The sequence below is a fragment of the Vipera ursinii genome (genome assembly GCF_947247035.1).
Source record: "Vipera ursinii genome assembly, chromosome: 3".
NCBI classification, from domain to species: domain Eukaryota; kingdom Metazoa; phylum Chordata; class Lepidosauria; order Squamata; family Viperidae; genus Vipera; species Vipera ursinii.
The window spans coordinates 33,712,113-33,825,477 of NC_139516.1; the positions used below are offsets into that span (position 1 = coordinate 33,712,113).

The following is a 113,365-nucleotide window of genomic DNA, read 5'->3' on the forward strand; positions in this document are numbered from 1 at the left end:
AGTCCATGGCCCGGGGGTTGGGAACCCCTGCTCTAGGCAACTTAAAGATATTGAATAAAATGCTGTATAAAACCAAAACAAACATCTTAAATTTAAAAATTTAACCAAACCCATCTATCCATTGATTTTAGCACTTTCCTGTTCTTACTTCCCTCAATCTGTCTTTGAATCTCTGGGCTGGCCGCAGCCAACTTGGTGTGGGAAAACTTGGCATGGGCAACTTGCTGCGGGACAAGAGTTACACTAATATAGAAGAAATTGTGGAACAGAATCATTAAAGAAAGGATGCAAAAGCAGGGACAAAATGAAATGCGAATGACAAAAATTAAAATACTTTTTTATTATTTTAAATAATTAAATGGAATGGTTGCACTGTTCTGCAGCGAGTGGGCCTGTAGCAAGTTGTCCCATTCCAGGCAGCAACACCCAAGAGGAGGTAGGGAAGACAGGCTGCAGATGAAGCCAAGGATACTGCCAGGTAGGGCTCTTATCTAACCGTAAACCTTTGAAGGCCTTTACCTCCCCCTTAGTTATCTTTTGCATCTCCTATTTTCCTTCTATTTAAATATATTAATGTCAATAAACAGTGACTTAATTACACTGCCAAATTTTAAACTTACAAGCTTTAAAATAAATTTACTTTAAAATAAATCACTCTTTTCCTCACTGCAAACCAAACCCCCATTGCAAACTTACCCACAAATTTTACTATTCTAATGAATACGTGATTTATTTTCTCTCATATAAATGGGTGAAAATATCATGGAACATACATTTCATCTTATAATGGTAACGATTTATTGTTGCCAACTTAAAATAGTGGTAGTATGACATTTAAATATTTATTACATGACACGTTATTAAAAACAAGATCCTTAAGGTCTGCATTCACATCATTGGTGTTTGTAAATTCAGTTTTTTAGTCTTGCAGACTAGTTGAATTCAGAAATTTCATTTCTGTTAAGTTTTGGTGATCTGAAATGAGATTAGAGCTGTTTAAAGTTGTGGTCTACACAAAATTACCTCTTAAGAGCTCTTTGTGTTTGTTGCTGAAGAGTGGAAACATTACCATGAATGTACAAAACATCTGACCAGCAGGTATTGGAAAAAATGGTATTCAGGTAATTGCCTGGATCCTGTAATAAATTAAAATCTTTCAGAATGACTAAGCCTCAGAATGTCCTCTTCAGAAGGTACTGAAATGTTCCTTTTGTGACCCACAGAACTGTCTCTTTTTATGAGGCAAGTGTAGAAAAAAAGACTCAGGTGGTTGGCTACACTGGCAAATGCTGGGTTTAAAAGAGGGCACTGAAGAAGATTGCTCACGTGAATTGAAAAAAGGTTGAAGCAAACTTCTCTTGAGGTCTCCCAACACTCACCGAGTGGGTTGGTCAAATATGTCATACTGAGACACACGGCACTGAGGCAGTCAGAAGGAAAGCGGCTCCATAGTGCAAGGCCACCTGGGTTTAGTTGATTTCTGTTTTTGTTTTCAGTCCCAGAATTCTCTGACTCATGTCTCTTGAAGAAGTTGTTTGGCAGGCTATCCATCAAACCGCCTTCTAATGTCTGCAGCCCATCATCATCATCATCTCATGAACCAAATGAGCCACTGAACTTGTCATACCCATTCCTGGACAGGTCTTCTGTAGTATGTCACGCTTTGCTGGACTTCTTTATTTTTGAACTGGAAAATTGTGTATACCAAGACAAGGACACACAGAGATAAAATGCAGGGGATCACAACTGCAATTGCGTTAACGGTGCTAGGGACATCGTTTATAGTTACCATAATATCAACATCATCGTGAGAGAGGCGTCGGTCTTTGCTTCGTTCAACTTCCTTCTGGTTACAACCCATCCAGTCTTTCAGAATTGACCTAGGATACCCTGGCTCCACAGTCAGCCTCTGGTTGTCAAACTTCCAGTATTCCTTACCCTTATAAAAGTAAGTATAAACTGAAAAAGAAAGCAGAAATTATTCCATTCATGCACTACTAGAATCACAGAATTGGAATCAGTCATTTAGGCCATTGTGTATAGGAATCCAAATTGAAGCTTCCCAGACAAATTGCTGTCCAGAATTGGGCACAATTTTGAAGTAGAGCCTAATAAACAATAGAGTGGAATGATTACTTATGATTTGGTAATTGCATTTTTTGATGCAGCCTAAAATTGAATTTGACATCTTTGTAAGACAATATATTTTTGGCTCAAATTCAGTCTGCAATCAACAACAATTCCAAAATCTTTTTTGTGACTATTGTTAACAAGGTAGCTATCCCTCATTGTACACATCTGCATTTGATTTTTGCTTCATAAGTGAAGAACGTTTTACTTGTCTTTTTAAGATTTATTTTTACTTTCAGCCATTTCTCAAATCTATCAGCATAATCTTAAGTTTTCCTTCTCTCCTCTAGAGTCTAGCTCTAGACTATTAACTACTGCAGTCAGTACTGTATCATTTGCAAATCTGATGTATTACTTCAGCTCCTCAATCAAATAATAAAATTCTGAAAAATAGAGGACCCCAAACTGATTGTGACACTCCACTGAACATAGTTGAATGAGAAATTATTCCTGAGTGCTCTGAATACAACCTTGAACGCAGTTCGGAATACAGTGAGTTTTCAAATCAGTAATTCAATAACACAGGACAATAATTCAATAATTGACCTGTAATCCAACCCACACTTAACTAGCTTGTTACATTAATCAGCATGTCATGGAGTATTTTATCAAATGCTTTACTGCAGTGAGGGTATAGAAAATCTGCATAGTAAGGGTGGAGATAAAGTAGAGAATTTTGTATATGGCAAAATTAGCCATACTTTAGAAGACAGTAAAAAGCAACAATTATTTAGGTTTTCCTACATGCAGAAAATTATATTTCCTTCATTTGCATCACAAAGAAAAATGAGGATAGGAATAAGCATCCACATGGTTTAAGGTCAGAAGAAAGCTCACTAATGAAATCAATCCAGCCTAGTTGAAATACAGGATTCAGCAAATCAGATACCTAGCCAAAATTTCCAGGAACAGAATATGTATTGCCTTGTCAGGAATCTTTGCTTAGTTAAAAAAAAAAAAGACATTAAGTGCTATTGAACCAAATACAACATGTTTATACTCACAGCCTTCTTTGCTGACAAAAGCCCCTTGTGGAGCTTGTGGAATCCCTTTCCACACAGTGATTGGTTTAGGGTAGCCTGGATCTGTTGCTCTCTTGTCTTCATTATATCTCCAGTATTTATCTCCTTTGAAGAAGTATGTTTTGCCTACAGGTTCCCACCGTAAAGCTGTGTCAATCCCTTCCCGGGGAAGACAGCTTCCCAACTCCACTAGGCTGTGCGGATACCCTGGTTCTGCTGTCACTTCTTTAAAAACCCAATACTTATCTCCTAGATTTGAGGAGAAAAGAACATACATAATATATAATTACTAAGAGCTAATTAAATCATTAACTATTTTTTATCCTAGAAGTTCAGAAAATAATGTGCAACAATTTTTCACTGTTTTCCTTCTCTGATTCAAAAGGGTTTTTTGATAGCTGAATCAGCCAGAGAGCTTAATCTGTTGGGCAGTAGCAAATTGCAGTTGATAAACTGCCTTCTATAAAGTTGACTGTGTGGTTGCAATGGGTTGGAAATTTTAAAAGTTTTCTAGAGAACAATCCACAATTCTGAAAACTGATGCAAATATGGACTATGCTAAAGACTGTCTCCCTCAGAATGATTATCTAAAGAACAGATTTTTTTAAAAAAAGTTACTTAGCAATAAGAACGTTTTGCCTAGGTTTTTACTTTCTATAAAATCATCTGAATATCATCAAGTTTTCTAAATAATAAAAATACCTTGATCGGGTTTGTGTGCTCTGAGGAAAATAAGAACTATGTCAGAGGTTCAACCATACTGGACAGGTCTCATCTGAGGAGATGGACAAGTGTCTCTCCCAGTAACAGTATGGTAAGATGTAATTTAAAGAAACCCATACTGAATCAGTCACCACCTGGTCAACAAAGACTGCCCTTACTTCCATTAATCTATTTTCTCTCTATCCCGAGAGCCCTGCTCAATTTCCACTCCAAACTAGACAGAACTTTCTACATACCCATTTTACTGCAGAGCATTTTGGGAATACAATTCCTTAATTCATGATCTGTGCTTTTCTCAATACAGCAACTCTTTCTTCCAAATTTTGCAAGGCAACACACGCTATTTATTTTTCTATTACATTACTGTTTTTGCTTATCATACTATACAATCAATATTTTAAGAAGATGGCAGATTGACACCAAACTGACAGCAGTTTATGGAAAACTGAAGGTTCTCTGAGACATAGCTTAATAATAAAAAACAAAGAAAACTAGTTTAATCTGAAAAGGCAAGATAAATATAAACAAAGGCCTTTGAGACTATCTTCCTTGGCAAATTGTTATCTATGGGGTTCTTCCTTCAGCAACAATGGAGGAGGAAATTGCAGTTGAAAAGACTTGAAAAGATTATATTTTCACAGATGTTGACCAAGTATTGCCTGGTTTGGAAATTTTGAAGGTAAAAGAAAATATACATATAAATTCATGCATTTCTACAGTTACAAATTATATTTCTCATACATGTTTTCTTATATATATTAAAATTATGTTTTAGAATGACTAATCTTATTTAGTCTCTTGATTATTCAAAAATCAGCAAAGATGAAAAATTGAACAAAAATGTATTAAGGTCAAGTTTTCAGTGTGTGCTAGCATCTGTTTTAATAATATTCATATTATTGTAGAACTGTTTGTATTTACATGATAAAAATATTAATACCTTTAAAGAAAACAAATTTTCCATCAGATCTTTCATAGGCAGCATCAATTTTTGCTGGGAGCCCTTTCCAGAACTGCTCAATTTGCATGGGATAACCCTCTTGTACTCGACTGTTACGAAGACGCCAAAACCAGCGGTCCTAACAAAAGAAAACAACCTCCTAGGATTATACTTCAGATTCCAGTAAGATGAAACAAAATAGTGAAAGAGGTTTTATACTGTATTCTTTAAAAAATCACTGCAAGACATTTTGTTACCCGAGGCACAGCAGCAGGGTGAGATGCACAGGACTCAAAGCCAATCCAGTTGTTTTGGCATGAGTGGAATTTTACTTCCAGAAAAGCAGAGTGGTACTTATATTATTGGGTACCTACTGTATATTATTTCTAACATCAATACCTCTCTCCTTCCCTGGAAGTAAAAGCTTAAGACAGGCTATCTCATCCTGTCTAATAACAGAACTAGCTCTTGACTCCAGTCTTTCCCACCCCCACCACCAAGATTACTTGATAACATTGAAATCCAGAAGAAACCCATCTCAAATCCATATCCTTTCTTTTTCTACATTCTATGTTCATCTTTACATTCAAATCAAGTATCAAATGATGCACTAATTTGCTCTCCTTCCACTCCCATTCTTTTTACTTAAAGACATGCAGAAATTCAGAACAGGACACAAAACAATAAAAGTTTACAATATTAAACAATATAAAAACCCATATTTAAGACAATATTTAAAAATACAGAGAAACAGCAACAGATACATAAAACATTAATGTGTTCTTAAAAGACTTTTAAAAGAATATCATAGAAACATTAAATCTGCAACAATCCTAAATATTAGCATCTTAGGCTATCATCTCATTCAATATAATGAATCCCTATTGGCCTAGATATGTAATCTTTATCTATACATATGACCAATGTTTCTTTCTTATGATACACAGCCAAATACTCAGCTCAACAGAACATTTTAAAGAAGCAACAATCACTTTCCTTTTCTGCAATTAAACCGATGCAGGAAATCCATTTAGACTTTACAGCTTACTCAGCTTAATGATACATCCTGCTTTACTCAGCAGATTTACACATTATGATATAAATTCTAGATCTAGAGTATCACTACTGTAAAATGTTTGCACTTTGGAATAGGATATAATGGTACTTGTAAAATTTTGCTTTTCTCAAATCACAGAGAAAAATGTGCAAACTTGTTACTATTTGTGCAAGCAATCTGATGTAAGACAATTTGATATATCAGTGATACTAAACTCAGCACAATATGGTCCTTTGTTTTGTTAGGGTTTAACATTCTGCTTTAAAAAAACATTTGATACAAAATTTTTCAATTAGAAATGACTGAATGGTGAGGAATTAATTAGAAAATAGAGGTTTCTCTGATAGATAAGAGGACTATTCTGGTTCAAATACCTTCTAATCATTTCAGAAAATTTGATATAAAGCACAGCATCATTACTTCTCAAGTTTGCAGAGCAAAATGTCAGAATATACTTGCCTTGCTACAAAACCCATCCTCAAGCCCTGGACATATATAGGCCCCATTTATGAAACAACTCTTCACAGGGACTAGAGTTCTGACAGGCAAAAAATTGCTACATAAAACAAATGCCAAAAACAGAACACAGCACATTCTTGGAAACAATGTGAAAACAATCCTCATTTTAGGTTAAAAATGTTTAGATTTAGGTCATCTAAATATTTGAGAAGGAAATACATTGTGTCACCGGCTATAGCAAAGTATCCTAGTAATTCCTCAGACAAAGAATTCAGGCAAATGCATTGCGACTCGGTCCTTATTGAATTAGATTAGTGATATCAAAATACCAAATGACTTGGTTGACAGGCAATCAATTATAGGCACTCCTTTGCAATATATAGAGATTAATAAAAACCACACTTCGAGAACAGTTCTTCCTACCTTGAAAACAAACATTTCTCCTCGGAACAGAGCCACAGTATTGAAATTTCCATCACATATGTTGGGTTTGCTGCCAGGAGCAGAAGGCCTGTCCCCTAGAGGAGGCCTGGGAGGCCGTGAGTGTCTGTCATGTTTTCTTTCTGAAGGTGAATGGATTCTGCGGACAGGAAGGGTTGGTAAAGGTCTGGTGGGTTCCAGCGGCTCAGCAGGTGGACCTAAGGAACAAAAGGAGGGGGGAAAACCGAAACGCAGTTGGGAGTATTTTCCCCACTACGTTAAACGTTGTCAGACAGCTTGGGCATGTTTTACTAAAGATTTTATCAAAATATTTTTTTTGTCTACAACTGCAATATAATTTTCAGTGTCCTGCAGCAAATTACTTTTAGATAATATAATTACCAACAATATTGAATTTGTCTACATAAAGTGCTTTAGCTATTAGTCTATCAACGGATGCAACCCTTTTATGGTTGCTTTGGAATGCATTGCAGATCACATGTGGGTAAGGCTTGGAAAAAAATAAAAATTACCCGGGACACGTATATTTGCCTTCATTCGTGAAAAATTAAAGCCCTTTTATTATTTTTTTGCAAGTGTGGAGAAGATATTTATTGGGTTATGAGTCACTCCAGTGCTGAGGGGACGTGTTTATATTTGATTGCTACAACCTGGCAGTGCATTTGCACACTAATGCAAGCTAGAATTGCCCTGGTACTGCAAGCTGTCATTCAGTTATAATTTTGGAATGGACTGAGGGTACTGAGATGTGGAGATACTGGCAGAGAGATGCAGGGAAGAGTGCTTTGCTTACAGCAGACAAGGGCCAATTTGTGGTATATCCAGAGCATTATATTTATTTTGTATTTTTCTTTTTTAATTGATTTCCCAGGTTTGGTACTACTATGATCTAGGCATGTCTTGTAATTTATCTTCTTCCATGAAATGCTTGTAATTTTGTATATTTAAAGTGAAAAAGCTTTTTTTAAAAAAAAGCTTAAGCAGAAGGGCAGCAAATGGAGGAACAGACCTGTCTCTCAAGCACATTGGGCTTCTAAATTGGAGGCGGGATGGGTGAAGCTCTCTGGAAAATAAGCAGTAGTAGCAGAAACTATCAGGCCATGACTCCAGAGCAGGATCAGGGCTTCTGAAAGGCAATGTTGGGAATTCCAGCCTTTCACCCTGCAGACTTCAACAATTTGCTACACAAAGGTTGTTGGATATAAAGCATGGTGATAACATGGTGAAAGCTGTAGCTCTTAATCTTTTTAAAGCTTTTCTTTTTTGTTGCTCTTTTCTTTATTGCTTTGAAAGAGAAAATTGTTCTAATACTACAGAAGGGAACTCTTAGTGATTACATGAAAATAGGGAGGAGAGAAAGGATCAAGAAACGGAAATGCAGTCTTGTGAAAGAAACTCTGTGGGGAATGGTGCTAAAACTCTATTCCTTGGCATGACTGTTGTTGACATATGCAGCCTAAACATTTTTTTATGCCAAGCTTGCCATATGTAATGTTACATGTGCTAGTCAATAAATGTTTGTAGCTGCATTTTACTTTATGGTTTATACTCAATAGTTGTCCTTGCTGTAGTGGCGAAAGAGCGTGCTACCAACAACAGCTTGTTTGGACTTGAGAAAATGTCATTTCTTTACAATTGATGCATTCATAGAGGCAGCCTTCATTTGCAGCCAGCTCAATAGTTGAGTAATTGTTGCATATTTCTTATTGAAGGAACCTCTGCTCATATCAAAATAGAATACATTTAAAGACACCATTTTAAATTCAACAACGAATCTGAAGTCTGAAATGCCTAAGCAGTTTTCTGAAGACATGTCTTTATTTCAGTGGTGGGATATTCCAGGGGTACATGATATCTTAGCAGTGCAGAGCAGGCAAGCAAGAGAACTACATTTTCTTCTGAAGGGGCTAAAATCAATTTAAGAGGTAAAATGGATGTCTTAGGCCTTAGCCCATCAAATATTGGTAATAAGAAATGAAGCTATTTTAAATGATAATTTTCCCACAGTAAACTTCATGAAACAAATTTGAGAAATGCCCCAACTCTTCAGAATCACAATTCTGCTTCATAATTTAATTTGTCAAGGTTCTGACTGATGATCCCAACGAAGTAAGCACAGCTGAGACATTCCAATCTCTAATATACAACTTTATTGAGCACACCCTATCGGCACTGATGAATAGAAAAACCACTCTGGCTAAATTGGCACCAGAACTGTAAATTAAAAGTATAGAAACTTCCATTTCCCCTGACAGTGCAAGTCACATTCCCCAATTAAACATCAGACAATTGTTGTGAGAGAAATCTTTCATTACTTCATAAATAATCTGAATGACCTTGATTCCCAGACTTCACAGCTCACGCCTGCAAATGGACATTCCATTCATTCCCCCTCCCCCCTGGATCTGTAGGCAAGCCAAGAAACAGAAATGGCTGAAGTATCATGAGGTTTCTTTAAAGCTTGACATAATTATTAAAAACCATTTGAAATTGTGGGATATTGAATTTATCTTACCATAGATCTTCTGAATTCCTTGAAGGTCATCTTGGGGTAACTTAAAGTTGTGTGTCTCCATGTACTGATAAAAAGGAGCCATAATAGCACTAGGGTCATTGGAATGCTCAAGGCCTAATGCATGACCCAATTCATGTACTGCAACCAGAAAAAGATCGTTTCCTATAGAGGGAAAATATGTAACTGTTAGCTTCTGTATTAATAGGACAAGAGTTCCAATCACATGATTCACAAATTCTTATTATCTCAACATTATAGTGGTATAGCAGTTATGGCTTTACAAAGAAACTCAGGCTACATCTGAATATAATTGCAATATCTATTGTGTCTTTTGTATACTGTTTCTGCTCGTATAATAGAATTAACATTTTTTGTGTATTTAATTGACTCAATATCATCTCAATAGTCCTGGCAACAATATCAAAAACAGTATCAGCTACACAAATCAGTTCAGGTTCATAGACAATTTTCTAATATGGTACCCAGTACATGTTTTGAGATTATGACTTCCATCATTCTTAGCAAGCATACCACAGAGCAATGTTATTCATTAAAGATAATTTGATTCTTGTTAACAAGATTTTGCAAAGGCTGCTGATTGTATGTGACCAAGCTACCAAAGGCTTTAGTTGTATCACACTGTAAAATCTACAGTAAATCTGAGGGAAAAGAATTTCAGAGGTCAAAGTGTCTTCTGTTTATTATTTATCAAGACACAGAGCATAAATAGGCAGTTTTAGGCAATGTACAGTCCAAAAAGACAAAATATGAAATAGTATGCCCCAAATCCAGACAGAATTTGGAAAAATATAGTTAGTATCACTTAGAATAAAGAGGACATCCTACAATACCAGAAGAGAGCCCCAAGTCATTTTTTATTTTAATTTTAGGCATTCATTCTTATTTTGTATCTTAAGGCATTAAATTATATAGAGCTAGAGGTCATATATCTACATTGTATCCAGTATAAAACACATACTCTGTTGCAAATGATCTCTAGCAGATTAATTGTATCTTTACAGTTTGCAGAAGGATTTTCTTAAATGAAAGAACTTATCTAGATCTTTTAGAAAATAATTTTCACTAACAAATTTAAGACTAATAAAATATGCATTTTTAAAGGTTAAGTAAGCACTAAACACACAAAAACACCAACAACCTCTATATACTCTATTACATTATTATTAATTTTATTATGTATTCCAAAATAAAAACAGTGGAACATAGCACTTTTTTATTTCTTATCATCTTTAAAAAATGAGAATCATGTTTCAATTAACATATCAATATAATTGTCCTTCAGATGTTTTTTGCATACAAGTATTTCTGTTTAATAGTATATGTGCCATTGTCACCAAACGTCTTATGTAAGTTTTGTATCACTGTTCCATTGCTGTATTATTAATTTTATTTTATTTTTTATTTTACCTCTTGAACTGTAAGAAATTATCTTGAGATCCTAAATGGCAAGGCTGCACATATTCATTTACTTATTTTTATTCATTAGATTTATGTGCTGTCTATCTCATCTACAGGCAACTATTGTCCAGTATTGATGCTGCAACTGGAGAAATGTTAAAATATGAATATTATTTATGGAATGCCTGTGCAATGTATTTATTATTTGTATAATGATTGGAACTATGCCTGCTATTTGGAAAACTTCTGCCATGGTTCCTTAGGATGCACACAACCTAAGGAAGAGGAAGAAGAATATCTTGTTACTAACTTTGGTGGCAATGCTGCCTAACCACTGCCTCCTGCCCATTCTTCTCAGGTGCTACTTCTTCTCAACTCTATCCAGCTAACTGCAGGGACAGCTAAGGCGTTAGGTTTTATAGTGACAGGCAGACAAGACACAACAGGAAATACCATCTGACAAAAAAAGGGGGGGGGAATTCTGCATATATTTTGCTAATTCAAAACTTGTATCTGGGAACGTTTCAGCATATAGTAAATAGGTGAGATCAAACTTTTAAAATTTAAAAATGAATAAAAAAATAACAGACTATACAATCAGTCCCTGGTATGAATAGGAATAATACCAAAAGTATAATTATATAAAATCAGTATAAACCATTCTAATATGCCTATAACTTTTTTTTTTGCTATTTTGCTATATTAACTTTTGCTATCATAATAAAAGTCTGGTTAGCTACCAATTCTTCATATAATGTATTTCAGGTGTATATGTTGAAAACAGGAGTTAGGTGATTCTAATCTAGGTGCAGCATATTGAAATACCACAAATATGGAGGAAACATGAGACGGGAGACAGACGTTGGAATAAATGATAAACAACTACTTACTTAATAGGGTAGTAAACATTTACTGTACAGTATAACGCATACATGTTTTAAACATGCACATGCAATCAAATACAATAGAAAAGGAAAATATTAAGTATGAATAAAAAAGCTAAACGATAAATGCAATAAAAATAAAATAAAATAAATAAATAAATAAATAAACGATAAATGCTCAAATGGAGTGTTCAAAAGAAACAGTGCTAATATACCTGTTTTTATTTCAAAGCAACCTATAAATCTACACTTGCTTAGATTTAGGGACGCAGAACCACTGAAGCATATATAAGCATAAACTCCTAGTTCAATATAGTTCAGGAAAAGGGGCATCTTGCCACTCCTGGCAGTCATTTACAATGTTGGCAGTCCCTGACAGCCATCTAATTTACCAAATTTTTAATAGGCTTCTTCACATCATTAACTCAATGCATAGGAAATGTAATGGACCAAAGGGATCCATTTTTTCTGTGTCCCTAAACCTAACAAAATGGTCCTTTGCCTCTATAGCAGGGCTTTCAAATGTAACTTTCCAAATGGTATCCATCAGAAAATTCTGCCTAGCACCTGCTCAATGAAATAATGTTTTGGATGGATCCACAAAGATTCCACAAACAATAAAAATATTCATCTAGATGGAAACATGTAAAAGCATCTCATTTTGTAAGTGTCAAGTTTTTCTGCAATCTCAATTGTCTAATGAACTAATGAATTCTATAATATGCTAGTATGATTGCAGGGCATTTTGAAATCCAATATTACATAGCAATGAAGCAATGTAAAAGCATCTTGACTGATCTCTTCTTTTCCCTTGCAAAAAGTCTACACCAAATAAGAGTCTGTATATGAAAGATCAAAGCAGAAAAAAGCGCCTGTGTATCAATGATCAAAGCACACAACAGAATTTTCAAAAAAAAGGGCACACACCCCTTTACATTATTAATTTTTAAAAAAAGAACTCTGAAAGGACTTGCTCTGCAAAGTTATTTAGGGCAGGAAGTTGTTTGTGTACTTGACATAGAGATTCAGGTAGCACTTTACATGTAGTCCACAGTTAATGATAGTAATTTGGATCAAAATTTCCACTGTATGTACTGCAGTTATAAAACGTGATGTGGCACGACCACATCGCTTAGCAACAGCAATCCCAGCACCTCCCTTTGCCAGTGTTAAGTGAGGATCATGGGTCATTAAGCAAACTCCAGTCAGTTTGCAACCAGGATGGCAGTGTTGTGATTCAGGGTCAGCCTGTGGATTCGGCAGTTGGGTCAGATGACTCAGAGGAGGAGGGGGGGTGTTGAAGACCTTGCTGAGGGGGTTGAAGATCTTGCTGATGAGAGCCCTCAGCCAGGCCCCTCCCACTTGGTCACCATGGAGACCCAGCTGTGTGAGCCTGACAGCATGGATGAAGATGACCCACAGCTGGCCCTGTTCAAGGACGCCCGACGCAGGAGGCAGTCAATTAGGAGTAAACAGAGGAAGGCAATGGGGCTTCTCGGAAGGAGGCAGAGAGAAGCCACGCCCTGAACTCTATATAAGGGAAATGTGTGGGGAGGGCTGGTTTGCTGAAGGCAACCGCTTGGATAGTTCATGTTTCTTAAAGCTCCTGTTTCTTGGTTTGTCTTGTTCCGTTTGTTTTTGTGGTAATAAATTTGGCAGGCGTAATTCCAGCCTCTTGCCTTCTTGTAAAAGGGGTTTTCTGCAGGGCCGGTAGCAGGCTGGTACAGAACAGGCAGGCAGGTAAGGAGTGACAGCTGGCACAAGTGCAGCAGGGCCAGGGGTGGCTATTGCCAGGTGGGGGAGGGTGCAGAAGTGGCCAGCAAGGAGCAGCATGAGTGTGGTGGGGCCAGGGGTGAGTGTTCCCAGCAAGGGAGGGTGCAAGCAACTAACGGGAGTGATTTATGGCCTTTCCTGCCAACTTCCCTGACAATCGTGACTGCAGGATGCTGGAACTAGGGTGACAGTCAATTGCCAAGCACCAGATCAGGTGACTGGGGGGGTGGGATTCTGCGATGGCCTTTTTCAGCGCTGTCATAATTTCAAATGGTTGCTGAATGAGTGCAAGTCTTTATGTTTTGTTATCTTCTCCAGTTCTGTTCTGCTGTCTCTAGGTATTGCCACATCCACTATCCTGACTCTTTTTGTCTTTCTTATTGACAAATTGCTAAGTCTGGGGTATTATGTGGCAGGTGCTTGTCTGTTTGAATTCTCATTTTCTATTACTTTCTATAGAAATTCTCACTTTCTATTTACTTTCTATTACTTCTATTACTTTCGTGGTCTCACCAGCTCTTGCTTGCAGGCGAATGGTATTTCTTGCAGATCTTCCAGTTGTTTGTAGCCAATCTGTGTGATCTTCTTGTAGCAGCTAACCAAGCGGTCTACTGTTTGTTCAGCTTCTTTGCAGAGGTGGCAACTGCTGTCGGTTTCTGTATTTTCGATTCTGGCTTTGTGTGCATTTATTCCTAAGTCTTGGTCTTGTGCAGCCAGCATTAGCTCTTCTGTCTCTTTCTTCAACTTTTCTGCCCTTAGCCATTGCTACGTCTCGTTATCTGCTTTACCTGCTATTTTGTTTAATGTGCTAACCATGTAATACCTTGTCTTGCCATGTCTGTTTTCTGTTCTTCATTTGATCTTTTTTGTGAGCCAGTTTGGTCTTTCCAGTACTCAGTGAGCCTTTCTGGTATCTTCAGTGCATCTTCTTCACTGTCCTTCAGTTATTATTTCAATACCTTTTTTCTTCATCATCCATCTAATGTACTTGCAACATTCCCTGCCCACCTATTATTATTATTATTCTATACTTTCTTTTTTTTATTAAAGTGTTTTACAAAAACAAGATTTTATAATACATCCCCAAATCCCCACCCACCCCAAACCCGCCCACTTCCCCCCCCCACTTCCCAGAGCTAAATACAGGATTATAGTTATAATAATCATATTCTAAATAAAAATTATGCATAATATACAATTAACCAAATTCATAATGTGCTTTAATTCCCCTTTAACATAACTACAAACAAAGTACCAATAACAATATCCCACTAAAATCTACTCATAAGCTAAATGGAACTTTTTAGTCCCATATTTGTTCTGAATATAATCTATCCATCTCCTCCAAACTGAAATATATCTTTCCTGTGAATGATCTTTCAAGTAAGCAGAAATCTTAGACATTTCTGCAAGATTCGAAACTTTAAGCACCCATTCTTCTATAGTATCCTTCTTCCAATATTGTCCCACCAGTAACCGTGCTGCTGTTATCATATTCAACATCAAATTGGTTTCTTTAACATCACAATCTACAACAATACCCAATAAAAACAATTGCGGAGAAAACTTTATCTTTCTCTTAAAAATCTTTTGAATGTTCCACCAAATTTTAATCCAAAAAGCTTTTATATTTCTACAAGTCCACCACATATGAAAATAGGTGGCTTCTAAACTACCACATCTCCAACATATACTTTCTTCATCTATAAAAGAGCAAGACAACCTCAATATACAAAATAAAAGTTAACACGAAAAAAGGAAAATATCTAAAATGAAACTAGAAGTACAAATATGGTTCTTAGAAATTAAGAAACTAAGAGACTTATTAAAATAATTTTTAAACCCCAGAAACAATCAAGAATCTATTTTGCTCTAGCACTCTCAGCACAGCTGAACACTGTAAGTCCAATTATTTTTCACCAGTGCTATGTAACAGTCTCACAGGGTGGCTGACTTCATACTGTGTTATTACAGAAATGAATCTTATACTAGGGATATAAAGGATCTGTATTTTCAAAATAATCAGCACAATTAGAGAACATTTTACACAGAAGCATTGTTAAAAAAAATTAACTATATTTATAGCCCAGCATTTCTGGAAAGGGAGAACTATAGGGTACTGCTTCTCCAAATTAGATTTTTTTTTGGGGGGGGGAGGTTGATATCGAACTTTCAGATCCAAATGGACAATATTTTCCTTGTTCATCATACCATGCATAATGGACATGTAGGATTAGCTTTGTTGGAACATCTACCACTAAGTATTTTTTTTCCTTAGTGACTTCTGAATTATGAATATTTGTAGAGGTTGCATATGCTTACTCTCCAAGGGATGGGGAAGATTCTACTTCCCAGAGAAAATCCCATTAGAATGACAAGCAAGTACGGTATGTATTCCTGTAAAGAATAAACCAGTGGATCACATAGCACACATACAGATCATTATAAGTGCCTTGATATCCACAGGAAACACAACGAGGAGGCAAGGAAATCAGCAACATCCAATTACCACCAAAGGATAAGACAGAACAGCCAGCTCAATTGGAAGAACAAGATCCATGGCATCAACATGCCATTCCTCAGCTATTTTGCTGGTATAGTGAGCTGGGCAAAGAAGGACATGAAAGCTGCCAATGTGAAAACCTGGAAGCTCCTCACAATGTATGGAGATTTCCACCCCAAGTCCAAAACCCAGAGACTGCACAAGGCAGAAGGAGGACAGCTGGGGTCTGGTGAGTGTCAAAGCCACTGTCATGAATGAACCCCAGGGTATCCATCAGTAAGATGGCACCCAAAGATAAGCTACTGAGAGAATGAGGAAGCAGCAGATGTGGGGAAAAGATCTAGCAGAGGAAGTGCCATGACAAGACAAGATCCTGCTAGGAATGTACCATTGACACATAGCTGAAGTGGCAGACATTGGGAAATTCTACCAGTGGTTGGAAAGGGCTAGACTAAAAGACAGCACTGAGGCCCTCATCATAGCAGCACAAGAACAGGCACTAAGCAGCAGATCCATAGAAGACGGATCTACCACACAAGATAGGACCGACAGTCAAACTAGCCAAAGAGGCCCCAGAGGCAGTCCAACAGATAGTGGCAGGCTGTACAGAATGTGGGCTGCATCCTCCTAAGTCTAAGTTGGAGAACCTACAGGAGGTTGAGGAAAATAGGAGGGCTAAGATCCTGTGCGATTTCCAGATGTAGAGAAGCAGGCAAGTACTGGCCAATCAACCAGATATTGTGTTAGTAGACAAAGACCAGATGTAGCTGTGCCAAATGACAGCAACATCAGGAAGAAGGAGCATGAGAAGTACCAGGGCCTGGAGGAGGAATGGAGAGGATGTGGAAAGAAAAGGCCAAAGTGGTCCCAGTAGTGGTAGGAGCACTCAGGATTGTGACTCCTAAGCTGGGAGAGTGGCTCAAGAATAGTTAAAGATCCTGAACAGAGCCTTCATGCTCCCAGACCTCTGGTAGAGAACCCAAGATTAAGGAAGACACAGACCACCCATATTGATGGGAAGGATTTTTTATAACAGAATTTGAAACATATAGTGTTCTTCTTAAAAAATAAGAGGACCCACTCATTAGTCTATTGAATTAAAATTGCAGTTCTTGACTCCACTTACTAAATAAGTAATAAACGTGTTTTCAGTAATGAATTTAGTATCACATATAGTTTTGCCTCTGAAATTTAAAAAACAATTATAGCATCTTATGTGGTTAAGTGTTTAATAATTACAAGTAATGTATATTTCAATGGACAATTGTTTTACCAACTCTCCTAAATAAATAATTGTTCTGAATGATCATGAACAGATCAGGGACTGGTCATTTAGTCTCATCACATCATACGTTTGACAGTTTATGTCAGTTGGAGTTACGTGTTCACTTTGCTCTTGTTTCTAGGGAATAAAACCATGGTTTTGTACATTTTTAGCAATCTATGAATTTAGCTGTCATGGTTCAGACAAAGAATCTTTATTCGAGTAGCATAGCTTTGGCATACACGGTTGAAGCCGAAATCTGAATTCCCCTCCCCTAAACACATAGTATCAAAGCACAATCCCCTCTTCTAATTAACAGTCATAAATCACATTCTCCAATTAGTTTGAAACGCAAGCTTTCCCTCCCGTTCTCCAACCCCATTTCTTTATTATCACTTATTTCAAAAGCCCCTGAATTGTTATGTCTAACTAACTCCCATCACAACAGTACTTTGCCTGAAAGACTGAATGCTATATAATTATTTGTTATATTTCTTTCCAACTTCAATCAAATAAGACTCTTTCTGGTTTTATCCATCAGCATTCCCAACTTTTGGATTGTGTTCATATCAGAAATCCCATTAGAATAAGAGTGAGGGTACTTCTTTCCTTGTGAAAGTCTGAAACCTTATCAAGAATATCTTCTAAAATTTTTCTTCTACTGTTATAGCATTATACCGTTAATGTATACAGCCTCTTACCATCATGATTAGAACTTCCCAGTGTCCAGGGCTCATCTGAGTCAAAATGAGTATCACCTCCTATTCCTGGTCCAGGAAAATAAGCATGAGCTAGAAATCCACCCTCCCCATCAAAAGGAGAGCTATCACCATGGAAACCAGAAGCAAAAAATATCATGATATCTGCCTCTTTTCTGTCACTTTTTATTTCATGGTAAGGAACTTCTTCAAAAGTAAGTGGAGTCACTCTCTGCCAAACATCAAATGCTTGTCGGATGGCTTTCCTTGTATCAAGTTCTCCAACCTTGGGGGTGTAGTTGTGTACACTGTATGAAGGAGAAGAAGAACATATCTAAAACTTATAAAATGATTGTTTTTTTACATGAGAAATTTTCATTCAAGTTTTGGGTTAGTACAATTGCAACAATAAATTTGGTAACTTTTTAATATTGTTTGAAAGTATTTCAGTTATGAAGTTATGGATTAACCATTTTTTAATTGTTTCTTACCAAATATTTTAATGTAAAAACAATATGAAATATGGTACTGAATTTCTATTCAGTAACTTTAAGATGTGTGGACTTCAAATCCCCTGCTGGCTGAGGAATTCTGGGAGTTAACCTCCATACATCATAAAGTTGCCAAGTTTGAAAAACACTGGATTAAACCAGTATGGTTGAAGGGTGCCTAAGGATTCAAGTCTAAAATTTTGGAACATACAAAGCTACTCAACAAAATTACTACAACACTCAACCTTCCACATATTTACTATAGATTCTGAAAGTAATATTAGATTCATTGTATGGATAAACAGGCCCTTAACTAGCCCATTCTTATCAGGGGGAAAAAGAGAATAAATGGCACTTATACAAGGAGTCACAGAAAAGTAAAAATGTGTAAAAGGTTTTAATTCAAACCATTTCAAATTCATAAATGTGATATTGAAGACAAAATATTATATTATAAATATATATTATAGAATTGTTTTGTCAACTTTTATCTAGTAATTATTCGGCTCTGATCTATTCATACTTAATTGTATCAAAAAGATACATCTGAGATTCTGAGACTAATATGGAAATGGAGAAGGCTGTTATATTATTTGTTATCATTAGATCATCATGTTCATACTGGAGTATCTATAACATCTTCTAGATAACCAAGTACAAGGCATAGATATTTTAGAATCCTAATTGTAAATTTAAGTTATTCAGCAACTGGACAACAAATCTTTCTTATAGATCTAAATAATCACAACACACCAGAGATATTGGGGTTAAAGGGAAATAAAATTATGCATATTGATTACATGCAAGGACATTCCAAGGAGGAATTGGCAACTCTGTATGGAGTTACCATACAGAGGTCTTCAAAGGGTTTTAACATCATTAAGAACAGTTCTGCTTGATCAGAAACCTATACAGCAGACTAACATTCAGTTTCCATATGGCTAACTACAATACCTCCTCATTCATGTTTTCAAGTAATAGTGAGTATGCATTGAGAAGTATGCTGCTTTTGACATACATACTTCCTTTTGGAGTGTTATGTAGAAAACATAATAAATAAAGAAATGCAATAGTAAACCAAAGAAATCAAAGTAATCTGATCCATCCCTTCACTGTCTTACTAAAGCCTTTTAACTGTCTTTGACATTAGAATTCCTAAACAGCTCTTGTCCTACATTTTCCTACGTGGATTGTTATCAGTGGTGGAATCAATGACTGAAAAGAATGAGGCTCTGGTAGGGGGAGTTAAAAGATATTCCAGCCTGGACTCCATAAAGGGGAGGGAGCATATGCAATCAAATACTTAGGGCTATCTCAGGCTTTCCCAAGGGAAGGCAGACAGTCTGATGAGATTCTTGTAAACAATAAAGAAATCTCTTGACCTAAACCTCGGAGCTATTCTGGTTGCTTGTGTCTGGCATTTACCTTATAATGGAGATGCATATCCTAATGAATATACTATGAGTTTTATCACTGGAATGTACATTCCCAGGAGGGTCAGAGTAAAAACAATTTTTTGAATAAGAAAATGACAAATATCCTCCAGTATTCTTCCCACAAAACTAAACAGACATTTACGACCAGGACAATGACAATATGATACTGGAAGGGGAATCCTCCAGCTGTCTGTTGATTCACTGAAAATAGCTGAATAAAGGCAAAAAGCAAAAGGCAACACAGAGAGAAGAAAAATTGCCCAACTAAATATTATATTCAAGAGAAGAGCAAATAGCTGTATCTAAATATTGTAAGCACTGCAAGGAAATTGAGGATAACAATGGAATGGAAAGACCAAGAGATTTAGTTTATGCACCGGAGACAAATTCCTTGTATGTCCAATCAGACTTGGCCAATAAAGAACTCTATTTCCTATTTACTAAGAAAATCACAGGAAAACCTTTATGCAACAATACTGTAGGCACAATATAAGACAAATAGGGCTAAAAGAAGAGATAGTGTAAATATAAAGAATAATTGTATTAAAAAAATCCCCGAATCAAAAAAAAAAGTTTGACCATTGAGCTAGAGAGTGATAGTCAGGAAAATGAAGTTAAATGGGCCCTTGAAAACATCACTAGCAACAAAGCTGCAGGAGTTGATGTAGCAAAGTAGCAAAGCTGTTTAAAAACTTACAAATCTTACAGTTAAAGTATTTCATGGTTTGTAAGCAAATACTGTACAGAAAATACAGCAGTAGCCAAGGAACTGAAAATCATCCATTTTATTTATGTATATGTATATGTATATGTATATGTATATGTATATGTATATGTATATGTATATGTATATGTATATGCAGTGGGCTAATGCCTCCTTAAGTAACACCAGCTGCCTGCAATTAGTGCAGGTTCGCATCCCACCAGGCTCAAGGTTGACTCAGCCTTCCATCCTTCCAAGGTAGGTAAAATGAGGACCCAGATTGTTGGGGGCAATTAAGCTGACTTTGTAATAATGCCGCTTGGGGTGTGTGTGAAAGCCCTAACAAGCAGGCATATACATAGAATGAAGGCTACTGCTAAGCTTGTAAGCTGCCCTGAGTCTTCGGAGAAGGGCGGGATATAAATGTAATAAAAAAATAAAATAAAATAAAATAAATAAATACATATACATATACATACACACACACACACACACACACACACACACACACACACACACACACACACATATATATATATATATATATATATATATATATATATATATATATATATATATATATATATATGTAAAACAGTGTCAAAGGAAGCTCAAACTGCTTAACTACCATGGCTCTCTCCCTTGCCTGTAAGGAAAGGATAGAGATTTTGTAACTGATATTTCAACAAGAGCTGCCAGATGTATAAGCCTAATTTAAAAGAGGCAGGAGCATCCAAGACCACATTGCTAACATCTGATGAAAAACGGAAAAGGAAAGAAGGTTCTTAAAAGATGCTAATTTTTGCTTTATTGATTATATGAAGGGGATAATTATAGATAGTCCTAAAACTATCTTGGATGTACCAAGCCATCCCATTGATCTATTGAATAATTTGCATGATAATCAGGAAGCAACAGTTAGAATAGAATATGAGGCAACTAAATTATTCACAATGGGGAAGGGATGGTACAGTTTTAAAGTGTCACCTTGTTTAATTAAGTTATATGCACAATACATGCTGGACTAGAAGTAATGGAATTTAGCATTAATATTGCAAGGAGAAATAACAGCCTCAAATATACTGATGTCACTTTGCTAGTATACATGAGGAAGGCTTAAGGAATCTCTTGGTGAAGGTGAAAGAAGACAGTGCAAAAGCTATTCTGATGCGATATATTCTGATTATATATATATATATATATTTTGCACTGTATATATATATATATATATATATATATATATATATATATATATATATATATATATATATATATATATATATATATATTAAAAAACCTAAATTATGTCACTAATCAAAATTCAATGCAAGTAGAAAAAGGAAGATGAGGAGGAAAACGATTAGTTTTAGTAGTTAAAACGGTAACAAATGTTATCTTCCTAGGCTCAACATTTTACAGGGATGGTGAAAGAAACAATACACCTGCTACTTGGAAGAAGGCTACAATAAGCCTAGACAAAATATTCAAATGAAAATAGAACCCAATGACAACCAAAGTATATGTTATCAAATCTATGTTTTTCATAATTATTACAAATGACTGTGAAAGCTGAATTGTCAGAAAGTTTGATAAATCAAAAGGATGCCTTTGAATTGTACTGCTAGAGAATATCTTGGACCAACAAGATATTTGTTGTTGGACCAACAACAAAAGGTTCAGTTATAGCAGATGTAACCACAGATCCTTCAGTGGAAGACCTAACTATGAAGCTATAGCTTAAATATTTTGGACATTTAATGTAAAGGCTGAAGAAACCCCTGATACTTTAAAACAATTGGAAAAGAGGCTGACAAAAGACAGAGTGGCTAGGTACTGATAACACTGGTACTGATAAAAGGTCCAAAAAATCAATTAATAACAAACATGGTGAGATTATGTCCATTGAGTTATGAACTGAACAACAGTACTCCATACTGTTTTTCCACACACTTAAAACTACCTAAATTGGCAATTTTAGCTATGCAGAAAGAAAAATTTCATCTTGTATTTTCTAAATATTCAACCAGTCCTAAACTTGAACATTAATAGGGTGGACAGCTTTCATTCCTGGAATTGAGAGCAAATCAGTGGTCTCTCCCCCCTCCCCCCTTAGTGGATGCTGCTTGACTAGATCTAAATGTTTGTTGCAGGCAAGAGTGATGCCACCCTGACAATAGCTAATTGTGCACTGCAGTGCAAAGATGTTTGGGACTTCTATATATTTTCTCAAGTGTTTAACTCAATATTTTCTTCTCTCTCTTCTCCTGAATGAACAGTGGTGGTGAGGGCCCTTGAAAGCAAGTGGTTATAGTATGTTTATGTAATGGCTCTCTCTTGCCTAGATCGGTGTTCATCAACCTCAGCAATTTTAAGATGTGTGAAGTTCAACTCCCAGAATTCCCCAGCCAGCATACTGAAGTTGAGGAACATTGATTTAGATCAGGGGTGGCAGCTATGGCCCCTTACAACCTGTGGACTTCAACTCCCAGAATTCCTGAGCCAGCCATGCTGGCTCAGGAATTCTGCGAGTTGAAGTCCATAGGTCATAAAGGGACCATATTTGCTCACCCCTGATTTAGACAGACAGATGTGTAGCATTTTCCCCGAAGGAGACTTGGTACTGTAATCAGTTCTGTCTTGCAAATCTGGAATAAATTAAGAGAAAACAGCTATCTTTGAGTTATATTTAGAAAGAATAACATGTCAGACACTAAATCAAAGATAGCAAAAATAAAACATTAAAGAACTTTAAAAAGAAAAGGAAGAGTCACATTGTGACATTGTCTTTTGAACAAAATCAGTTGATCAAACCTGATCTTCAAGCTTTTACTAATTATGACAACAGCACATATCATGATGATATGCTACAAAAGTAACAGATGACTGAATATACATCTAGCTTACTCATTGTTATTTGTAACATCAAACAGCTTTTAAAAAATCTTATATTAAGTAAGCTATAAAGATCTGTTTCATTATTCCCTAAAATAAATAGATTCTACCTTTTATGCAACTTGCAAAATCTCACAAAACCCATGCTGAAAATCAATTTGTGAAGAAAATTTATTTTTCTTTGATTTAAAATATTTTCAAGACTACTATTCTCAAATCAACTTACGTAGGAATCACACAAATTCAATTAAAATGTATAATCAGCTAATTTAAATACAGTAAGCTAGTTAACTAAATGAATAACAACATACAATCTTTGACCAAAAAAAGCGAAAATAGCAATGCATTCTGTAACAGCTTTCATTTAAAATGTAGATAAAATAAAACAATTTTGAAGCTTACTTTAAAACAAGAACCAACAGAACCAGTTGAAAGTTGCTCAGAAGAGAACCCTTAAAATTCTCTCTCTCCCTCTATAATATATATTATTATTATTATTTTATTATTATTATTATTAAAATGCACTGAAAAGACTATGTCACTGAACTGAAGTTTTACATCCATAAACAAATTCACATATTATAAAAAAATTATATTCAAAAATGTTTGTTTCCACATGTATTGGGACTATACTACCTAGAATTCCCAGTCAAGTTTCCCCTTGAGCAAGGAATATGAATCAGTGCCAAGGCTGGTGGGAATAATATTTAAAGTATAAACTCCACTAAATTGTTAACATGTTGGGTTATACCTGTAGGTAATATGCTTCTGCCTCCATTTTTGTCCAGTAAGTGCATATCGCTTAATCCTTCGTCTATGGCTTAGATGGGGATGATCAGGAACACCACAGCGAGGTTTTTTCATCCACCTAGAAAGTAAAAAGATTCCTGATGAGTCAGGAATATATGGTACAAAAATAGGGCTTTGAGCCATTTCAGCCTCTTTTTTTGATGTATCTAGCAGAGTTGAAAATAATTGCCAATCAATTTGGACATGCTTGATGGCCTATCTGTTGGTCAAGGTAGATTAAAGTTCTGGCCAGTCTAGAGAAAGTATACCAAAAGAGATTAAAAAGGCAATTTTGACATTGGTTAGAGAAGTAAGTTTGAACTTTGGAGCTAGTTAGTTTGGAAAAGACTACAAGGTATCAGCTATGTCAAAATTTCTTCCTCTAAAAAGAAAGTGAAAAATTCCATCTCTGGAACTTCAACCATGTGTGGCAGTAGAGAGCTTTGTTTCACTGTATATAGTTACAGGCAGTTCAGTAAAACCATTCAGTTACAACAGCACTGAAAAAGTGACTTATGACCATTCTTCACACTTACAACTATTGCAGCATCCGCATGGTCAAGTGATCAAAATTTAGATGCTTGGCAACTGACTCATATTTCTGACAGATGCTATATCCCAGGATCACCTTCTGTAACCTTCTGAAAAGCAAAGTCAATAGGGAAGCCAGATTCACTGAACAACTGTGTTGCTAACTTAACAACTGCAGTTATTCAGCTAACAACTGTAGCAAGAAGGGTCAAAAAATGGGGCAAAACTAACTGAACTAATTTTTCACTTAGCAACAGAAATTTTGGATTCAGTTGCAGTTGTAAGTCAAGGACTATCTGCATTACATTTTATAATGTTAAAATACTTTCAGGTGGATTAGCAACCAGTCCATAATGAGTTATTTTGTTCCATAATGGATTTTCAGTGGACGAAACTATGGAGAAAACAGGAAGGCTGCAATAGAAGGTAATGGAATCTTAGTCCCCTAAAACTTTTTGAAATTGTGTGATTGCACAGTAAAAACATTATCTGATATTGTCAAGGATGAAATTTTGGAAGCTATGTGGCTCTGCATTTCAACTTGCCTTTAGAGTAAGGGGGGAGGTGTTGCTTTCGAGTGGGTTAGATGGAGAAACGAAACTTCTACGATTCTGCTGAAGACCATGAGGGCCTGAAACCTTTTCAAGGACACCATAACAGGTGTGGATTTGAAGCAGATGGTTCCTATAACAAAGTGAACTTGTTTATATGGACTATGTAAGACGTTGGAGGTTTGGCTGGGAAAATTATTAAGTCTATGATTTGGTGTTGGAACCTCACAGTTAAGTTTTGCTTTGACATTACCATGCAGTGTATTCAATAAACAGTAAGATTTTCGGAAACGGAATAAACCTGGAGTTTTATATGGATTCTTGAGCTGGATGTTGACAGATATATTCATTGTCCTGAGACCATCAATTCATTAAGGAATCACAAAATTACTTCTGTACTATATACTGGAAGCTGGAAATGAAAAAAAGATACTTGTGGGATTTATGCAAACCAGGTTCCACGCACATAGTACTTCTGTGTACAGAAAATCCTTGTTAATGACCATTTGTTTCATGACTCCCAGAGTTATGATGGTGCTTTTGACAGTCACAGTGTCCCTGCAGTCAGGTGATCACAATTCAGGCATTCAGCAACTGTCATGCATTTACAAGAGTTGCAGCATCCTGCAGTCATATGATCACCATTTGTGACCTTTCCAGCTGGCTTCAGATAAGCAAGTCAGTGGAGGAAGCCAGCAGGAGGTTGCATGTTGTATATGATATCTTACTTAACAACCACAACTAGGATTGTCAGAACTGCTGTTGCTAAGCAGGGCTGTTGTGTGGTGTTTTGCTTAATGACTGCTTTACTTAGTGATGAAGCTTCTGGTCCCAATTAGGATCGTTAATTAAGGTCTACTTTTATACAGAATGACTATAGTATAAGGCCATAATACCTGCACACATATACAATAACATTTAAAACCTAGCGCCATTACATACAGCATATATTTCTATCCCCATTTTATCTGATGACCTATGCAGTATCTGCTAAACCAATTGTTAAATCAATAGAAATCCCTAGATGAATTCTTTGGGATGTGAAGTTAATTACATCTGCCTAGGCTGAGAATTCTGGGAATTGAAGCCCACTCATCTTAAAATTGCCAAGGTTGAGAATGTTGATTTAAGTGATGAAAGAGATATGGTTGCCAATCTGACTCAGATTTCAAACCATATTCGTTCTTAGAGTATATGCATACGCCAAGCAAATTTATCAGGCTCACATTTTAAAGTTTCATGATGCTATAGATAATGGTCTGGGCAAGAACATTATTTTCAAATATCTGCAAAAATCATTCTTACTCAATAGTGGTCTGATCCAACACTCCTGTTACAGGGATGCCATAAAACTGCTGCATAGTGGTGACTGCAGACTGCATAACTTTTCCTGAGAGCAGAGCAGACATTCTTGTATCAGATGGAAGCAGATAACCATAGGTTTTTAACCAACTCTGAAAATAAGACAAAGGAAAACCACATTTAAAAAATAGCCCAACTTAACAGTACATACACACACACACACACACACACACACACTTGGCTTGTTTCATTTTTAGTTGAAACATGAATTCACAATTGATGTATTCACCTTTCTTCCTTTTTTAAATATATGAGGATAAGTATAGGACAAGAATAATTGCAAAAGGCGATGATGTCCTACCAACTTTACAGGCATTGTTAAATTTCTGGTTGTGTATGCAAATTCAGATATTTTATCTGTACACAATTCTCGTTTTAGTTGCTATGATATTTTATGCATAAAAATATGATTGACTACAGATTTAGTTTGTCCAACATTTTTCCAAATATAAAGTCTCCCAAGAGAGCATTTCACATACTGTGGCTTCTATACTGTGGTTTGGCTGAGAAACATCAGCATGGAGTAGCTATACCTCCCAAGATATTTCTGAGCATATTAATCCTAACAGTATACCTCCAGGATTTAATCTACCCCGACACATATGGGTGACATATAATAGAATTAGAACGACTCATAGGGTGTGTGCCGATTATCTGTATAAATGGGGAAAGACACCTTCAGCACAATGTGATTGCGGGGCTCCCCGACAGACTATCCAACATATAGTGAGGGAATGCACTAATAGAAGATACCCAGGAGATTTTAAGGACTTCCTCTGCGTAACAACGGCAGCTACTGACTGGATCTCCAAACTCAACATTAAACTCTGAAATGTTATTTCTGTTTTCCTCTTAGGTTTTATAATTGCTTCTTTTTTTAAAAAAAATTGTTTTAACTGTTCTAACTTGTAAATATGAAGTGCTTTTAATTCTGTGTGTGACCAGCCATACGCTAAATAAATCAGCACTAAGAAGGCATACTAGATCAAACCATGGCAAAAGGTATGATATGACCAAAGATATAGCAAAAGTGGAAACAATAGATTGAAATATGAATATTTAAGACTGTTTAAGATTATATTCAAGAACCAGTTTGACGTGGTAGAGTGTTTCTCAACCTTGGCAATTTTAAGATGGATGGATTTCAAATCCCAGAATTGCTGACTAAGGAATTCTGGGTATTAAAGTTCAGACAACTTATTGTTGCTAAGGTTGAGAAACACTGATATAGTGATTAAGGACACTCAGTTAGAAACCTGTTGACTGTGAATTCTAGTCCTGTCTAGAACTTCTGTTTAAGCATGAAAACTAGATGGGTGATTCTCAGCTCTAGGAAGAAGGCAATGGCAAACTACTTCTGCAAAAGTTGCTGAGGAATGTTTTTTTTTTAAAAAAAAGAAAGCTTGAAGATGAGTGAGTGGCACTTAATCTTTCCCTATCCCGTGCCATATCTCCCTACATATATCTTCCAAATTGCCCTCTCTCTCAGAAAGCCAAGGTCTCAACAAGTGCCTGGAAAAATGAAGGTAAGATAATAACCTATGCAGGGAGATAAGTGTAATTTTCCCACTAATGCACTTAAATTTCTTAAATTCATCCATGTGCATTTTATAATACCCTTCCTATTTCATAATACGAAGTCACAGTCTGGTCAATCAACACTGGTAATAGTACAGAAGAAATGGCAACTATAATCCAGTGTTGCAATGTGAAATTCTTTTCAGGATTCCAGGGATGGAAGACAGCCCATTCTATTCCTCCCAAATTTCTATAACTTCCTTTCCATCAGCAATGCCAATAGCATGCCATGACCGTTGATCATACCTATTTCTCACTGGGCAGTTTTTGAAACCTTTGCACCAATCCAAATTTTTTTCCATTCCCTCCCCCAGCAATACTGTTTTATATTTCTGAGAATCTTGGGAATTTCTCAAGCTTTATAATACCGTCTACTTATACAGGAATAATGCCTTTTGTCTGCATCAAATCTGGTGTGAGAACTTAGCAATTTTAATTGATATCATTACCTAGGTTTTCCATAAAAAGCATTACCAACATAAAATATACAATAGTTGCAAATCTTTGTGTTGGATTGGTTGCAGATTTGTCAAGCATTGGGAAAGACCACAACTTAAATAAATTCAATCTATTTCTCGGTAAAATAGTGTAGAATAAGAGGTTGATAGAACATTAAGGTATCTTATCAATGACCTGCTTATATACTTCCTTACCTCTTAGTAGCAAGCAGGTGCACTCGTACTGTAGGAGGAGAAAATCTGTCCTGACTAATCACACGTCAAGGTAAGGGATATTGCACTATTTTTATTTAGATTTGAAAATAACATTTTAAACTACACCACAATGCCATGTGCTAATACACTGGTACACACTCCAAATGACCCTTACTAGAATGTATAACAAAAACTGCAAAGTAACCCTCATAGACCTAACCAAATCAGGTGATGCATAGATAACTTCAAAAATAAATATTTAGTATAATGGAGACCAGATCTGCATTTAAACTCCAAATACCCACCAGACAACAGCAAAGAGATGCAAAAACTTCAAACTCTAGTCATTTTTGCAACCCAGAGCTTTCAGCAATACTGAAGGACTGTCTTGCTTCATATTGTGGCTTCTTTGGCCTCAATTTGGGCCATAAGAATAAAAAACAAGAACTGACTAGGGAGATCACAATAGTCATAGTTTTATGAAAAATATCTGGTATTTGGCTATTGTCCCTAACATCCCCGCTTTGATATATCTGCTAAGAAGAAAATATTTACTTATGATGAAATTATAGAGGTGAAAGCAAAAGAAGCCCTTTCAAATATAAAAAAAATTCTTAGCTGCAGCTGGGGAAAAGATACAAATTCTAACGCCCCTTGCTTTGCCCATCAAATTCGACTGGTCTTCAATAAATAATACAAATTCCCTAAATAACTGACAATAATCAAACAATTGCTCATTAATAAGCACAACTGAAGATTTTATATTCTTAATGGTCCTGGAATAAACACTAAGTAGTACAATTTTAAGCAAAGTATTTCAGTCGTTCCTAGCAGGAGACCATCCAGAGCCCGAAGAATTCTCTGAGGGCTAGGAAAATATGCTGTTTGCATCTAGTTCTTCCAGGCTGGGTCCAGTTTTTGAGCAGACAGCAAAGATAAAAAAAGAGGTAGGAAAGTACCTGGTATGGAAACCACAGGAGACCAGTATATTTAACACAAGAATCAGCAAGTTCATTGCCATTGAGAATGGCCTTTTAATATCAGCAGCAGCAGAGGGAAGAATGGCCTAAGTAAAATGGAAACAAATCAGCATTCTGAATCAAAGAACCAGAGGATGTGAGAAACCCATGGTTTTGGCAAAGACGGCCACAGTGATATAGTTTCAAAAAGAGTAACAGCTATCTGTATAAATATTAATAGAGGAACTAGAGGTTAAAAGACAAGCTTAAGTCACAGCATGTAACTCACCAACTTGAGCAGAAACAAAGAGAAGCAAAGAACTTAATTTAACACATTCAAAAGGAGTACATGCCCACATATCCAGCACCCTGTTTCCCAGGGGGAGTGTGGCAAGAAGTGACGTAAGTATAAAATTAAAAATCAGCACTTGCAGTGGGGTTTTACTGAATATCAGGGTGAGGAAGAAGTTCATAAGCAATACAAAAACGATCATGAGTGGAAAAACTTTCAGCAGGAGATAGGGTACAGGAAATCCTTGATTTATGACCACAGTTGAGTCCAAAATTTCTATAGCTAAGCAATACAGTTGTTAAGTGAGTTTGCCACAGTTTATGACTTTACTTGCCACAGTTAAGTAAATCACTGCAGTTATTAAATTAATAACACTTAACACTTAATAATTAATTTACTTAACAATTAATTGTTAAGCCAGATTCACTTAAAAATTAATTGTTCAGGCAGAGTCTGAATCTGGCTTCTGACTTTGCTTGTCAGAAGGTCACAAAAGGTGAACACCTGACCCTATGACAGTGCAACCATCATAAATACGTATCAGTTGCCAAATGTCTGAATGTTGATGATATGACCAGGAGATGCTACAATTGTCGTAAGTCTGAAAAAAGATTGTAAATCACTTTTTAGTGCTATTATAACTTCATATAGCCACTAAATGAATAGTAGTAAATCGAGGATGTAAATGGAAGGTGGGATTATGGGAGGAAGAATTAATAGCAGAATGGGAGAGTTTAGGAATGCTATTTCCAATTTGCTCAGCTGTTTGGGGAGTCAAGGACAAATGTAGGTGAAAAGTTATGGGGAATCATATATGATTAGGCAGATCCCATAAGAAGATCAGAGAATTTGTCCATGAAGAGGATCACAGCTTGAACAGCACAAAGATGGGGTGGAAAGCCAACAGCAATCAGATCTAACTTGTAAATATAATACATCACTGGGTGAAGATAGTCACCATGAGGATGAACACAGACATGTTTGTGGCTAAGCACGGTAAAGAATAAAGAATAATCGGGGTAGGGTGGGGTCCAAGGGCAGGGACAGAAGCAATGCCTACTTCAAATGACAAAATACTTGGTCATGCCCTCAATCCAAAGCAAAGAGGCATCTGTTCAAAGAATAGACTGGAAAAGCTGAACTTCAAAAGCAAGGTCTAAAATCCAGGGACATCAAAATCCAACCAAGCCAAGAAAAGAACATATATACTGGGGATAAAAAACAAAAAAGGGAAGGGAAGCCAGGATAGAGATCAGAGCAAGATCTGAATAAGGGTGTTTCTCTGGGACTGTAAATACAAGCCTTTTTGATGCAAAAAACACCAATGCTCCAGGCTTACAAAGCAAATCCATTCCCAATAAAACAAAGCAAATCCTTTTCCAATAAATTTACAGGGAAATCAGTACCCAAAAGAAAGCTTGTTCCTTAGACAAAGCCTGATTACAATAGTCACAAATAGACATTGCACTTTATGACTGCATTGCTTACCAATGGAAATTCCAGTCCAAATTACTGTCGTTAAGTGAGGACTACTTGTAAGGGAGGCCAACCAATAAAGAGAAATATTTATTCAGAAATATTTATTCAGCAACAATTGTTGGATCTGACAGTTGTTGGATCTGTCCTATAGGGACAAAAGTAGTTATGGATGAGACAAAGTATCCACTTCCCCTTGGTTTAATGGACGCTCTTCCTTATAAGGTTAAAGTTTATATTTTTCATATGTACAAAGACACTCTGTCCTCTATAAGGTCCTTTAAACTGCTGACTGGTTACTTCCCCATCATAGAGTATCCTCTTATGAATATTACTTTAGTTTCCTTATATGTGACCTGTCCATTTAGAAATAATGGAGAAGGAGCTTTATTTGTCCATACAAAGGATAATAAAAGCATGTTATTCTAAGATAAGCATTTTAATTTGCTTGTAGTAAATGCAATATCAAGGTCTTATTACAGCCTTTGGGAAAGATAGGAGTAGAAGCAAGGATGCTAAGTATCTAAAAGCAATTATTCTCATTTATTAATACTGAACTTTGGTATCAAGTAATAGTCTGTTTTAACGATCATGTATGTGTGTATGTATGTATGTATGTATGTATATGTGTATTTAAAATACTTTTACGGCTGTCATCTTAAAACCAGAAATCTAGGAGTTACAAAAAAGAGTTTACTTTATTATATTTAAATTATTACTATAAAGAAAATAAACATTACAGTCCCAAGCTTTTTTCCTAAGATGCAGCTATAGAAGAATTGTAAACTTGTGGACTAATATAGAGCCAGTTTGGTGATATTGTTAAGGCACCAAGCTAGGAACTGGGAGACTGGGGGTTTTAGCCACACCATAGGCACAAAGCCCATTGGGTGACCTTGGTCCAGTCTCTCTCTCGCCCTAGGAAGAAGCAACAGCAACCCACTTTCAAAAAATCTAGTCAAGGAAATTCCAAGGACTATTCCAGGCAGTCACTAGGAGTCAGCAAGACTCCAAAAAATACCCCAAACTATTGTAAAACTATAGAAAAATGCAAAGAAATTACATCACTGTAATTATTTATAGATATGCTTTCCATTTTTCATCATTAAAATAAGAACTGCCATCATTTATTTATTTATTTGAATAAATACTTTAGAATAATTATGAAGTAGAGTGGTAATCAGGTTAAAATCTTGATCAAACATAGCAAATCGTATGCATGAACTAAAAATTCATACATGGATCATAATATTTGTACTGTTTTATTTGACATTGTAATAATAACTATAGGTAATATCTTAGTTTGTGTGCCTAAAGGAGCTCAGGATTTACTTTTGAACAACAGTAACTCTCCCCAACTCAAGTAGACTGCAAATGGTTTTTGAAACAAACACAAATTTATAAATCTATTTGTGTTATAAGTTTGATATTTAAAGGTCAAAAGCTTAAAATCCTCACAAGACTATGAATAGACCTTAAATAGTTCTCTAAAAACTAAGGAGTGACAATTATAAACAGCAATTCTGATGTCTAAAGCAAGGTCCTTCACATTCATCATTCTAGTCATCTAAAGGTTTTTCATAAACTGTACCACCATAATTACCATTTATACAGCACATGATCAAAAGAATAAAGATTTTGTATCTAAGTGAGGGGAAATCAGATGCAGGGATTTCCTATGTCATAGTTAGGTATGGATTAAAACCAAAATATACAAATTATCATAAGCAATTCCCAAGTTAAAGCTTATCTTCTTCAATCTGTAATATATAAATATTTTCTTCAACTTCTTTTTCTGCAAAGCGCTAGTCAGCAGCAGAACTGGTCAGCAGATTGTACAGGACATATTCTACTGGTTTGCAACCATTTCAGTTTTATAGCTATTAAAATAATTAAACTATAATGTAAACTCTGGGCACAGTGCATTTTTGATTGTATGCCTCAATGACTAACAAGCCGGTCCTAATACTTGCTGCATCAGCAGACAAGTCTCTTTGGAATATACTGACTGCTATGCCAGCATAATACCATGAAAAAGGATATTCGGCTAGCATTGCAGACAGATATGTCATTGAAAATAATTATCTAATGTACAAAAATCTATCCTCTCCAAAAATTATATTAGTTCAAATTCAGAGTTGCTGTGTGGGAAGGATTATGATGCAACTTTCTATTGGACAGAATCTACTGTATAGGTGTTTTTGACATCGGCGGCTTCACAGATACTGTAGTGAAAGATACATGCTTTTCAAAGTAACAGTTGTGTGCAGCATCTAAAAATGTAAAATGCATTTCTCCATTACAATAAATGTATACAGATCTGTATTATGGCCTAAAGCAAAAATAAAAAGTATTTAGTCAGCCACCAATTGTGCAAGTTCTCCCACTTAAAAAGATGAGAGAGGCTTGCAATTTTCATCATAGGTATACCTCAACTATGAGAGACAAAATGGGGGGAAAGAATCCAAGAAATCACATTGTAGGATTTCTAATTAATTAATTTGTACATTCCTCGGTAAAATAAGTATTTTGTCACCTACAAACAAGCAAGATTTCTGGCTCTCACAGACCTGTAACTTCTTCTTTAAGAGGCTCCTCTGTCCTCCACTTGTTACCTGTATGAATGGCACCTGGTTGAACTTGTTATCAGTATAAAAGACACCAGTCCACAACCTCAAACAGTCACACTCCAAACTCCACTATGGCCAAGACCAAAGAGCTGTCGAAGGACACCAGAAACAAAATTGTAGACCTGCACCATGCTGGGAAGACTGAATTTGCAATAGGCAAGCAGCTTGGTGTGAAGAAATCAACTGTCGGAGCAATTATTAGAAAATGGAAGACGTTCTGGGGCTCCACACAAGATCACAAGAACGATGAGCAAAAATCCCAGAACCACACGGGGGGACATAGTGAATGACCTGCAGAGAGCTGGGACCAAAGTAACAAAGGCTACCATCAGTAACACACAACGCCGCCAGGGACTCAAATCCTGCAGTACCAGACGTGTTCCCCTGCTTAAGCCAGTACATGTCCGGGCCCATCTGAAGTTTGCTAGAGAGCACTTGGATGATCCAGAACAGGACTGGGAGAATGTCATATGCTCAGATGAAACCAAAGTAGAACTTTTTGGTAAAAACTCAACTCGTCGTGTTTGGAGGAGAAAGAATGCTGAGTTGCATCCAAAGAACACCATACCTACTGTGAAGCATGGGGGTGGAAACATCATGCTTTGGGGCTGTTTTTCTGCAAAGGGACCAGGACGACTGATCCGTGTAAAGGAAAGAATGAATGGGGCCATGTATCGTGAGATTTTGAGTGAAAACCTCCTTCCATCAGCAAGGGCATTGAAGATGAAACGTGGCTGGGTCTTTCAGCATGACAATGATCCCAAACACACCACCTGGGCAACAAAGGAGTGGCTTCGTAAGAAGCATTTCAAGGTCCTGGAGCGGCCTAGCTAGTCTCCAGATCTCAACCCCATAGAAAACCTTTGGAGGGAGTTGAAAGTCCGTGTTGCCCAGCGACAGCCCCAAAACATCACTGCTCTAGAGGAGATCTGCATGGAGGAATGGGCCAAAATACCAGCAACAGTGTGTGCAAACCTTGTGAAGACTTACAGAAAACATTTGACCTCTGTCATTGCCAACAAAGGGTATATAACAAAGTATTGAGATGAACTTTTATTATTGACCAAATATTTATTTTCCACCATAATTTGCAAATAAATTCGTTAGAAATCCTACAATGTGATTTCCTGGATTCTTTCCCCCCCATTTTGTCTCTCATAGTTGAGGTATACCTATGATGAAAATTACAGGCCTCTCTCATCTTTTTAAGTGGGAGAACTTGCACAATTGGTGGCTGACTAAATACTATATATATATATATATATATATATATATATATATATATATATATATATATATATATATATACACATATATATACACATATATATACATATACATTATATATATATATATATATATATATATATATATATTTGTGTGTGTGTGTGTGTGTGTGTATAAATTTTTTAAAATTTATATATATATATATATATATATATATATATATATATATATATATTTGTGTGTGTGTGTGTGTGTGTGTATAAATTTTTTAAAATTTATATATATATATATATATATATATATATATATATATATATATATATATATATATATATATATATATATATATATAAAATCAATATGAAAATTAGTAGATCTTACTCAAAACCAACTAGTTAATTACTTCTCTAGAATTACATCTCCTGGTATATTACTTTAGAAGGAAATATTGATTTTAATATAAAAATGCTTCTCGGGCATTTCAAAGGTTGTCTGCCAAATTAGTGAATCTGGTTGCATGCTATTTAATTTTAATGTAGACAAACAATTTCAATGTATGTTCTTTGATCTGTTGCTTCAATCTACAAGAAGTACATTACTTAACAAATGAATACAAAAACAGCACCAAGGGCTAATTGCTAGGGCTCTACAGTATTTCAGATTCAATCTCCGGAAAGTGTTTTAGAGCTTGAGGGAGTGCAAATTCAGCACCTGTTTACAACACCTTAAGACCACTATGGAATCCCAGGAAATGACCTAGCAACTTTCAAGTGACACAGTCAAGAGTTAACGTTTGTGTCTCCAACTCCAAAGTTCCTTTTGGATACTGAATCTGAAGAATTGCTAAAAGTATTTCATGCAACTATTACTACAGACAAATGTAGTAATATTATCAAACTATAATGAAGGTGGAGGCAATCACATCAGCTTAAAGTGCCTTGGTAAATAAAAATCCCTTGATCAAGTGTGAAAAGATTTGCATAGTTGGTTCTAGTTGAACGTCCTGTGAGAAAGTGTTCCAAAGTCAGCTATCCTCTAGAAAATGTGTTTTAGTGTATTTGAACATAACATTTTCCTGAAGGTACTTATGGAGCTTATCTGAACATTTCTAGAGGCAAGAAAAGAAAGATGCCAACTTATATGGATTCTACCCTGTCCAATTTAAAGCTGTAGAAAGAATACATTCACAAATGAAAGTGAATGTGTGTCACAGGATAATGTTGCAGGATCCAATCTTCCCATTCACCAATTCTTCTCACAATCCAATTTATAAAGCTCTTCTCAGTAATGTTCCCTAGGCCAGGGGTCCCCAACCCCCAGTCCATGGAGCGGTATTGGGCCATGGCATGCCAGCAACTGGGCCGCACAAACAAGAAAAGTCCAGGATGCAGGCAGCACACAAAACCACAACCCCTATGGTCCCCCCATTTTTTCTGATCCGCAGAAAAAATCTCTCTCTACATAACCGGTCCCTGGTGCCCAAAAAGTTGGGGACCTCTGTCCTAGGCAATGTATTCACTTCTCATTTCTATTGGTTCTACTGTTAATGCTTTTCTTAAAAGGCTATGACATGGTACCTCTCTAAAACAATAGGAGACGAGATTACACCTGAATGTTGAGTAAATTTAGCAGAGTAAGTGGCAGAGATGAGTAGTAGAGAAAGGTTCTACAAACTAGGATTCAGTAATCCAGAGCTAATCCATCCAAATATTGCCATCTTTAAATTGTGTTCCAGAGAAAATTTCCACAATATAGTATCAAATTAAGTTGGTAAATTACCTAGGTCTTGCATTAAAGGAAGACCAGCTGCTTCTAGAGTTCAAGTAGCAAATGTTTAAAATGTTTTTTGATGTGTAACAGCATCACTCAAATGTGTGCTGCCAGCTACCTGAAAAGAATTCTTAGACTATAACCACTATAGCTTTCAGTAAAAATATAGCATTTATTTTATGTATTTTTCTTCCTCATTTGATAGTTCTCCATATCAAATATCCAAACCATTTAGATTTATTTTGTATGTATGAGGTTAAATGTGTGAATATAGTTAGCTGTCACTCAAAACTATTACTGGAAAAGCAATTTCTATGCTTGTAGAATCATTTATTTCCATCCAGAAAAATGTATTTATACAAGTCTCCAGATTAAGAACGTTCTGCTTAAAGGAAGACCCATAGTTAGAAATTGAGCTTATTGTATCAAAATTCAAGTTAAATACCCAGTGATTCAAGTTAAACGCAAAATAGTTCATTTTACAACACTACTTATACGGTATCATACAAAAATACTATTCCTACATACAAATCTGATTTAAACACAAACCTTGGAAACAGAACTCATTCTTAAACTGGGAACTACTTGTATTTAGGTTATTTATGCTTAATATACTCCATTCATATCAAAAAGGCCAAAATATGGCTTCTTCAAGATTTAGATTTCAAGAAGCATATTGAAGGCATATCTAAACCATCAATGATAGCATTTACCTTCTCCCCTCACATATATAAAGCATCATTACAAAATCATTTTTGTAATCAGTATATATCAGCACTTTTCCCCCTAAATCAAGTACAGGTAGTCCTTGACTTACAACAATTCACTTACTGACTGTACAAAGTTACAACTGCACTGAAAGAAGTGACTTATGACCATTTTTCATACTTATTTATTTATTTATTTATTTTATTATATTTATATACCGCCCTTTCCCGAAAGACTCAGGGCGGTTTACAGGGTGGTTAAAAGAAAAAATACAAAAGTTAAAAACAGATTAAAAAATTATATCCATTTATGACCATTGCATCCTCATGCTCAAATGATCAAAATTCAGATGCTTGGCAACTGGTTCATATTTATGACGGTTGCTGTCTCCTTGAGTCATGTGATCAACTTTTGCAACCTTCTGAGAAGCAAAGTCAATGGGGAAGCCAGATTCACTTAATAATTGTGGTACTAAATTAGCAACTGCAATGATTCACTTAACAATTGTGACAAGAAAGGACGTAAAATGGGTCAAAACTCACTTAACAAATGTCTCACTTAGCAACAAAATTTTGGGCTCAATTCCGGTTGTAAGCTGAGGACTACCTGTATAGCTACAGCATTTGTTTCTTATTCTAACAGAAGAATGTCTTTTTTATTTAATATAAAAGATGTGATCTAAGTAATTACTTGGCATTTCTACAAAAAATTACCTTTTCTGAGCAGCAGATCTTTTCTCCTGCCAAATACTTATTTCAAACTGTTTTAGGAAGTTTCTTTAGTTTCAAAATAAGTTTACTGAACGTCATACTGCAAGACTTTTTGGGCATAGCATCAGCTTCCATGGGAAGATTCGGTCGTACAAATGCAGTCGTGCATTAAGAATTACATATAAGTTAGATGGCCCAGCCACCACTCCTCTGTAACTTGTTATATTTCCTTAGTTTATTAAGAGAGCCAAGGGAAATAGTAGTTAAGGCACCAGGCTAGAAAGCAGGAGACCTTGAGTTCAAGACCCACCTTAGCCATGAAAGCCAGCTGGGTGACTTTGAGCCAGACACTGTCTCTCAGCCCAACCAACCCCACAGGGTTGTTGTTGTGGGAAAAACAAGAGGAAGAAGGTGTGTTGGATATCTCATCACCTTGAGTTTTGTAAAAAAAAAATAATAAGGGCAGGATACAAATAAAATCAGGAAATGGACTTTCTTTATTCTTTCCTATTATTTATGGGATCCATCATAAATGTATACCACCTTAAAATTACCATATTCAAGAATGTCAAGAATAGAAACAAAATTCTTCATGGTGTCCAAAACATTAAAAATGTGTGCTATCAATGTATACTTCCAAGTGATACAAATGGTGTTTAGTAACTAACTCTTCCTTTATTTCTTAATAGCCAGGTTGATATAGTGGTAAAGGCGCTGGACTAGAAGTCAGAAAACTCTCAGTTCTAGTCTCATATTCTGCATGAAAGCTGAATTTTGCTCTGTCTTAGCGCAACCCACCTCAGAGGATTGTTGTTGTGGAGAAAACAGCAGGGGAAAGGAGCATTATGCATGCTTGCCACCTTGAGTAACTTATAAACTAATAAAGGCAGTCTAACAATCTAATAAATAAGTGACATTATTCCCACTGCATATCTTCAATAGCAGCATTCACATCATGGTTTTTGTTTGTCTGAGCTGATACCACTGGAAGCAGTCTCACACAATGTCATCAAAGCTTGCAGAAAACCTCAGAAATATTACTATATCAGCACATCATCAGTAATGATAAAAAAAACCCAATCTATCTGAAGACATAGCTAGATTTCCTTTTTGTGTTTTGTGTTTTTTTTCTACTGCTAATCACAAAGCATTATTAACTCTTTCAATAACCTGTAGATACAGTGATACTGTATATTGGCAGGTCAATCCATAGAAAACGGGAAGCATACCCTTAAGGCTATATAGGAAATGTTTTCAGCCTAGCAGAACTACAACCCCTCCCCACCTCACCAAGAATGGCCCATTTGTCTGGTTCATATGTCTGTGAAATCATTCGCTTTTACTTTCCCTGAATCCCTGAGCTTCAATTACCTGAGCTTTCCCTTGACCTGCAGTATCATCATCACTTGTTTCCTACTGGGAGAAAGTCACTCAACCCTCCACTGTTTTGCATCACTGCCTCTGTGTAAAGTCCTCCAACCCATTCAGGACGGTGGTACCCAACCAAATATTCCCTGTCCTTGTTTCTCCCCGCTTTCCTCCGTTTCCTCCTTATAACAGAGAGAAATAGGAAGACGGCCGCCCGCCACCAAAGCACTGGGGCACTACGATCTGCCCCCCCCCTCATTTAGGTAAGGAGAGAGCCACGCTGGCAGAGAAAGGGGGAACATCTTCACCAACCCCTCCCTGATAACCAGACAGAAGGCTAATTGGTATGGATGGCTCCATCGCCCATCTCTAGGGATGACTCAACCTGCCTTCTCTTCAGCCCAGCTTGGTGAGCATCTTGCGCGGGGCAGGCTGCGACCACTTGGGGTGGGGAGGCGACGCCCGGCTGCGCTCCCCTCCACCGCAATGGAAAGCCTCTCCGGGCGGCCCCCTGCTCCTGTTATTTCTCCCTCACAGCACCCACCAGAGCTGGCAGCTCGCTGCTCCCCGTCCCTACCGGACCGACGCTAGTGTCTCCACAAGCGCAGAGCAGGGCGCTGAGAAAGGGCAGCAGGCGACGGCACCCCCAGGCTGGGGCTCCGCAGCATCCTCGCTGCCTCCGCTCCATAGCGGGGCCCATCCCTGCACCTGCTCAGGCAGGGAGAGCAGGGCCTGGCCGACCGCGCATGCGCCTCGGCCAGAGAGGTGGGATGAGGATGCGATGCAACTCAACCCCGCTCAGTTCTTTGAGGTAATAACAAAAAGTCTTGAAGGGGCGGGAGGAGTTGGGGTGGCGAAAGAGAGGGAGCTATGCCAGCTGGAGGTGTAAAAGAAACTACGGCAAAAGGCTGAATTGGGCGCCCGCAGTTCCCAGCAACAACAGCAAAAAAAGAACCGGTTGATTTGAACAGATGAAAAGTTAGCTTGGATATGCGGGTTGCGATGGGCAGGAAACCGTTTAGGAGTTGTTGTTGAAAGTAGGGGCGGCAATACGCAGTTTTTGAATTGATGAAATTAAATGCTTCAATCTGCAATATGGTGAGTTGTACAGGCAAACTCAATCATCAGCTCAGACTCAGTTCGATGCAGAGATCCTCAACACAAGGGTGCTGTGTGCTGTTTGGCTTCCTATCAAGCCCACCTGCTTGGGGCTTCAGCCTCAAAATTCATGATCGACATTTTCACTACTTTGAAATTGTTAAGAAATTTATTTGTCTCCCAAATGCTCCTAATTATGACAATCATTATGATAGTAGAGCCATTGAAATAAGTTTAATCATAAAGATTTGCCCCTTCGGTTCTAGGAAATGAGAAGCTAAAATTAAGTCAAATCATTATCTTATTCCTCTGAGATGCCATGGCACAGCAGCATAGCCAATAGTGAAGATGTTTGCTTTTTTATTATGCATACAGCAAGTAGAAGCCCTTAGCCAACCTTGGCTAATTCTGAAAAAACTAAACAGTCTCTTTGTTCTTGGAAAGGAGAACTTCATTTTGTGTTGTTGCCACAACTGTCTTCAACTTTCCCCTCCATACAGTAGCACAGGGAACACTGTGGCTTGCATAATTCTATCTAGAGATACATTTGGATAATCTTTTCCATTAGCTCATACAAAATGCTGGTTTGTAGCATATTACTTGACTGCTGATTCTTTTACGTTGAGAGGCAATCCTAAAGGCAGAAATTACCAACCACTTTCAATATCTTAACTGTCATTTCCAAGGTTGTTCCAAGGTTGTACTGTCCTGTTGTCATTATGGTAGTTTGGTCTTCTTTATATTTAACATTAATCCCATTTGTTCACTGTGCTCCACTTTCCTTACTAAAACTTCATTTCCATTTTCAGCTATCAGTAGTTCATCAGCACAGTGCAAGTTACTGATGTTCCTACCTCCAGGTTTAGAAACATGCTATTTTTGTAAATACCTTCCTCAATATATAACCAGCATATTGACTGAATAAATAAGAAGAGAGTATTTAGCCCTGTGTAGGTATTTATAGGTATTCATAACTTGAGTTTAAATGCAGATATTCTTAACACAGATATTATGCTTTAACTTAAACCTACAAAGGCTGAGACCATATTATTGCACCCTAAATGCTGTATATGTATAACGGTATAAGCTTTCATGGAAGAAAATCCACTTCATCTGTTACTTAATAATTGAAAAATAATTTTGGACATGAAAAATTTGTATTTAGAAAAAAGATGAACGTGCTTACTTGAATGTTGAGATAGATATTGGGTGTAATTTTAGATATATTTTTTGAATACTTAAATTTTACTTTAAAACTACTGTAAAACAACCTGCATGTTTAAAGTAATAGTTTACTTTTAATATATTTAATGCCATCTTAACAGGCTGTTACCTTGCAAATATTTCTTCTTAATATGTTACTTCTGAGAGATATTAGTACTTATGTGACTGAGTGCAACATGTAGTCATGAAGAAAATTACATTTGGGCAAAGTCAACGTAGTCTGTGTTAATGCAAATCCTGGGAAAATGAAATTCCAAGAATGTCAGACTTCCAAATTAATAGTATCTGTAGTGTGCAATGGACAAAGCTCCAGCTATCTTCCTTTTTAGAACATTAATTATAGCATGGAAATTCCTTTCTTTCCTCAATCAATAAGGCACATATTGTACTAAATTGATTATAGTCAAAAATGATGATTTCCATATTTTGCAGTTTTATGGATTGCCTTATAGAAGCATACAATTCTTCTTCTGTGAAGAAGAAAGGCCATCTCTGCAATTCATTCATGCAGTTCTGTGTGCCCATGAAAAGTAACTTGCTGCAGCAGTGCGAGAGATGGTACAGAAAGCTGAAAGGATGAACAGCAAAGATTGTGTTCTTGCGTCTCCCTCCACTAGAAAGTTGGCTAGAATTAATGCAACGTTTCCAAAATAAAAGCAGGTGTTTGTGTTTTGAAAAAAACATAAAATCACAAAACGAATTACAGATGTAATTTTACTTAAGGAAATTCCAGTTTGAGTACTTTTTCTGACAAACTTAAACAGAAGGAAATTCCATTTAGGTCCAGTAAATTGGAAAGAGTGATTTTTACTTTTAAACTGCAGAGATTCAGATTGAAAGCAAGAGATTGGAAAAATGTAAAGATTTGGAGAGAATGCAAATGGAAGCGACAATGACAGACGAGACCGCCACAGCAGATACAAGTCATTGAAGAGGATTCCACATTGGGCACTAAGGTATTGACTTTTCTATAATCTTAGTCTATGAATCTTAGCCTATGCCTGGAGAACTCTTTTTGACTTAGTATAAAAATGAAAAAAATGAACTTGTGATTTATGCTGATAGGATAGATTATATAAAAAAATATCACGGTGTAACTTTAGAGAGCGAGGTTAAAATATAATTGTGCTTATAACTGCTGTGAAGAATATCAGAAGTCTCGTTTTTATCTTTTCTATTTTCCCTTAACCTTTTTCTTGTACTTTTTCTTCTTTCTTTTCTTCCTTATTTTATAGTTTGTATTAGTTTTTAACTTTTTAAAAAACGTTTTTAATAAAAATTATATATATAAAATGTAACAGGGCTAATTTGCCCTGACAATATCCACCCATTCCATCAGTTCAGATAAAGTAGGCGTGCTCGAAGTCTCTTAATTGTTACCATCTTGCAAGAAATAGAAAATCCGTCTTTTCTGTCACAGCCCCTGCCCTATGGAACACTTTTCCCTTTGAAAGCCTACCATTTTAACTTCCCACAAAGCACTCAAGGGCTGGCTTTTCCCTCAAGCATTGGAATAGGGTGAAGTCAAAGTTAGATATTATTGTGAGCTGCATTGGGAAGTTTGATTGTAGTGCCAGTTTCTTCTGTTCCTAGCTTTATTTTTGTTTTGTTTCTACTGTTTAAATACATTATGCTTTGGTTGTGAGCCACCCAGAGTTTGGTTTTAAGACAGTAGGCATATATTTTAATTAACTAATTAAAGGTACATAATTTTAAAATTAATGTTTAAAATTAGTTGAAAGTTATCACTGAGACCAACTGAGATTTAAGACAAGTGTAGACGTGTCTGAATAAGCAGAATGCTAGTAGTTAAAATACCAATACTGACATTCCCTTGTTATTAAGATTATGAAGAAACTGCTATTAATTCATATAATTTCTTTTACCTCATCACCTGCCATCAGTTGTAAAATCAATATAGGATTTATTTTATTAGTTCTGAGACATTTGTTCTTGGATAAATGTAGATAAATATGATTTTCTTAATGAATAGCAGAAAATATATATGCTCTTTCACACATACTGTATATCCATAATTAGATGTATAAAGAACATAATATTTAATAGAAAAGAAAATTATAATAGCTGCTGAATATCCATTAAGAATCATATCAAATAATCAGTCTTAAGACAGACATATGTAGAATATCCACATTTTCACAGCAAGTATTTGTTTTTGAGCAAGGGTAAAGTAGATAAATTGTTCCAGCTACAGCAACTTACTGAGCTTCTATATTAAAAAAAAAGTGGAAGTCTCTTAGTAGCCCCAGCAGAGCCAGTGACTGTAGTTCACCAACATCTGGCGTTCTTCATTGACTATCCAAGTGCTTCTCAAGCACTTTTTCCAAGACTGTTGCAAACTTTGAACCATTCGTTAAACAAAGAGACATAAGTCAAGGACTGCTTGTAGTTGTTGAGCTTCTGGTAAACTAAAACAAAACAGAAACATGTATTTCCCCCCCCCCCCCCATAAAATATGCCCTTTTAGAAAACTGAAGTTGTTTTATTCAGGAAGGTTTAATAAACAAATCTATAGAAGTAGAATAAACAGATCTATAGAAGTACCTAGAGAAAAACAGCTTGGCAATTCAGATAATTTTTCTGAAAATATTAAGTACTATGAACATACTGACTAGTTTCCCCTATCAGGTTATATCATAAAAGTAATTTGTTTTATGTTGGCATAGTTGCACAACATGTACTCATTTGGGTTAGTTGATATATGAATCCATCTTTTAAAACATACTCTAGTAGGCTGAAAAGGAGTTTTCCACAATGATGAAGATGATGATTTATTAAACTTGTATGCTATCCAACTGAATGTCTATGTGAATGTTTCAAATTAAATGTAGAACAAGAGAGTTTGAAATATGTAGTTAATTTTAAAAGACTTTTTAAAGATTCCATGTCTATATTTTCACCCAGTGTAACTTCATAAATTTACTACAATTCATTTCTTTTGATTTAGGAATTACCGAACTTCCAAAGGACTCTGGGAGGCTCATAATATAAAAATAAATAAAAGTACAATAAACTTTTTAGGAAATACATAAAGAGGCAAGTGCTGCAAAGGGGGTGGCAGTTCACTGTTCTGAAGAGTCTTTGATGTCATCTTAAAATAATATAGCTTGGATGTAGATTGTCAAAAGAAGCCATTATATGCTAAAGAAAGAGGAATATTTTTGTTGTTTCACTGCATAACTTGTTTTTGGAAAGAACAGTATTCCTTTGCTTTTTATACCTTAATCATCCCAATATGTCTGCATGCGTAATATTTTTTTGTTCCATTCAGTTGTGTCCGATTTTTAGAGACTGCATTCAATTTAGCAACATTGTTCTGACAAGAATCGAAAGTATATTATTGATATTAAATATCTTTATAGATAGGAAGAGTGTAATCTCTTAGAAGAAAATATGCAAGATGCAGAATAAACAAAATCTTAAATATCTGCTCCAAGCTCAGCACACTGTTTGTCTGATATGTGATTTGCTAATGATTCTATGATGTCAAGTAGAAGAGGTTGACTGAGAGACCGTAGATTTGGCAGCTTGGATACCTTCAACAGATGAGATAAAGGGAAAATGATTAGTTATTACCATGAATCCAGTAATATGTTTTGTACAAATTAATATTTTATTTTTTCAACTGAGCATAATAAACCTAATCTTAATACAGAAAACTAATGTAATGGAACATGTTTTTCCTTCCATGAAACAAGCAAGTGTAGCAATAATGAGAAGACACAGTTAACATTTAAGGTTTTCCATTGCTTTGTTCTAGTTCTCATTTCTGCAAGATGTAGCTTTTGAAAACTAGTGATGAGATTCTTGAACTAAAATCAATGGAAAAGAAGTTTAAACAATGGCTTTTAACAGATGAAATCTTAAAATATTAACATGTTTATAGTGCTTAAAAATTTAAATAATTAAAAATTTAGCTAAATACAATAAATCCAATCTCCAAAGCCAATTTCTAATTTTACAAGGGAAATATAGTTTGGATTTAGTAAGAAGATGACTTCCCAAATATAAATCTGTGTATTATTACAGAATATTTCTACAAGTATAACCTTGTAGAACTGCATTGAAACCAACCTGAAAAAAGTAATAATAAATATGACTTCCAATTGATCCTATTGTAGTTAAATGCTGTATCTTTCTTTAGCCCTAATAGACTTGTGCTATGGATTTTGAATTATTTTCCCTCTGATCATATAACTTAGGGCTTTTCAACCAGTGGTACAGGTACCACCTGTGGTACATTGGCCAATGGCAGGTGATATGCGACCATCCTAAAAAAGTGGTAGCGGGGGAGGGAAATGAGCTGAACCGGTGGTAGCACTGCACAAGCCTGAGCGAGAGATGGCTGGAGCTGCAGGGCTGTCAGGGCTCAGCGGAAGCGCCAGGGATCCCAGCACGTCTGCTTAGTGCAGAAGAAGCGCCGATCAGCTGGAATGTTGCAGCATCCCCAGGGTCTTGTGATTTATATTCAGATGCTTGGCAACTGATTCATATTTATGACGGTCACAGTGTCCCAGGGTCATGTGAAGTGACCAAAACCTGCTGCAACCACCCAGCAGATGGGGGAGGGGGGAATAAAAACCAAACACCCCCCACCCCATCCTCGCTGCCAATCCTCAACAGAAATGCTCACAACAATGAAAACCTCAGACAGAAGGAAAAGCGCGGCCAGCCAGGCAGGCAGGCAGGTGTCTTGCTTGGCTGTGACTTGGGGGGCACTTTTTTCAGTGTCATTGTAACTTCGAACAGTCACTAAGCGAACTATTGTAAGTCGAGGACTACCTGTACTTAATCACTTTTTTCCTTTTTTTTTTGGTCATCAAGTTTTTGACACCTTGCTAGGCATGGTACTCAGATGTTGCCATATCCTAAAAGTGGTACAATGGGTGAAAAGGTTGAAAAGCCCTGATATAACTTGTCTATGCTGTATCACAACCATTACATTTCAAGGTCAAATTTTATACACTGCATAGCTGGACAAGGACAGGAAGAGCTGCTATTAATGAAACATAGGAGCTCTTCCTATCTTTGTCCAGGTATGCAAAGTATAAAAATTGACCTTGAAATATAATGATTATGATATTGCATAGATGAGTTATGCTACTGTAAGAGTTGCTGTTATTGAAACATAAAGGGGTGCAGTGGTACAGCGGCTTAAAGACATGGATTTGTGAGCCAGAGATGGTCAGCATTCCAGCGCTTCAAGCCCACAGGACCACCTGGTGGAGTGAGCTCCCGTCATTTGCTTCTAGCTTCTGCCAACCTAACAGTTTTAAAGCATGTAAAAATGCAAGAAGATTTATTTTTATTTTTTATTTTAATTCCATTTATATCCCGCCCTTCTCCGAAGACTCAGGGCGGCTTACAAGCTTAGCAGTAGCCTTCATTCTATGTATATGCCTGCTTATTATTATTTTATTAAGATAAAAAAGTGGCACTTTGGTGGGAAAAACTAACAATGTTTCATGCAGACCTGCCTAGATGCAAGGTGAGATCAGCAGAAGACAGATGACCTGACATCCTCCCAAACATTACAAGCCAGCATATACTGTGGATAGCACACATGCATGAACAAAATGAATTACGGTAGCAATCTTAGGCTACCAAAACTACTCTGTGGTTAAAAAGCACTACAGGCTTCCTTGGCTATGTACACCATACACTTAAAAAAAAAGAAAAGAAACATATAACTAAACTCTTCTTGGATTCTCTAGAATTAATTTCATACTTGTAAACAATGTAAATGTAATATATAATTTAATTATAATACGGTCTTAATTGTAGGACACGTATTCTTCTTATAAATAATTAAATATAAATATTATACACATACACACACTTATATGTATCAATATATTACAAGACCAATACTAACAGAAGAATGAAGAACAGGAAACATTTAAAGGGAGACATTGGGTAAGGAACACTGAAGATTAATCAAGGCAGATTAAAAATGCATAGCAAACAATCCAAAGGGAGCAACAAGAATGAAAATGAGGACTACCTTAAGCTGTTTTCAACCATGGCAGTGAAAGAGGACAGCAGATGCCCAGAACCCCAGAAAACATCCAACCAACCTTGGTGAACTGGTGAACAATGATATATAGGCAGTGTCTCTTCATGTCCAGTGCCTGGGTCCTGTCAGCTGCCTCTAAAATCTGAAGAAAAAAAAAACAAGTTTCTTGCATCAAAAAGACTCTATAAGCTAAGGCTTGTGTCTAGTGAAGAAAGGAAAACAGAGCTTTACCAGTGTTATTTTTTGCTGAGAAAAAAACAGCCACTTGTGGAATTGTGCCATGTGACCCAGCAACGGGGCAGCCTGTTCTCCTTCCTACTTGACCTTCTGAGCTCTACAGATCTTCAAAAAGTACGTGAGCGATCAGTGACAGAGTGGGGAGGCCTGCGTGGAACCCAATGGGTTGGCAAAGCAGGCCCAGTGCCTGTGGGGGACCAGCAGGGCAGAATGGGGGAGGAAAAAAAGTGGTAGGGCAGCATGCTGCAGCATCTCTGTAGTCAGTGGTAAGAGTGAATGAGTGCAGGAGTGACACCGTGGAAATAACTTTGGGACTGAGTCATAAGTATCTTTTAGGTGGTCTGTTGAAACTTTGAACAGTTGCTAAGTGATCAGTCATAAATCAAGGACTAACTATATTTCCAACAAGCGCCATATGCCTATAGATGTTCTCCAAACCATATTTTGCTTTCAAACCAAATCTCTTACAGCCTTACTAAATACACATATAACAAACTTTACAGAAGTTTAGCATCCTTGAGCTTCATAAAAACATAGAACCAGATAATGAATATGCACCATTTTGAAAGGCAGGGTCTAGTTTAATGACTTGTCAGCTTTACACTATTGGGGAAATATATGATGGCTCTGGTCTCCCAGGGATTCTTCAGAGCATGTGGACATTCAGATACTGAGATTTGTCCTATATAATTTGAAATCATCTGGTGGTTTGCCAAATGGCCATTTTCCATGATTTGAGATGATTCATGTCAATGAAAGGGGACTGCACTATTATAACCCACACAATGTATAATTTACCTTCCATTCTTGCATAAAATCAGTAAAGAAAAAAGGGAATTGGTAATTCACTACAATTAAATATTTAGAAATATTTAACGAATGAACCACATTTTTCCTAATAAGGAAATATGGATATTCTTTATCATCATTTTAAGATATATTAAATATTTGTATATTTTTTGTAATATATTTTTTGTAGTCAATAACTCCAAAAAAAGGAATGCACTGAACTCTATATTGACTATGGAGATAGGTAGACCATAGAGAGAGATAAATCTAGAAACCAATCAGACCATACAGTCCTATCTTGCAAACTCTGCAGTACTTATTTTTGGAACTTTCAACTGATTATTCCCTAGAAAAAGTATATTTTAGATAATTACAATTAGTTCCAAATTGATTCATTAATAGCAATTACCTGAAGCACATTTTCCACAGTGACATTCATTTCCAAATTCTGCTTGCAATATGCTTGAAGACGATTATTATAGAACCCATAATAATAAGGGGCAGCAAAAAGGTAGCTAAAAAAAAACAGTTAAAGAGAATTCGTGTTTCATATTATAAAGATACAAGTACCATAAACCGAAGCAGAATAGCAATAAGGACAAACAAAGATTTGACCTCTGCTTATATTCTCTCTAGTGTGTTATTGTTATAATTGCAGCTGGATAACTGAAAATTATCTTTGGCTCTGGGCCATGCACACTGCTGCCATTTCAGCCAAATTATATGTGCAGCAGCTGTTTCCCAATTCTCCATGAACCCAAATATACAGAAAGGAGATGGTGTAAGCAAAATAAAAACCCAGAATTGATGTGTTGGTAGAAGATTATTTCTTATGATGAGCCACCAAGAATCTATTTCCTTGCCTGAGGAATTTTAATCTGAATAGTGGAAAATTAGTGGGCTGGTTCCAGATCTGACTGTGATGATGCTTCTTCTATTTTCAGTAGGAATCAGAATCTACTAGAAATGGATTTTCAGGAGACAAAGAGCTTTCCAACAGGAAGAACAATGAAAATATGGAGGCTCCATTTCCTTCCTGTAACTACTGAGTGTTTTAAAGCAGGGGCCTGTCCCTAACCCCTGGTCCGTGGACCAGTACCGGGCTACAGCATGCCAGGAACCGGTCCGCACAAATAAGCGAAGCCCCATTTGTGGAATGCAGGCAGCACACAAAACCGGTCTGTGGAAAAACCTTTCTCCACAGAACCAGTCCCTGGTGCCCAAAAGGTCGATGACCTCTGTTTTAAAGCTATCAAGTCTTAGTAGACTAGGGACAAGTTGACAAGAAAAAAGATCCTGTTATTAACTTTGGAGTTAACATTCATAAAACAGGATCTCTATAGTAAATATTTATTTGTCCTCTTCCATTCTATTCTACATGACTCACAGAATCCGTATTCAGGATATTTATTACCAAATATTATAAGTTAACCTGTATATAATTCTACATCCAGAGTTGTACAAAATGAGTCACAGGTTAGTCTTTTAAGCCTTGGGTACAATCCCCTGAGATTTTAAAGTTGCAATTTTGAATGTAATGAAAGGGAAAAATAGTAAAAAAAAAATCTGGATAGTATTAAGATACCTGTAATTACTGTGTGTTTTGTCCTGGCACCACTCATTTTGGTTTGTAGTCCCTGGCATATAGAAAGAGTGTGCCCTCAGCTAGAAAACACTGAGCATCTCTGTTGTAATACCTAACATGAGTAACATATTAAACCAGATAAAGGATACAGGGAATCTTCAGGAGGCATATTCACTTCACCATAATAAATATATCGTAGCATAGATTCAAATGCTTGTTTGCTTGGGACCATTTCACCAATTGAAATATTAACTTGGCCATCTTCTGGCATAAAAGAACGAAACATGGCTTCAAAGTAACTGGGGGGGGAAAGGAAGAAACAGATTGTGTCACTGGTTGGTTGTTCAACAAATAAAATAAAGAGAAGAGAATGAAATACTGGAGCATTTTTAAATGCTTCTTTAAAAATTTTGTTTCTCAAATGCAACCAATTTACAGTGTTTTTAAACTCACAAGGGTTTTGTACTCACCATACAGATGGGAAATTCAGAAACATGCATGAATGAATAGATAGATGAATAAATAATAAATTTAAATAAATAAAATTATTCAACATTCCTTATCAAACATTTCTATTTTTCACTGTATTTTTAATGCACGGTACAGGAGGGCAGCCTGATATATATATATATATATATATATAATGAAGTCTCCTTCTGTTCAGAGTAGCTGGGAGTCATGCAAGCTTCAGCCTAATTTTTATCTTACAATAAAAAGAAGCCAAAATAAGAAATTATATTTCAACATCTGTATCATTTTGTATCATGTTTTATTAAAATGTAAAACACACCTAGAGCGAGCTGCAAGAATAGCTTTATGAGCTGGTCTTGGATGACCATCTAATAGTAGAATGATATCACAGAATTCTAGACCAGCACCTTCCAAATAGGCTTTCATATCCTGAATCAATGAGGTTCCTGCACAGGAACATAAAGGTTTGCCCAAGACGTTAAAAATTATTGACTTAATTACATCAGAACAGCTACAAATGACTTGCAATTATGTATGGTATCCACCTTTTCAGTTCAATACAATGCCATAGGAAGATCAATAGGAATTTTGTAATATTTGATAATCTAAGGTACCAAACTCCCCAAGTCAAGTTAAAAACTATAGACATGTTCACGTAGTTTTCTTGGCAATAATGTAGAACTGACTTGCAATTGCCTTCTACCAGGAAGATTTTTTTCAAATTTCTTTGTTTCCCTGAATCGTTTTTTTAAAGCCAAAGTAAGCTACAAGGTATTATTGTATTCTTTCTAAATTCTGAGACAACAAATTTATTAGCTAAGGAAAATAGTCAATAGATATGAATTACTGCACAGTAGAGTTACAAAGCTGAACATCAGAAATCTAATACCCTGGGGGAAGTTTGAAAATTTTTAATTGGCAAAATATTAATTACTTCTCATAGTGATAAGCTTTTTTTCATCCCAAGCAAAATGATCATAATCAGCAGTGTCAGAGATTAGCACATATACTTGGAAAATATAATTGGAAATATGAAAAACACATTTTCATTTTTTCCTCCTACAGAATGACTGAAGGATTGTCATTATCACTCTGCAAAATGCTGTGGCTTTAAATTTAAAGAGACCACCATATCAGTTTTAGCAATAAGAGGCAGTTAGACAAGCTATGTACATGTAGGTGCTACTACAGGTATTCCTTAACTTATTACCATTTTTTAAGGACAGTTTGAAGTTTTGACGGCACTGAAAAAAGTGAGTTATGTCTCCAAATTTATGGTCCTATAGTCCCATGATTGCACTTCAGGCACTTAGCAAGCAACTCACATTTATAACAGTTGCAGTGTCTTGCAGTCATCTTAACCCCTCCCAGCCGGCTTCCGACAAGCAAAGTCAATGGGGGAAGTCAAATTCACTTAACAACTGCATGATTCACTTATCAGCCACATGATTTGCTAAACAACTGCAGTAACGTAAAATCAGGTCTGGTCACATGATGACTCACTTAATGACTGCATCACTTAGAGATCAAAATTATGATATCAATTGTGGTCATAAGTTGAGGACTACCTGTAGTATATAATGAAAGTTGATTAGCTTACACTTTGTAGAACAGCTGTACTGTAATTCAGTTCATTTATCTGAGACAGTAATGGGAGGTTAAAAATGAAGACATCTTTCTCCAAACATTATCTTTTATTGGTTATTTTATTGGTCATCCTAAGATCTAGAATCATCCATCTTTTTTCCCCACCTACAAAATTATGTAGAATCTTACGAGTTCAAATTCATTTTATTTCAAAACTGAACATTTATGGATTTTAATTTTATCTTGTACTTCAGACTTCTATAATTTATACACAGACTGTAACGTGAAAACCATAGTTCACTTTGGATGGAAGATACATTACCAATATCAAGAGGCTGATCAGAATGTGTTCGAAGTGGAGGTTGCTGTTTTCTTCGTACTATCTCTACTATCAAAGATGAAGAAAGGTGTTCAAATTCTTTCATCATTATTACCTGATTAAAGTGTGATTCTTTTACCACAAAATTCAGACAATGTTCCTAAAAAAAAAAGCATATATGCGTATATGAGTACATATACATAGCCCTACATCATAAGAAAATCATGTTTGGAACATTTTTTCTACAATTTCAAACAACTGTAGAAAAATTCTACAATATAGTAAAGTATAAATGATCAGTTTTGCAAGCATTACAGTTAACTCTGCAATATTTATAGAAGCTAATTCTGAAAGATTCAAATTCAGAAATTACACAGCCAGTTTATCTCTTTTCCTTTGATTCTTGCCAATGTTCTTTAACAGAGTCTCTCTAAATCGGGAAAATATTGGCTTGCATACCTTCTCCTTTAGTTGCAACACCTACTTTTCTATTTTATTTAACCAATAGGATCAGGTCCATTTACTTTTTATTTTCCAATAGAGCTGGAATCTCTCTTAAATAATTCAAGTTTGCATAGTTTACAGATACATGGAAAAAAGCTGAAACACTGGCAAGAATGGGTGGTTTCATTCAAGAAAAGTACTTGAAAATTGATTGCCTGGTACTAGAATTTTCAAGTTAGTTTAAAATGGAAGAGTTTTATACATGAAAATTCATTAATTCTGCACGCACATGTGCACACACGCACGCACGTGCGCACACACACAAACTTGGAAGTGGTTTGCCATTGCCTACTTCCTAACACTAACAGACAGTGACTGACCCATGGTCACGCTGCTGGCTCTGTGCCCAAGGCAGAATTAGAACTCACAATTTCCTGATTTCTAGCCAGTGCTTTAACCACAGGCTATAATTTTGCAAAAAACCTACCTTCAGCTGATCCAGCTGAAGTTTGTTTGCATTTTCACATACTACAAGTACATTCTGCAGATCTACTGAAGCCTCAATGTATTGGACACAGAGTTGTTCCAGTCGGGATAGTTTGAAGTTAAGTGCCAACTTGTACACATCCATGATGAGCAGAACATCTTGCACATGCCCTATGCAACAATAACAAAAAAATAAATTCATTGCACATATTGCAAAGAATGTGACAGGTGAGGAAGCAGGCAGGAAAGAAAATTATTTGATTCCCAGTATTAATATTGCAATAATGAGGCTCGGCCTACATTAAAATGCTATTAAAGCATGCATGTTCCTTTATGTTAAGAAATGCAATACAGAGCAATAAAATACAAAAAGATGAAAACATTGCGATGGAAGACGAGATATCTGTATCACCCTGAGTTCTGGTAGACTTCGACCTATTATCGCAATGGAGCCTGCCCATTACAATTCTAAGTTGTGGCAGTCATTAATACTTGCATAATTGCCTCACGTAATGACCACAATCCCTGCATTCCCTGTTATGGTCATTAAATGATAGTGCAGGTCGTTAGTGTAGCACAGGGTATCTCATCGGGTGGTGGAGGCCCTGGGAGGCCAGGGTCTGCACTGCAGCATCTTTCAGTGCTCTCTCTAAACTCTTCTTGGAGTTTTGGCTCCCTCTTGTCTCTGGGGGCTAGCTGAAAGATCTGCCTGCTCCCCTCTGGCATTGGGATCTCCTTCAGCTCTGTTCCTGCACCCCACCGAAGGAGTCCATCTTTTCTCGATAGGCAGCTCTTTCAGCCAACCCCCAGAGGGAAATCAGCAGAGAAGACTGCAGATGACAATCACATGAACACATGGAGTTTGGCAACTAGTTTTAAGTCCGAGCATGTTGCCAAGGATCCCGACTGTGATCATGTGACTGTGGGGATAAGGGTGCAACCTTTTGCAACATCTGGAAATGCTTTGTGGGTCATAAAGCAACCTTTCTGAGGCTGTTGTTAATTCTGGACCACAATTAAACAAATGGTTGTTAAGTCAAACACTATCTTTATTCTGATCAGTAATAGTTCTCTAGATTCCCGGTCACAATAAAGGTCTTGCAAGATGAATCTTTAAGCTGGACAGCTATTAGCTTAATCTAGAAACACCGGCCTATAAAGCACATGTTCTGGTACTGCATATAGGCTTTTAAAAATTATCGTTTTAAAAATCTGATCAGAAAATTCTGCTCTGTAAGTAGGCTATTTGCTTGGGGAACACAAACAGGGAGGGATAATAAGTGATAAAATAACTACTTTGCTCAAGCCTTTACCTTTTCCTGTTCAATAGTGTAATATAGGAAATCACTTGGCTTATTATCTCCTGGACAGACATTGCCCTCACCCTTTCTTTGCTTTTTCTTCCTCTTATTCCTTGGTATTCCATCTCCCTTTAAGCTCAAAGGCCCAAATTCTCAACACATCTCAGCTGAAAATTCACAGCCTCAATATTCAGTCTGCTGCTGGAGGTTCTTAAATATTTTTTTAAGATTTTCTTTAAGAACTTTAAGAATGTAAGGTTCTTAAATATTTCCTTCAAATATTTCTTGTAAAGTTAGGAAAAGGCACCTTTCAGTGGGCAGCTATTACCCCCGATTGCTGAGGATTTCTAATGCACATTTTGCTCAAAGTTTCACAAATCATGTTGGGAACACGTCAGAAGCACAGCCATATTCTGATCTTTTCTGCGTCAGACAGGCATAAGTGTATCATAATTTGCCACAGATGGCGATTGCATGAAATTTGCATATGGTTTAGGTATCCTAAGCCTCTGTCATTAGTCACATTTTTTTCTTTCTTAGAAAGATGAATATTAGAAAGAGACAGAGAAAATATGCACTACTTTTCTTAGGAAGCAATTCTACTATTCTACCTTTGCGTGGGTATTTGATTTTGTCCGTGTAAAGGAACTGCATGAGCACTTCAAAGGGCTGAGCTTCCGCTTCCCGGATTGTCACTTCCAGCAGTGGCTGTAGGCAACCTATCTTCGCATTGTTGCCTGCCATTTCCTTTTGGGGCATCTCTTGTCCTTCCTCATTAACCTCTTGCTTAGATTTCTAATAAAAGAAGGAAAAGTTAGGGTTAAGGTTATCTAAAAGTTAGGCTTATCCAAGTTTTACAAAAATAAACAAACAAAAGTCAAGCCAAATAATGCTGCAAAATGAAACAAGTTACCCGGTTATTTATATAGCCCTGCATGTACATAAGCATTAAATAAATTTGCCGTTATTTTTGCTTTACCTGGTTATTAACATTAAGGTATATTCTAATAAAAATGGCAAACTAAATCTAATGACAGTATATATTTTAAGATTTACCCAAATATTACATCCTGCTGTAGGTACTGAAAAAAGAAATCACCCATCGCTTCTAGATTACTTGCTGGTAATGACCTATAAAGCTCTAAATGGCTTGGGTCCGGATTATCTAAGGGAACACCTGCTGCCGGCATCAACTTCCCATCGTCCTGTGCGCTCCCACAGGGAGGGCCTTCTCAGGGTGCCGTCGGTTAAGGAGTGCCGTCGGGTGATCCCCAGGGGGAGGGCATTCTCTGTGGGCGCGCCTGCCCTTTGGAATGATTTACCGGTGGAACTTCGGACCGCCCCCGATCTGCGTTCATTTCACCGGGACTTGAAAACCTGGTTTTTTGATCTATCAGGCCTGGACTGAAGGGGTTTTAGTTTTTAATATTGTTTTAATTGTTGGGCTTAATTAATTTAATCTATTTTAATTTTATACTATTTTTATATTGTATTTTATGCTGCCCTGTAAACCGCCCTGAGTCCTTCAGGAATAGGGCGGTATAAAAATTTAATTAATTAATTAATTAATTAATTAATTAAATTGAATGCCATTGGATTAATCATGACAGATTTGACTAGTTAACACGAAAGCACCTATTTGCAGCTCTTTTCCTAAAATCTAAATATTAGTGGCCTGTGAACCTCCTATCCATTTGCTTCATGTATCAAAATATACTGTGAATGGAGTTAACGACAGAACATAATCATTAAACTTTAGCTATTGTGTGCTTGTTACAGTAATATATTGCTATAAAGAAACCACAAACAAATGGCCTGATGGACTTATTCTTGGAGAGGAGAGCCGATTGCTGCAAACAAAGATATTTATTCTAACTTATTTTTATGGTTAAATATTCAAGAATTTACATGTTGGCCTCATTTACCCCAGAAGTTAAACTGGAAAATGGGGATCCAATAAGTATTTGTAATAAACCATACCTGTTTCAGCCTTTCTTTTGCCTGTGTAATTTTCTTCCTGAGCCATTTACAGCGAGCTGTGACAATAACTGCATGCCCTCGGACCCTCTCTTCTTTCTGTCAGCAGTAGGGAGACAACATGGAAAAAGAATAGCAGGATTGTACCGATCACTGAATCCTACAAAATTCTATATATATATTGGAAATTTAGCCAGTTTTTGAATAAAAAAGCATTGTTTATTTTTATTGAAAAAGACTGGTTACAATTATTAATTCACTATGAATGGTCATTTGGGCAGTCACTCATATAGGTTCTGTATCTGCACAAGATCTATTTTAGGAAGCTTCTACAACTGTGAAAAAATTCTGAGAGAGTATATATCCCTATATTCAAGAGGACTAATTCTACTCAGTTCTCATCTAATATAGCAGCAATAAAATTGACGCAAACTAGAGAAATGATGAATAAAAACCTGCAATGCAGTAGCCTGTGTGAATATAAAACCACTTGAACTCTAAACATATAGAGAAACAATTTGCATTTCTTTATGTTCTCTGATAATTATGGACAGGGGCTGAAAGAAAAATTCACTTTTCCAGTGGATGAACAGATATTACAAAGCCAAGGAAATGAGTACTATACAGGCTGAGAGTATATAGCAAACCAACAAGACAGTTCATCTATGGTATGTATATAAGCAGTAACTATCTCATTGTCATTCCTCTGGAATCAAGATTGATAATAACTATATTGGCACTGGCGAAGTTTCTGTTCTTAAGGTTCTGAAAACCACTGACTTTAGCTGTTTATTCATGTCTCAAAAGCAAAGATGACAATAAAACACATTTTTCACTTTCTCATCTTTCTTTTAAGCATTAGAAGAAATTCCCTAACACAGGGATCCCCAACCCCTGCCACGTAAACAGCAGGCCAGCACACATGTACACACAGCTCAGCTTGCACAAGCGTCGGGTCAACAGGTGTATACGTACACATAGCTCAACTTGCGTAAGTTGAGCTGTATGCACATGTATGTGCCGCCAGCCTGCCACTCGCGCAAGTTGAGCTGTGCACATGCATGTGTGCACCGGCCTGCTCTTCACATGGCCCGGTTCCCCTCTCTTCCTCCCAGCCACGCTGCCAAGCCGCAAAGGGGATCACTGCCCTAATAAGAGGAGCTGTGAAGCAATAGAACAAACTGCTTTAGTTGTGAACTCAGGTTCACTACATGCATTTTAGCAGACGTTAGAAGTCTGTCTGTCTGGTATGCCATTGTAACATTTTGCATGATAAATCTTACACTGATCAAGAACTTGGAGTAGGTGATCTCTAAGATTAAATATCAACACTGACTTTATTTTTCTATATCACACTGGAATTTATACCACCAATTTGTTCTGGCTCTCCAATGTTATTACACGCTTGCATAAACTAAGTACAGTACAACTTTTCTTTATCAAAATAATAGGGAAATCAAACACAGCATGGCCTCTAGAAAACTTTCCAAGCCCCTTATCAGCAGTTAATACAACCATATTGACAAATAACAAACGAAGTACATAGTATATAGATAACGGATGATGTAGACATATATCTCCTTTTCAGCCATGTCATTAAAATTCACTTACCTCCCCAAGCACAAATTCTAGATCACTGAACTGCCTGTTTTCCCATAGTCTTCCATAGTCATCATGTAAAGTACATTTTGGATAACAAGAAAACTGAAATCAAGAGTTATTGCTATGTTACAGTCTGAAATGGGAAGTTTTATTTCTACGAACCATAGTTTGGCATGAACAGATTACATAAATGTTATTAACTTTTTATGTCATTGAACCAATATAACAGTCCATTATTTAGAAGATTTAACTCCATTTGCTCTATAACATTTTCATAAGAAATAGAATGAAAAACTTTAATTAATTTATGCATACATACATACATATTGATATTATTTCCTCTTAGATCAGGAAATGTTATGCAGAATACAGAAAATGGGCAATAAATAGTATGAGAAAGAAACTAATAGTATGAGATAAGATAAAGGAAAGGAAATAGTAGCATAAGTGGTTTCTTGAAACACAACCATATGGAGGCAACTCTACATGGAAAAGTTATATATATATATAAAATATTAGAAATTTACAGCACAAACTGTTCAGAACACCCAGGAATAAAATTAGAAAGCTTGCAATGTCAGAAACTAGGGACGCGGTGGCTCAGTGGGTTAGGCTGAGCTTGTCGATCAGAAGGTCGGCAGTTTGGTGGGTCGAATCCTGAGTGCCGCGTAACAGAGTGAGCGCCTGTTACTCGTCCCAGCTTCTGCCAACCTAGCAGTTCGAAAGCACATAAAAATGCAAGTAGAAAAATAGGGACCACTGTGGTGGGAAGGTAACAGCGTTCCGTGTGCCTTTGGCGTCTAGTCATGCCGGCCACATGACCACAGAAGACGTCCTCGGACAAACACTGGCTCTTTGGCTTTGAAATGGAGATGAGCACCGGCCCCTAGAGTCGGAAACGACTAGCACGCATGTGAGGGGGAACCTTTACCTTTACCTAATGTCAGAAACTACTCAATTTTACACAAAAAGAAAAATGGTCTGAAAAGTGGTGGGAGAACACTAGTTCAAATATGAAATCACGTGAACTGGACTCTAAATTTCTGTGAATGAAAATAACTCTGCTAGATCTCGATGCTTTACACTTTAACTTGTTTCTGTGGAGCAGTGGGCTAATGCCTCCTTAAGTAACACCAGCTGCCTGCAATTAGTGCAGGTTCGCATCCCACCAGGCTCAAGGTTGACTCAGCCTTCCATCCTTCCGAGGTAGGTAAAATGAGGACCCAGATTGTTGGGGGCAATTAAGCTGACTTTGTAATGATGCCGCTGGGGTGTGTGTGAAAATCCTAATAAGCAGGCATATACATAGAATGAAGGCTACTGCTAAGCTTGTAAGCCGCCCTGAGTCTTCGGAGAAGGGCGGGATATAAATGTAATTAAAAAAAAAAAAAGTTAACATTGTTCTCAATCTGTACATCAGACCTCAACTAGCTAAAGACAGAAGGAAACATTTCCATTATATTCCATATTTTTTTATGTTTATATATCTCCCTACAAATCAATATAAGATGTAGCAGTCTCTTCCTGATCAAAGGGTAATGGTCCAAAACAGAATTCTATGAAGACAATATTAATAGTGCTGACATTATTTGATTTATTATTATTCCTATGAGGCAAATACTAAACACTAAAAATATTTTAAAAGTTGTTCACTGTCAAAATTTAAAGTAATAATCCTTATCTTCTTAAATTAATTGATGACTAATGCTTTCAATATATTACCTGAAATCTATACATTTCTCCACTTCTGATGTTATTGTCCACTGTCCCGCCAAAGATATACATGGCATCACAGATAACAGCTGCAGCATGGAAGAGTCTTCCAGTTGGTAACTAGAAACAAAGAATGCAAAATATTCCCTTTACAAATATTACAGTGCACAACCTCAAACTCAGTTTTCTTCACTGGTGCTCTGTAACCAATATTTTCTGGGTCTAAAATCAGTTTTCAAGGCCTAAGATTCAACACAACTGTGTGGGAAATACAGCACATATGCTGAGCCACTATCATATATAGATATACTATGTATTGGTCAGTTCATGCTTAAAAAGGATAGTGTCTTTTTAATACAGACAAAGAAAACCAGAGAAAATTGTCAGATCCCTTAATATCTTACTAGTCATAAGAAAGAGTAGATATATCCCCTATGGGTGAAGATCTCACTTTGTTTACCACTTCACAATGCTCCACCTCTCACCAATAGACTAGCTGTGATTTAAATGCCCTTTTTACCCAGAAACAGCCCCAATCGAACACATATACACTCCACACATTGCATAACATCAATTTCCTTAATGAATCTGAGAAACTTACAAAAGTGCAATAAAACCACAAACATTAAAACAAGACGTAAAAAACTAAACTAAAAATTTAACATATTCAGCATTAAAACTCTAAAATGTTAAAGGGCCTGAGTGAATATATGTATTCCCCTCCTAAGCTGTAACATAATCTTTTTTTCAATTCTAGTGGTAATTTGTTCCATGTTTAATAACAGCATTTATACTATTTTTATTATTCCTTTTTCCTTATAATTATTTCTCTCATATATGAAATCTATTTGTTAAATCAGAGATTTTGCAAAGATAATTAAGGGCAATTAATTATATTCTTACCTCACTATCTGGACTTGGATGGATAACTTCCCATGTCTGAGAGTCAACATCATAGCAATGAAGTTCATTAGGCAATGTATTGTCTGCAGCACCACCAAACACATATAGATGGCGATCAAAAGCAACCATAGTGTGACCATATCTCCTTTGGGGAGGAGGTGGAGATCCCCGGAGTAAGTGTTCGGTAGGGATTCGTGTCCAACTGATATTTTAAAAAACAAACGATATTTGTTAATTGAATGTTTCGTTTCGTTTTCTAAACCAGGAATACACTAAGCTGCGTCCAGGCCCAACAACTCCTCCAACAATTGTCACGCTTCACAAAAAGGAAAATTATTATAATAATGATTTTATAATTATTATAAAATTATAATTCTAACATATTTGAATAATAATAAATTGTAAAGCTAAATCCATGTAGGTCTATTGCTTTTATATAACAACAGAAATACAGAAGTAATCAGTATTACTTCAATTAAACTAAATGCTATAGTCTACTCCTGTGACCCAGTTTGATATTGTAGTTAAGCCACTGGACTGGAAACTGGGAGACTGAGTTCTAGTCCCACAGAAGCGCAAAGGCAGATGGGCGACCTTGGGCCTGTTACTCTCTCACACCCTAGGAAGAAAGCAATGGCAAGCTACTTCCAAAAACTCTTGCCAAGAAAAGTGCAGGGAGTCCAGGCAGTCACCAGGAGTCAAAAACAGAATTGAAGGCACACACACACACACACCTCTCAGAGCCCTCTCCTGGTTTTCATTTTCAGTAGCATTTTCTTCAATGTTTCCATTGAACTTTATTTCCCTCAGAACTGACAATTTTCTCCTGGCTATACCTTATAGAAATGTATTTATTAGACATATTTCTACGCTACTGAAATCAAAATGACTCTTGGCATATTACAAAGAAAAAAACTGTAATTTAAGATACAAAGAAGTTAGAATAAAAAGATAGCAACATCAGATAAAATCAGGGGAATGCTTTCCAAATCAATTTTCAAGAACTTTTGAATTTAAATTACAGTAAACATTTCTATAGATATACCTGTGATACTCATTTATAAACTTATTTGATTTTGCTCAGTTATGTTTCATACATACATTTTTTCTTTGAATTCGAACTGAAAAAGGTTATTGGTAATCTTTGCTCCACTCTGGCCAGAAAAAACAAACATCTTCTCTTTGCAGACAGCTACAGGAAAATTACAGCATGAAGGGGGAATCTCACCAGTCTGTTTAATCTGAAAAGCAACACCACAAAATAAATTGCAAATGTCTTGTTGAAACCTGCAATCTCAGTATTTCTCTAGATCTATATAATATAGAATCATTGTTAGTATGAAGAATGAAATGTATTGATTTGTTCATACTATCAAAAATAAACAGGAACTAAACTTTTTCAATCCAGGTACTGAAAGCTCAACAATTTGGGTTACATATCTGTGTTGTTGTTGTTGTTGTTGTTGTTAGCTGCGAAGTCGTGTCCGACCCATCGCGACCCTATGGACAACATCCCTCCAGGCCTTCCTGTCCTCTACCATCTTCTGGAGTCCATTTAAGCTCACGCCTACTGCTTCAGTGACTCCATCCAGCCACCTCATTCTCTGTCGTCCCTTTCTTCTATTGCCCTCGATCTTCCCCAGCATTAGGCTCTTCTCCAGGGAGTCCTTCCTTCTCATTAGGTGGCCAAAGTACTTGAGTTTTAGCTTCAGGATCTGGCCTTCTAAAGAGCAGTCAGGATTGATCTCCTCTAGGACTGACCGGTTTGATCGCCTTGCAGTCCAAGGGACTCGCAGGAGTCTTCTCCAGCACCACAGTTCAAAGGCCTCAATTCTTTGGCGCTCAGCCTTTCTTATGGTCCAACTTTCACTACCATACATTGCAACTGGATGTGTACCCTTGCCAAAAGTAAAAATACATTTAATAAGCCTATGTCTAAAAATGAGGATTTCAATCTTAGTTACCCTAGGTTACAATCCAGCAGGAACAATATATTTTAAATATAAAAAATTGCACAGAGTTAGCACTATACAGCCAAACTTTGTTCAAAAGTGTTTTGAAAATAGTGACAACTGTTGAATTAGCAATATCTATTTCGCCCTCCCCAGTACATCTTCAAATAAATTAACCTCAACTCTCAATGAGGAATTATATTTTAACTCAATACTTAACAATATTAAGATATTAATAGTCAGTTTTCTTACCTCTTCCCAACATGTTAAATCTCTGTCTTGTAAACTAATAGTCCACATATCATTTAATCTGTATTGAAGGAAAATACACCTTTTAATGTACTTTTAGGAATGTAACAGTAACAGCACAATCTATTTTATCTGAGGGAAAATTTCCAATCCAAGGCCCTAGGAGATATTAGAACTGTACATTACAAGTTCCCTAACAGCTCAAAATGATAAAAGCCAAAGTTCAGTAATCCCAAAGAGACTGGGATTTGGGGGCCAAAAGGAGTACAATGTGCAGCCAATAATCCCTGTCATTCATCTTCACTATAAGCAATTGTCATAGCCAGAGTTCCAAGACATAACACGTGGATTATGCGTCAAAGATTATTTCTCATCTTCTCTTCCATATGGGGAAATTAATTTATGGAAAATCTGAAGGAGCTTTTTGAAAGAGGTTCTATTTTTTTTAGCGTAAGGAATTGATTCCAAGATCCTAAAATATATTCAAACATTTAAAATTCAATCATCTGTATTCCTAATACCCCTCCATGAATTTCTTTTGGATTAGGAAAGAATTATACTGGAGAGACAAGCAACTATCAGAAGTTGGGGAGACAGTAAAGAACTTATTATAGTCTTTAGAAATAGGTTTGGCTACATAGTATATATTCTTACTCATTAATTTTCTTGAGAAAGAGGTTCCAGAAAATGGAAACAAGTTTTTCCAATGAAAAAACATATGTTAGAACAACAAAGTTCATACAATTTATTTCATTTAAATTCCTTGATAAATTGCGAACAGATTAGGCCTTCTTAATTATCAGTTTCTGAATATCATAATAAAACAACAGTAAATTAAAATACTAATAAAGGCATGTAAGTAAATATCTTTATCCTATCATATCAAGAGTCTTAAAAATGAATGGTTTTATAATTATTAATAAAAATAATCATAGTTTCAGACAAATAATGTATCTTACCGTGCATTTCCATCATATCCTGCAAAGATCCACAGTTTATCACTATAGACAGTTGCACCATGAGCTGACCGGGCAACTGGTAATCTAAAATAAAGACAAATTTACCAGTATCTTAACTGATAATACAGTTAGACAAGTATGATAAAAGCTGATTATTACATACCTAAATGAATACTATCAAAATGTAACTATTTGGGAAATAGCTAAGTTTAGTATAGAACACCATATACTTTATTTGGCTACATGCTACAAGAATTTTTTACTGGAACAAACCTATACAATATCTCTGATCTGGATGATATATATTAGATTTGAAGATGAACATATGTTTTACCTGTTTTACCTTACTATTCTTCTAATTTTATGTTAGCTGGCCAGAACTGCTTAGGATGGATGGAGAGATAGATGGATAAATAATTTAGATCTCTAGATTTTGGTACTTGTAGTTTAATGAGAGCAGAAACAAACCAACACATTAAAAACTCCAGATCCTCCCTCAGGCTAAGCAAAGTGTAATTCAGTTACAGTTGCTTGTCAAGAAAAAAAAGCAACAGTTAATTGAATGTTTTTCTTTCTACATTAGTGAAGTCAACTATAGAAGTAAGGTTTTATTTATTTATTTGTTTGTTTGTTTCGATTTATATACCACCCTTTTCCCGAAGGACTCAGGGCGGTTTACAGGGCAAATTAAAACAGTGCAATGTACAAATTAAAATAAAATTAGATTAATAGCCCCCAAACAGTTTAAAATTTAAAATTTAAAACCATTAAAACCCCTCAGTCCAGGCCGGCTAAATCAAATAGCCAAGTTTTTTAGGTTTACCTACTAAGTATATAAAGAGCTGGCACATTTTAACAGCCTGTTTTTTTAGTTTTAGTTTGATTTGGGATCCTGACTAAAAAAAAGCAACTGTTCCTTTATTTAGAATTGTCTGCAAAACCAGCCACTGATTCCTGCCTTTTATTGATTCTTTTTGATTGAAAGAAGACTGCTACCATAGTGAGTTTAATGTTATTACTATTTATCAACTGACAAGGCCAAAATTTTGAAATCTCTAGATACTTTGCAGCCTTCATAATTATATACAAAATTACTACTCTGAGTGCTGTTCTATACTTTTTACAGGTTTATATAGTAATACATACACTCTTACCTTCCTTCTATCTTCCATTCAGTCCACTGGCCTGTTGCAAGTTTATATTCAAAAAGATCATTTTTGTTCTTCAGGTTGGAATTGGAATATATATCTCCAGTGTAGCCACCTACATATTAATGTTATTATAAAAGAGACAGTTTGCATAATTTAATAATAAGTTATTACTTATAACAGGGCAATAAATATGGTTACATAAAGCAAACCAATTAATGCTTTTATAGTTCATAAGAAACTTACATGATATTCAGAACTTGTCATGTCTATATTGTGTAACTTATATTGATTTTTTATTTACTGGTATGTTTTGCATTATGTCTGATTCTTGCACTGTTTTTGTGCTGTCAGCTTATCTTGTTCCATATTGTTTTCAGACCTTATTGACAATCATTAAAGTATTCTATGATAACATTTATCAATTATTTTTCTGTCAGTGCTATATACGTTTGTTGTTAACTCATGTTAATTCACCAAGATTCCAAATTATGCATATAACCCAATTTAGCCTTCTGATAACTCACCAAATACAAACATGCTGCTTCCATAAACTACTGCTGAATGGTGATACCTTGGTGCTGGTGGGGTCCCAGTAGTAAAAGCCCTATGCAGGACAACACACAACAGTACGTTGAAATAAAAAAGGTTTAATTAATATGGCACTTTAATGAAAAAACATGTAAATGTTGATTGTGTGTATTTTTAAGTTAATGTCTTTCATAGCAAAAGTGGCCAAAACAAAACAAATATAGATCAGCAAGGGTTTTTAGACTGCCTGCCATATAACAAAAAAGTTCTTTGGAGGTCATAATTTACATCTTAGAACAAAGGAAATATTTTCACTTAACAACACTAGTAATAAAATAGAGATACAGGCATCCTTTGAAAGATGAAAGGCAGTCTGTATGAAGCACATATTTTTAAAATATTAAAGCTGTTGTGCTTTTTTTCCAAATGACTGTAGCTCCTTTGGAAGCCACCACCGTCTACAAAAGGGCAAAGATGTAGATACTTTGCTTTGCCTGTTTTTCAGCTCTACTAAAATAATTTTACTGGGTTGGAATAAGATAGTTAAGTAGGTAGGTAGGTAGAGCACCGTATTTCATATTTAAATTAGCAACATTCTTACATATTTTATGAATTTGCCAGTTATATGTAATTGCTCCTCTGTATCAGGGGTGTCAAACTGCCGGCCTGTGGGCCAAATGGATCATAGCGAAACCGTGCCCACCCCATTGCCAGCAATGGCAAAGAAGTCGGGGTACGTCGCGACACGTCATGTGACGTTGTGAGTTTCACAACCCTGCTCTATATAATCTATGAACATCTTAAATATTTGTTCAGAAGAAATTTGGGCACTTGATAAAATTCTGTGATAGTATATTTTATCATTTTACTATTATAAAACATAGAATCCTGAATATATTTAGTTACAACAAACTATAGTAAATATATTTAAAGTTACATGCTCATTCTATAAATCTTTTAAAAAGTTCAAAATTGTTTTTCTCTTTCTAGCATGCCTTTAACTTATTTTGACTCCAAATCAGAACATAAAAATAAAGTATATTGCCATCATGAAAATAAATAATTTCTCATTTTGTCAAATATTCAGAAGCTCTAATTCATTCAAATATTGGTAATATGGGACATTTATTAAAAGTAGAAATGTACCTGCACCAAGAGCAATCCTTCACATCAAATCTTAACAGGTCATTCAACATAGTTTTCCTTCAAAGTAAGGAAAGCAATATATAAATGTATATTCAGAAGTCACAAAAATATTATTAAAGAACCTTCATAGATGAAAGAAATTTACTCAGCTAAAATCTACCTATTATTTGGTTTCTAACCATTTTTAAATCAAATGAGAGAAAAACAGTAACTTCTTTAACAATTATATTAGAATAAATTTTACAAATAAATATAATTAATAGAAACAGAATATTTATAACTTAAAACTTTGCTTGTTCATACTTGTTCCCTAAATGCCTCAAGCAAATGTCTTATTTATGCTTTTAATAATTTGTTTGAAAATTACTGACTCAGTAAAGACTACGTTTTGGGTAATAACACTAAAATTCCCTTCTTTGAAAGCTGTAATGGTAGGATGACATAAACCCCTTTTTACTAAAAAGGCTGAGCACCAAAGAATTGAAGCCTTTGAACTATGGTGCTGGAGAAGACTCCTGCGAGTCCCTTGGACTGCAAGGCGATCAAACCGGTCAGTCCTAGAGGAGATCAACCCTGACTGCTCTTTAGAAGGCCAGATCCTGAAGCTAAAACTCAAATACTTTGGCCACCTAATGAGAAGGAAGGATTCACTGGAGAAGAGCCTAATGCTGGGAAAGATTGAGGGCAAGAGAAGAAGGGGACGACAGAGAATGAGGTGGCTGGATGGAGTCACTGAAGCAGTAGGTGTGAGCTTAAATGGACTCCAGAAGATGGTAGAGGACAGGAAGGCCTGGAGGAACATTGTCCATAGGGTCGCGATGGGTCGGACACGACTTCGCAACTAACAACAACAACAACAACAACAATCTTAGTATCTTCAAATGTTATATTTTCAGGGCTAACAAAAGTTCTTTCATTTGCAAATTATATAGGAATTATTTTTACAACAATCATAAAAGCAACCACTGTGCACTAGACAAAGTAAAGCATATTCCAAGTAGATGTAAATAAAATTGCTATTGCACTGACCCTTCCCATTGAGATGACCTCAGAAATTTTTTATATGTTGGTAAATCCTTAAGCATGCATTTTCTGAAACAATATATATATTCTAGCTAAAGATCTATTACTGTCATGTTGAATGGAGACATTTCCAATTTAAGTGGAAACTCAGATAGATAGACTGTTCATATTCTAGACTGACTGACCGTCTTGGATATTCCTGTCACAATTTTTAGCTTACATATTACATAGATATATTGGATACGATCACAATTTCCAGTCCGTTGAATTATATTCACATTTTTTCAAGACCTTGAAAACCTGGTTCCTGTGCCTAAGACTTGGGCCCTGCGCATAAGATAGAGCCAGTCTAGTGGCTGTGTGGATGACTGGTTTATTTTTCATATTATGCATTTTATGTATTTTACTGCAAGCTGCATAGAGTCAGTCACATAAAAGTGAGATGGTTTATCCCAGCCTTTTCTTGAGGAGAAATATTGTGGGGAAGGTGGAAGAAAAAGCCAGGAGGCTTATAGATGTAGTCATCACTTTTGGTACGCCATGGCATTCTTCAAGGGAAAAGAGTTAGGCATTCCAAGACGATCCTCACTGTCTTTGGCCCCTTAAGTGTTTTCCTAAAGAGAAAGTCATGGAGCAGGCAAAATAGAGTTAACACATCTCAAACAGGGAAGAGGAACCTCTGCACCCAGATGTCTATGGAGATTCTCAGTCATCCAGATCTTGAAAGAAAAACAAGAAATTCCAGTCGCCTCATGTAATCCTTTGGGATTCTGCAGCCAGAGCATCCAGAGATTCCCATCCCAGTTTCAAGTGGTTAGAAATACTCTTGCGAACTACTCAAGTCCAGTTTGCCTTTTTATGCCCACACTTTTTTTAATATGAAGTGAGAAAAGAAGGTGCTTGCCTAGCAATATTTTCATGACAGGCAATATTTAAGAGGAACCTCCATCACTGTAAACATTCCAGTTTCCTTTGCTTCTTTCTTTTCTTTATCACGGTAAGAATTGCATAACGGACATTATTTCCTAAATAATCCCTTTTTACTCCCATCACAATCTCTGCATCCTTATCTTAGAAAACCTTGTCTGGAAAAAACTTTATGTGTGCTCTTACTAAAGTGAACCATGTTAGGCAGCGGGGAAGCGCAAAAGGAGCCAGCATTTGTTTTGTGTGGGGGCACAGGAGGGGCTACAACCAAAAGGAGGAACGTCGGGAGACTCACCCGTTATCCCCACCAAAGACGTAGATGGCATCTCGATAAGCGACCACGGTGTGTTTGCTACGGCTGGAAAGAAAAGAGAAGACAACCTTGGTTTACATCCCTTCCCTAAACCAGAGTTTCCCAACCTTAGGAACTTGAAGATGCGTGGACTTCAACTCCCAGAATTCCCCAGCCAGCATAGCTGGCTGGGGAATTCTGGGAGTTGAAGTCCACGCATCTTCAAGTTCTTAAGGTTGGGAAACGCTGCCCTAAACTGCCCTCCGGTCCGGGATTTCGTCGGTGGCTCCTACAAGCTGTTCAGCCCCACACCAAGCCGAGCCCCCCCGCAGACCCCAGATCCCCAGAGACGCCTCACCGAGCCCCGACGAACTCATCGCAGGGCGGGAGGCGGCGCCACCGGTGCACCGTCTCGAAAGGCCCGAAGTTCAGAGTCAGGTATTCGACGCTGTCGGAGCAGCTATGATCAAAATCTACGCTGGGCGCCACTTTGGACCGCCCGCCAGAGTCGGCCGCAGCCGCCATGGCCCGGCTTTTGCTGCCGAGGACATCGACCAGGACCGAACGTCGACTACAATTCCCGACATCCCACGGCCCCGCCGAGACCGAGTCTTATTCGGAAATCCGACTACAATTCCCAGCATGCCATATGCTTCCTGGAGTAGCATTTTCAAGGGTGATCATTTCGTTTTCTAGCTTGTGTTCTAATTATACGTGGTACTGATCATTGAGTCGCATATGTCCTTTCGAACTATGTGTTTCAATTATGCTGTAACGTGGCAACGGCAGCCAAACGTTCAAGACAAAAAAAAAAGCTTGTGAACTATATAGTAAAATTGTGATTCAGGCAGCCTAGGATGAACGTATAATGATAGTCGTTTCAATATTAAGAGAGCATTTTGTTAAATAGGAGGGGGCAGCAGGGCTTTTTTTGTCATAGAAGGCTCAGAACGGAGTTCCGGCACCTTTTTTGGATGGAACCTTGTAGGGTAGGCAAGGTGGGTTGTATGACATGTGTGAGTTCCGGCACCTTTTTCTTTTACAAAAAAAAAAGCACTGGAATAGAATATGAATAGAACAGAATAGAAAATGAATAAAAATAGAATAGAATAGAATAGAATAGAATAGAATAGAATAGAGAATTATGGGAATAGAATAGAATAGAAAATGAATAGAACAGAAAAGAATAGAAAATGAATAAAAATAAAATAGAGAATTATGGGAATAGAATAGAATAGTTGTTATTGTTGTTAGTTGCGAAGTCGTGTCCGACCCATCCCGACCCTAGGGACAATGTTCCTCCAGAATAGAATAGACTAGACTATAAACTATTAGAAACAGTTCAGTTTCTCAACTTTTATAAAAGATGCCAAAGACCATGTTGACTGTGAAGACATAAAACTTAGTTTGGCTTTTCAAATGTAGGCATTTAAAAGACAATTTGAACAGAAATTAAAGGGAATGATCACAAGTAAGATAATTTATCTATTAGCTTTGACTGATATCTCCCTCTATACCTTTTTTTACAACACGAGTGCCTACTAGTTTTCACTACAAAGTATGGTGAATGGATTCAGCATGGACATGTATTTGTGTATTATTTGTGTAGCTTTCTTCAGGAAAACGAAATGGGATTTGCTAGAACCCGATAGTTCTCAAAAATTGTACATTCAAGAATTTCATATTTTGCATCAATAAGGTATATAAGCCCAAGGACATTTCCTCCCAGGAATGTTTTTCATCAAACAGTAGTAAAGTAAAACTATGAATAAATTAGGGCAGAAAACGATAAAAACCAAGTTGACACTAGACATTGCAATCAATATTGTGCTGTTTGCTTATATACTTATCTTTTTCTATACTTTATAGGTCATATGTTTATATGACCTATAAAGCCCTAAATGGCATGGGTCCAGATTATCTTTGGGAGCACCTGCTGCCAGCATCCACTTCCCATCGTCCTGTGCGCTCCCACAGGGAGGGCCTCCTCAGGGTCCCGCCGGTCAGGGAGTGCCGGCGGGCGATCCCCAGGGGGAGAGCATTCTCGGTGGGCGCGCCTGCCCTATGGAATCAGCTGCCTGTGGAACTCCGGATTGCCCCCGACCTTCCTTCGTTTCGCCGGGACCTAAAAATTTGGCTATTTGATTTAGCTGGCCTGGACTGAGGGGTTTTAATGGTTTAAAATTTTAAACTGTTTTGGGGCTATTAATCTAATTTTATTTTAATTTGTACATTGCACTGTTTTAATTTGCCCTGTAAACTGCCCTGAGTCCTTTGGGAAAAGGGCAGTATATATATCGAAACAAATAAACAAACAAATAAATAAATATTTTTCTATGTAGATCTGTAAGTTAGTCTTGATCCTTACCGATAGCTATCAAATCATCTTAAGTATACATTCTGTAGATACGTTTATTTTATATATAGACTTTGTACACAGCTATCCTTAAGTCTATTTATGTATGAAACAACCTATGGGACAAAAATTGCAGACTTCTCACTCAGAAGCACTATAGAACTCAGAAGGAATAAATGTATTCACCCACAACTTGTTTTAATATGACAACTCAATTAGCAGCATAGGAAACTGACAAGGCATCAAGTTACAAAGTACATGTAAAAGACAACCAAATACTCAGAGCTGGGGAGTTTCACTTTACTGGGTATGTAGAAACAGAAGCTGGACTTGATAATTAAAATAGTTTTCTTGACCACCTGAATCAATGATGTAATCTTATGAATGGTGCAGCCATTTTTTCTCATTATTTAAACACCTAAATGTACTGGTATGATCTATGCATATAGAATAAAGGGCAATGTTTGTACATTTATAGTATCTAAAATTACTTCTGATAAAATGAAATATTTGCTTTGTGTATATGAAATCAAGAATTTTCCTTAAACAGTATAGTTTATTAATTTTAAAAAAGGGGAAGCTGCTTGCATTTTCTTGATTGATGTAGTTATTCAAGTATCCAGTATATATTATAGCAATAATGAGGTAGTCTTATGTCCATCTTAGTAAATAAAGGTAATTAACTTAATAAATAAAATTTATATTAGTAAGATTAAATGATAAATATGAAACTTGTTCTGCTATCCTTAAGTAATGATTTTAATATAATATATACTTTTATGTACTTCAGATCCAAGATGAAAAGTTATTTTTACTATTCTTTTATTTAAAATAGGTGTTATTTATGGATATACTTTTGAAATTCTGAAAATTAGGGAGTAAAAGGGCAGACAATTTTAAATTGAAAAGATTTTATAATATTTGGACTTTTGCATTAAAAATTCCCAAGTTGTCCACTTTGAGAAGAAAAAAAGCTTAAGGTATCTATTTTATCTATTTGACCAAATATTTTGCTGAGAGAATAGAAACAAAAAATAATAATTTATGTCATAGTTTTTTGGAAATGTCCTATAAAAAATAGTATCAGCACATCAGATAATTTCTTACTTGCCTAAAATATAATATTCCAAATTCAGTTTCAAGTTAAAAGGTATTTCTAAATTATCATTATAAAAAACATTTCAAATCAAGCTAAAAGGGTTCTAATTCAAGTGATAATGGACAAGAATTCTCTTTTAATGTCCACATAAAAATATATTAGCAATTTAATTATATTAAACATCCTAAAGCAGAAATCATTAAAGAAACTTTCTTAGGGCTAAATTTATGGTATGCTAAAAATTAGCTTCCCTTAGATTTACTTCATTCATACGAGGGAAATATTTAAGATACTTTCATACATATTATCTTTCTCAAGGAAGTCAGGGATATACTATCTGTAACTCTGTGCAAGTCCTGGCTTTTTGATGAGCCAGAAATACTCATGTAATTGGCATTTCACAAAAATATATTTCTTATAGTATTATACTTCAAGCAGTTTGAAATTAACACAGATTAATTAATGTTACACATTAAGCAGAAAGTTGCATTCCAAATGTATACAGAAATACAGCATTCTCAGTGGATACCATTTTCTTTCCTGAATTTTAAAAAGACAATACCAATTTATTTTTGAATACTTTTATTTCATTTCCCAAAAAGGGAGAAAAAGGCAAAAAGGTGTTGGGAGATGCATTGGTATACTGACTTTTAGAGTAATCAGCAATATTAATTTTACTACCCTATAAAAAATATTTGTACTAATTTGTGAACTATGGTTTAGCCAGTTGTATAATCCTGTGTGAACAAAGCAAACAGTATTGGAGAAATGGATTCATGAAGTAAATAAACAAGTTAAAAACAATCAGTTTCATATAAAAAAGTTTGGTTTCTAAACAAAAGTCATCAGTAACCACAGGAACTGAGTTAGCAATTCTGCTCAATATGGGTGCATGATAGTTTTATTACAGAATTATGTAATGTTAGAACTCCAAGGGTTTTCTATAAATGGAAACAATTTAACATTTTTATTTTTCAGGTTTTAATTCAAAGTATTGGACTGGAAGCAGATTCCATTTCATTCCAAATGTCTATATAAAAAAGTCATCTGGTTAGATCGATAATATACCCTGCGTAACAAAAGTGTGAAGCGGGACAAACTTCCAATTTCTAGATAAACAAGCTAGTGATAACAGCTCCTTCCTCATTTCATTAAACTGTGCTGTAAAACTGTCAGTGAAGTGCCTTTTCAGTAGAGGAAACTTTTTTAGAGCCAAACTGGAAAGTTTATCAGAAGAATAGTGTTCCCACTGTGTGAATTCAATATGCGAAACTCCATGCATATTTCCTTTTGTCACCTTCTAAATCACAAGCAGTACTTCCAAATAAAGATTAATCATATTTGTAATGTTTTGTGAATAAAGGAAGTATTCCCTGTTTAGGTCAAAAATGTGAACTAAATCAGAAAATGTTGCCTAGATTTTATCAAGATACTCTGGATTTATATGCCAATGGTCTGAAGAACTCTTCTTTCATTTTCATTGAGATGGTCTGAGAACATTGCATAGCAAGGCTGCTGGGCAAACTGGCATAAAAATTCTGTAAGATAAGCCTAGGAGAAGGAGAAATACATTAATACCTGAATAGAAGAGAAATACATGGTTAATACTTAATTGAAAACATCATAATTAATCCAGGGTAATGGAGTTGCAGTTTTTATTAAAGTTGTCAAAGGATTTGTGAAATACAAAGCAGAATCAAAATATGGGTTTAACATTTGTTCAAGAATGACTACAGAATTGTTGCAACAAACTTTTTTTAGTTTGGGATTGATTAACTGACTTAATCTCAATCACCTGCAGTCAATGGCAGCGTATCTGCTTATTCAATACAGGTAGTCCTTTAGTTTTGACCACAATTAAGCCCAAAATTTATGTTGCTAAGTGAGACTGTCAAGCAATAACATTCCATACGTCAGAAACTTGACAGAGACATTTGTTAAGTGAATTTCGCTCCATTTTATGACTTTTCTTACCACAGTTGTTAAATTAGAAACCCAGTTGTTAAATGAATCTGGTTTCCCCATTGACTTTGCCTGTCAGAAGGTCACAAAAGTTGATCACATGACCCTGGGACATTGCAAACATGATAAATATGCCAAGCATCTGAATTTTGATCATGTGACCATGAGGATGCTACAACAGTCTTTAGTGTGAAAAACAGTCATACATAATGTTTTCAGTGCTGTTGTAACTTTGAACAGTCACTAAATGAACTGTTGTAAGTTGAGGACTATCTGTAATGCAGAGCATATTTATTCTGAATTGCATCAGAAACTCAGTTCAAACTGTGCCCAGGGTTATAGCTTTAATTTCAGTCGAGTGTATGAAAAATATGAGTAGTGTCAAGAGAACAATCTCATCAGCTTTGGAATAATGTTAACTGTTAGTCTATTTCCTGTTGTAATTCAAAGAAAGATTATATTTCAGAAGAACACTTATCTCTGGTTAATTTATATAAGGGAATGTAAAATTCTTTTCCATAGTATTTGTTCTTGGAGGCAAGTCATGAATAACGATATTTTCTTGCTCAGGTGTTTTTTCCCCCTAGATTCTCTTTCCAAATCATTTACCAGAACACTGCTATGATGTCCTATTTGTTTTTTCCCCCAGAAATGTAAAAATGTTTTCAATGTTCTCTGTTTTAATCTCTCTACTGCTTTCTTGTATGTATTTTCTTCTTCAATACAGATAGTGTTCATTTAACTTATGACAGATACCCTAAAAGGTATTCATGACTCAGTTCCAAAGTTCTGACACACACACACACACACACACACACACACACACACACACACACACACACACAGGTCATTTGATTGCATTATGAGTGCCTGACAACCAGCTCATCTTTATGGCCATGTGCAGCGTCCCAGAGTCACATGACTACATTTTTTTTGGTGTTTTTTGCCAGTTTCCAGCAAAATGGCCCATTGGATGAAATAGATTTGTTTAACGATCATGGTATTCACTTAATGATCACCACAAAAAAGTCATAAAATTGGATGATCTGCTTAACGATTGCCATGATTTACAACTGTAATTCCAGATTTAATTATGGTCATAGTAATGGTTGTAAGCTGAGAATTACCTATATGCTATTTAAACATTTTATTCATTTCTTAAAATTCAACAGAATAGAATAAACTAACTTCCATTTGGAAACTTTTGATTCGAATAACTGTAAATTTTCTTATCTGCAATAGGTCCAATATTAAGATTTCTTTGCATTCCACCTTTATTATGTTTACAAATACCTCAAGGTGGCGAATATATCTAAAAAACTTTCCTCCTCCTATTTTCCCCACAACAACCTTGTGAGGTGAATTGGGCTGAGAGAAAGTGATAGGTCGAAAGTCACCCAGCTAGCTTTCATCGTTAATGTGGGACTTGAACTTACAGTCTTCCGCTTTCTAGCCTGGAGCCTTACTCACTAGACCAAAATGTATGTGAAATTATCAATACACTTGCCAGAATTAATAAGCAAACATTCAAATGAAAGAGAATACAGAGAAGGGAAAGGTAGAAGATTTTCTGAGGTTTCCCATGCCTAAGATGGGGAGAGATTCTCTATATAACTTCTCAATCCTAAAGAAGTCAAAGAAGCTCAATTGAATTATCCTCAAGGTTATTTAAATTCTTTTCTAACTAAAGTCTATTCAGGTTAATGAGGGCAGATATGATATTGTTGCCATTACAGAAACATGGTGGGATGAAGCCCACAAATGGAACACACAGCTAGAGGGATTTAAACTATTTAAAAGAAACAGACCAAATAAAAGAGGAGGTGCAGTTGCCCTCTATATAAGGAATAACTACATCTCTACAGAAATAGAGCACAACAATAATGAAAACTGTAAACTTGAATGCATTTGGGTCAATATAAAAGGGGGGGAAATGACATTGCCATAGATGTATACTATGGGCCACCCAACCAAACAGAGGAAATAGATAAACTTTTTGCTAGTCAGCTAACTAAGGTATGTAGGAAGCACATCACAATAGTAATGGGGGACTTTAACTACCCTGACATCAACTGGGAGACAAATTCCGCACCAAGTGGAAGATCAAACAGATTCCTGACAAACCTAGGATTCCATGGATGAGAATCCTCAAGGGAAAAACAAATCAAGAAGCTTGGAAAATTTTGAAAAGTGAGATAATAAAAGCCCAGTCTAGCACATTACCATCGAAGAGGAAAAATAACAGCTCTCAAAAGAAACCAGCGTGGCTGCATAAAGAACTCTGACAAATTGAAAGATAAAAAGGACAAGTATAGAAAGTGGAAAGAGGGGCACATAACTAAGTCAGAATATCAGCAAATAGCCTGAGCCTGCAAAGATGAAGTGAGGAAAGCTAAGGCTCAAAATGAACTAAGGCTTGCGACCAAAGTCAACAATAACAAAAAAGCTTCTTTCAACATGTAAAAAAGAAGAAAAAAGTGAAGGAAATGATTGGTCCATTAGTAGGTGAAAGTGGCAAGAAGGTGACAAGCAACAGGGAGAAAGCAGAACTATTTAACTCGTTTTTTGCATCTGTCTTTACACAAAGGGAACACTGGGTGCTATCTAACAAAATGAAATTCAATGGCGAAAAAAGTAAGGTTCTACAATTAGGCAAGAAAAACCAAATGTACAGGTATAGTAGGTGGTACCTTGCTCAATAGTAGTAACTGTGAGAGGGATCTCGGAGTCCTAGTGGACAATCACTTAAATATGAGCCAGCAGTGTGCTGCAGCTGCCAAAAAAGCCAACACAGTGCTAGGCTGCATTAACAGAGTAATAGAATCAAGATCATGTGAAGTATTAATACCACTTTACAATGCCTTGGTAAGGCCACACTTGGAATACTGCATCCAGTTTTGGTTACCACGATGTTAAAAAGATGTTGAGACACTAGAAAGTACAGAGAAGAGCAACAGAGATGATTAGGGGACTGGAGACTAAAACATATAAGGAACGGCTGCTGGAATTGGGTATGTCTAGTTTAATGAAGAGAAAGATGAGGGGGGACATGATAGCAGTGTTCCAATATCTCAGGGGCTGTCACAATGAGGAGGGACTCAAGCTATTCTCCAAAGCGCCCTAAGGCAGGACAAGAAGCAATGGATGGAAACTAATCAAGGAGAGAAGCAACCTAGAACTAAGGAGAAAGTACCTGACAGTTAGAACAATTAATCAGTGGAACAACCTGCCTCCAGAAGCTGTGAATGCTCCAACACTGGAAGTTTTTAAGAAGAGACTGGACAGCCATTTGTCCGAAATGGTATAGGGTTTCCTGCCCGAGCAGGGGGTTGGACTAGATGACCTCCAAGGTCCCTTCCAACTTTATTATTATTATTATTCCTCATTAGGTGCAAAGTTAAACATTTACATATGATTTTTTATTATATAATATATGGATACATCTTTCTATTTTGCTAATGAGCCTCTTGAATCTAGGCTATTTGATTCTTGTTTAACTCCCTTATCTAAAAATAACAGATAACACTCAAGGCCTTACAATACCTGATTTTAAGCAATCCTGAGTCCTAAAGTGCAGACTCACTGCATTCGGAATAACACTTTTTCTTGGCTTAGTTACCACAACCATTAGAAAGGGCTCTCCAATTCCTTTTTGGTACAAGATTTAAACTGCTTTACTTTTAAAGAATAACAGAGCACTGTCCTATCTCTGCCTTTTACTGTAAATACTATGAAATATCTTTGGATTCATTAATGATACTGCTCCTTATCATGGTGTTGCTTTAAATAATCCATTTGTGATACCACTTTAAAAACAGATATGATAAATAATATATATTATTATTATAGCCCACAGGTGTCAAAGTCACCACATCACGTGACGCGACGTATCGCGACTCTTTTTGCATTGCTGGGAATGGGGTGGGTGCGGCTTTGGCATGATGAAACCAGCCCATGGGCCAGCAGTTTGACACCCGTTTCTAGGCAGTGAAGTTTTAAAGTACAAATGAATACACAACAAAGTTGGATTGCAAGATACACCACCTGTAAATCTATCTGATACAGAGGATCCTTCAATGCATCTGGATCATCCTCATCATCATCTTCATAATAATCTTCATCTGTCAAACACATATGTTTCAAAGTAAATTTGATGCACATTTAAAGAACTGAAGACTTAAATTTCTTATACTTTCTTTGCACTACAATAAACTGCTGTTTCTTTTTAGAGGTTGAATAAATCAGTAACAAAACAGACCAGAATTAATAATAATTATATTTCCAAATTGTACAATGAATGTATTTGAATTCTGTTTCTTCTATTTATTTAACCATCTATTATTTAACAGTAACAATATATATACGTGGCATATCCATGATCACCATGCCTATGGCATAATAGCAAAAGTTTTATTTCCATTCCTAAAACAGTACAACAGTAAGAAGCATACACATTTCTGCAAACACTTTTCTCCAATCCAATTTTCAATCTACTTCTAAAGTTTATTTCTCAGAAATAGTAGATAAAATAAGAAACAAACATGATTCAGTGCTTCTGCTTTTAATACAAAAGAATGAATTCCTACATCATGTTTATCAACAATCCTAGCCAAACTTTCTGTTTAACATGCTAAATAGAAATCTTTTTTGCAAGCAGAACCAGAGTCATGAAAGTATTCATTTGTCCAGATATAGGTCAGCCACTTCACTTACTATTTATCTTTTGAACATAATTTATTTCAAAAAATGTATATGTAGACATCATGGATGAGTTGCTCAATTTGCGTGTTTCTTGGAACTGATTTAGAAATGGAACTAATGTGTCTAGTTACCCATACTGAAATTATTTTATTGAAATATGGAATAAACAAGTCCTAACAATTTAGTCATATACATTATTGTTGCTTTGATTTCAAAATAATTTTTAATAAGCTTTTTTTGCTTTTCACAAATTTAAAACTGCTTCACTTACCATATTTATTGGTGGCAAGAATATCTGACAATAGCTGACCTGTTAACCCTTCATTCTCTTCTTCCTCATCTTCTTGATCTTCCCACATATCATTGGACTCATCTGTTAATTGAAATAATTAATTAACTAGCAGAACAGATGTATTTAATTTTATGTAATATTGTCTGGGAAACAAATGTTAACATTTTTATCCCCAAGTACATTTTATTTAAACATTGTAATAATCTATTAATCCCACTGAAAATTGATTCCTTTACTGTAAACATTTTTGTTTACAGTACATTAAATCAGTAAAATGACAGAACATAAGGGAAACTTTTTAAAAAGAGACTGTAAAAGAGTTCACATTATGAACACATGAATACTAATCTGAATGCCCAATACAGTAATTTCTTTTTGCAACCTTGCTCACATCCTGTTGGTACTCACGCAATTTTGTGAACATTGTTCACATTATGTACTACAGCAACATGTCACATATTTATATATTTTATTAAATTTATTATCTAGCTTTTTCTTCCGTAACCACCATAACCAGCTCCTTTTCTCCTGTAATCACCATAACACATAACCACTAGTCTTGAAAGTTATCAGCACAACAGTACAACAGACATGGCTGAGTAGCATTTGGACCTAACTAATTCCAAACTCGTATTCCATGCAAGTTGGATCAGAAGATACCTAGCAACATAGTACCTTGGCTCCATTCTGCAGCAGTCTGTCGAGAAGCATTTGCTTCTATTGCATTTGAAAGCTCATTTATTATCAGCTTTAAGATTTTAACTAACAAAGGAATGTTGGTCCAGCGCTCAGGATCTAAAAGATACCAAAAATTGAGGATTTTAAAAAGAAATTAAGAACTCTCGGAAAAGCACAATGCAAAAAGTATTCTCATAATCAGTTAAAGAAGCGCTCCATGTTTCATAAGCCTGCGCATTATGTTTTCGAAATACATATTTTATAATTTTATTCTCCAAAGCACCTGAAAGCAGGACAAGAAGCAACGGATGGAAACTAGTCAAGGAGAGAAGCAACCTAGAACTACGGAGAAACTTCCTGACAGTTAGAACAACTAACCAGTGGAACAACGTGCCTCCAGAAGTGGTGAATGCTCCAACACTGGAAGTTTTTAAGAAGAGACTGGCCAGCCACTTGTCTGAAATGGTATAGGGTTTCCTGCCCGAGCAGGGGGTTGGACTAGATGACCTCCAAGGTCCCTTCCAACATTATTATTATTATTATTATTATTATTATTATTATTATTATTATTAAAAAGCTAACAGTAGTTTAACTTGTCTTGGCGTATGGAGACACATGCATGTATGCATGTGCGCACGCACAAACACACATAAATACAACAGGATCAGAGAACCTATTGTTCTGGGATCCTGACAATAACTACCTGGCTATAGGTAGTCCTCATTTAACGACCACAAGTGGGGCTGGCAACTGTTGTTAGGTGAAGAGGTCGCTAAGAGAAACTGTTCTCACAAACTTACTTCAGCTTTCCTTTGGTTTACAGATCTGCAAAGTCTGTAAATGCGAGGATGGCCATGCAGTTAATTTTTTATCACTGGGAAAACTGTAAATGGTTGCCATATGAGATAGTTGATAAATAAGGATTATCTATTTATGCAGATTCTTTCTACACTCATTGTTATATCTGTTATTAAAAGTTAATATTTATTGTGTCTGAACAAACATTGTCAATATCACTCTTTAACCATTTGTCTCTTAAGTTAACCTTTTGCAGGCTACATATTTCAGAACATAGCAGGGCATAATTTTTTTTAAAAAAATATTTTGTATAAGGTATTCAGTACACAATAGTTTAGTTTTTCAGAAAAATAGTAACACACATGGCAAAATATTTTTTTCCTGTCAAAAAGTTACATTGCTTTTCATGAAATCTGAACCTATTTCTAAGTGTTCAGAATTATTTATTCTTATAAAATTAAAAATCTCATTATTAGCTTTTATAAATATTTGTTAATTATATTTAAAATATTTGTTTATAAATATTTGTTTATTGGAAAGTGCAGTTTGTATGCAAATTTTAAAGAACAATGAATAGAAGATCCCAATTTTCACTGAAAACTGTCTTCTTATCTATATCCAAAATTCCAACAGATGAATTTATCATGAAAAAATTATTTTTTGTACCAGTTACAAAGTGGACCTGATGCTAATTGTTTAATAAAGGTAACAAAAGATTAAAATTACTTTTAAGGATACATCCTGTTGATTCAGATACAAATACTCACTTTTGGCTGCCTTTGATCGTGTACGTATACCTTCTTCCATATTAAATATTTCTTCCCCTTTTACCCTGATATCTTGGAGGCGCTTGTCATCTGTATTGATACCATACTGGAGTAACTTACATAGAGCTACAGAACTGAAATTTTTAAAAATAATATATTTCATTCTTAGAACTATCCTACCTACAAGACATATATGTAAAAGCATAAGAGAAGACTTATACATTTTATTTGGATGTATAACCAAATATTTAATAGGACGTATATCATGAAAGCCTATATAACTATTTTAATAATCACATGATAATTTATTTTACTGCATTTTAAAAACAAAGTTTAGGCAAGACTTTAAGACTTTGTCCATATGACTGTATGTGTGTTGTTCTCTGAGTATCTCTTGGCTTTTCTCTCAAATATGCTTTTCCATAACCCCGAGTGTTTCTTCCTTTCCCACCCAATTTGAAATCCCTACTACCAAGTTTACTAGCCAACACAGGACAACACTTCTACTTTCTTTTTGAATGGGTGGACTGAATGCTTATCAAAATGCAGCCCTCTGCAACTGTAGATGGGTATATTCCCACTCCTTTATATAAGAGATGTTTGTATTCTAAACAAGGTACAAATCCTTCTACAGTATATAAAGGACTGTATATTACATATAAGATCAATTTGCCTTAAACAGTTCATTATAATAAAATTAAGATAAAATGCATTACTTCTTACACTTACTTCTTATGTTCTTTAAAAAACAATTATATACTTGCCCCAATCTATAGAAATATAGACTGCAATGACAGAATGACCCTACCTGACTTTCCCTTCATACTGTCCATAGAACAAATGTTGTCGACTCATCCATTCTGACATTACAAATTCCAAAGCAGGCTTGCCTGTTGGTCCAGGTAAACTACAAAGAAACTCTAGTAGTGGTTCCAGCTGAGAATGAACTAGATGAGCAAATACCATGATCAAAGACTGCAAAAGAAATTAAAAGTAAATAATTATAAGTTCTATTTATTTTCTTATTTTTGGATAATTTCTAAGAAATAATCTCATGAATAAAATATCTATAGCATATCAATTTTATATATAGAGCATGTGCATACAATTATTTTGATAATTATCATTAAATAAATATTCCAATTGTTTTCATCTGCTTTAGAATGTCCTTACCTGCATTACAGTGAGTGTTTCTGCTTGCTGCATTTTACTAAGAATTGCTCTGAGAATCTGATCCAGATTTTCTCCCAATTCGCTCCCAACTTTGGAAATTAATGTAGAAACTAGCCTGCCTACGAAGGCAGCTGTGAATTCTGAGATGCGTGGATCCAGAAGTTGACTCACCACCTGCATCACATACCACAGTCCATTGTGGCCTTGCTCATCATGCCACTGTGCAATTTGTTCCAGAGCGACTGAGATGTATGCACGTAAACACTCACCACCATTCTGAATAAACAATAATAATAAAGCACATATTTCATTCTGGAAAGAATTCAGATGTTATAATAAAACATCTTCTTACCCCAAAGGATGAAATAATAATTGGTGATCAAAGGGAAAAAAAGCACAAGAAATCTTTTCAGATGACTTTACTCTGCTTCGCTTTTTCACAAACCCCTGTAAAGATCTAGGATACTAAGACTGAGAGAAAATAATCCTTATTTGGCACAATTCTTGGAAAATTACAATGTTTAGACTCCCAATCTAAACATCTAGAGGATGAAATTAACTCCTATGATGATCCAAACGGTTGGACCAAAGGCATCATTTAGAAAACGTTATTTATAGACATTAGTTATATTTAAGTGCAGGCATTGTAGAAACAGGTACATAAATAAAGCCAGAATTTATGTTTTCTAGAATGCTTGTTGCATTTAAAGAAACACATTTGATCAATCATTTTTTTTGCTCAAACAAGAATTATTTTTCCTTGCTGTAAGATTAGTGAAAGGAAATTTAAATTTCTGGGAATCTACCTCTGTGAAGATCTGACCTGGAAAGTTAACACAACCCAGGTAGCTAGAAAGGCCCAACAGAGGCTTCACTTTCTTAGGGTCTTGCGGAAGAACAGGGTAGAACAACGGCTAATGACCCTCTTTTACCGGTCTACTATAGAGAGCGTCCTCTCGTATGGTATTGTGGTTTGGTATGCTGGTCTGACAGCCGCGGACAGGAAAGTATTACAGAGGGTAGTGAGCACAGCACAAGACATTGTGGGCTGTCCCCTGACACCACTGGATGACATCGCCAGGGCTCGTTGCCTTGGAAGAGTGAGGAAGACTCTCAGGGATGACTCGCACCCTGGACAGTATGTCTTTACTCTCCTACCATCCGGTAGGAGATATAGGAGTATAGCCAGCCGTACCAACAGGCTGAAAAATAGCTTTTATCCGTGGGCTGTTAGGCTTTTAAATGGGATATAATCTCTGTGAACTTATGCAGAATTGACTTGGGAGGCCGGTGTGTGGTGTAGTTGGTTCACATGGTGTGGTAGGATGGAGGGTTTGTTGTAACTGTGTGTTGGGGGAGAGAGCACGGGGGGAGGCTCAGCTAATCTCAATGTACACATGTACTTTGACAATAAAGGTTTATTATTAATTTTGTTCAAAGTATATCAAAGTATATCTGAAATTAAATAGCCTGTCTACAAACAGCATTTCTCAGCCATATATCAACCTTCAATTTTCCACTTTCTTATATCTAGTCAGGCAGATACTGTAGCAAACCAATTACCAAAAAAGAAAGAGCAAAACAGGTAAAATTTGGTAACATTCCTAAGTGTTGTAAGAATGAGAAATAATGAAAACTACATTAAGACATGATAATGCACTCTATAATTTACATATTTGCATCCAACGTCAAGATGCAAGTACAATAGGCTGAGGCTTGTGCTGTGCTGTTGCAATGCTCATTGCCTTTTTTGTCAGTCCCATTGCATAGATACCTATGCTATTATTGTAATATTTTTTTTGCTATTAGCAAAATTTAGAAAAAACTAAATTTCAGTTGTGAAAGTTTGCTTTGTGTCTAAATAATATAATAATAAAAATTAAAAAGCCATTTAAATTTCATTAATGGAATCAATTGCCATTTGAAGTCAACTAATCCCTCCATGTTAATCAGTATGAACAGCCACCCACAAAACATTACCTGCATAGTAGCATTGTCATCTGTGTGCAGGCTACACTGAGCCACCGCTGGAAAAGCTTGAAAAATTAAGAGGTCCGAAAGGGGTAGTTTAGTATTTCTTACAACAGTTGTTAATATATCTATTGAAGTCTGAAAAAGAAAAGAAATCAGAGGTAGGAACTAAGGAGCTGGTGTGGGGAGGAGATGATATGGTACAATAGTACAATTAGTTTATTAAACAGTAATTAAAACTAATGAGCAAGCAATTCAGAAGCAACTTGTTCAAGATGACTTCTACCACCTTCCTACTATTTGGTTGGTAAGAAGATTCATATTGTTTTCAGCTTTTCTCTGAATGTCTTGCTCACTTGCCTCAATGAGAAATCTTGTGGAATACTGAGTCTCTTTTATTTTGGGAGCTGCCCAGAGTTGTTATAAGACAAGTGGCTATATAAATATTTTAAAGTAACTAAATATTTTTTCTGCTTTCCACATCTACAGCTAAAATGGAAAATTTCATTAAACTGAATAACTTTTTAAATTTTCTGCACTTTTGTTCCTTTACTTTGAATTCACTTGTCATCTTTTATTTAAATTAATATATTGTTTTCAAGAAATTACTTAAAACTATGTTAGCCTGTAAATTGCTAATTGTAACTATGGAATGCCAAATTATTCCTTGACTGTCTTTTTTGCCATTAATTTAAGCATTATACTAGATTATATTAATTGCTTTAATTAGAATTTCATTTTAGACTTCTGGAATATATAAGCTTCTTTAATACTTATATTGTTCGGCCTTGTGCAGGATCTCAGCTTTAATGTATTTTTCATTAGGAATTTAAGAACAAATATTTATTTTTTAAAATCAGTAGTCAGGCTATATAAATGTTTTTTATATTTTGAGAAAAATGTCTGTATACTTACTGCACAAAGCCCTGCTGGAATTTTATCAACAGGAGCTTGCATGATACTGACAAGAGTTGGAATTAATCTCATCTGCATTGCATCCTGACAGGCTTCTATTTGTGCTAGTTCCTTAAAAATATCCTGGGCAAGAGAAGCAACAACTGGATCTAAATAAAGAAATCTCAATTACTAAAAAGAAATAGCTCAGAAAAATCATCATGTTATACTAAGAAAAAGTAGTCTCTAGCATCATCCTATCTACTAACAAGTATTCTGGCCAACACACAACTCATTTGTGTTCTTAGAATATTACACTGCTGGGTGGTTTCAGCCAACTGTTTTGTTCAAATAGTATTCAGAAAAAATGCAAAGATAAAAAATAGAGGGCATCCTGGGCACCAAGAAACGAGCAGTTTATCAGTTTTCCTTCTAATAAATGGGTGTTCTGAAACTGGCTCTGCTCACCATTTGAACAGTTTTCTGAGTGCTAAAATGCTACTTGTCACAGTATGAAACAAGCATAAGAAAAAGCAGCTATCTTCTATAAATCAGCTTCATAATATTTCTGATAAGCTTTTTTTAACCAAGACAGATATCCTTATGACCTTTTAATAAAATACTGAAAAAACCCAATATCTGTCTAATTTCTTTCTTTAAAAAATATTTGAAATCAGCAGCATTCTTCAAATATAATCATCTGTAATCATAATCAAGAGCACGTCTGAGCACATACCATTACTATATTTCAGAAATATTGCAATGGTGAAGGGACAAATCTTGTTCTCCACACTTGCTGTAAAAGCTGGATCTACTGTGCAGACAATGCAAAGAGTTTCCATCACAAGATTGAGAACCTCTGAACTAAACTGAGCTGCCAAATGGATTAATCCATCAAGGATACTAGGAAGAAAAGGCTGTAGGACATGGGTGCTTTCAGAAATCTTCAGTTGGTCACAGTAGCTAGGAAAAAATATTTTAAGAAGAAAAATTATAATATTATAATTGTCAATAAGACTGTAACACAGCACATTTCTTACAATCATATGTTCAATGTCTCCACCATTCTAAGTATTATACATTCTCAAAATTAAATTATGGTATTATGCTACTGATCAACTAATACAGGTCTTGCACTACATACCCCCATATAGCTCTTACTGCAGAAATTCGTACAGAAGGAGGTTGCGTTTCATGAAGGCCACTGACTGTTGCTTGTAGAAATTGCTGGATGAGCTCTGGAGACATTGCAACTGTGAACCGACTGGCTGCCCACAGAGCACGACCAAGAAGGAAAGGCGAAACTATAAGGGAAAAAACCAAAATGTTATTGCCATTGTAGTCCTCTCTCAAACTATCTTTTGATAACAGGCCCTATATATATTAGTGAGACATTTATATATTTGGAGACAGTAAAAAAGAAGTTATCTTTTTACCCATAAACGTGGCAGGTATTGTAGCCTAGTGCTATGAAGTGTGCAAACCTGATTTACATTGTAATACAGCTTACTTCTTTAATTCTCCAAGTGCAGCTTGCAGCAAATTAATGAATGTACATGATCATTTTTATTCTATGGATATAAAAGAAAGGACAAGATACCATTGTGTTACCAAGAATGTGTTAGTATTCCTTACTTTTTGATTGTTCACAAAGGGAAGACATTTGTAATGTTCCCAGGGCTTTGAATGAATCAAAACAAGCTTCCATTTTCAGACCAGAGTTGAAATGACTTCCTTTTCTGCTTTGAAATTTTTGTTAAATAATTGTAAATCTGATTTTATGTCTGGAAGAATGTTTCTGAATTAATCTTATCATGTTTCTATATAAAAGTACTCACACCTACTAAATGCCAAATATTTTGTCCATAACCACAAGTATTCCCATAAAATTTATCCAAAATCTATACATTACTTTGAAAAGATTTGTGAATTTCTATTTTTTATTATTTTTAGGCAACCATAAGTACCTGACAAGTTGAGATCTGCAAGAAGAACATTGGTTAGAAATCCATGCATATCAAAATGTATCCTTCCATTTTTTACACAGTCTGTGATAAGAGACTTGACGGAGCCCAGAGCCAGCATGCAAGCTTCATGTATCTTCCACCTGCAAGGAATAAATAACTTAAATTTTCTAATATTAAATTTTCTAACTTGATAACTAAAAAAGCAGAAGGAAACTAAGAAAATAGTTGGGTTACCATACATAACACAAATAATTGCTGCCTGCAATTAGTGCAGGTTCGCATCCCACCAGGCTCAAGGTTGACTCAGCCTTCCATCCTTCCGAGGTAGGTAAAATGAGGACCCAGATTGTTGGGGGCAATTAAGCTGACTTTGTAATAATGCCGCTTGGGGGTGTGTGTGAAAGCCCTAATAAGCAGGCATATACATAGAATGAAGGCTACTGCTAAGCTTGTAAAGCCGCCCTGAGTCTTCGGAGAAGGGCGGGATATAAATGGAATAAAAATAAATAAAATAAAAAATAATACTGTGGTTGTACAATTTTATTTCCAAATATGAGCTATTATATAGCTCATTATATTATTTAACAATTCTGATGAATATTTGAGATATGGTTTGTTAGAGATGTAGTTTAATAAGGGTAACTTAACTCTATAACAGGTAATTTGTATATTGGATTAGTATAAATACTATTTTCATATGAATTGGTTTTACTATTTATCTTCATGTATCAGTGGTAATCTTCTCTAGTAGTAACTTTAATTAAATTAACAAGAAATAAAAATATAAGCAGTGTCATACTGAATTGGATCCCTGGCTCATCTAGTCATATTGGCCAGCCAACTGCATAAAGAAGACAGTAGTTACCCAGAAGGCCATCAAACTGCTATCAAGACTAATATCCATTGACCCCATAACTTCCCTGAATTAGTCCAACTCTTTTCTGAAACCAGCCAAGTTGGTAGCCACCATCAAATGCTTTAAGATTTAAAAGTATTTTGGCTTATCTGATCAATACTGGAATATAGCCAGAATATTTATGTATAGAAATTTGAAACAAAAATATTTATTGAAAGTAACTTCTTATTTAAAGAAACTAACGTATAATATTCTTTGTAATTATTCTCAATGGCACTCAAAGGAACCAGGGAAACACCAGTTATTATCTGGGGCAATAAGACAAGTACTGACTCTTGGTCAAACTTTACATGTTCTATATCTTATATACTGTATGTACATACGGTATCATATCCTGTGATTATTTTAGGAACAGTAAATATAACAAATATGCCATAGATTTGGTGGATTTTACCATATGGTGTGGATCATTATGATGATCATAAAGGTTCATTTCCATTTTCATCTTAAATCCCATTTTTCTGTTCTGATATGCATGCTTTCAAATCTAGCACATAACTAAGAGAACTAAGGGAAAGGGTAGACAATTCAGAATATAAGTCTTTAACTAAATGAGATCTATAGCATAGATTTATGTTTCTGTTACTCCTGCAGAGCGAATCAGTAAGTGGATATTACAACAGCCACTGCTTACAGAATTCACTATTTTATAGGAAAAACAAAGCAAAAAATAAATAAATCTTGATTTCATAGAAACTGACAGCATAGCCATTATCAAAATAGGTTGCAAACTGGCAGTTAATCAATGACCAACCTTATTTATAATTGCATTTTTTTGCTGACTGTTATGTAACAAAACCTGTATAATTATTTTGTTAAACAAATATCAGAGCTGAGTTTTATGGAATCTTGTATCACCAACATTATTATCATTATCCTCCAGCAGCATTTATACGATCTCCTATTGCCAATGCCCTTCTTCTATGGAAGAAAAGTTAGCTTCTGATGAATATGAAAAATGATAATAAATCAGGTGATTTTTACTTTCCTGTAATTTAAGCAAATAGTGCCTAGAAAACTAGCATTTATTCTGCCTTGCAAATAGCTTATTTATTAATGTCTCAGAATCACTCATAACGATCAACAAGATGGCAGCTACTCTAATTCTAGATTTTTCATTTCTAACTTGATTATAAGGTGCATATAGTACTAGTTTGTTTTCATTATGGATTAAATATTCTGATACTGTCAGCTGTAGAAACTGCTTTCTTACCAATGTTCAGCACCAGTGTTTTTGGCTTGCTCTGCTTCCTGCAAGTGTCTTGTAGCTGCAGCAGCCAAAGCTGTTGCACTTTCATTCTGGAAATCAGCTGCCACCGCCTATACAGAAGTATGACAATAGCTCACATTTTCTAGAAAAGGTAAAGGGAACCTTCATATCACTATTCTTTGTTGATAATGAAGTTAGCAGTTATAGCGAATAGCTTCAAAACAATCTAGTTAAGAAAAAATACCAACAAAATTGTCCTTTTCCTAGCATTTTGAAATATTTTAGATATTCACATGAAATACAGTGATGCCAAGAATGGGAATAGAATGGAGCTCAACATATCAAACAGCAGAAGAGTTTGAAAGCAATCTAATACTATTCATGTGTATCTTATTTTCAAAACAGTGAGGAACACATTTAAAAAAAGAATAAATGCTAAATAAACATAGTTCTATTATTAAGCGGGCTTTCTGTCCTTCATAACATTTATGTCTTTTAAACTATCTATTAATTGCTTCATTCTACTTTCAACTTAAAACATGAGAGCAGAGTAGCTCTTATAAAACAGCATACAAGTCACACATTCTCAGGCAGCAAGCATTAAGAGTCAAGTGACATACAATATATTACTTATTAAAAACATCTCCCATTTGCCACTATTGTGTAGATCAAAAAAACCCCTATAGTTCTCCACTTATGACTGGTTCCAACTTCTTATCAGCACAGGCCATCATTGTCATTGGTCAAATGACATATTTGAAACATATTTCAACATCTGAAGAACCATAAATTCCCCACTCTTGGTTTATATTTTTCAAAACATTGTAAATTCTCTCTTACCAGCAGCAAATCCTGTGCAGCAATTCTAACTGTATAGGAAAATGTATCATCATCTTCATCCTCAACAAATTGTTGCGGATTAGCAGTCCAGACTTTTATCTGGAAAGCAATCATAGCAGTTCAATAATTTATAAATACCTTTGCTTACGCAAGATTACACATAATTAAACTACCACATATAGGTAGTCCTCAGTTAATGACCATTAATAATCATTCAAAGTTACAGCAGTGCTGAATGAATGGTAGTTACATGGGGTTCCTGAAGTTACAGTTATTGCAATGCCCTATGGTCATGAAATCAAAATATGGGCAGTTCACAGCTCACCCCCATGGCTTTGATCAGGGTATGTCTCTGCTTGACAACCAGGTGTGATTCGGTTAATGATGGCAACAGGGACTGCCAGGATTGCTGTTGCTAAGCAACAGTGAAATGATGCTGCACTGCTTAATGATGGAAATTCAATTGTTAACCAAAGAGTACTTATATTAGAAGGATTCAGTTTTATCCCTTAATCATATCAATGAAAAAATATTTTATGAACTACAACAAATATGAAGTATTACCTTTCAGAAAAGACGCATGATGAAAGAATATAGTCTATCAATCTTTTCCTAGCCTACCAAATGGATGCAACTTCCACACTTCCTAATCAGCATGAACGGTGGGTTTGGTACCATCTAATTCTGAAGATTATAATCATAACAGACCCCAAGAACTTCAGTTGAAAAAGGAAGGTATAACAAAATAGTTCCCTGGCTGAAACATTAATCTCACCCAATGTCAGCCAATATGGAAAAAGCTGCTACCAACTGTTAGACGAAATGTTTGTCAGAACAATATTTGTACCTTCCAGGCACTTCACTGATTTAATTTTTAAAAATTATTTTTGGTCATAGATTATATAATTTGATATCCTTGTAATAACACCAAATGGAGTCCAGAGTTATAACATAAAACTACAATAGCGATAGTTTTATTAAACATTTTTGTAAGTATTCCACTTGTGATTGTTATTATTTGTATTATTTGTTGTTCCTCTAATTTATAGATTGTATGGTTTATTGCATTCTGGAATACCAAACTGAAAAAAATGAATCAGTGATTTTAGGTTTTCACAACTAGATTGACTTTGTAGTTATAGAAATGGCTTGAAATCATTTAGAAATGTAAAGCAAAAGGTTGCAATTGTAACTTTTTTTGCAGTGAAAAGTCAGAAAACATACTTTTTTTCTTTCTTCCTTTCTCCAATTCTTTTTTTAAATTTTCTTAGCTTAGTTTCTATTTGTATTTTATCTTACCTATTGCTCTTGGAGAGGATGTCAGAAGGAAATGGATCTGGTAGATAGGTGGGTGTACTCACAGCCCCAGGGAACCTATTCACTTCAAAACCTATAGGCTCAAACTCCTCCCAGAACAACCAAGCTACACCATGCCCCAATCATCTCAACAACAATAAAAACAAGTTGGAAGGGACCTCTGAGGTCATCTAGTCCAACCCCCTGCTCAGGCAGGAGACTTTATACCATTTCAGACAAATGGCTGTCCAGTCTCTTCTTAAAAACTTTCAGTGTTGGAGCATTCACAACTTCTGGAGGCAGGTTGTTCCACTGATTGTTTTAACTGTCAGGAAGTTTCTCCTTAGTTCTAGGTTGCTTCTCTCTTTGGTTAGTTTCCATCCGTTGCTTCTTGTCCTACCTTCAGGCGCTTTGGAGAATAGCTTGACTTCTTCTTCTTTGTGGCAACCCCTAAGATATTGGAACATTGCTATCATGTCACCCCTCACCCTTCTCTAGACATACCAATTTCCAGCAACCGTTCCTTATATGTTTTAGCCTCCAGTCCCCTAATCATCTTTGTTGCTCTTCTCTATACTTTTTCTAGTCTCAACATTTTTTTTTACATCGTGGTGACCAAAACTGGATGCAGTATTCCAAGTGTGGCGTTACCAAGACATTGTAAAGTGCTAAACGCTTCACGTGATCTTGATTCTATCCTCTGTTAATGCAGCCTAGCACTGTGTTGGCTTTTTTGGCAGCTGCAACACACTGCTGGCTCATATTTAAGTAACTGTCCACTAGGACTCCAAGATCCCTCTCACAAGTTACTACTATTGAGCAAGATACCACCTATACTTTACCTGTGTATTTGGTTTTTCTTCCTAAATGTAGAATCTTACTTTTTTCACCATTGAATTTCATTTTGTTAGATAGCGCCCAATGTTCAATGATCTGTCAAGATCCTTCTGTATCTTAAGCCTATCTTCTGGAGTGTTGGCTACTCCTGCCAGCTTGGTGTCATCTGCAAATCTGATGAGTTCCCCATCTATCCCCTCATCCAAATCATTGATGAAGATATTGAAGAGCACTGGGCCCAGAACAGAGCTCTGGAACACTCTACTATTTCTTTAAGAACTTGTCACAGTTTGTTATGATCCACACAATCAAAGGCTTTAGCATAGTCAATGAAGCAGAAGTAGATGTTTTTCTGGAACTCTCTAGCTTTCTCCATGATCCAGCGTATGTTGGCAATTTGATCTCTAGTTCTTCTGCCTCTTCGAAATCCTGCCTGTACTTCTGGTAGTTCTCGATCCACATACTGCTGGAGTCTAGCTTGTAGGATTTTAAGCATAACTTTACTAGCATGAGAAATGAGTGCAATGGTGTGATAGTTTGAACATTCTTTGGCACTGCCTTTCTTTGGAATTGGAATGTAAACTGATCTTTTCCAATCCTGTGGCCAATGTTGTTTTCCAAATTTGCTGGCAAATTAAGTGTAGCACTTTTATTGCATCATCTTTCAAGATTTTGAATAGCTCAGCTGGAATACTGTCACCTCCACTAGCTTTGTTGTTGCTCAGCTTTTCTAAGGCCCACTTCACTTCACATTCTAGGATGTCTGGCTCAAGGTCAGTGACCACCTCATTGTGATTATCAGGGACGTTAAGTTCATTCTTGTATAGTTCTTCTGTGTAATTTTGCCACCTCTTCTTAATCTCTTCTGCCTCTGTTAGGTCCCTGCCATTTTGGTCCTTTATCATGCCCATTTTTGCATTAAACGTTCCCTTCATCTCTCCAATTTTCTACAATATAAAATATGAAAAATGTGCTTACCTGTTCTTCTGTTATCTGCATATAGAGAATGATGTAATATATCAATTCAGGCAATGCTTTCTTCACTGTGCTTTTAAACTTGTGGTTTTCTAATAGAGCATGAACAAACTCGAATATGCTGAAAACTAGGTTTTCAAAGCCCAAAACTTCACCTAAATTTTAAAAATTATATGAAAAAATTAAAGATCTTTCAACATTACTTCAGTATCTGACAATTATATTTTACATAATTCAAATTTGATACTATTGTCAATAGCTTAACTAATTTTTCATTAGTTTTACTCACATTTAAAATATTAAAAATATCCCAAAATATATGTAAGAAGAAAAATTATTAAAGCAATCTAAATTTGTTACATCAGAAACCATTTAACATTAAAAATATCTATAGCCAATTTATTCTCTGTATGACCACTCAAAGCATCGATTAAAGTCTGATATTCTTTCTTTACAAGGAGTATATTTTAAAATATTCATTTTCATTACATCTCTAATAGTTTTCCTACCATCAGAATCCACTGGATCTTCCACTTCTTCTGTATAATTTACTTCTGTTCTCACATAGGTAATTAAGTAAATTAAGGAAAATAAATATAGCTACCATACCATTAGATTGCAATGCAATTATTTCATCTGTTATGAAAGAGAACCAGATAGTGAACAATTCAAAGACTTTCATTTATTAAAAAAGGTTCAATAAAAAGAATATCAACTGAACTAACAGGAAAAAAATTGCCCTCTCCTAAGTATTTATTTTTATCAGCAAATCATTCTGAAACATTATATATTATAAATGAGACTATCAACATTAGAAAATGTGCAAAATATTCTATGTACAAACCATTATTAAAAAGATCTAAATATATCAATAGTGCAATAGAGTCTAAAAGTAGTAATATCAACCTAATCATATTTTACTTTCCAGCAAAAATATACCATGTATTCATTTAAGCTATCAAAAAATATCAGCCTTCAGCTTCAACTCAACCCTCTCAACCTTCTCCTTGATTACATCCTTCAGTCTCATCAGTTACAGCAGAAGAGGTATGTTTCAGGTTCTTTCCATTATGAAATATTACCTGATGAGACCCAGGCTATGAAATTTGGTATCTATCAACTTTTATAGATATTATCAACTACTAGTAACTATCAACATGGAAGGCTAACAGCAGCCTTCCATGAAAAGCAGCATTCACTAAGTCACAAGGGATATAATAATAATCATAATCATCATAATAAAGTTGGAAGGGACCTTGGAGGTCATCTAGTCCAACCCCCTGCTCAGGTAGGAAATCCCATACCATTTCAAACAAATGGTTGTCCAGTCCAGTCCAATTGTCCAGCCTCTTCTAGAGGCAGGTTGTTCCACTGATTAATTGTTCTAACTGTCAGTTTGCTTCTCTCTTTGGTTAATTTCCATCCATTGCTTCTTGTCTTGTCTTCAGATATTTGGAGAATAGCTTGACTACCTCTTCTTTTGTGGCAACCCCTGAGATATTGGAACACTGCTATCATGTCACTCCTAGTCCTTCTCTTCATTAAACTAGACATACCCAATTTATAATCTCTAAACTATATTGCTGAAATATTTTTTTGTAAATCAGTATCTCTCAACTTTTCTCTCCTCCCCACTTCTAATTTCTTTTTAAAGAAATTCGTGCTTATTGCAAACCAAAGCAAAAAGGGTATAAGGCTGCACTTTCTGTAAGTGTATTCCAAACAATAGGAAGAATCTGTTGCATAGAAGAAATCATGTGTCTTGGGTAGTTTTTTACTAAAGCTGTCACTGCCTGGAAGAAGAAAAACAGTGTTAGAATGAATAACATGCTTCCATATATAATATTACCATTTTTCTTTAAGCACCACTCTGCCACTGTATTTATATTTCTTCTTTTCCAGAAAAGTCCTCTGCCATATAGTAGCCATTGGATGTATGCAAAACTAAGCACACTTCAGGAATGATCACAGCAACTTTTTTTGAATTTGAAAACCAACCAAGAGTGTTACAAATTCAAAGTATTTTGCACATTACTAATAAATAACCTCTGTTAAATAAATGAATATTGATACACATATTCATAGGCATGCTATATTACAAGTAGTAAGTGACCACATTGGGGTGAAGGCAAATGATGACTACCTTAAGTTACTTATTTACATCAGATATAAGGATGCAAGTGCATAAGGTCAGGATTTGTATCATGATGTTACCATGTACTTGTCATTTTGATCTAATATAGTTTGCTGTGCATGCTCTGAGCACAACTAAGTTGTTAGGTTTATTAATTCTTGAGAACCTTACTGAAGAGTCTCCATAAAAGCTCTAACAATTTTATGCATTAACAATTCTCAATACACAAGGGGACTTTTAGAATATAGAATCATCTAGATTGACATGATATGTTCTTATGCTTTTATGTTTATTGTACAATAAATAGTCTAGACCAGAAGTCCCCAACCTTGGCTACTTTATGACTTGTGGACTTCAACTCCCAGAATTCCTCAATCAGCCTGAGCACAGGGTTGGACTAGAGCATGGCTGGCTGAGGAATTCTGGGAGTTGAAGTCCACAAGTCATAAAATGGCCAAGGTTGGGGACCCGTGGTCTAGACTGTATGCCCAGATTTATTTAATTCATTTGCCAGTAATATTATTTTATGATAAGATATTCATGTTTCATCCCAAAAGAAACATTTTCATGCTACAGAACGTTTTCCTCTAATTTTTCTTATAGTGATTTTTTTTGTTTCAAATCAATGGTATCTCTGTGTTATTAATTCCTATTATTCTTTGTTCATATATTATATAAAACCCAATGTTGCTGTTACATCTGAAATTACACTGACAAGAATATGCAAAATCCTCATTTATGTTGCTCATGGCAACCTCAAACTCATATACAATCAGATATTGTACTTGCCTTTAAAACTTCCATTTTAAGTCCACTATCTGATGTAGGGCCATCGGGCATTTGCAAGGCCTGAACAAAGGCTTCAGTAAACTGCTGCACCACAGGGAAAATCAGAACTTTGGCTGCTCCCTTTCAAAAAAAAAAAGTATAATTAGTTTAAAAATGAAAAAGGGAAGATTCAATATTTATTAATTCCATTTTTATATCTCTACTATAGGAAAATATAATTGAATATAATTATTATGATTTTCAAAGTCACACATTATCCCATAAGTTTCCCTTACTTGACATTCAAGTATCTTACATAAACTCAAAGCCTCCAACTAATAACTATTAGGGACTAAAAAAGATTTTGGAAAGTCGCTCTGTGAAATCAGAATTATGCTGATAAAATATTAAGAAACCAGGAGAAATGGTTCTTGCAAAGGCCTTACATCTACATAAACTGGATGCTCTCATTATTCAACAAATGCTACTAAACAAAAATAATTCCCAGAGCACAAAAATCTTATCAGTCCAAAGAAAAACATACATGTTTAAAATAAAGAACACTGACTCAAATAGCTTTTAATTAAACCTTTACTGAACTTGGTTTTTTAGAAGAAACTGAGTACTCGAAATCTCTAGATAATAAGATGAGATTGTAGATACCTTGAGGGACCTCTTGTCTCTAATCGTATATGCTCGTGCTCTGTAATTCCAGCAGAGGGGGTGCCCTCTATGTCCTCTCTATTAAACATGTAATCTTATGGGACAGATAAAGTGTGTCTTTTCTGTTGTGGTCCCCCTCTGGAACAGTATTCCCCCAGAGATAAGGACTACACTCTCTCTCCTAAAGTTCCAGAAAGCTTTGAAAACATGAGTTTGGTTCCAAGCCTGGAGCTGGTGTATTATGGTTCGTTTAGGGCCCATTTTTGTTGTCTACAATATTATTCAGTCTGGGTTATCTCTTGGCTTTTTATTTTATTTTATTTTGTGTTTTTTCTAGCTTTGTACTCTATCCAGATTCTATCAGAATCAGGTGGCTAACGAATTAAATAAATACAAGAATTTCAAATATAGAATTTGAAGGCTACTGCTAAGTTTGTAAAGCCGCCCTGAGTCTTCGGAGAAGGGCGGGATATAAATGTAATAAAAATAAATAAAATAAAATAAATAAATAGAGTTCAGATCACTTACTTAAACCACGCCAAAATACCTGGCAACTGTATTCAAGTAAATCTGGCAATAGTAATCCCAGACTTTTAATCTCAAGTTTACATTAGTGTAATGATTTGTTTGGAATTTTATATTGTTGTTTTATGTTGTTTTACATTGTGCATCAGTTTATACATTTGTAAACAGTTTAATAAATAGGTTTCAGAATGAAAACCCAGAATATAGTTGCCTATCTTAGAAATTACAACTGAGAAGTTTGTTTTATATGTATATTTAGTTATGTCCCGCTTTTATTATTGTTATAGTTTATATATTTTATATTTTATTATTTTTATAAATTAACTCAAGGCAGTGTACAGGCACAACCTCCTCCTATTTTCCCCACAACAGCAATCCTGTGAGATGAGCTGGGCTGAAAGAGTGACTGCCCAATGATTGGCTTTCATATCTAAGGTGAGACTAGAACTCACAGTCTCCTGACTTGTAACCTGGTTCCTTAACCACTAGACTAAACTTAATGGTAAATTAAAAGAAACACCACTTAACATCAATAAAAACTGCTAGTACCTAAGCTTAAGTTTTCTTTGGTTGAATGTTTCATAAATATATTTTGCCAAAGCTGATTTATACAAAACAGAGGAATCTGAGTGACTTAGTGATTAAGATATAAATATTTTTCAATCATAACACTTACAGGCACTCTTGATCATGTTACCAGTTTTTATGGTATCACAATGTTACATATAAGGAAATTAATAATTTACCTTTTCCAACTCTTCCATATTGCAAATCATCTGTGCACAAGTGGTGAAGATTTCTACAGCACGTGATCTTGTACGTATACCATACACCTAAGAATAAAAAAGTAACAAGTGAAAAAAAAGTGAAAAAGCCTGGGTATTCATAGGAATTGTGTTCCCAATATTTACTGTTACTTAATATTCCCTTTTACAACCATGTAATCCCTTAAATACCTATCAGAATGTTTTCTAACAAAAACAGTTGCTTTAAAAAAAAATTCTGTTCAGAACCTAATTTTGTTAGAATTATTTAAATATAACTTTTTATTTTCATAAAAACCACCAAATGATATAACACCCTCAGTTGAAAAGATTTGATTTATTAAGTTAATCAGAGATGTTAAATTATTTCAGAATTGGTATCCTGATTTTACAAAAAAGAAAACGTTTGTGGCTTTCTGTGGCAAATTAGTCTTATGCATCATATAACATATATATGTTATCCTATAACTTAAAATCTTCTTCTATCATTCTAGGATGACAGAAAATACATTTTATTGCACTTTTGGTTCCTGCAACTTTTTCCCACACAAAAGAAAGGGATCTACTAAATGATTTGTGACAAAGGCAGGTGGATTCTACTGTGTGCTTTAAAGTTCTGAGAGATTTTCTCTCAAAACCTTAATCAGGATATCCATGAAAATTCCTCATGTGAATGAGCATTCAAGAAAATCCTCCTAACTGTAATTAGTAGAGTCTCCATGGATAGTGATGCTCTCTAATCACCATTTATACATAGAGAAGAATAAGAAAGTGAAATACAAGCAGTCCTCAACTTACAACAGTTCATTTAGTGACCATTTAAAGTGACTTATGACCATTTTTCACATTTATGACCACCAAAGCATCTCCACAGCCACATGATCAAAATTCAGGTCCTTGGCAACTGACTCATATTTATGAGGGTTGCAGTGTTCCAAGGTCATGTGATCCCCTTTTGCGACCTTCTGATAAGCAAAGTTAATGGGGAATCCATGTTCACTTAACATCTGTATTACTAACGTAACCGCAGTGATTCACTTAACAAACGGGGCAAGACAGGTCATAACATGGGGCAAAACTCACTCAATAAATGTTTTGCTTAGCAACAGAAATTTTGGATTTAACTGTGGTCACAAGCTGAGGACTACCTGTATCCCAAGCATATTTACCCAAGATCAAGAATAACTGAACTCACTGGATTTGATCATAGTCTACGGCTATGCACATATAGATTTCCTACTGCTTGGACCTTAGCACAGAAGCCTCTATCAACCCATTTTGTTGTTGGAAACAGAAGGAAAAATTGTTTCAGTAATCCACGCATTTCTTCTTTTTTACAGTATAAGTTGGATTAAACTGTATCATCCTCAGAACAGTATCAACAAATGTTTGTTGGGATGGTTAGTGAAGTCTGGTCAATAATGTGTACCCACAGCCCTTTTCCTTTCATGCTTACTGGAGATATTCTGTTTTTGGATCTGAATAGGACAAGAAGAACTCTCAAAGGACGTATCACTAAAAATACAGTAAATGTAGACATGTTAACATTTTATGTTATTCCTATGACATAGAAGAAAACAATTTTCATCCATACCTCAGCCATTGTAAAAATCTTGTACATCTCTGGAAGAATAACTGGAGCAACAAGGGGCATCTGTGTGTCTGTTACCTCTCGAGTGAACTCTACAAGATATTATACATATACACATAACATAGCTAAATTATGGTTTCCCTGACATATTTTCAAGGAATACACCCTATTTCTATGCTGTTTATCCATTTTAATAGTTATGCTGTTTATCCATTTTAATATTTATGCCCAAATGGGCAAAGAGAAGAATAAAACTTTCCTTTGTAATTACCTGTAATCTAGCTCTTCTAAATAACAAATTTACTGTATTTCTAGCCTCCATTATTTGAAATTATAGATGGGGGCTTGTATGGTTCAAATCTATCTTCATACATGTATGCATTTTTTGCACAATGAAAATCATATAGCCAAGCTAAAGAGTTCTAACTGAACTGATTCATTATCTGCCTCATGAGAACCAGACATATATCCATAATTTATTATTATGTATTGAATCTCTTACATAAAGGAGCGGTGAAACTATTCTCTTATAGCCATCAGCTTCCTGGTTAACGTAAAACAGATTTACATAGACTATTATATTTGATATGAACATTCTCAGGTACTAAGAACTGCAGTCTATGAACCACTATCATCAGTAGTTGTCATTCATCCTGGATTCTTAGATACAATTTTTAACATGTATAATTTCTATTAATATAATCTGAGACATTGTTTTAAAAAATCATTTTTGAACAGACATATCATGGGTTAGCTATCTCTAACATACAAGCCTCATACAGCCCATTAACACATTGATAAAATCTAGTTAAATTTCAAAGGCAAATGGGTTTTTTTTGTTTCTTCCTTCCTAAATGAAGGAAAAATAGGAGGCTTTTCATGCCCACCTAACCTATACAACTTGTTCCAAATCACTATTTTTAAGAGTTTAAGGATGGGAATATGATCAGGAAACCTCTGAAAGTAAAACTGCTTCCATCCCCATCCTTAACACATAAACACATATACACACACAAATTGCATTCCATACCACTTCCAACCTTTTAAATCTGAAAAGGAAATGAAATACAGTATTTTGGCCAAATTGTGTTCTAATCATTTGAATGTTTCCCATCCCTGACATACAAATGACACAACGTGATCCAACAGAGGCAGATTTTCTAGAGTTCTAGTGCCATTTTCCTTTTGTTTCAATTGTAGAAATAAAGATCATGTCACACTGGATATCTAATGCCAGATTAATTAGTGACCGTCTATTAAGGAAAATATTATTTCCTAATGATTTAATGCAATGACATATTTTGTTGATAATTATATACCCCAATACTGCACAACTTTCATAAAAGGCTAGAGTGTCAAAAATCTTTGTTTATATTAAAAACACTGTACTGTGTACTTTTACTACAACTACATCAAAATAGGAAGTATTTTCTATCTTAAAAATCAAAGCAAAAAGCCAAGCCAAGGTAGTAGAATTATCCAGCTAATAGCATATAAGACACAAATACCTGTAAGCACCCGCATAGCTCCATGTACTGCATTTAGATCCCCACTGACCAGCATTTCCATCAAGAGATTAAAAAGTTCAGGCCAAGCTTCAGGCCAGTCCCAATGTGCTATTGCTGAAACTGCATAAGCAACGCTTGAACGAACTTTGCTAATTGATTCCCTCAATCCACTGGGGAGCAGTTCCCTAATGGCAGCTTTTGCCTGTGGAGGAAAAAAGAGATGAACTTAGAAACAATGTCTGCCCAGAACAGACATTGCCATCTCATTACTAATCAAAGATTATTAAATACCTGGAAAAAGGTGTCCTAAGGAAACATTGCTCTCTGATTTTAAATGGCCTTTAAACTGCATAAAAAGGAAATACAGTTTTCTTTCTTCTTCTGCACTTGGGAATTGTATAATAAAATTTTTAAAAACAGGCATTACCCTTTCTGTAGTTTCAGGAGGTCTAAACTTGTCTGATTGAGAACACCAGTGAGTTTCCACGTATTGTTTCAAAATCACAGATGCTAGCTATGAATAAAAAAATAGAATAAAGATTCCCAGATTTATTATTTCATACGATCTTTCATTTCTTCAAAAATTCAAAGAACAGACATGACTGGTTTTAGTTACATAGGAATGCAGCTTTTTAGGCTCTAAAGTAAATATTAGTCATTATTTAACAAATTATACCTGCCCAGGAGACTGCATTACATTATATCATGAAACAAGATATAACTTGAAGCTGACAGAGACAAGAAACCTTTTACAAACACATACAAAGATTTATTTAATGCTAATATAAAATTATTTTTAAAAATTCTTTATTACATAGTTAAATGAAAGAATATTCCTATGCTTGAACTTTATTGATAACAATTGTCTATTGTCTCATATCTGTATTTTAATATGACTGACTTGACATTAAGATTTTTTATTATAACGAAATGTAGCCCTATACTTAAGGGGCTAGCTAGCCTATTTAATTTTACCTTAACCATTTAAATGTGAGCTAATGTATTCACTCTGGTCTGCCAATTCTAATTCAAGAAAGTCTTAAGTATGACACATAACTGTGAGTTAAACTAAGTCTAAACAGAGCTTTCTGGAAACTGACTCCTGAGCAATGCCAGCATATTTTGGGTCAGGCTATTTGTGGGATTGGCTATTGCTGCAGCTGCCAAAAAAGCCAACACAGTGCTAGGCTGCATTAACAGAGGGATAGAATCAAGATCAAGTGAAGTACTAATACCACTTTACAATGCCTTGGTAAGGCCACACCTGGAATACTGCATCCAGTTTTGGTCACCACGATGTAAAAAAGATGTCGAGACTCTAGAAAGGGTACAGAGAAGAGCAACAAAGAAGATTGGGGGACTGGAGGCTAAAACATATAGGGAATGGTTGCTGGAATTGGGTATGTGTAGTTTAACAAAGAGAAGGGTGAGGGGTGACATGATAGCAGTGTTTCAATATCACAGGGGCTGCCACAAAGAAGAGGGAGTCAAGCTATTCTCCAAAGCACCTGAAAGCAGGACAAGAAGCAATGGATGGAAACTAGTCAAGGAGAGAAGCAACCTAGAACTAAGGAGAAACTACCTGACAGTTAGAACAATTAACCAATGGAACAACCTGCCTCCAGAAGTGGTGAATGCTCCAACACTGGAAGTTTTTAAGAAGAGACTGGACAGCCATTTGGCTGAAATGGTATAGGGTTTCCTGTCTGAGCAGGGGGTTGGACTAGATGACCTCCAAGGTCCCTTCCTTTCTTCTTCTTCTTCTTCTTCTTCTTCTTCTTCTTCTTCTTCTTATTCTTATTATTATTATTATTATTATTATTATTATTATTATTATTATTATTATCTCCCATTATTTCTGCTCACCCCACCAGATTTAGTAGGGGAGGCTCCAGGTCTTTTCCATCAACAGTGCCAATATGTTGGACTTAGGAGTTGTGCCTTCCTTGTGACAGCATTTGCCTTGTGGAACCTCCAGAAATCCAGATGGCCCTGTTAACCTTCCATAAAGCATTTGACCCAGGAGATTAGGTAAACTCTACTGGCAGGACTCTTTGTGTGAGTTATTTTTCTTTTATCTTTGGCATTGCCATCTAGAGGGTTAACTGTTGCTTTAAACTTACATGCTACCCGAATCACGTGAGATGAGTGGCCATATTAATCAGCTGATAGATAGATGTTGGGCTAGAGCATTTATCTGGTTTCATTTTATACAAGCTTTATTTTTATTTTATTAAAAAATATTTTCCAAATTAAAACAGATTTGTACTAGTTTGGACAGTGAAATTGCCTTGCTTGCCCAGACTGAACCTATAGTGCAAAGAAATCAACTCATTCTCTCCAGTTTTAGCTATTAGCATAATGCACTAATACACAGAAAATTGTTCAATATATAAATTGTTTAAATCTTTTGAACTGATTATTTGGAATGACTGACCTGACGAATAGCCAGTGCGCCTTGGGGATCTACAGTTAACTCTGCCAAATGAACACCAAATTCTGAAATGGAAAAAATAAAAATCGACACCCTAAGGACCAATAATAAAGCACCATCAACTCATGGGTCATGTAATGGTAAAGAAATTATAGTATAATGACTTTATTCACAACCCACTCTTTATTATTTATGCAATTCATTCCCTACAGTTTTTGTCTTGATTTTATGACTGTTCCCTATTGTTCGTATGACTTTTTTTCACCTCATAGACAATAAAGAAAGCTTACAGAAAACAGAATAGAAACAGTATCTATGAATTATTTAAGGAAAGTAATGCTTTCCCACGTGAGGAAATATTCTTCAATGCTGAACAAATCATGAAAGAAAAAATATCTTCAATGATATAACATCCACAGTCATTAACTAAAAAAAACCCTAAGCTATATAATCAATCCTTGAGATGAAACAGCAGCAGTAATGAATTTTCTTACCCAGTCTTTCCCAAATGGACATCCTACAATTGTATTGGACTACTGGTATTTTTAGTGCATATTAAGGCTCTATATTTAAAGCATATGCTTTTAGAAAAAAGGAAAAAATGGTACTTCATGGGTAAGTACATATATTCACTGAGAATGTAATTCTAAATATAGATTTCATTTATTTGGTGTTTACCCTGACTTTCAAGGGTAGATCTTTTATCAGTTTTTTAAAAAATAATATAGTAAAATTACAACCAAAGAACAAAAGCACATAATAAATAATTCCTCCAATTTTAAAATTGTATTGCTACATTCTTATTACATGAGTGCATAGAAAACAGAAAAACCATTAAAACAAATCAAAGTGGATTATTTCCTGGTTGAAAGTGTTTACAATAATCTGCTGAAATTCATGTTAAAATTATGAATATGTTATCAGTAATTATCCTATAGTTTTTAGATTTCAAGATAGCTAATGTGTAGCCATATAGGTCCTATCATAGGAACACATTCTTGACAAACTAGTAAAGCTCTAAAATCTATAATCAAATTGCTGTCCAATTGTGCTCATCTCCATTTCTTAGTCAAGGGAACCAGCACTGTTCAGACACTTCAATGGTCATGCGGCCAGCATGACTACTGTATGTAAAATCAACTATAAATATCCAAAACAATTTTTGATTTTGATCTTATTTGCCAAGTATATTACAATTTTCACAACTATGTTATCATTTTTTATTCATAAAATCTCTGAAAGAATAATTCAGTTCTATAACTACTGTTCTTTAAAAAGAATTAGAAGGTGATAATAAGGATAACAACTGCATGCATGAATCACCAAACACACAAGTTTTGTTGAACAAATAATCTCAAGAATCATATTTTCAGGAATACTCACACTCAATAATGAAAAGCAAACCATATACTTAATTCTGATACATAGACTAATGTCTCCTTCTTTCCTCAAATAATTACTACTACTATGCTTAATTTATTCTATTGGTTTTAAATATACCAAGTAATGAGTAAGGTAAAAAACAACACAGCACTTTTTTTTTTACATCATGGAAAATTTTGTCACCATGGTCTGCATTTGTACAAGGTTAGTCAATCTTCACTTGGCTCCTTCAGGCTGAGTAAAACTGATTTATCTAGTGTGTGCCATCTGAAAGAAATGACTAGCAGTTCCCCATTTTTGTGAGGTTAAGAGGATAGTACATAGTGTTTCAATTGCAGCCAATGTGTCTGCACCCTACCCCACACAGGTAAGTGTCTCCTGTTATTTTTTCCAAGTGGTTGTGAAAACTGAACTCTTTTAGGGAGCATTTGGAGGATGATTAATTCCATCACTGGACTCCTATAATGGATATTCCCGTTTTTATCCCACAGTAAACCAATCTGTTAGATAATGCATGTCATGCATTCTGAAAAGTTCTTTACAACTGCTGGAGCAAGTTATCAATAATGTATTTATACTTGTATTTCTAGTTTTAATATAATACAAATGTAAATTTAGTGAGCGAATACAATATATTTAACATACAGCTCAAAAAAATAAATTACCTAGTTAGAAATAGCAGAACCATTTGATAGCTATTGTGAACATATAAATTAGATATACCAAAGTTTCTGTGGTTATGCTATGCCATTACATAAAAACACCATGCTGTACAATCAGATTGCTAATAAAAATGGAAACGTGACATGTCTTTAACAATGTGTACAGTATTATGGAAGGGACACTATGCAACTTCATTATTGTTCCATCTACCTCTATATGTGTTTGCACACACATCATGCTGCAATTTTAGGATTTTTTTGTGTTTCTTTAATTAGTTACAATAGTTTAGTCTGGGAATCGGAAGGCAAAAGTTTTTGCGACTAACAAATTTTATTAAGAGGCAAAGTTACATTAGCTAACTTTTTATATCTCATTTTATCAGATGCAAACGGGGTAGAATGTTCTAGGATATAAATTGGGATGAATTAACGGGAAGGCAGGCAGCTTGGTTATACAAATGCAGGTTGTATGAGAGATCTGGGGGTTAGTGTAACCTTAGCTCGTTTCTTTTGTGGCTTAGTGTGTCGTGCAAACCAGATCAACGTAAAATTATGATTCAAGATATTATGCAAATCCAGAAAAAGGGCTAATTCAGTTACCAAGTTAAGCATACTGTATAAATATCTAAGACAAATTTTTTTCAGGGGAAAAAAACCTGGAATAGGAACCTGCTATTTCCAAGATTGTGGGGAAAAGAAATGATTGGCTACCGGATCCTGAAATGAACCCGGAACCAAAAAAAAAAAAAAAAAAAAGGAGGCGAGTTCTCCCTCACTTCACTTTCCCTTTCAGGAATCACTCGCGCCCCGAACGGGGATCTCTCGCTCCACCCTCGCTTGAGGCAACAGCTTTTCTCCTCGCCGACGTAAGAAGGGGAGGTCAGCTACCACTGCAAAGACTCGAGGCTCAGAAGGCCAAAGCCCACAGCCGGACCCCGCGGCCTTCTGTACCGCGGCCTTCTGTCCTAGAGCCCAGACAGTAGATCCAGCTCCGGTATACTTACCCTCGGTTACCTCCAGCACCTTCACTTGCTCCTCAGCTGCAGCCCGGACGCCCTGTACCGGACAGAGGATCCCGTTCAGGGTCTCCACGAGGGCTTCTTTCAGTCCCTGAGCCACGGGTCCAGGCCCGCCGCCCGCCACTGCTCCCGACATCCCGCCGTATCCGCCAGGCTGCCCCGCGCTGGGCGGGAGGAAAGGCACGCAGGAAGCCCCGTGGAAGAGAGAGAGAGAGAGAGAGAGAGAGAGAGAGAAAGAAAGGGAAAGAGAGAGAAAGAGAGAATGTGGAAAGAAAAAGAGGCGGCACCGGAGGGTCGCGGGTGGTGCCGCCACGCGCCAAACGTGTCGGCAACGACGCGCTCTCCGAGAGCGACGCCTGCAAAAATCAGAGCCGGAAAGATTCCTGAAGAGCGCCCCTTGAGGCTCTTACATGCGCATTAAAAAGAGCTTAAAAATCGCCCGAGTTTTTTTTATTCTGCCTCGAAAACGGCTCTCCCCCAATTATTGCATGGTAATGTGCTAGCTCAGGGTTAGGCAACCTCGGCTCTTTTGTGACTCATGGACTTCAACTCCCAGAATTCCTGAGTCAGCTGACTCAGGAATTCTGGGAGTTGAAGTCCATGAGTCACAAAAGAGCCGAGGTTGCCTACCCCTGTGCTAGGTAGCTCAGGGGTCTTCAAACTTGGCCTTTATGACTTGTGAACTTCAACTCCCAGAATTCCTCAGCCAGCTGGCTGAGGAATTCTGGGAGTTGAAGTCCACAAGTCATAAAAGGGCCAAGTTTGAAGACCCCTGAGCTAGATCGCACTGCCGATCTTTCTTTTGACAATACATACAGAACGGGGATTGTCTGATGTCGTTGCTGACAGAGGCCAGCTAAAATCTCGTAAAGACGTCTTGCCAGACAGGAGGCTAAATTTATGCATCTTTACTCAGAAATACAGGTAGTCCTCTACTTAAAACGGCTCATTTAGTGCAGGGGTCTTCAAGCTTGGCACTTTTATGACTTGTGGACTTCAACTCCCAGAACTCCTCAGCCAGGCACTCTGTCTGAGGAATTCTGGGAGTTGAAGTTCACAAGTCATAAAAGGGCCAAGTTTGAAGATCCCTGATTTAGACTGTTCAAAGTTAGAAGAGCACTAAGAAAGTGACTTATGACCATTTTTCACACTTACAACCATTGTAATATCCATGTAGTCAATGTGATCAAAATTAAGACGTTTGGCAACTGTTTTTTATTTATGACAGTTGCAGTGTCATGTGAACAGCTTTTTGTGAGTTTCTGACAAAGTCAATGGGGAACCCAGATTCACTTAACTGTTGCTATTAACAACTGCAGTGATTCACTTAAGAACTGAGGCAGGAAAGGTAATAAAAATGGGGTGAAACTCACTTAACAAATGTTTCACTTAGCACTATAAATTTTGGTCTCAGTGGTGTGCATAAGTCCAGGACTACCTGTAAAAGACACTGATTGTAACAAAGTTGCTGTTAAGGATGTGTGCATATAGTGAATTGCAGACCCATTTAATCGAATTCATAGGCTAATCAAAATTTCCTCTGATTAGAAGTGATCACCTGGGAATGCTAGGCCTGTTGGCTACATTGGTAGTAGGCAGAGGTTTAAAAGCATTTTTATTCCGACCCCTACTTAATGTCGGCCTAACAATTGTTTAAATCAATTGTCAGAAACTGAAATCTAAGAAGCTATGTGGAATCCAATTATTTTGGTCTTTTTCAGTAGCCCACTGAAAAAATGTCCGTTTGTTTACCTCAGAATTCTATAACATGAGGTCCTCTCCTTAGATGAATTATAACTCCCATTGTCCCAATTAACAAGTCTTACACTGGAACTATATTCCAACCCTGAACAGACTTGTGTTTTAAACACAGGGAAATGTCTTCCCTTTGCTTACAAATTGGCCTGAAAACAATAAAAAAAGGAACACACAGCATTTCAGACAGATTGGTACCTTAATTATATGGCTCTATTCCAAAGTAGTTACTGTATATAAAGTTATATAAAATTGCAGTGTTAATTCGAAGTCCTGTTTTAAAGGCCCATTTCAAAACTTTGAACATCAGCTGACTAGCAATAAAACAGACTCTTGATTGCACATCACTACAAACCATGGTACAATTTGGTGTTGGCTTGGGTGTTATGTATTCTTGCTAATATGATTTCTAAATAATGGTTATGGCTTAGAGAATATAGGATAAACTTAGGTATTGGTATGATAAAGAGGTGTCTGTTTCTTTTTAATCTTTGGTTATTTGGCCACCAAAATCATCATTAGTGATTCTCTTGCTGGCCAGGCCTGACAAAGTATAAACCCAAGACATTACTATCTATGGAAATCCTCTTGATATTTTTCCAGAAAGTAAAGCATGAGTTACTAATTTGACTACTGATCAGTCCTGCTTAAATTGATGGGACTATTGTGATTCTTTTTCCTTATGCTATTTGCAGCCTGAAGATTACATGTGTAAAATTACTTTTCATAAGCAATGAAACTATTTCAGACTGAATTATCTGGTACTTTTAAAAAATGTCCTTTCCAGTTTTACCTTTCTCCTTCCTAATTAACAGTGAGCTATGATAGAGCGCTGATAGGACCACACTTGAGTCGAAGGCAGAAAGATGATGTGTTGGGCTACAGGTTGGCATCTGCCTGTTGCCCATTTCACAAAGTAATGTGGCATATGGAAGATGGTGGGAAAATGAATGGCTCCACTTGTACATGCTGTGTACTTGAAAAATAAGAATAGAAGAGCTACACCTCGTATTCCTTGAGCATCAGAGCTTGCTTTCCTTATACAGATGGGAGTGTCCCAAACACTCTACCAAAAAGAAGGCTGCAGCCAGATGATGACTGACATGGTATAGAGGAAATATTATATAACTAGATATATAGATGGATAATAACTCTCAGCAATGAATAGATTTAGTTTATTATCTAGTTGCATTTTACGTAGCCCTCTTGATTTGTCCTGATTTTTTTAAATGAAAAATGAGAGCAACCATAATGGAATGTATGGTGTATGTGGTGTATGGATGTTTAACATTTAACTTTTCTTGCTGATTGAGAAGATGTAGTAATCCAGGGGTTTCCTGAAGGAAATAAGATTTTATAAACAAAAAAGTAAAAATAGTAATGTCTCTCTCCTTATCCTCATACACATTCTTCCTTCCAGAAAGGTTGTTTTCCCAACTCTTTTCCATATTTCAGGAGGATATGATTAAGCACTGAAAGGATTTTATAGTAAAACTAAAATACCATTAGGTGATACTTTCAAATTTTGTTTTTTATCAGCATCCTTATGGTCAATACTCAAGCAGTTCATTCAAAATTCTGCAATATGTGTCCCCTTACACAAATACCATTTTACTACAGAGAATCAGAGAGACTTTTTACTGTACTGTATTATCCTGCCTCAAGCAAATAAGTATTTCTTTGTAGCGATCACAAAATTAATGTTTTCCCTTTGAAATAGTGCTGTTCTGGAAGAGCTTGGGAGTATCAAATACTTGGTAAAATGAATAAATAAAATGTTCTAATATTGTTTGTACATTTTTATATTTATTTTCTTTATTGATGCAATAGGATTTTTCCTTTACCAGACCCTTCACCCCCCCAGGACTAGAAGCAATTTCCTTTCCCTAAAAAAATTAAGCTGTCTTGACATCACAGCTTAAAAATAGTATTGCTTGAGAACTAAAATATTAATAGAATTGAAGAATGACTACCTTGGATTTTCAAAGTGCTGAATCTCTAAAATATTTAATAGCCACTTTCATAAATACTATCACTTCAAAGTGCATAGAATTTGTGGAAGAAGCAAATCTCTAAATTAGAAATTACAATTTTTCCCCCAAGATGTTGTTTATGGGGACGTGACTAAAATAGTATTCCTGTGTGGCAATAATAGTACAGGGTTTAAATCTTTTGCCTTTTCTGTTGTTTATCAGTTTTTAGCATATTCACATATTTCTTGCATTGTTGGAAAGTTCCTGCTCTCAACAATCTAGTAGCTCAGATTTCTTAAGTGGCAGTTATATGCCTGCTTTTCACCTCAGATGAATGGATCACAGCTGCTACTTGAATAGTTTGTGTCCCAGTTGGGTAGAAGCTGCTTACTTACAGGTCAGTATAAAGTATGAAGACACCAAATAATAAGAGGAAGAAGACAAGCATATTTCATGCACAGGAATGCAGAAAATATAATCCAATATAAGCAGGAGAATTTGAGCTCTAAAATGCTGCAATAGTAGTACAAAGCCTTTAATATAATTAGGAACGACATCTGATGAGATTTCTTTCCTTATAAAAGTGCATTCATCTTAGGTTTTAGATTTAACATTTGCCATAGATTTGATCCTATTGTATATATATGTTGTTTTAAGAGTTAAAAAATTAAATCTTTTTTTTAAAAAACACTATTTTTCAACTGGATTATAAATATTACTAACAAATGCACTCATCTACTAGTAAATTTTCTCCCAAATTAGTCCAATGCTTTCAAAGGATAACAAAGCTTTTTAGTTATGTGCAAGTATCCATTTTATCTTTGCTCCTTGGTTTACTCTTAGACATTTTTCTTTTAGTTATTATTTAATTTGTATATGACCCAACTTCCGATGATTCTGGGAGGGCCACAAAAACATGTATAAAACAATAAAACAGAAATAAAAGAAATAGATGGCAAAAGCAGAAACAAATGCACCCACTCCTTAATACACCTTTCTTAGCCAAGTGTCTGGGTGAGGAGTCGTCTTCAAAGCCCTCCATAAAACACCAGTAGAGTGAAAAGTCACTCACCTCTTGGGAGGGATCCTCATTCCAAAGGACAGATAATGTGACAAAGAAGGCAGGCTTCCAGGTCCTGATAGGTGGAATTGTTTAATAGAAGGAACCTGGAGAACATCAACACTGCTGATTGACACTGCAGCCAGACAGATATTAGAAGAGATAGATGGTTCCTCAAGTAATCAGATCATATGCCATTTAGTGCTTTATAGGTAACAACCAGCATCTTCAATTACACCTGGAAACAATGATGTTCCAAAGGAATACTGAAGTATGCTTATTATTCCCTGTGCTGCTGCATTCTGGACAAGTGAATCTTCTGGGTGGTCTTCAAGAATCACCCATGTAGAACACATTGTAATAATCAAGCCATAGGATAACCAGGGTACAAGTGGCCATCTGAACAGCATCCTAATTTGAATACAATAAAATTAGTGCAC

The 113,365-nt window shown here is 35.8% G+C and overlaps 3 protein-coding genes and 1 long non-coding RNA gene across 7 annotated transcripts; 1 reads left to right on the plus strand and 3 right to left on the minus strand.

Moving 5' to 3' along the window:
• Positions 1-1,400: 1,400 nt before the first annotated feature.
• On the minus strand, positions 1,401-40,654 carry MMP24 (matrix metallopeptidase 24; the record flags this gene model as incomplete). 2 transcript variants are annotated; one of them, XM_083357660.1, is made up of 9 exons in its annotated part: positions 1,401-1,959; positions 3,135-3,401; positions 4,816-4,954; positions 6,755-6,969; positions 9,288-9,449; positions 17,832-18,136; positions 24,102-24,218; positions 26,527-26,675; positions 40,532-40,654. In XM_083357660.1, the coding sequence occupies 9 exons, from the start codon at positions 40,652-40,654 to the stop codon at positions 1,622-1,624; spliced, it is 1,815 nt and encodes a 604-aa protein (XP_083213786.1). In that variant the 3' UTR covers positions 1,401-1,621. The 2 variants fall into 2 exon arrangements, with proteins under 2 accessions (XP_083213786.1, XP_083213785.1); XM_083357659.1 differs by having other exon boundaries at positions 40,499-40,654.
• A 327-nt stretch (positions 40,655-40,981) lies between these two features.
• On the plus strand, positions 40,982-45,398 carry LOC310638472. The gene is made up of 3 exons (XR_014492114.1): positions 40,982-41,052; positions 43,101-43,232; positions 45,245-45,398. It is a non-coding gene; the product is annotated as an uncharacterized lncRNA (long non-coding RNA).
• Positions 45,399-45,634: 236 nt separating this feature from the next.
• Positions 45,635-70,752, minus strand: LZTR1 (leucine zipper like post translational regulator 1). 3 transcript variants are annotated; one of them, XM_083359570.1, is made up of 20 exons: positions 70,313-70,752; positions 69,958-70,020; positions 67,713-67,769; positions 66,563-66,642; positions 66,042-66,150; positions 64,888-64,971; positions 63,932-63,989; positions 62,829-62,968; positions 61,728-61,929; positions 60,834-60,944; positions 59,121-59,213; positions 57,513-57,608; positions 56,144-56,327; positions 54,233-54,402; positions 53,305-53,461; positions 51,715-51,841; positions 51,074-51,223; positions 49,749-49,854; positions 48,375-48,455; positions 45,635-45,833 (listed from the first exon to the last, which is right to left on the minus strand). In XM_083359570.1, exons 1-20 carry the CDS (start codon positions 70,477-70,479, stop codon positions 45,717-45,719), a joined length of 2,352 nt encoding a protein of 783 aa, XP_083215696.1. In that variant the 5' UTR covers positions 70,480-70,752; the 3' UTR covers positions 45,635-45,716. The 3 variants fall into 3 exon arrangements, with proteins under 3 accessions (XP_083215696.1, XP_083215697.1, XP_083215698.1); XM_083359571.1 differs by having other exon boundaries at positions 48,302-48,455; XM_083359572.1 differs by lacking the exon at positions 59,121-59,213.
• Positions 70,753-72,495: 1,743 nt separating this feature from the next.
• IPO9 (importin 9) lies at positions 72,496-108,548 on the minus strand. Its single transcript, XM_083359569.1, has 24 exons — positions 108,123-108,548; positions 105,077-105,138; positions 103,067-103,153; positions 102,640-102,841; positions 101,135-101,223; positions 99,523-99,609; positions 97,606-97,729; positions 96,379-96,475; positions 95,196-95,254; positions 94,690-94,841; positions 91,579-91,677; positions 90,742-90,848; positions 88,613-88,752; positions 87,790-87,949; positions 87,382-87,608; positions 86,667-86,815; positions 85,761-85,889; positions 83,781-84,056; positions 83,416-83,582; positions 82,608-82,741; positions 81,040-81,159; positions 80,344-80,445; positions 79,416-79,492; positions 72,496-74,960 (listed from the first exon to the last, which is right to left on the minus strand). The coding sequence occupies exons 1-24, from the start codon at positions 108,271-108,273 to the stop codon at positions 74,850-74,852; spliced, it is 3,108 nt and encodes a 1,035-aa protein (XP_083215695.1). The 5' UTR covers positions 108,274-108,548; the 3' UTR covers positions 72,496-74,849.
• Between the last annotated feature and the right edge of the window lie 4,817 nt (positions 108,549-113,365).

Bases quoted from the DNA above. Each gene is read 5' to 3' on its own strand.
- LZTR1 (XM_083359570.1), bottom strand. From the start codon at position 70,479: ATGGCGGCTGCGGCCGACTCTGGCGGGCGGTCCAAAGTGGCGCCCAGC. The intron at 64,972-66,041 runs GTAAGAGTGTAT...TCTTTATTTTAG, and splicing joins GAATGGAAGATAGAAGGAAG to ATTACCAGTTGCCCGGTCAG. The intron at 49,855-51,073 runs GTATCCTTTATC...GTTTTTTTTTAG, and splicing joins ATGCCTCCTGAAGATTCCCT to CTACCTTTTTGCTGCCCCTT.
- IPO9 (XM_083359569.1), bottom strand. From the start codon at position 108,273: ATGTCGGGAGCAGTGGCGGGCGGCGGGCCTGGACCCGTGGCTCAGGGA. The intron at 87,950-88,612 runs GTACTTATGGTT...TTTCCCTTATAG, and splicing joins TGCAGATCTCAACTTGTCAG to TTTCGCCTTTCCTTCTTGGT. The intron at 82,742-83,415 runs GTAGGGTCATTC...TAAAAATTTCAG, and splicing joins CAGTATGAAGGGAAAGTCAG to TTCTGTAGCTCTATGTAAGT.